This window comes from Aquarana catesbeiana, linkage group LG13 (genome assembly GCF_042186555.1).
Source record: "Aquarana catesbeiana isolate 2022-GZ linkage group LG13, ASM4218655v1, whole genome shotgun sequence".
NCBI lineage: Eukaryota > Metazoa > Chordata > Amphibia > Anura > Ranidae > Aquarana > Aquarana catesbeiana.
In genome coordinates, this window is record NC_133336.1 from 19,939,563 (window position 1) to 20,059,562 (window position 120,000).

General features: G+C 44.8%; 2 protein-coding genes across 3 annotated transcripts; one reads left to right on the forward strand and one right to left on the reverse strand.

Annotated features, from left to right (window-relative positions):
* Positions 1-6,063: 6,063 nt before the first annotated feature.
* Positions 6,064-14,141, forward strand: GPR68 (G protein-coupled receptor 68). Its single transcript, XM_073610261.1, has 2 exons — positions 6,064-6,525; positions 12,927-14,141. Exon 2 carries the CDS (start codon positions 12,997-12,999, stop codon positions 14,098-14,100), a length of 1,104 nt encoding a protein of 367 aa, XP_073466362.1. The 5' UTR covers positions 6,064-6,525; positions 12,927-12,996; the 3' UTR covers positions 14,101-14,141.
* An 18,510-nt stretch (positions 14,142-32,651) lies between these two features.
* DGLUCY (D-glutamate cyclase) lies at positions 32,652-78,770 on the reverse strand. Of its 2 annotated transcripts, XM_073610008.1 has the most exons (13): positions 78,727-78,770; positions 69,422-69,536; positions 65,341-65,494; positions 62,956-63,154; positions 61,471-61,621; positions 58,581-58,703; positions 54,308-54,505; positions 46,312-46,572; positions 40,349-40,448; positions 38,321-38,469; positions 38,114-38,233; positions 34,454-34,605; positions 32,652-34,349 (listed from the first exon to the last, which is right to left on the reverse strand). In XM_073610008.1, exons 2-13 carry the CDS (start codon positions 69,522-69,524, stop codon positions 34,209-34,211), a joined length of 1,851 nt encoding a protein of 616 aa, XP_073466109.1. In that variant the 5' UTR covers positions 69,525-69,536; positions 78,727-78,770; the 3' UTR covers positions 32,652-34,208. The 2 variants fall into 2 exon arrangements, with proteins under 2 accessions (XP_073466109.1, XP_073466110.1); XM_073610009.1 differs by lacking the exons at positions 32,652-34,349; positions 34,454-34,605 and adding an exon at positions 36,304-36,420.
* Between the last annotated feature and the right edge of the window lie 41,230 nt (positions 78,771-120,000).

Consider the following 120,000-nt stretch of genomic DNA (forward strand, 5'->3'; position numbering starts at 1 on the left):
TATTTTATGTCACACGATATTTGCACAGCGGTCTTTCAAACGCGATGTTTTCAGGGAAAAAAAATACAGTTTCATGAATTAAAAAAAAAAACTAAAAACAGTAAATTTAGCCCAATTTTTTTGTATAATGTGAGAGATGATGTTACGTAGAATAAATAGATACCTAACATGTCACGCTTTGAAATTGCGCACGCTTGTGGAATGGCGACAAACTACAGTACCTAAAAATCTTCATAGGCGACGCTTTAAAATAAATGAATGGTTACCAGGTTAGCGTTACAGAGGAGGTCTTTTGCTAGAATTATTGCTCTCGCTCTGACGATCGTGGCGATACCTCACATGTGTGATTTGGACCATTTGCGGGGCACGACTTACGCATGCGTTTTCTTTGATGCGCAAGCATGCGGGGACGGGGGTACTTTAAGCGTTTTTGTTCTTTTTTATTTATTTAAAAAAAAATAATTTACATTGTCCCTTTAAAAAAAAAAAAAAAATTCTGATCACTTTTATTGCTGCGACAAGGAATTTTAACATCCCTTGTGACAGTAATAGGTGGTGACACGTACTCTTTATGGAGGGATCAGGGGTCTAAAAGACCCCCAAATCCCTCCTTTGCATTTAAAAGTATTCAGATCGCCAAAATTGGTGATTCTGAATGCTGTCAGTTTTTTTAAATCGGCGCCATGGGCTCCCGCTGCTTTAGGATAACAGCCTTTTAACAGGCTTTTAGCCGCATCGGTTGTTAATACTAAAAAGCCAACCGCTGGCTCTAAAAAAACAGTATCGGGGTAATGCCTGCAGCTTCCGGCAACACATTGGTATAACCCCTTCGAGCCATGAACGCAAATTTGTTTACGGTCGGAGCGAAGGGATTATTCACCACTGGGGTTTTTATTTATTGCTAAACAAACAAACAAAAAAAAAAAAGACAAAAAAGTTTGAAAAAAAAAAAAAAAACAACATGTTTCATAGTCTGTTATAAAATTTTGCAAACAGGTAATTTTTCTTCTTCATTGATGTGCGTTGATGAGGCTGCACTGAGGGGGCACTGGTAGGGGACACTGATGAGGAGACCCTGATTGACAGCACTGGTAGCCGCTGCAGAGGAGGCACCGATGAGTCTGCACCGATCTGCTGCCTCAGGGTGCTTCCTATTCATTTCATCCGTACAGCTGAGGCTACAGAGAAAGTGAGAGATAAATCTATGTCCTCAATCACTTTTGGGGGGGGGGGAACCTGTCAGGTAGGCTTAGTGGGACCCTGTCATTTCTGACAGCAGCCCTGACACTGATGATGGGGAGGCACTGATTGGCAGCACTGGTGGCCACTGATTGGCAGCACATTATCAGTGTAGATGCCCCTTTCACACAAGCTGTTATCGGCTCTCCTCACGCTGTCATGATAAGAGGGAAGGAATGCCAACAACTAGCTTGTGCTTACATCGTGATCAGCTGAGATTGGACACAGCTGATCACATGGTAAAGTGCCACCGTGGTTGGCCCTTTACCCCATCTGTGTCCTAAGGACACAGTGCGCCCCCTGTGCACCACAGGAGGACGCCATGACATCCTCCCAGAGCTGGCCGACCACACTGTAGCCATTATTCGGCTATAGTGGGGGTCAGCAAGTGGTTTACAAGTGAATTTAATAGTGTTTTCAATTTGTGGTGCTCAGATACAATTAAAGTGATTGTAAAGTCTCATTTTTTTCCTATAAATATAATAAACATGTTATACTTGCCTGCTCTGTTGCAGTGAATTTGCACAGAGGGGCCCCTATCCTCCTCTTCCCGGGTCCCTCTTCGCTGCTCCTGGCCCCTCCCTCCTGTTCAGTGCCCCCACAGCAAGCAGCTTGCTATAGGGGCACCCGAGCCAAAGCTCCCTGTGTCCATTCAGACACCAATCCCCAACCCGGCGTCGCCCCTGATTGGCTAGCTGACTTTGATTGACAGCGGCAGGAGCCAATGGCGCCACTGCTGTGTCACAGCCAATCAGGAAGGAGATTCTCGGATGGCTGAGACATTCGTGGACATTGCTGGACAGAGATGGGGCTCAGGTAAGTATTAGGGGGGCATTAAGATTAAAAAAAAACTTCTGCCTTTATAACCGCTTTAAGTTCCAATTTAAGAATAGGGTTATCAGGAATTGCACTAGTTCTAGACTTCAGGCATGCTACACACGACCAAAAAAAAGTCATCATTGTACACAGGGGTGTGTAGCACATGGTGGAAGGAGGTGGATGGAGGGCGCGTGATCATCCGCTTACATCAAAACATATTTGATTTAATCATGTATAATGGAATACAAACAAATAAATAGATAAAACCATCTGAATAATACAAATAATACTTTCATAAAAACAGGTGATAAACTATACACTGAAGGGTTAAAATGTGGATATGCCCATGTAGAAGCAGATGTTTAAAAAAGGCTGACGCGTTTCGAGGGTGACCTCTTCATCAGAGCCTGAGAGAACGGGAACACAGTCTGTGTGAGCCAGTAGGCGTGTGTAGCACATCCAGTCCTACTGCTCTGCTTCCAGTACATTCCAATCGTCTCTGATTAATCAAAGCTGCATTGCTGTGTGCACAGAGAAGGTGCAGCGGTCATTAAAATAAAAAGCAGTCAGACCATGCTCATCATGTAATTTACATTTGTATCTTTTCTGTTCATTCATCTGCAGATCAAAGGGATGAACTTAGATCTGCATATAACGACATTTAAAGCAAGCCGACAAATGAGAAGTTTTCTTTCCCCTTTTTTTAATAAATTGTTCCTCTGTTTAACCCCTTATTAACCCCTAGCTTACTCGTAATCAGCCCTAATTAACACCTTATCCATTAAAAATTATTATTTTCCTGCTGGTTTTCTTTTTTTTTTTCACCATTATTATTGACTCTCCATTCACACCATGTTCCGCTTTGCGGGCGGAACTGCCACGATTCTGTCCGCGATTTGGAAATGCTGCAAAGCGTGGGACGCCCTTGAGATCCCTGTTACCCCTCACCCCTTCAACCTCTGCAGCAATGCTGGCAGCACTCATACGTCTATTTCCCAAAGACAACCTTTGGATATGACGCTGAGCACGTGACCTCAACTTCTATGGTGGACCATGGCGAGGCCTGTTCTGAGTGGAACCTGTCCTGTTAAACCGCTGTATGGTCTTGGCCATCGTGCTGCAGCTCAGTTTCAGGGTCTTGGCAATCTTCTTATAGTCTAGGCCATCTTTATGTAGAGCAACAAATCTTTGTTTCAGATCCTCAGAGAGTTCTTTGCCATGAGGTGCCATGTTGAACTTCCAGTGACCAGTATGAGAGAGTGAGAGCGATAACTCCAAATTTAACACACCTGCTCCCCATTCACACCTGAGACCTTGTAACACTAACGAGTCACATGACACCGGGGAGGGAAAATGGCTAATTGGGCCCAATTTGGACATTTTCACTTAGGGGTGTACTCACTTTTGTTGCCAGTGGTTTAGACATTAATGGCTGTGTGTTGAGTTATTTTGAGGGGACAGCAAATTTACACTGTTATACAAGCTGTACAATCACTACTTTACATTGTAGCAAAGTGTCATTTCTTCAGTGTTGTCACATGAAAAGATAGAAGAAAATATTTACACAATTGTGAGGGGTGTACTCACTTTTGTGAGATACTGTATGTACAATACATTTTTCATGAAATAACAGCACACTATTAGGACCCTTTAGAAGAGTGAAAACATTTGTTTACTACCCTCCAGAATGAATTAAAAATAAATAATAATTATTATTATTTTCCTCCTTTCTAAAGACAGGACTGATTATTTTTAATATTATGAAGGCGGCCAAATTTAAACCTTGGGGGGGGGGGGGGGCACTTCAGGTTTGGGCTCCCCCTCATACAAAGTTGATTTACATTCTGAAGGACAGCCACACATTTTCAAAACACATGACCCAACGTCATTCTGAGGTCACGCATGCCCACACACACATGCACAGTCATAGGCAACCTTCCTTAAGAGCATAAACACCCTATGAGGTTGAATTACTAAAGGCAAAATAGACTGTTGCATTTGCTCCAGAGCTTAGTAAATGAGGCAAGGCTTCGCTTTGTAAAGCATACCCAATCACATGCAAGGGAAAAAAAAAACCAAAAAAAAAACGCATTTACATGATTGGATGATGGAACTCCAGATTGTTTTTCAAATTTTGGATGGAGCTTGAAAGCATTCAGTTAAGAGCTGCACTTGTGAATGAGGCCATTTGTGATCAGTTGCAGGAGATCCAGCGGGAGCTCTTGGAGGGATTACCTGAGAATGACTGGCCCTGGAGACAGGCAATCGCTCCACGACATGCGATCAGCTGTGGGAGCTGTCAGTCTCCAATTGCTTTCAATAGGGTTTCCTGAACACAGCAAATTGCATTCCAAAGGAGTTGGGACCCTGTTTAAAATCTACATAAAAAAACAGAATGCAAAAAAAAAAAAAAATTACTACGTACATTCACATCTGGTGGGAGTGCGTTGTGCTCCTCACATTTTGGACACAAATCTCCCAGATTTATGCAGAAATATATGATAAACCTCTCACGCCCTCACCTTCTATTGCCTTCCTCTCCATATTACCTGGTACCATTAAGGCACAAAAAAAAAAATCACCTCTTAAAATTTTTTGCGGGGCGGCAACTAATCCCCAGACACTGGAAAACTACCACCCACCCCCCCCCCCCCCCCCCATCCCTCATAGAATGGGTAAGTGAAATAACATAATGCTTATGGAGGAAATCTAAGCTAAAGCAATAGACAAACATGCAAAGTTTTCCTTTGCCTGGAGTATCTGGAGGCATTACTCTGCTTCAGACAAACTAAAGCATAGGGCCCAGTGATGGTGAACCTCAGGACCCCATATGTTTTGGAACTACATTTCCCATGATGCTCATGCACTCTGCAGTGTAGTGGAGCATCATGGGAAATGTAGTTCCAAAACATCTGGGGTGCCAAGGTTCACCATCACTGGCATAGACTCTCAGGGAAGAATACGGCCTGAGAGACCAAATTATCCTATTATTGCGTCCCTATACCTGGCTTGTAGAACCCACAGCAGGTAGAGGCTCGCTGTCTCTCCAACCCCCCCTCTCCTTTTCTCACCCCACCCTGTACCCCACCACATCCTTTCCCCTTCTTAACTATCACTTTCAACTTTCCCTAACTCCTTCCTTTCGGCCTTTCTTGATCATACTACAAATCATATGTATTCTAATCTCTCAATAGGAGTCCCTTTATCACTCAGGAGATCAGGACATACCTTATCACTATGGTTCTGACAATCATTATGGTTATAGTTTAGACACATGGACCTCCTCGTTTTCTGGACGCAGCAGGTTCCCAAAGGGGCGTCCAGACCGAGAGAGAAAGGGTACCCAGTTGAAGGTCAGACACACGTTTGAAACTATACCTCAAGATATAATCTCACGTTACCTTGGCACAAGCAATAGAATGCACTATATTTGTTGTATGTATAACTCAGTTTGTAGACCAGGAGGCCTGATGTCAGGCAAATGGCCCCGTTCTTCCTTCTTTCGGTTTCTGTATAAATAGGTGTTAAAAACAATAAAAACTTGAACCATAAAAACAGAATGCAATGATTTGCAAATCTCATAAACCCGTATTCAGGGGCGGATTGACCACTCGGGCACCCGGGCACTGCCCGAGGGTCCCATGTCACTAAGGGGCCCCATCAGGGTTGCCAGCCTCAATAAAACCAGGGACAGTATGTAAAAAATCTGTGTTTTTTTTTTTAAATCCCAAGATTATAGCTGCCCCGCCTCTCCAGTACCTTTTCAGTGTGTGTATGTGTATTCTGTGTGTGTGTCTGTGTGTGTATACTGTGTGGCCCCATAATCTATTGTCTGGGGGCCCCATAATCTCCTATTGCCTGGGGGGCCCATAATCTCCTATTGCCCGGGGGGCCCATAATCTCCTATTGCCCGGGGGCCCCATAATCTCCTATTGCCCGGGGGCCCCATAATCTCCTATTGCCCGGGGGCCCCATAATCTCCTATTGCCCGGGGGCCCCATGAGTTGTCAGTATGCCCCTGCCCGTCTTATATTCACAACAGAAAAACCACGTTGCATGCTTGTAGAAAGAGAATTCATTAGTCTGCTATCAGCAGCCAGATCATGAATGCAAGGCTGGCCGACATCGAACGCCCGTAGGCTGATTTAGTCATCCTTTCTTTAGATATTACATATGGAGATGGAGACAATGGTACGTGGTACATAAGGGAAGGGGCTCCAAGTTTTCGTTGACTAGCAGGATGTGTCACTTTACTGAGAGCAGCTAATGAGGGTGGAGGCCTCAGTTCATAGGGGCAGGATGCATTGAGAGAGATTAGATGGCAAACAAATCTGAACAACAAACAAGCAGGAAGATGGAGAGTAAATTGGAGGAATTTTCTAAAAACTAATGGAAAAATTGTGTGTGTCTCTTTCAGATACTTCCAAATGTCTCCTGATAAGCCAAGCAGAAAGGTGCAAGTGGCAGGTCAGTGATCACTTAGCAAAAATTACACATCTGGGAATTTTGGTAATAAATTGCAGCGTGGACAGCATTTACAGAAAAATGGTGGCAGATCACACTCAGAACGCCGACTCACTGGGGTTGATTTACTAAAACTGGCGAGTGCAAAATCTGGTACAGCTCTGCAGAGAAGCCAATCAGCTTCCAGGTTTTATCATCAAAGCTGCATTGAACAAGTTGAAGTTACATAGTAGGTGAGGTTGAAAAAAGTCCATCAAGTCCAACCTATGTGTGTGATTAACCGGTTCCCGACCGGCGCACGCCGATGTACGTCGGCAGAATGGCAGGGCTGGGCGTACTCGTACATCCCTTTGAATTTGCCGCCGTGCCATTGCGTGCACGCCGCCGGCCAGGAGCTCCGTGAGTCGGGTCGCGGGTCCCGCGGATCGGTGGTTCTAAAGGCTCAATGTTTTTTTATCTTCATGCATTCTATGCATGAAGGTAAAAAACCTGCTCGTCCACACCCCCCCCCCCCCGATACCTACCCGAGCCCCATATTGATCCAGTGATGTGCACAAGAGCCTGGGCTCTCGGGGGACTCTCCCTCCTCATTGGAAATCATTGCCTCCCACTGCTGTCAAACGCAGCCAGTGAGCCAATTAGGAGAGAGAAGGTGGGGCCAAGCTTCACCTGTTTGACTTGGCACGCAGAGCCACAGCTCGGGAGCGCGCCTGCTTGAGTTCTCCTTGATTGCAAGCTGCCTGCTTCGGTTTTGGTCACAGTGAGTCCAGCGTCCTGAGTGCGATCAGCTGCCATTTTACTGTAGCATATTGAAGCCTGACAATCGATTTTGTACGATCTGCACCAGTTCATTACATCATATTGGCTGATATCAGAGCATTTGAATTGTACTTTATGTTTTGGTCTACATGGACAGCATTGTTTTCACCAATAGGCTTTTTTTTTAAAAAAGGACTATAGGTTCTAGTCTTTCATTTTTTTCACTTTGGCTCTCTTCTTCCTGCATGCAATAGTTCTTGCCAGGTTAGCATTCTGGTGTTGCTTTTTAAGACTTGATACTGGTAGATGCACTATGGAGTAAGTATTCCTTCCGTGGGTCTAATACCCAATGAAGGTGTGGTGTAGGCAGTGGCGGGACAAGGTCAGGACGAACATGCCAAATTGCACCCCCCCCCCCTAAGATTTATGAGCATTATGTATCATCTAATATCCCCCTCCCCCCCAAAAAAAATTGAGCGCTAATATGCTCCCAGCACAAATCCCCCCCCTCCTGAAAAAAAATATCCCCTTTCCTAGCACCAATCCTCTACCCCTCAAAATTTCCCCTCAGAGCACAAATTCCCCCCCCCCACTCCAAATCCTTCCCCAGCACAAATTCCATCCTCCATTCCCGCATGCAACCAGCCACCCCCCCTCCAAATTTCCCCTTCTAGCACAAATAGCCCCCCCCCCAATCATCCCCTCTAGCACAAATTCCTCTCCCAAAAAAAGATTTCCCCTCCTAGAACAAATCCCCCCCCCCACTGCCATATTACCTATTCTAGCACTACCCCTCCAAATCCCCCATCCTAGCACAAATCCTCTACCCCCATCTCTCCTTTCAACACAAATCCCCTCAAAATCACCACTCTTAGCACACCTCCCCAAATTTCCCTTCCCAACACAAATCCCCATCCTACCACAGTGCCCAGGGCAGCCGTCCCTCCTGCCCACCCCTTGTCCTGGCCCTGGGGGTAGGTGGCCCCTGTTATAGTCTTGAGCTGCTATCGCTCTGAAAGCAATGGAAAGGATACGCCGTGGGAAACTTTTGGATGAGTATAAAGCCTCTATGCCCAAAAAAAAAAAAAAAAACACACACCACACACACAAAACAAACAGGAATGTGTGTAATATAAAATTTTTATATACACACACAGGTCCATAAATATTGGGATAGCGACACAATTCTAATCTTTTTGGCTCTATACACCACCACAATGGATGAAACAAACAAGATGTGCTTTAACTGCAGACTTTCAGCTTCAATTTGAGGATATTTACATCCAAATCAGGTGAACGGTGTAGGAATTACAACAGTTTGTATATGTGCCTCCCACTTTTTAAGGGACCAAAAGTAATGGGACAAAATGGGCTGTTCAGCTGTTCCATGGCCAGGTGTGTGTTATTCCCTCATTATCCCATTTACAAGGAGCAGATAAAAGGTCCAGAGTTCATTTCAAGTGTGCTATTTGCATTTGGAATCTGTTGCTGTCAACTCTCAATACGAGATCCAAAGAGCTGTCACTATCAGTGAAGCAAGCCATCATTAGGCTAAAAAAACAAAACAAACCCATCAGAGAGATAGCAAAAACATCAGGTGTGGCCAAATCAACTGTTTGGAACATCCTTAAAAAGAAAGAATGCATCGGTGAGCTCAGCAACACCAAAAGACCCGGAAGACCATGGAAAACAACTGTGGTGGATGACCAAAAGAATTCTTTCCCTGGTGAAGAAAACACCCTTCACAACAGTTGGCCAGATCAAGAACACTCTCCAGGAGGTAGGTGTACGTGTGTCAAAGTCAACAATCAAGAGAAGACTTCACCAGAGTGAATACAGAGGGTTCACCACAAGATGTAAACCATTGGTGAGCCTCAAAAACAGGAAGGACAGATTAGAGTTTGCCAAACATCATCTAAAAAAGCCTTCACAGTTCTGGAACAACATCCTATGGACAGATGAGACCAAGATCAACTTGTACCAGAGTGATGGGAAGAGAAGAGTATGGAGAAGGAAAGGAACTGCTCATGATCCAAAGCATACCACCTCATCAGTGAAGCATGGTGGTGGTAGTGTCATGGCGTGGGCATGTATGGCTGCCAATGGAACTGGTTCTCTTGTATTTATTGATGATGTGACTGCTGACAAAAGCAGCAGGATGAATTCTGAAGCGTTTCGGGCAATATTATCTGCTCATATTCAGCAAAATGCTTCAGAACTCATTGGACGGCGTTTCACCGTGCAGATGGACAATGACTTAAAGCATACTGCGAAATCAACCAAAGAGTTTTTTAAGGGAAAGAAGTGGAATGTTATGCAATGGCCAAGTCAATCACCTGACCTGAATCCGATTGAACATGCATTTCACTTGCTGAAGACAAAACTGAAGGGAAAATGCCCCAAGAACAAGCAGGAACTGAAGACAGTTGCAGTAGAGGCCTGGCAGAGCATCACCAGGGATGAAACCCAGCGTCTGGTGATGTCTATGCGTTCCAGACTTCAGGCTGTAATTGACTGCAAAGGATTTGCAACCATTTATTAAAAAGTGAAAGTTTGATGGATGATTGTTAATCTGTCCCTTTACTTTTGGTCCCTTAAAAAGTGGGAGGCACATATACAAACTGTTGTAATTTCTACACCGTTCACCTGATTTGGATGTAAATACCCTCAAATAAAGCTGAAAGTCTGCAGTTAAAGCACATCTTGTTCGTTTAATTTCAAATCCATTGTGGTGGTGTATAGAGCCAAAAAGATTAGTATTGTGTCGATGTCCCAGAGAGATTATATATATATATATAATCTCTATATCTCTGGGACATCGACACAATACTAATCTTTTTGGCTCTATACACCACCACAATGGATTTGAAAATGGATTTGAAAATATATATATAGATTTTTTTTATTTATTTCAGGTACTTCTATAGCCCCGACAATTTATGCAGCGCTTTACATATACATTATACATTCACATCAGTCCCTACCCTCAAGGAGCTTACACTCTAAGGTCCCCAACTCACATTCATACATACTAGGGACAATTTAGACAGGATCCAATTAACCTACCAGAATGTCTTTTGGAGTGTGGGAGGAAACCCATGCAGGCACAGAGAGAACATGCAAATTGCAGGCAGATAGTGTCGTGGTTGGGATTCGAGCCAGCAACCCTTTTTAAAACACACACACAAATATATATATATATAATTTTTTTTTTATTACACACTCATTATCTGTGGTCAGGAAGCCACTGACCACACTTCAGCACCTATCTGCCCTTTACTTTCTCTACTATTGGATGGCTTGTCCATAAATATTTCTGAGGAGCTACTGAAGTTGTAGGACGATGCCAGTGGTTCTCAACCTTATAGAGACCATGGCCAAGTACATTCTTTCAAAGCCTCATGCTCCAACATGGCAGCAATTGATGGGTAGATAATGATCAACTTGTTGCTGACCCCTGTTCTATACCTTCCCTAATCTACCCATACAAAAAAAAAACAAAAAAAAAAAAAAAAAACCCTTACTTTAATAAGCCATAGGACTGATCCATTAGAACTGAAGAGCAACATGCAAGTTGCACAGTCCAGTTCTCTACGAAAGAGCCGCAGCCTTCCTACTGCTGGGCCTTGGTCTTTCTGTCTGCTTTTACACCTATTATCTAGGCTGTCAGAGCTGATGAATTTGGGGGGGGGGGGGGGGGGGGGTTACACGCTCCACAGAAGTGTGCTGTCCACACTTCTGTGGAGCATGTAACCCACCAACCCACCCACCCAAATCCATCAGCTCTGACAGCCTAGATAATAGGTGTAAAAGCAGACAGAAAGACCAAGGCCCAGCAGTAGGAAGGCTGCGGCTCTGTGGTAGAGAACTGGACTGTGCAACTTATCTATAAGACTGGATTCACACATTGTAAGAATGGTCTGTTTTTCTTGCATTTTACAGAGGCTAAAAAAATAGGCTAGAAGAAGACAGTAAGATGCTGCTTATCACATACCAAAAAGGATATTAACCACTTCAGCCCTGGAAATGTTTACTCCCTTAATGATCAGGCTATTTTTTGCGATACGGCACTGCGTCGCTTTAACTGACGATTGCGCGACGCTGTACCCAAACAAAATTCATGTCCTTTTTTTCCCACAAATAGAGCTTTCTTTTGGTGGTATTTGATCATCTCTGCGGTTTTTATTTATTGTGCTATAAACAGACAAAAACAAAAAAAGACTGACAATATTTTACTTTTTGCCATTATAAATATCCAAAAAAAAAACATTTCTTCATCAGTTTAGGCCAATATACATTCTTCTACAAAAAAAAAATTTTGCAATAAGCGAAAATTTGCATTAAGCGTATATTGATTGGCTTGCGCAAAAGTTATAGCGTCTACAAAATAGGGGATAGATTTATAGCATTTTTATTAGATATTTTTTTTTTTTTTTTACACTAGTAATGGCGGTGATCAGCGATTTTTAGCAGGACTGTGACATTGCAGCGGACAGATTGGACACCTTTGACACTTTTTTGGGACCAGTGCTAAAAAAATGCACGGATTACTGTATAAATGTCACTGGCAGGGAAGGGGTTAACACTATGGGACGATAAAAGAGTTAAGTGTTCACTAGGGAGTTGTTTCTAACTGTGGGGGGGGGGGGCGACTGACTGGGAGTACAGAAAGATCGCTGTTCCTGATCACTAGGAACAGACGATCACTCAGTACTCCTCTAACAGAACGGGGATCCGTTTGTTTACATTAACCATTCCCCCGTTCTGGCTCTCTGTGGAGCGATCGCGGCTGGCCAGCGGACAACTAGGCCACGCGCATCGGCTTCGGCGCCACACCGTGCCCACTGTATCTATTGCACAAAGCGACGTACACCTACGGCGATTCGCGCAATAGAGCCGAACTGCCGCAATATAACTACAGCGGCTGGTCGGCAAGTGGTTAAAGTAGTTCACTAAGGGCTGAAGGTTTATTATCTTAATGTATTCTGTGCATTAAAAGAGAAGTATGGTTTTTTTTTTTTAATTCATACTTGCCTAGGTGGATGCTGCATCTGTCCCCCACCAGCTCTAACACTGAAAACACCGCCGATCGCTTGGTTCTCAGGGCTCCCTGAGAAGAGAGCTTGTGACTGTCAGCAGCTCCCTGCTCTTCCCCCCCCCCAACCCTTCTCACTGGAGCGCTGGGCTGTGGAGGGGCAGGAGCGGCTCAGCCTCTTAGAGGTGCAAAACCTTCTGGGTGTAACCCCCCCCCCCTTATACTTACCTGTGCCCCATCTCAATCCAGCAATGTGCCTGAGAGCAGCGGCTCTCCTGGGTGTCTCTTTATTGGCTTACACAGCAGCAGGAGCCATTGAGGCTCCTTTTAAAATCAACAACCTTTACAAATAACATTGTGGTTTGTAATATATTTTATTTGTAACTTCCTGTTGTAGCTGACAACGCTGTTTCTGCTGCACTAAAATCCCAAGCAGTGTTGTCAGTCTTTCCCAGTTCTCCCCTGTTGGGCTACTGAATACCTCAACCTTATGGTATGGAGATGAGATGAGGGGAGTATTCTATAGTTCAGCAGGGCTGAACTCAGACCTCTGACTTCCTATTAATACTGTATCCTAGCAAAATAAAATAAAACTTTCATCTTTGCACAGGTTCCCAAGAATACATTATAATCCACTGAGATCGTCAAGAGGAGAGATATGGTACCGGAACCACAAGGACATGGGAAACGGAACGGAAGAAGACGATATTAACACCACCTACTGCACAATTAACCACAGCATACACCAAACACTGTTCCCAATCGTGTACATCACCGTGCTCGCCATTGGCCTACCAGCAAATTGCGTGTCTTTGTACTACGGCTACCAACAGATCAAAGCCAAGAACGAACTGGGAATATACTTAGTCAACCTGACCCTGGCCGATCTTCTCTATATCTTCTCTTTGCCCTTCTGGCTTCAGTATGTCCTCCAACATGACGACTGGACTTATAACGAGACCATGTGCAAAATCTGCGGCATTCTCCTCTACGAGAACATATACATCAGTATTGCCTTCTTGTGTTGCATCTCCATGGATCGGTACCTTGCGCTGGTACACCCTTTCCGGTTCCACAAACTCCGGACCATGAAAGCGGCTATTATAATCAGCCTGGTAATTTGGCTGAAGGAACTACTGACCAGCTACATCTTCTTTGCGCACGGGGAGGTCAGCAAGGACCCAGACAGCCACATAGTCTGTTTTGAACACTACCCCATCAAGAACTGGGAGCACAGTATTAATTATTATCGGTTCTTCGCAGGTTTCCTCTTCCCAATCTTCTTGCTCTTTTTTAGTTACTGTAGGATCTTCAAAGTGGTTCGAAAGAGCCAAGGCACGCAACTCAGGAAAAAACTGCAGATCAAGCAGCTGGTCCTCAGTACAGTCATGATCTTCTTGGTCTGCTTTGGCCCCTACCACATCCTGGTGGTCGTTCGGAGTTTGTTCGAGAAAAGTTGCTCCTTCGCTTCAAAAATTTTCAACGTGTACCACTTCTCACTGCTTCTCACCAGCTTCAACTGCGTGGCGGATCCCATGCTCTACTGCTTTGCAAGTGAGAACACCTACAAGGACTTTGTGAAGTTCAAAGACTCGTGTTTTTCCTTCATCAGATGTGTGAAGGCCAGCAGCAAGGACACGTACGAGCTGAACTATACAGATGTCTCCAACGCAGAGAATGGCAGGATTAAACCCCCACCTGCCGAAAATGAGACGAATATCTTGTGCAAACAAATAACTAGTGTCCAAAACGAGACAGAAACATCTTCTGTCCCTCAGTTATAGCGGGATGAAAATACTTTATTATTAAAAATGACTTCTTCATACAGTGTGTGTGCTGGGTGAAACTTCTAATTTGTTAAAGACTCTTTATTTAATGTAGGGCAGCAGTCTCCAAGCATTTTAGTACAAGGGCCATACCACATATTTTATAAATATTCGCAGGGTGAAAAAACAAAAAAAATGGGAGGAGGAAGATAACCATCAGAGACACCCCCCCCCCCCCCTTTCCCACCTCAGTGTCCCTCTTCTATCTTGGTTCCCATAAAAATCCCCCCCCCCCCCCTTATATCCGAGTCCTAGCTTACATTGGTGTTCCCCTTACATCAGCGTCCCCACCAGAGTCCCTTCACCTCAGAATCCCCCTTATATCTCAGTTCCCATCAGACTCCTCCCCTTACATCAGGGTCTTCATCAGATTTCCCCCTTACATCAGAGTCCCAACGTACATCAGTGTTTCTATCAGAGTCCCAGCTTACCTCAGGATCCCAACTTATATCAGGGTCCCCACGAAGTCCCCCCTTCCAGAGTCCCAATCAGAATCCCCCTCCCCCAACTTACATCAGGGTCCCCCATCAGAATCCCCCCTTACATCAGGGTGCCCAAAGCACCCCCTTACATCAGGGTCTCCATCAGAGTCCCAACTTACATACGAGGTTTCCTTTAGAGCTCCCCCGTTCCTCACATCAGGGTCCCTTTCAGAGTCCCCTTTTCCTTACATCAGGATCTCCATTATAGTCCCACTTTACAACAGAGTTCCTCACATCAGGGTCTCCATCATAGTCCCCAGTTACATCAGGGTTCCTTTCAGAGTCCCCTGTTACACACATAGATATATACATAGGCGTGTTCACAACGCGCACGTGCAGAGCCCGCCAGGAAGTCACACAGCACTAATCACATGCAGTGATACATTTTCCTGATCCGCGGCTACAGAGATTGAGAAATGTCTCCCTGCCTGCGATTAGCGCTGTGCAGTGCCAACTTCTGCACACACCTGAGTGAATAAATATATATGTTTTTTACATATATATACACACACACACACGTTACCACCTCATCCCTTTAAAACCAAACACATGAATTACACGGGTTCTGAGGCCAATTTCATTCAGATAAGGCACCAAGTGAGTTTAATTACCACCTTAATCAGCCACACAACCTGTGTAATTAATATGTGTTCGGGTTTAAAAGGGATGGAGGTGGCAAACCCTAACACACACACTAAAACGTTTGCTTTATTCATAAAATAAGCCAATGATTAATGATCAGTAAAAACATACAAGTACACAATAAGCTCAATTATAGAACAAAGCTGAGGGCCTAAAAACTGGGTCTAAGTAAAAAGAAATATTTCCAATATATTGCAGTATTCAACTTCATCCTACAGCCATGAACAGTAACAGCTTTCACGAAGCATTCCCATACCTTATACTCAGGAGTAAGGATGAGCTCCGGCGTGTTCGCATGCTGCACGTGCCGATCCCGCCAGGAAGTCGGCACGGCGCAGCACTAATCACAGGCAGTGAGACATTTCCCGATGTGTGGCTGCAGAGCTCGGGAAATGTCTCACTACCTTGATTAGCGCTGCGCCGTGCCGACTTCCTGGCGGGATCGGCACGTGCAGCATGCGAACACGCCGGAGCTCATCCTTACTCAGGAGGAACCAGGAGTTCAGGTAACAGGGCAACAGTTCAGATGTGCTAATTGGGCAATAATTCAGTAATAAAGAGTACATACCATAAGCAGAACTGTAGGCAGAGCAGGCTTGCTGGTATTTGTGGTGTATCGCTGCACAGGTAGGTAGAGCAGCAATGAGACTGGTGCCAAGCAGGAACAAGTTAGGACAGCCAAGATGTAATGGTGGCGAGTCTGGTAACTAGACTCTAGACCAGCTGGGTCACATATGCATAGACCAAATCCAAATGGTACAAAAAACAGCAGCGAGGAAACAGCAGGGTCAGAACAAGTCGGGTCATTTGTGGTATACACAGGGCAGATATAAGACAGGTCATATGTGGTATACACAGAGCAGGTACAAGCCAGGTCATATGTGGTATACACAGAGCAGATATAAGCCGGGTCAAGCAAGAGCACACAAGGCAGCATTTGCTATCACAAGCATTGATGCTGTGTAAACTTTACAGACAGCTGTTTTAAACTTGAGAACTAATGAGCCAATCACTGTCGTTTAAGGATGAGCTCCGGCGTGTTCGCATGCTGCACGTGCCGATCCCGCCAGGAAGTCGGCACGGCGCAGCGCTAATCACAGGCAGTGAGACATTTCCCGATGTGTGGCTGCAGAGCTCGGGAAATGTCTCACTGCCTGTGATTAGCGCTGCGCCGTGCCGACTTCCTGGCGGGATCGGCACGTGCAGCATGCGAACACGCCGGAGCTCATCCTTACTGTCGTTTTTCCAGGCAAGGGCTGTCTCAGGTGAGTTTTGCTCAGTCGCTTGGTTTAGCCTTTCCACTATTGCGACCTTGCCATGATTTATTGCCGTGATGTTGCCGCAATTTTGATGCGACTTCAAGCAATGCCTGTGTGTTCTTGAGGTCTGTGGACCTCAAGTCGCATCAAAGCAGGACCAAAGTAGTGCTGGGAGAAATCATGGGGTACGACTTGTCATGCGACTTTGCAGTCCCAAGTCGCATGACAAGTCGCACTAGTGGAAACGTAGCCTTACACTGCCGCGACCTGTGGTGTAACTTTGCCAGGCGACTTCCCAGCGCCTTGAGTAATACTTTGAAAGAAGTATAGAATAGAAGTCGTAAAGAAATCGCCTTGAGGTAGTACAGGAACCTTTTCTAAAGTCGAAGCGACTTCAGTAGTGCTAATTAACCCCTTTCCACTGATGTAACACATGTATGCGGCCCCACTGCACTGGGCTTTTGTCCGCGGGGCCACATCTATGCGTATATCCCTTTTGTGCTGGGAGCGCTCTCCCAGCAAAGAGACTAGGGTCTCATCGTACTAACAATCAGGACCCAGAACTCCTGATTCCGGGTCATCTGATCGCTGTGGTAGCCTCTGATTGGCTACCACGGTGATCAGTCATTGTAAAGCCCGCCCCTGTGTTTCTCTCTCTGTGAATTGAGGGGAAAGATACAATGTAAATGCATACATAAATAAAAAATAAAATAAAAAATAATCAAGGTTTGATCTAGGTCAGTGCCAGGTTTAGTGTATGGGTCACGTAAGGGTCAAAGGTTAAGGTCAGGGTCAGTATATTTTGGGCAGGATTTTTTTTTTTAAATTAGTATCAGTGTCGGTGTGTTTCAGGTAGGACCAAAAAAAAAAAAAAAGAAAAAAAAGAAAAATGCGCACTATTGTTTCTGGGCTGTACTACGAATATCATCAGATTTCCAATATCGTTTACCACCAAATGAAAGCCCAATTTGTGCTGAAAAAAAACATGTATCTGCTACTACAGTGATCTCCGCTAGCTTTAGGCTGGGGTCACTCTGCAGCACGGAGCGGCTCACAGCAGGAGTCCAGTGCGTCCTCATTCACCGTTTCAGGTCCGATTTCAGCCCGAATTTTTAGCTGAATTTGGACCTCAAATGGACTAAAAGATGCACAGGACTGCCTGTGCAATTCGCACCGGAGCCACTGTGAAGATCTGTGAACCGGCTTCATAGAGAGCTGGTCACAGTCTGGGTGTGAACCCAGCCTCAAGGTCCCGTGCCGAGCAGCTGCCCTGCTGCATTGTAAACACAGGAGGTCCCCTGCTTGGTACCAGCCTCATTTATTTTTCAATGAATGCAAAGTGTTCTCTGATTGGATGAGGTGGAGATCATGATGTCACCACCCTGCCACTCCACCTCATCCAATCAGAGAATGCTTTGCATTCATTGAGACAATAGAAAAGGTTCCCTGAATGGCACCAGTGCCTGGGACCCGGAGCTATCTATTGGAGATCATTGTAGTAGTGGTGTAGTAGTGATTCCTTCTACAATGATTTCCATCTTCCACAGGGATCACACAGATATGGTACATACAGTATATACTTATATTGACCTAGCGATTGGCTGCTGGGCAAGGTCACAGTGTCTCCATCAGTTCCCGCCCCCACTATAGCCAAAAGACAGCTACAGCATGGGCTTACTTTGCTGAGAGGGGGGCGTCCATGAATATCCTCCCGTAAACACCCTGCTCCCTGCGGCACACACGTGGCACGCTCTGTGACTGCTGCATCCTTAGAATGCAGCTGATCACAGATCGGGGTAAAGGGCCAATCACAGCGGCCCTTTACCATGTAATCAACTTGTCCAATGACAGCTGATCACAATGTAAACACAAGCCGGTTATCGGCATTCCTTTCCTCACACTGACAGCATGAGGAGAGGAGAAGAGAGACGATAACGGGCTTATGTTAAAGGGACAGCTACAATGATGATCAGGGCACTGATTATCAGTGCCGTCGCAACAGTGACCACCAGCTCTGCCACTCAGTGCCCACCAGTGCTACCAATCAGTGCCCATCAGTGTCACCTATCAGTGCCGCCCATCAGCGCCCTTCACTTCCGCCTATCAGTGCCACTTATCAGTGCCTATCAGTCCGGCCTATCAGTGTAGCCTCATCAGTGCCCATCAGTGAAGGAGAAAAATTACCCGCTTGCAAAATGTTAAGACAAACTAAGGAAATCCTTTCTTTGTTTAGCAAAAAATAAAAAAAACCCAATGGTGATTAAATACCACCAAAAGAAAGCTCTAGTTGTGTGAAAAAAATTATAAACATTTCATATGGGTACAGTGTAGCATGACTGCGCCATTCAAAGTGTGACAGCGCTGAAATCTGAAAATTGGCCTGGGCAGGAAGGGGTGAAAGTGCCCATAGTTAAGCGGTTAAAGTAGTTGGAAGGTAAAAAAAAATCTTCTCTGAGCAGCCCCCCCCCCCATACTTACCTGAGCCCCTTCTCGATCCAGCGATGTGCAGGAGAGCCTCGCCTCTTCAGGGACTCTCTCTCCCCATTGGCTGAGACAGCAGCGGGAGTCATTGGCTCCCACTGCTGTCAATCAGAGCCACTGGGGAGAGAGGGGGCGGGGCCAAGCCACGGCTCTGTGTGTGAATGGACACACCCAACGCTTGGAATGCTTGGGTGCTCCCATTGCAAGCTGTTTGCTCTGGGTCACTCGGCAGGAGTGAGGGGCCAAGAGTACCGGCGGGGGGGACCCGAGAAGAGGACTGCTCTGGGGCTGCTCTGTGCAAAACAATTTCACACAGCAGGTAAGTATGACATTTTTTGTTATTAACCACTTGACCTCTAAAAGATTTACTCCCCTTCATAAAATATAAATAAAAAAAAAGAAAGCCTTTAATATCACTTTAAGTACAATTTGTCTTTAAGGGATAAACTCCAAATTTGTTAAGCCAAATGGACTGATTGGATCTTGGACACTTCAATCAAAGCCAAGGCGATCTTCAATGTCAATGGCAGAGCAGTGAGCGCACTGTTTTAAGCACTAAAACCCTGGGAGCACAGTGGCAATATCTGAGGCCTCAAAACGTGTTGGCTGCCTTCAGTTTTCATTTTGACCACTTGTGGAATCAAAGACTTTTGAACCTTTTTTTGTGGCACTCCTTCTGGATCATTTATGTGTAGATTATTCAGTTCTGGTCCCATCTGGCTCCTAGGAGGAGCCCCCGATTTGTGGAGAGCTGCCGAACCCAAGTCATTGGGCTGAGCAAAAGACTTCTGCAGCGGTACCCCCCCCCCCCCCCCCCCCCCCCCGTAGGGGCTACTGGATATTGTGGTCCACCTGTCACCCTGCCCAGCCCAGTATTCACTTCCCAGTCACTCTTGAGACAATGAACAGTTCAGTTCGTATGTTTGTTTTGTATTTTCTTGAGGTATTTTGAACTTGGATAGGGTAGGGGAAATTATGGGATGCCCAAAGTCAATAGAAGAATCAATAAAATGATCAGATAGAACCTCTATTTTCACTTCTAAAGTTCCAGTCTCCTCCAGCACAACGCTTATTTGTAGACTGTTCCTTTCTCTCCTGTACAATACTTGGTTCCTGGTACAGCTAGAACATGGTTAGACCTGAGTCTGGTTCCAGCCTTAGCAACTGCCATTTGCAGGTATGGACCATGGGTCCCTTTAGTGTAGCAACACAAATAGGAAAGTCTTTAGTGCTAGCTAACCTTGGTGGACTACAGCTCCCAGTCAGTCTTCTTCAGGACCTGCCAACCCTCCTGGCTGCAGCAGCCCGACTCTACTGCCCATGACATCACAGTCTCTCCCGCTAGCTCTACATCCATCTCAGACTGCACTCTCTCAGTCCGCTCTGGCATGCCTCCCCAACTCTCCAAACTGTGCCTATCACTCACCAGCCCTCCTGGCTGCACTCCGATGGATACCTCCTGGAGACTTGTCTGGCAACACTAGCTCCCGTTGTCTTTCTCTGTTCCTCTTTGCACATCCTGTCCAGATCCTTCTTTGTTTCTCAGCAAGGCTCTGACTTTCACCCGAACCCCTCAGGCCCAAAGTCACCCCCCCAGACTGGGGAGTGCCTCCGAGGCCCCGACAACCTAGTGCTCCATCTCCAGCTTCTTCCACCATTACAACTCCCCCCCCAGCTGGGCTGACTCTAGGTATTTAAGGAGGCTTGCCCCCTGCCAATCCAGGTTGGGGATTGGTCAGGGCTCCTTAGAACACCCCGGACAGCTCCACCTCTCTTCCCCTCCTTCCTTCCTTCTAGAATCCTCTAGAAGCAGAAGGGAGGTAACCGAAAGATGATGCTATCTGTGAGTTACCAGCCTACTCTGAGCCACTCCCAGCCCACACAGATCAAAACAAACAGGCCTAGCTTACTGCTAGGCCTGATTAAATTTACCTGCACTTACAAAACCTACTTCTAGCACCTACCTAAAGTAGAGGGTGCTACACTTCTTTTTGTATTGGTTTCGAGACTCATGTCCAGCCCCTACCTCTCTTTGAGTTTTCACATCAGCAGCAGGGTCACTTTAATTGAACGCTCTTGTCATGGCTGCAAAGCATAGTTGGCTGAGCACCAAAACAGGAAGGCCATTAACACAAACATCAGATTACATACCGGCCTCTATACCAATTCTATCCATTAACATTTCGAAAAAAAAAGAAGTACGTTTTACTATACACTAACCTCACTCACCTTTAAATGTCTCAGAGTATTCCATAACAAAGGTGATCGTTGTAAAAAGGATTAGATCCAGTTCAGGAAACCCATTAACCTCGTCTTCTATACTTCATCAATCTAAAGAACGTGTTAGAAACCGGGTAATGTTAATTACCAGTACACATCTTTTATCTAATTTCATTCATCCTCATTGAAAGTCGGGACATATTTCCATCACGCTCTCGGGCAGAACGACTATGATTTGCTACTCCCAGTGAGAGTCATTGAGTATATTCACCAAGCAAGCAACATCTTGAATTTCATATAATTTTTCCTGCATGCTGCAGTGATCACATTGGAGAAAAACAGAATATTCCCCAGTCACACGACCTGGTTCACACCTACGCAGGTTGTGGTTGATACATTTTCCGAGTGCATTTTTTCACACACGTTTTTGATGCTTATTTACAAAACAAAAGCACAAAAGCAGCAGAAACGCATCAAAAACACAAGCACTACATTTTTGATGCATTTCCATTGAAGTCTATGGAACCAAAAACGCAACCTGCTGCAGAAAAAAAAAGTCCCTGGCCTTGTTTTTCCAGCACATCCCACAGATGCTCAATTGATTTGAGATCTAGAGGCCACTGGCATCAGGGAATACTGTTTCTATAAAGGGGTGTACTTGGTCAGCAACAATGTTTAGGTAGGTGGTAGAAACATCCACATACAGTAAATGGCAGGACCCAAGGTTTCCCAGCAGAACATTGCCCAAAGCATCACACTGCCTCCTATGTGAAGGAGAAACCTTTGATGTCTGGCGGGGCTTTGATGTGATGGGGGGACCTCTGATGTGAAGGAAGACTCTGATGTTATGGAAGGACTCTAATGTGATGGGGAGTTCTCATATATAGGAGGACAATGTAATGGGGATCTCTGACTCATGTTATGAGGAACCTCTGATATGACGGGAGACTCTGATAGCATAGGGGAACATCTGATGTTATGGAGGACCTCTGATGTGAGTGAGGACCTCTGATGTTATGGAGGACCTCTGATGTTATGGAGGACCTCTGATGTGACGGGAGAACCTCTGATGTGACGGGAGAACCTCTGATGTGATAGGAGGACTTCTGATGTGATGGGGGACCTCTAATGTGATAGGAGGATATCTGATGTGATGGGAGGTGCTCTGATGTGATAGGAGGACCTCTGATGTGATGGAGGACCTCTGATGTGATGGGAGGACCTCTGATGTGATAGGAGGACCTCTGATGTGATGGGAGGACCTCTGGTGTGATAGGAGGACCTCTGGTGTGATGAGAGGACCTCTGATGTGATGGGAGGACCTCTGATGTGATGGGAGGACCTCTGATGTGATGGGAGACCTCTGATGTGATGGGGGAACCTCGGTCGGATGTGAAGTTATTTCTATTAAGGTGGTTATGTGCATCCTCCCAGGCTCAGGTTTCCCATTCATAATTACCAGTTACATTTTTTATATTTTAGACTGGGATGCCTCCAGATTTTGCACACTTTTAAAGGATATCGTGACTGAAAAAAAGGTTGTCCATAAAGCAGTGCATTCTGGGAGCAGACACGCTATCACTGCAATGGCTAAATGCCTATGCCAGTGTCTGAGATTGTAAATGGTGTTTTGGCCAGGATTCCTGTGTATATTGAGGTGATACACAATGTTCCTTATGCACAGAGCCTTAAGAACTAGACTGTAAACCATTTGTGGTTACTTGTGCATTATTTATATCTCCCACAAACCTGATTTCCACCCACGTGGTTTGTTTTTTTCCAGGAAAGAATTGTTTGCTATTCTGTAAAGTCTAGTTGTGGCATAACCGGGAACTCAAAGTCTACAGTCACCGTTATATTAATAGTGAAGACTGCAGACAGTGAATCTGTAACTTTGCCCATTAAGACAAAACAACAGGTTCCCTTTAATGCAGACGTCCCTAGCAACATATTTACGTGTACTCGCCCACCACTGGCAGCCCGAAGTGAAGGAAAGTTCTATGTAAGCTATGAATCGCTAGAGTTTTGGGCTTTGCCCTCCCCCCCTCTCCATACAATAATGCTGATTGGCCCAGTGGTGACAAATGATTATCCATACCAGGAAGTACCAGGAATTTATTTTGGCTCCTAGCGCTTAAAAACAAGGTTTCCAAGTATGGCTATTTTTACATACTGTATATACATTTTCCAGCTTGGACCAATGTAACTATGTATTCGCCATACCCGTGGGATCCTCCTGGAAGCTAGAAATCACTGTAGTAGGCACCTCTATTATACAGCTACTACAGTGATCTATACTGGCTTTTGAGTCCCTTCCCGAGCACCTGCCCTGCTGCATTATAAACACAGGGGGTCTCAGCACGGGCACCATTCAGAGATTGCTTTACATTTTCTCAATGAATGCAAAGTGTTCTCTGACTGGATGAGGTGGAGAGATGGAGCAATACCATCACCTAGTGACCTGGAAGCTAGTGGAGATCACTGGAGTAGCAATGACTGCTACAGGGATTTTCAGCTTTTAGAGCACGGGGGTCTCGAAAACTTTTCAGTAAGTGGGCCACATGGTATATTATAAACTTTTCAAATTGTTTTATAAATAGATAAGTCCCCTTTTACATCAGGGTCTCCATCAGCATTCCTCTAACATCAAAGTCCTTATCAGAGTCAAGCTTACATCAGGGTCTCCATCAGAGTCACGCTTACATCGGGGTCTCCCCTTACATCAGAGTGCCCATCAGAGTTCTCTTCTACATCAGAGTTCCCCCTTATATCAGGGTCCTCATAAATGTCCCCCTTACATCAGGACATCAAAGTTCCCCCTTACATCAGGGTCCCCATCAAAGTTCCCCCTTACATCCGGGTCCCCATCAAAGTTCCCCCTTACGTCCGGGTCCCCATCAAAGTTCCCCCTTACATCAGGTTCCCCATCAAAGTTCCCCCTTACATAAGGGTCCCCATCAAAGTTCCCCCTTGCATCAGGGTCCCCATCAAAGGTTCCCCTTACATCAGGGTCCCCATCAAAGTTTCCCCTTACATCAGGGTCCCCATCAAAGTTTCCCCTTACATCAGGGTCCCCATCAAAGTTCCCCCTTACATCAGAGTCCCCATCAAAGTTCCCCCTTACATCAGGGACCCCTTCAAAGTTTCCCCTTACATAAGGGTCCCCATCAAAGTTCCCCCTTACATCAGGGTCCCCATCAAAGTTCCCCCTTACATCAGGGTCCCCATCAAAGTTCCCCTTACATCAGGGTCCCCATCAAAGTTTCCACTTACATCAGGGTCCCCATCAAAGTTTCCCCTTACATCAGGGTCCCCATCAAAGTTCCCCCTTACATCAGGGTTGCCATCAAAGTTTCCCCCTTACATCAGGGTCCCCATCAAAGTTTCCCCTTACATCAGGGTCCCCATCAAAGTGCCCCCTTACATCAGGGTCCCCATCAAAGTTCCCCCTTACATCAGGGTCCCCATCAAAGTTCCCCCTTACATCAGGGTCCCCATCAAAGTTCCCCCTTACATCAGGGTCGCCATCAAAGTTTCCCCCTTACATCAGGGTCCCCATCAAAGTTCCCCCTTACATCAGGGTCCCCATCAAAGTTCCCCCTTACATCAGGGTCCCCATCAAAGTTCCCCCTACCAGTGTTAATTTTGATGGCAAATTTCGATTTAGTTTTAGCCATAGTCTTTTGACTAAAATACCATTTTAGTTTTAGTTGTATTTTAGTCATCTGAATTGTTTTAGTTTTAGTCGACTAAAATAGTGTTAATTTCGACTAAAATATTTTAGTCAACAAAATTAGCATTGCCTCCTAAATAAGGATCCCTATCAGAGTCCTCCTTTTCATCAGAAGGCTCATCAAAGTCCCCCCTTTGATCAGGGTTCACATCAGTGCCCCCCTTATATCAAAGTTCCCCTTTACATAAGGGTCCCTATCAGAGTCCTCCTTACAACAGGGTCCTTATCAGAGTTCCCCTTACAACAGGTCCAAGTAGCTAGGCAGCCTCTGCTGACCTGAATCCTTAGTCTGTGCACATTGAGGGTATGCCGCTTTCCCTAGCCGTGGGTTGGATAAAATCTTGTAGAAGGCCAATGCTGGCCCAGAGGGTCGTAGTCTGGAGACCCTAGAGGTACCCCACAGGTATGGTACATGCATAGTATGCACACTATAAGCACCAAAAAAATGCCAGAAAAACGCTGAATAAAAAATGCTGATAAAAGCATTTTTGTGCCAGCTTCTAGTAACATTTTAGTAGCTTTTAGAAGCATTAGCGCTTTATTGGTGTTTCTGCAGTACATGAAGAAAAAAAAAAAAGTAAAATCTTAAAAAAAAAAGCTATTAGTAGCATTTAGAAGCAGTTAGGAGCATTCAGCATATTTTTCTGCTGGAAAAACGCTCCAAGAAACTCTACAAAAAAAAAAGTTTTTTTCTGCTCCTAGAAGCTAAAGCTCAAAAAATGCTAATAGCCTAAAGTAGTGTGCATGGACACATAGGACAACGCTATTTAGCTTCTAAGAGCAGAAAAAAATGCTAATACCAGCTTCTAGGAGCTTAAAAAAATGCTAGTGTGCATATGGAGCCAAAGTATGTAAAAATATTCATGCCTGGAATTCTTCTTTTACGGAATGGCGAGGGAGTGAAGGAAAGATAAGCAAATGTTGCAGAGGAGGGGGAGATTTCGGCCCCATTCACACCTGAGCGTAGCGTTTTCAGGTAGAAAGTTTTTTCCGCGATTTTGTACAGGTCAAAAGGTCACCAATGTAAAAAACAAAGAAAAAAGACCAAATCTGCCTAAAAAAAAAAGTTCCAGAACTTGTTTGAGCTCCAGGCGTTTTGGAGCTTTTGGCTTCAGGCGTTTTGGAGTGGAGATGTGAACCATCTTCATAGAGAATAATTGATTTTTTTTTTCCCCCTCCAGCGTTTTGTAGCTTTAGGGTCGGTTCACACATGGGCAACACGACTTTAGCGCGACTTTGTACCGCGACTTCAACGCGGCTTCAGCGCGACTTTAGCGCGACTTTAGCGCGACTTCGGCAAATTACGAGGCGACTTGAAGTCGCCTCCATGACAGGCGACTTTGCCTGTGGCCAATCACCTCTCTGGGAGGGAGGGGGGGAGGGAGGGGTTTTCTCTGCAAAGTCGCTTGACTTTACAGAGAGATCCGACTTGCAGGCGACTTACATTGAGTTGAATGGGTACAAGTCGCCTACAAGTCGGATAGAAGTAGTACAGGAACCTTTTCTGAAGTCGGAGCGACTTCAGTAGTGTCAATTAAGACGCTCCCATTGCCTACCATGTTAATCTAAATACAAAGCGACTTGGGGCGACTTGGGGCGACTTGAGGGCGTACAAGTCGGATCCCAAGTCGCCCCAGTGTGAACCGACCCTCAGGCTTCAAGCTACAAAACGCTCAGGTGTGAATGGGACCCTTTCACACTGGCTGTCAGCCATGTTAGCGGTAAAGCGCCGCTAGTTTTAGCGGCGCTTTTACCGTTGTTTTAGCGACGCTTTTCGACCGCTAAAACAGATCTTTGTGCTTCGTGACATCTTCTTTGAAAAGATCAATAATTAAATTACAATCCCCTAGCAAGAATGTGCATTAATTAGAGAGCTGAAGATGGGATCACTTTATATTGCAATGAGATTGTTTAAACGAATAATTTTTTTTTCTACATGTCTGATCTTTTCTGTAAACAATCTTAGGGGACTCATCTGAATGTAATGAATTAATATTGTATCGATACTTATGAGATATGAAAAGATTCGATCACAATGTGCAGAGCAGACAAACATACCCTACAATTAACTTGTTTGTTTTATTGCAGGAATAAGAAAGTATCGGTTAATCAAAAACATTTTCATTGACAAATTCAATTCAGCTCAGTGAAGACAAGTGTCAGTTAACAGACAAGATAAAAGGTCCATGTTTGCAAGTCTACAAGTGTCCACACTAATGTTATATTGTAATTGTACATTGAGTGACCCACTGGAGCTCCCAGTACAGATCAATGTCCAGAGCTCCCGACTCCATTCACATTTTTGTTGTAGATTAAATTAAAAGGCACTAAAGCTTCAGATTTTTTTTTTTTTTTGCTGCTGCTGATTACTCAGTGATGGGTAGCAGTAAGAATGTTATATATAATATAATATAATTTTTTTATTTTTGGATTTAGTTTTTTCTTTCCAATATTCCTTTTTGGGAAATCTTGTACGAAAAATATTTCTGTATCAATTTTCATATTGAATATCTAAGATTTTCCATGTTTGTCTGTCATTTAGTGTTGTATTTAATTTATTTCATTTTATTGTATTGTTACATAGTTACATAGGGGTTATTTACGAAAGGCAAATCCACTTTGCACTACAAGTGCAAAGTGCACTTGAAATTGCACTGAAAGTGCACTTGGAAGTGCAATCGCTGTAAATCTGAGGGGTAGATATGAAATGAGGGGAAGCTCTGCTGATATTATTATCCAATCATGTGCAAGCTAAAATGCTGTTTTTTTATTTTCCTTGCATGCCCCCCTCGGATCTAGAGCAACTGCACTTTCCAGTACACTTTCAGTGCAATTTCAAGTGCACTTTGCACTTGTAGTGCAAAGTGGATTTGCCTTTAGTAAATAACCCCCATAGTTACATAGTAGGTGAGGTTGAAAAAAGACACAAGTCCAACCTATGTGTGTGATTATATGTCAGTATTACATTGTATATCCCTGTATGTTGCGGTTGTTCAGGTGCTTATCTAATAGTTTCTTGAAACTATTGATGCTCCCGCTGAGACCACCGCCTGTGGAAGGGAATTCCACATCCTTTCCGCTCTTACAGTAAAGAACCCTCTATGTAGTTTAAGGTTAAACCTCTTTTCTTCTAAATTTAATGAGTGGCCACGAGTCTTGTTAATCTCCTTTCCTTGAAAAAGTTTTATCCCTATTGGGGTCACCAGTACGGTATTTATTGAAATCATATCCCCTCTCAAGCGTCTCTTCTCCAGAGAGAATAAGTTCAGTGCTCGCAACCTTTCCTCATAACTATTATCGTCCAGACCCTTAATTAGCTTTGTTGCCCTTCTTTGTACTCGCTCCATTTCCAGTACATCCTTCCTGAGGACTGGTGCCCAGAACTGGACACCATACTCCAGGTGCGGCCGGACCAGAGTCTTGTAGAGCGGGAGAATTATTGTTTTATCTCTGGAATTAATCTCCTTTTTAATGCATGCCAATATTCTGTTTGCTTTGTTAGCAGCAGCTTGGCATTGCATGCCATTGTTGAGCCTATCATCTACTAGAACCCCCAGGTCCTTTTCCATCCTAGATTCCCCCAGAGGTTTCCCCCCCCCAGTATATAAATTGCATTTATATTTTTGCCACCTAAATGCATTATTTTACATTTTTCTACATTGAACCTCATTTTCCATGTAGTTGCCCACCCCATTAATTTGTTCAGATCTTTTTGCAAGGTTTCCACATCCTGCGGAGAAGTTATTGCCCTGCTTAGCTTAGTATCGTCTGCAAATACAGAGATTGAACTGTTTATCCCATCCTCCAGATCGTTTATGAACAAATTAAACAGGATTGGTCCCAGCACAGAACCCTGGGGAACCCCACTACCCACCCCTGACCATTCTGAATATTCCCCATTTATCACCACCCTCTGAACTTGCCCTTGTAGCCAGTTTTCAATCCATGTACTCACCCTATGGTCCATGCCAACGGACCTTATTTTGTACACTAAACGTTTATGGGGAACTGTGTCAAATGCTTTTGCAAAATCCAGATACACCACGTCTACAGGCCTTCCTTTATCTAGATGGCAACTCACCTACTCATAGAAGGTTAATAGATTGGTTTGGCAAGAACGATTCTTCACGAATCCATGCTGATTACTGCTAATGATACCGTTCTTATTACTAAAATCTTGTATATAGTCCCTTATCATCCCCTCCAAGAGTTTACATACTATTGATGTTAGACTAACTGGTCTGTAATTCCCAGGGATGTATTTTGGGCCCTTTTTAAATATTGGTGCTACATTTGATTTTCTCCAATCAGCTGGTACCATTCCAGTCAGTAGACTGTCAGTAAGAATTAGGAACAATGTCCTGGCAATTACCTGACTGAGTTCCCTAAGTACCCTCGGATGCAAGCCATCTGGTCCCGGTGACTTATTAATGTTAAGTTTCTCAAGTCTAATTTTAATTCTGTCCTCTGTTAACCATGGAGGTGCTTCCTGTGATGTGTCATGAGGATAAACACTGCAGTTTTGGTTACTGAAGCCCCTTGATTTCCTCGTGAAGACTGAGGAAATCCTTCCTTTGTAACCAGATGTCCTTCCTCATTCTTTATCGGGCCAATATGGTCTGTCCTCCCTTTTTTTACTGTTTACATACTTAAAGAATTTCTTGGGATTTTTTTTGCTCTCCTCTGCTATGTGTCTTTCATGTTCTATCTTAGCCGTCCTTATTGCACCCTTACATGTCTTGTTGCATTCTTTATACAGTCTGAATGCTGAGGATGATCCCTCAGCCTTGTATTTTTTTGAAGGCCTTCTCCTTTGCTTTTATATGCATTTTTACATTGGAGTTAAGCCATCCAGGACTTTTGTCTCTTTTAAATGACCCAATGAGATGCATTGGCTAATGCCCTAATTTAATATGCTCTTAAAGCAAACCCATCTCTCCTCTGTGTTCTTTGTTCCTAAGATTTTATAACAATTTATGCCTTCTAGCAAGGTTTGTAGTATAGGGAAGTTGGCACTCTTGAAATTCAGTGTCTTCGTATTCCCCTTGTGTTTCCTATTTGTAAGATTTATACTGCAGCCAACTGCCTTGTGTTCGCTGTTACCTAAATTGCCCCGTATTTCCACATCCGTGATCAGGTCTGTATTGTTGGCAATCAGTGGATCCAGTAACGCTTCATTTCTAGTTCTAGGTGCATCTACCATCTGACCCATAAAATTATCCTGCAAGACATTTAGGAACTGGCGAGCCTAATGCCGCGTACACACGACCTGACTTTTCGACGGACTTTCAATGGACTTCCATCTAATCGGACTTGTCTACACACAATCACACCAAAGTCTGACGGATTCGACCGTGATGACGTACGACCGGACTAGAATAAGGAAGTTCATAGCCAGTAGCCAATAGTTGCCCTAGCGTCGTTTTTCGTCCGTCGGACTAGCATACAGACGAACAGATTTTTCGACTGGACTCGAGTCCTTCGGAAAGATTTGAAACATGTTCTAAATCTAAAGTCAGTCACATTTTCGTCAGAAAAGGTCCGCTGAAGCCCACACACGGTCGAATTGTCCGACAGATTCGTTCCGTCGGACCAGTTCGGTCGAAAAGTCCAGTCGTGTGTACACGGCATTAGATGAATGCGTGGTTCCCTCCGCCCAGTCTATGTCTGGATAATTTTAATCCCCCATTATGATAACACTTCCCATCCTTGCTGCTAATCCAAATTGTGATAGGAGATCTGTCTCCCCCTCCTCCCTCACGTTAGGGGGCCTATAGCATACTCCCAGTATTATTTTTCCCTTAGCTTCATCCCTTTGGAACTCTACCCATAAGGATTCCACCTCCTCCCTAGCCCCCCTAGTGATGTCATCTCTCACATTCACTTGTACATTATTCTTGATATATAGGCATACCCCTCCCCCTTTTTTTTACCCTCTCTATCCTTGCGATAAAGGGTATACCCCTGAATGGTTGCCAGCCAATCATGAGAGCTGTTGAACCAGGTCTCTGAAATTCCCACAAAATCCAAATCCTCCTCGTACAACAGTATCTCTAGTTCACCCATCTTGTCCGCCAGGTGTTCTGAGATTGCAACAAGGACTTGCTACTATACTTACCTTGGGTTTCTGTGCTTTGGTCAACCTACCACTAATGCCCCCAATACTACCCTCTGCCCCCAATACATTGCCTAGTTTAAAAACCCCTCTAACTTTTTAGCCATCTTCATTCCCAGCTGATCTGCACTCTCCTCATTTAGGTGCAGTCCATCCCTTCTATAGCACTGGTTATCGAATGAGAAGTCGGCCCAAGTCCTCCAGGAACCCAAACCCCTCCTTACTATACCAACTCTTCAGCCACTTGATTACTTCCCTAATCTCCCTCTGCCTTTCTGGTGTGGCTCAATGTACCGGTAGTATTCCAGAGAATACTACCTTGGAGGTCCTTTTGCTCAATTTAGCTCCCAAGTCCCTAAAATCGTTCTTTAGGACACTCCATCTGCCTCTGACTTTATCATTGGTGTCAACGTGCAGCATGACAGCCGGGTCTTCCCCAGCCCCTCCCAGCAATCTGTCCACCAGATCCGTGATGTGCCGAACCCGAGCGCCCGGTAGACAACATACAGTTCGGTGCTTCAGGTCTTTGTTACAGATTGGCCTCTGTCTTTCTAAGAATTGAGTCCCCTACCACCAGAATCTGTCTTTCCTTCCCCCCCCACTCTCACTGGAGGAGTTCTTCCCCCGGCAGCTAGGAGAGTCCCTCAGCTCCAGCAGTGCTGGTCACTGACTGGTTTCATTGTGTGCAACCTAACACCTTTTCGGTTGCTAGGCAGTTTTCTATGGCCATGATGGATGTTTTTTTTTTATTGGCCAATTAATTATATTGGACATAGATGAACTGATGACTCACCTGTTACTAAGGCTTACCCATTGGTTGGAGGAGTATAAATACCCGGTGCTTGTCACTTGGCTCCCTCACCTGAGGAAGTCATATGACCAGTGACGCAACGCGTCGGGTGGAGACTTGTGACGTCATTTCCCGTGGCGTTTTACGGAAGTGCGGTGAGGAGGCGAGTGTGTCACTACTCCATTGTTTCTTACTGCGATTTTTATTCTTACTTGATGTAAGCAGCTTCTTTTACTTAATAAATTTACTTTTTATTTGGCAATATTGCACTATGGCTGTTCTTTGTTTCCTTTAAACGCCATTTATACAAGAAGTGCCATTTCTTGGAGCGAGCTGTTTGCTCTATACATGGCGTTTCCCAAGATGTTTTGATACCAAGATCTGGACGTATTTCTTCGTCTTCGCTTGGGACCTGGATGTCTTAGATCCATCAGCAGGATTCCTTACCTGATGAGTCTTGTTTGACCTTTGGGTCATTTTTGGAGGTGCGAGGCCAATTCATAAATATAACAGTCGATGTTTGGATTGATGTGTTGTCTGTTTTATCTTCTATCAAGTTACCACTATGAGATTTTTACCTATATGAACTAACTCCTACCATTGGGCTTTTAGTTGGACTTTTATTCACTTTTATCTATTTGTATGTTTTGGATTCTTATCATGTTCATTCTTTAAGTACCGGTATATTAATTTATGGCACGTTTTTGAATAGGCGCACCACTCTTATTTCTTCTTTTTACAGTAAGAATGTTAAGTAAAAGCAATTGCTATGCTACTTAGCCAGCCCTTCCATCATGTAGGTTTATTTCCATATAACCAATACCATGTAATGGAGATTGCTATGAGAGCACAGTCCTCTCCATTTGCTGGTGGGTCTGAGCTGGGTGTGACAGTACAGAGACACTGAACCCAATATGAGGTAAGTAGTCCAGGTGGGGGGAGACCTGAAGAAAAAGTCACATCATCGATTAGGTGTCATAGTGAAAGTAATCCACCATAGGACCAAAGTTGTAGTAGTAGTCCACTCCAATAGCAGGTAAGCTTCAGGCATACAACCCTCATCCGACTGGGGACATCTCTATAGTAAACAACAAAGAGGGTGCAAAGCTTGGGCATTACCTTTAAAAAAAAAAATAAAATTTAAGCCCGGTTTCACATACACTATATTACCAAAAGTATTGTGACGCCTGCCTTTACACGCATGTGAACGTTAATGGCGTCTTAGTCCGTAAGGTTCAATATTGGGTTGGCCCACCCTTTGCAGCTATAACAGCTTCAACTCTTCTGGGCTGTCCACAAGGTTTAGGAGTGTGTCTCTGGGAATGTTTGACCATTCTTCCACAAGCGCATTTGTGAGGTCAGGCACTGATGTTGGACGAGAAGGCCTGGCTTGCAGTCTCTGCTCTAATTCATCCCAAAGGTGCGCTATCGGGTTGAGGTCAGGACTCTGTGCAGACACTGGGCCCCAGTATAAGGTGTGCAGTGCAGGTGGATGTGGCCTGATGACAGTACAAAGACACTGGACCCCAGTAAAGGTGTGTGGTGCAGGTGGGTGTGGCCTGGTGACAGTACAGAGACACTGGACCCCAGTATAAGGTGTGTGGTGCAGGTGGGTGTGGCCTGGTGACAGTACAGAGACACTGGACCCCAGTATAAGGTGTGTGGTGCAGGTGGGTGTGGCCTGGTGACAGTACAGAGACACTGGACCCCAGTATAAGGTGTGTGGTGCAGGTGGGTGTGGCCCACTGACAGTACAGAGACACTGGACCCCAGTATAAGGTGTGTGGTGCAGGTGGGTGTGGCCCACTGACAGTACAGAGACACTGGGCCCCAGTATAAGGTGTGTGGTGCAGGTGGGTGTGGCCCGCTGACAGTACAGAGACACTGGACCCCAGTATAAGGTGTGCGGTGCAGGTGGGTGTGGCCTGGTGACAGTACAGAGACACTGGACCCCAGTATAAGGAGGGTGTGGCCTGGTGACAGTACAGAGACACTGGACCCCAGTATAAAGTGTGTGGTGCAGGTGGGTGTGGCCTGGTGACAGTATAGAGACAATGGACCCCAGTATAAGGTGTGCGGTGCAGGTGGGTGTGGCCTGGTGACAGTACAGAGACACTGGACCCCAGTATAAGGAGGGTGTGGCCTGGTGACAGTACAGAGACACTGGACCCCAGTATAAAGTGTGTGGTGCAGGTGGGTGTGGCCTGGTGACAGTATAGAGACACTGGACCCCAGTATAAGGTGTGCGGTGCAGGTGGGTGTGGCCTGGTGACAGTACAGAGACACTGGGACCCGGTATAAGGTGTGCGGTGCAGGTGGATGTGGCCTGGTGACACTCCGCCGGTTACAATGTAACATCCAGAAGACTCCTGATCATGTCAGAATGGGTGTTGAAGAATGGAAGCCCATCAACCTCCATGGCCAAACTTGCTGTCTTTCCGCTGCGGACTCCATGTTGGATTAATATCTCCAGCAGCTTCTCCTCCTATAATAAGTAAATAAAAATATTTTTTTTTGGGGGGGGGTTAACAAACGCTTTAATTCTTAAGTCTAATTTTTAATTGTGATTTGTGTTCATGAAACTCTCACCTTACTGACAGAAGGCAGTGAGGACGCCCAGCTCTCTCTCTCTGACAACCTGGGGAATCCAACAGCTCTTCTCAGGTATCGCTCATGGATCTCACAGGTATTTAGGAGATATAAGGCACAGGATACGGCATAACCTCCCCAGTTAGACACACCTAGGAGACAAAACCAGCAGATCAGTATTTATTCTCTGCAAAATGATATAGTGCATAAGACACTAAGGGCCTCTTTTAAACTATTCAGAAGAGATCAAATTTCTTCATCAGTTTAGGCCAATATATATTCTTCTACATATTTTTGGTAAAAAAAAACCCCGCAATAAGCGTATATTGATTGGTTTGCGCAAAAGTTATAGCGTCTACAAAATAGGGGATAGTTTTATGGCATTTTATTATTAATTTTTTTTTTTTTTTACTAGTAATGGTGGTGATCAGTGATTTTTAGCAGGACTGCGACATTGCGGTGGACAGATCAGATACTTTTGACACTTTTTTGGGACCAGTAACATTTATACAGCGATCAGTGCTATAAAAATGCACTGATTACTGTATAAATTACACTGGCAGTTAACACTAGTGGTGATCAAGGGGTTAAATGTGTTCCCTGGGAGGTGTCTCTAACTGTGGGGGGAGGGGACTGACTGGAGGAGGAGAGAGATCGCTGTCCCGGATCACTAGGAACAGCAGATCTCTCTCTACTCCCCTGTCAGAACAGGGGATCTGTTTGTTTACATTGACAGATCCCCGTTCTGGCTCTCTGTGGAGCGATCGCGGGCCACGTGCATTGGCTTCCCTGCCGTACAGCGGGCGCCTGATATAGCTCTTAAAAGGAGCCGACGTACACATACGGCGATTTGCGGGAACGAGACGACCTGCCTCAGTATAATGACGGTGGCTGGTCCGTGAGTGGTTAAGCTGGCCAACTGCATCAAAGTACCCCCTCTGGGGCAGTCCCTACTCTGCTCTGCAAACTGCGAATGCTACAGTGTATAGAGTGCCAAAATGGGGCAGATAGGCGCAAGTTGGAGGTGAGCTGCAAAGTTTTTTTTTTAATGCAAAGTTTGTTAGAAAGGGTGTACAGCAATGTGCAGAGGGCTCATCCAGAATTTCTAGTGTTAACATGTGGTCACACCCCTTTAGCATATGATGGATTATATACATGTAGAAGCTGGTGGGATTGGAGTACAGGTATATCTATCTTCTATTACATTGCAGGTAAGTGACCAGACCTGAACCTTATAGCTCTCCTCCAACATATGTGTCTTCGCCCCATATGGCTCTATATCCACTGGAGCATTTCTATTTTGCAGAGCAGGTTAGGGACTGGCCAGAGATGGATTATTTGACGTAGTTGGCCGGCTTAAACATGTATTGCAATATATGTGAACCAAAACAACCCTGTTTTATATTGCAAAGTTTGCTAGAAAGGGTATATAGCAGTGTGCAGAGGGTTCATCCAGAATTTCTAGTGTTATCACGTGTTGAGGGGCACTAAATGACAGCCCATTCATTTTGAATGGAACCCAAAGCAGCAAAAGTCCCATCTGCAGCATCGGTTTGCTGTTAAGGTATGTGTGTTGTGCGTGTGCATTTGGCTGCCAATCAAATTAAAGGCATTGCACGCTTGCAAAACTCCTACCCTTAGCTTTGAGGTAATAAAACGCTGCATGAATGATATTATGATTAATGAAAAGTTGACAGCCTTTTTGGTGGACTCTCATGACATGTTCCTCTGGATCTAGTGTCCCTGGATTGATCGTGCCCATCCATCTAGACTTGACCACCTTCTTTTACATATCTGATCCCAAGTATATTGAGATTCCCTGGGACCTCTCTCTCCACCCTCCCCCCCCCTTTTTTTTTTGTCCCCCTTTTCTTCCGATTCTTCTTGTTTTCCCATCCTTTCTTAACCACTTCAGCCCCGGAACATTTGGCTGCTCAATGACCAGTCCAGCGTTTTGCGATACGGCACTGTAAAAAAAATAAATAAATAAATAAAAATGCCATAAATCTATCCCCTATTTTGTAGACGCTATAACTTTTGCGTAAACCAATCAATATATGCTTATTGGGATTTTTATTACCAAAAATATGTAGAAGAATACATATCGGCCTAAACTGAGAAAAAAAACCTAAAAAAAAATTGGAGATATTTATTATAGCAAAAAGTACAAAATATTGTTTATTTTTTTCAAAATTGTCCCTGTTTGTTTGTTTATAGCGCAAGAAAAAAAAAAAAAAAACGCAGAGATGATCAAGTACCACCAAAAGAAAGCTCTATTTGTGGGGAATAAAAAGGACGTCAATTTTGATTGGGTACAGTGTCGCACAACCGCGCAATTGTCAGCTAAAGCGACGCAGTGCCGTATCGCAAAAAATGGCCTGGTCATTAAGGGGGCAAATCCTTCCGGGGCTGAAGTGGTTAAAGCAATGCAAATACACTTTGTGTGTGCAACAGTAAACCACACAATATTACATGCAATACTGCAATGCACACTAGGGGGTCTATTTATGACACATTTGTTGCACAACTGTCGGAAGCATTCATGCCAGCTGAATGAAATGTCACCGTCATTTTTGTAAGAAAATAATGCCTGTATTATCAGTGCCCTCTTGGGGCCAAAATGTGGTATTGTTTTCTCATTAAAGGGGTTGAAAACCTTCGTGTTTTCTCACCTTAATGCATCCACTGCATTAAGGTGAAAAAACACCTGTCAGTGACCCCCCCCGTGTTACTTACCAGACCCCCTCGAACTTGACCTGGCGGGGATGCGCTGTCCCTCTGCCCGGGGTTCTCGGCTTTTGTTTGGATAGATTGATAGCAGCGCAGCTATTGGCTCCCTCTGCTGTCAATCAAATTCAATGACGGGGAAGAGGATGTTCGGGGCCACTCTGTGCAAAACGAGCTGCACAGTGGAGGTAAGTATGATATGTTTGTTATTAGAAAAAAAAAAAAAAAATAACCTTAAGGCCTCATGCACACAGGCTGTTAAAATAACGTTATGAAAACGCCAGTATCTTTGCAGTGATCTTTTTAAAACTTTTTTCAGCTTTTTTCAATGTTTTTGCAATAGCGGTTTTGAGCGTTTTTCTGCGTTAGCGGTTTTTAGCGTTTTTGTTTTTTTCAAGAATTTTTTTTTTTTTTTTTTTTCAATGGAACAAAAACATTAACAAACGTTGGTGAATGACGTTTTTGAGCATTTTTGAGCGTTTTTACAGCTGAAAAGCGTCTCTCAGAACCCACTGGTCCTGGGTTTTTTTACAGCTTAAAAACGCCTATGCCATTTGCAGCTCAAAAACGCCTAGGTGGGCATGAAGCCATAGATTAACATAGACAGGCCTTTTTAAGCTGAAAAAAAAGCTCAAAAAAGCAGCTGTAAAAACGTCCGTGTGCATGAGGCCTTACAATCACTTTAAGGTATTTCAAAAAACGAAACTGTAATCCTTAGAAATGAAGGAGAAGGTTCAAAGCATGCCGGGAATCCAGGAAAGAGACGGCCAGGAGACAGGCGGCACTCACAACGTAAAGGAAATTTTTCAAGTAATCTTATATTGGATTGTCAAATAGAATTATTGTTTGTACTGTTATTACTATACTGATGGTATGCTGATGTTATAAGATGAAAGTGTATGCTGTGACCATAGATTTTCCTTTAAAACATACCAGCGATAACTGCAAAGTCAGCGGCAACGTCACAGGCTATGGTGTCGCCATTTGGGATATGCTTTTTCACCAGTTCTTTCACCTTGCCGGTACCAAGTTCATTCCCTCCATCGCCGATCCCTGGCAAGTAAATATTAACACCGGGTGACTGCAGGGACGTCACGGGAGGGTCGGCACAGCTACATTCAGAAATATCTGCATACATACCGGTCGTCGATATACCGCGGATATTCTGTGCAGCCTCAAATAAGTCGTCGATGGGATCCACCAAGTGTTTGATGTTGATTTTCCTGGCATTGTAATAATTACCATCGCTAGCCCGTCCAGCTCGTTCTATGGCTACCAAGTGGTCAAACCTGGAAAGAATATCATTTGTACTTTTCAACGGCTGTTTAAAGGGGTTAATTCACCTTTAACAGAAAAAAGGGAGAGGGACTGATTTCTACTTGAAACTGCATTAAAATACCCCCTTTTCTCCAAGTTGAAATGTGCGCCTGCTGCCCTCCAACTCCTGTGCTCTATGCTGGGATAGGACAGTAATGGTCATTACTAGGGTTGCACCGATACTAGTAACGGTATCGGTGCCGATACCGAGTATTTGCACAAGTATCGGTACTCATGCAAATGCACGATACCTGAAACCGATACGATCAGGCTCGCTTCTTTGAGTTGTCAGCGGGTCTCCGCTGTGGACAGCTAAAGTGTTAAATAAGTCCGGTAATTGGAGCTGTGAAAAAAAAAAAAAAGCAGCTGGCAATGTTTATTAACAACATTGCTCAGCTGCTGAAACACTAAAATAAAAAGAAACATTGTTTCTTTTTGTATTTTTCTGTTTCTTCATCTGCAGAACAAAGGGCTGAACAAATGTTCCTCCGTTTAACCCCTTATTAACCCATAGTTTACTCTAATCAGCCTTAATTAACTCCCTATTCTCCTCTAGACATGTGCATTCGTTTTCGTCCGAATTTCTGGTATTTTCGTCATCATTTTAACAAACGATAACGAAAGTGCAGAATTCGAAAACCGAAAGATCCGACATAAACAAATGCTTTATTTTCGTTTTCGTTGCGACAACAGTTCGATATAGATAGGTGATTCGACATGATGCTGAAAATAGCGATCTGTGTCCATCGAACCTGTGGTCAAAAATGCCTAACCTTAGCTCTATTACTCCAAGATTATTCTACATAGAGAGAAAAGATTCAACATTATAGAGACAATAGCAAAAAAGGTCGAATGTGCCTAATCTAACTCTATTAGTCCAAGATTATTCGAGATTCGACATGAAGATTCGACGACGCAGTCGCCACGAGCGGACATTTACGGTCAAATGCTCCGCCCATAGGCTATAGAAGAATTCTAATGTTGGTTGACTAGTAATAATAATTAATAAATATAATTATTACTAGTGTCATACAACATTAGAAATCTACTATAGCTTGTAGGCGGAACATTCGACCGGAAATGTACGATTGCGGCGTCGTACAGTTTAGCTGCTCCGTCGAATCTTCTTAGAACATTCGACAGACACCATAAGCCTTCAATGACAGATTCGACCTAAATTATTTCGGATTTTCGGACGAATGCATTTTTTTAACGAAACTAAATAAATAAAAACAAATTTCGGGAGTAACTAAATAAATTTATTTTCCGGACAAAAACGAAATTCCAAAACGAAATATTTCAGTGTGCACATGTCTATCCTCCATTTAATTATTATTATTTTCCTTTTTTTGTTTGTTTTTTTTTTGTTTGCGTCTATTTTATAAACAATTAAAACATTTTTTTATTTGCTTTGTTAGTGAATATTTTTGCATATATATATTAACATATATTTACACATTTCACGTTGAAAAAGCGCAAAATTAAAAACAAAAATCTATTTATTTCATTTGTAAATAACTTTTCAATGCTTTGTACCATTGCTGACAGCTGAAGTGAAAACAAAACAGTTGCGGTAGGTATCGGCAATTGGTATCGGCGAGTACTAAAAAAAAAAAAGTATCGGTACTCGTAAAAAAAATGGTATTGGTGCATCCCTAGTCATTACCCATCATCACACACACTTCCAGAGGAAGAGAGGAACCATGTCTGGAGGATGGGTCCTAGCTCCAGGGCACTGTATATATCCTCTAGCAACTCTGCTAGAAATTTTTTTTTTTTGTTAGATTTTTTTTTTAATGAGTTTTCCATTTTACAAATACATAAGACAACATCTCTGCCAGTATTTCTAACCTGGGCGAGGCTGGATCTCCACTCTCACACAGGAATTTTAAAGCAGCATCATGAGCATCCTCCTTGTAAGATAACAAAGGCACGGGCGTTTTCAGCACTCCTGTTCAGAAATAAATATAAAAACTAATTATATATTTTAATATATAAAGTAATACTAAAGTTTCTTTAATTTCAAAATAATAAACATGTTATTAATAAAATATGCCAAAGATAAAAACGAAGCAGTCATCTCAACAAATAACAGCACTAATAGAATGATAAAATACAATATTCAGTGCAATCAAGAAAATAAAAAAGATGAAAAGTCCTCTGAGGGATCAAATCAACATACAAACAAATAAACCGTCCACATAAAATCTGTGCAGTAGAAAATGTAGTAAAAGGTGTGCTCCGTAACATAGATAGATAGATATATATATATGTATATATAGATATATATCTATCTATCTAGATAGATAGATATATATCTATATATATAGATCTATATATCTATATCTCTATATAGATATCTATCTATATTATATATATAAAATTTGACATATTATTAGTTATATTTTTACATAATAGAATATTATATTTCACATTTAAACATATATTTAAATATTAGTTTGTGTGTATATATATATTATATATATATATATATATATATACGTACAGCGCCAACAGTTTGCTCAGCGCTTTATAACATGGGGACAGACAGTACAGTTACTTATTTGAGTTATGTGAGCAGACTGCAGTTCCTTTTTAAGGTGTGGTTACATCCCAGGAGTCTTTGGGAGGGGGAGGGGAGAGGGGAGGAGGAGTTTTCTCAGCTAAGCACACCCTCCTGCTACATGCCTGAGCTAAAGGCAGATGGATTCCAGGAAGTAAATGCTACATGAATCATTTGCCCTTACCATTTGCCACGGACAGAAATGCTAGGTGGGGGGTGTTTTTCAAAGTTTTCAACAATATGAAGCATGGAGACGTGGATGCATGGGGGAGTTTGCTTTAAATATTAAAAATGAATTAAATAGAGTTTTTGGTTTGTGGTGGTCAGATGCACTTCCCACTAGAAATGCAACACTTTTATGGGTATTTATCAAGCATTCTTGAAGCTTTTTCAAAGCTTCAAAATTACAACATAAACACACCAAAAATGCTAAAGGTGCATTAACCACTTGCCGACCGCCTCACGCATATATACGTGAGCAGAGCGGCACGGGCAGGCAAAATCACGTACCTGGTACGTGATTGCCTTCCCGCGGGCGGGGGGTCCGATCGGACCCCCCCCCCCGGTGCCATCGGCGGTCGGCGTTTGGTTGGAAGCGATCAGAGATGAGGGGGAGACCATCCGATCGTGGCCCCCCCCTCGCGATCGCTCCCAGCCAATGAGAAACATCCCCTGCCTCTGTATAGTACACAGAGGCAGAGGATGTGATGTCATCTCTCCTCGGCTGGCCAGTTTCCGTTCCAGCGCCGAGGGGAGAAGACATGTAAGTGTACCAACACTCACACACAACACAGTAGAACATGCCAGGCACACTAAACACCCCCGATCCCCCCCCGATCGCCCCCCCCCCCCCTGTCACAAACTGACACCAAGCAGGTTTTTTTTTTTTTTTCCCTGATTACTGCATAGTGTCAGTTTGTGACAGTTAGCAGTGGTAGGACAGTTAGTATTAGCCCCCTGTAGGTCTAGGGTACCCCCCTAACCCCCCCTAATAAAGTTTTAACCCCTTGATCACCCCCTGTCGCCAGTGTCGCTAAGCGATCATTTTTCTGATCGCTGTATTAGTGTCGCTGGTGACGCTAGTTAGGAACGTAAATATTTAGGTTCGCTGTCAGCGTTTTATAGCGACAGGGACCCCCATATACTATCTAATAAATGTTTTAACCCCTTGATTGCCCCCTAGTTAACCCTTTCACCACTGATCACCGTATAACCGTTACAGTTGACGCTGGTTAGTTTGTTTATTTTATATAGTGTCAGGGCACCCGCCGTTTATTACCGAATAAAGGTTTAGCCCCCTGATCGCCCGGCGGTGATATGCGTCGCCCCAGGCAGCGTCAGATTAGCGCCAGTACCGCGAACACCCACGCACGCACCGTACACCTCCCTTAGTGGTATAGTATCTGATCGGATCAATATCTGATCCGATCAGATCTATACTGGCGTCCCCAGCAGTTTAGGGTTCTCAAAAACGCAGTGTTAGCGGGATCAGCCCAGATACCTGCTAGCACCTGCGTTTTGCCCCTCCGCCCGGCCCAGCCCAGCCCAGCCAAGTGCAGTATCGATCGATCACTGTCACTTTTTTTTGTAGCGTTTTGGTGAACTGGCAAGCACCAGTGGCCTAGTACACCCCGGTCGTAGTCAAACCAGCACTGCAGTAACACTTGGTGACGTGGCGAGTCCCATAAGTGCAGTTCAAGCTGGTGAGGTGACAAGCACAAGTAGTGTCCCGCTGCCACCAAGAAGACAAACACAGGCCCGTCGTGCCCATAGTGCCCTTCCTGCTGCATTCGCCAATCCTAATTTGTGAATCCACCGCTTCTGCAGCGCCCGTACTTCCCCCATTCACATCCCCAACCAAATGCAGTGGGCTGCATGAGAGGCATTTATATGTCCTCCCGAGTACCCCTACCCAACGAACCCCCCCAAAAAAGATGTGTCTGCAGCAAGCGCGGATATAGGCGTGACACCCGCTATTATTGTCCCTCCTGTCCTGATAATCCTGGTCTTTGCATTGGTGAATGTTTTGAACGCTACCATTCACTAGTTGAGTATTAGCGTAGGGTACAGCATTGCACAGACTAGGCACACTTTCACAGGGTCTCCCAAGATGCCATCGCGTTTTGAGAGACCCGAACCTGGAACCGGTTACAGTTATAAAAGTTACAGTTACAAAAAAAAAAGTGTAAAAAAAAAAAAAAAAACACAAACAAAAATAAAAAAAAAATAGTTGTCGTTTTATTGTTCTCTCTCTCTATTCTCTCTCTATTGTTCTGCTCTTTTTTACTGTATTCTATTCTGCAATGTTTTATTGTTATTATGTTTTATCATGTTTGCTTTTCAGGTATGCAATTTTTTATACTTTACCGTTTACTGTGCTTTATTGTTAACCATTTTTTTGTCTTCAGGTACGCCATTCACGACTTTGAGTGGTTATACCAGAATGATGCCTGCAGGTTTAGGTATCATCTTGGTATCATTCTTTTTAGCCAGCGGTCGGCTTTCATGTAAAAGCAATCCTAGCGGCTAATTAGCCTCTAGACTGCTTTTACAAGCAGTGGGAGGGAATGCCCCCCCCCCCACCGTCTTCCGTGTTTTTCTCTGGCTCTCCTGTCTCAACAGGGAACCTGAGAATGCAGCCGGTGATTCAGCCAGCTGACCATAGAGCTGATCAGAGACCAGAGTGGCTCCAAACATCTCTATGGCCTAAGAAACCGGAAGCTACAAGCATTTTATGACTTAGATTTCGCCGGATGTAAACAGCGCCATTGGGAAATTGGGGGAGCATTTTATCACACCGATCTTGGTGTGGTCAGATGCTTTGAGGGCAGAGGAGAGATCTAGGGTCTAATAGACCCCAATTTTTTCAAAAAAGAGTACCTGTCACTACCTATTGCTATCATAGGGGATATTTACATTCCCTGAGATAACAATAAAAATGATTTTTTTAAAAAAAAATGAAAGGAACAGTTTAAAAATAAGATAAAAAAGCAAAAAAATAATAAAGAAAAAAAAAAAAAAAAAAAAAAAAAAAAAAAAGCACCCCTGTCCCCCCTGCTCTCGCGCTAAGGCGAACGCAAGCGTCGGTCTGGCGTCAAATGTAAACAGCAATTGCACTATGCATGTGAGGTATCACCGCGAAGGTCAGATCGAGGGCAGTAATTTTAGCAGTAGACCTCCTCTGTAAATCTAAAGTGGTAACCTGTAAAGGCTTTTAAAGGCTTTTAAAAATGTATTAATTTTGTTGCCACTGCACGTTTGTGCGCAATTTTAAAGCATGTCATGTTTGGTATCCATGTACTCGGCCTAAGATCATCTTTTTTATTTCATCAAACATTTGGGCAATATAGTGTGTTTTAGTGCATTAAAATTTAAAAAAGTGTGTTTTTTCCACAAAAAATGCGTTTGAAAAATCGCTGCGCAATTACTGTGTGAAAAAAAAAAATGAAACACCCACCATTTTAATCTGTAGGGCATTTGCTTTAAAATAATATATAATGTTTGGGGGTTCAAAGTAATTTTCTTGCAAAAAAAAATAATTTTTTCATGTAAACAATAAGTGTCAGAAAGGGCTTTGTCTTCAAGTGGTTAGAAGAGTGGGTGATGTGTGACATAAGCTTCTAAATGTTGTGCATAAAATGCCAGGACAGTTCAAACCCCCCCAAATGACCCCATTTTGGAAAGTAGACACCCCAAGCTATTTGCTGAGAGTCATGTCGAGTCCATGGAATATTTTATATTGTGACACAAGTTGCGGGAAAGAGACAAATTTTTTTTTTTTTTGCACAAAGTTGTCACTAAATGATATATTGCTCAAACATGCCATGAAATATGTGAAATTACACCCCAAAATACATTCTGTTGCTTCTCCTGAGTACGGGGATACCACATGTGTGGGACTTTTTGGGAGCCTAGCCGCGCACGGGACCCCGAAAACCAAGCACCGCCTTCAGGCTTTCTAAGGCCGTAAATTTTTGATTTTACTCTTCACTGCCTATCACAGTTTCGGAGGCCATGGAATGCCCAGGTGGCACAAACCCCCCCCCAAATGACCCAATTTTGGAAAGTAGACACCCCAAGCTATTTGCTGAGAGGTATAGTGAGTATTTTGCAGACCTCACTTTTTGTCACAAGGTTTTGAAAATTGAAAAAAGAAAAAAAAAAAAAATTTTTTCTGGTCTTTCTTCATTTTCAAAAACAAATGAGAGCTGCAAAATACTCACCATGCCTCTCAGCAAATAGCTTAGGGTGTCTACTTTCCAAAATGGGGTCATTTGGGAGGGGGGTTGTGCCATCTTGGTATTTTATGGCCTTCAAAACTGTGATAGGTAGTGAGGAGTGAAATCAAAAATGTGTGCCCTTAGAAATCCTGAAGGCGGTGATTGGTTTTCGGGGTTCCGTACGCGGCTAGGCTCCCAAAAAGTGCCACACATGTGGTATCCCCATACTCAGGAGAAGCAGCTGAATGTATTTTGGGGTGCAATTCCACATATGCCCATGGCCTATGTGAGCAATATATCATTTAGTGACAACTTTTTGTAAATTTTTTTTTTTTTTTGTCATTATTCAATCACTTGGGACAAAAAAAATAAATATTCAATGGGCTCAACATGCCTCTCAGCAATTTCCTTGGGGTGTCTACTTTCCAAAATGGGGTCATTTGGGGGGGGTTTGTACTGCCCTGCCATTTTAGCACCTCAAGAAATGACATAGGCAGTCATAAACTAAAAGCTGTGTAAATTCCAGAAAATGTACCCTAGTTTGTAGACGCTATAACTTTTGCGCAAACCAATAAATATACGTTTATTGACATTTTTTTTACCAAAGACATGTGGCCGAATACATTTTGGCCTAAATGTATGACTAAAATTTAGTTTATTGGATTTTTTTTATAACAAAAAGTAGAAAATATCATTTTTTTTCAAAATTTTCAGTCTTTTTCCGTTTATAGCGCAAAAAATAAAAACGGCAGAGGTGATCAAATACCATCAAAAGAAAGCTCTATTTGTGGGAAGAAAAGGACGCAAATTTCGTTTGGGTAGAGCATTGCATGACCGCGCAATTATCAGTTAAAGCGACGCAGTGCCGAATTGTAAAAAGTGCTCTGGTCAGGAAGGGGGTAAATCCTTCCGGGGCTGAAGTGGTTAATTAGCATTGCTTCATTCTTCATAATCAACACAGGTGTGAACAAGCCCCTAAAAGAAAATAATATAAGTGCCTGGAGATCATTTTGACAAAAGCAGAAACCAACCTTGCTCTACGGCCTTCTCTATGATGCTCCTGTTCAGATCAATGGCTCGTTCATCCGTCACTATGGCGGCCTTCTTCCCCAGAGCCTGCAGCATGGCCGCCATTGCAATTGCCCCAGGTGGTCCGTCATTCTCCTCTGGAGGTTGGTGCTGGAAGTGGGTGGGGAAGCCGGTGGTTATGAGGATGGATTTGGCATGAGATAGAGACAAACAAGACTTCAGGAGCTCATCCCGGACAAGAAGGTTCTTTATCCCTCGGTCACCTGGAGCACATTAAAGTATTAAAAATTAAATTAAGGGTAAGATCAGGCATTGAAATGAAGACTGGTCGTGTTTTGTGATTTTAATGCTTAGGTTTTTGTTGTTTTTTTACTCAGATTTTTTGGTAGGGTTGCACTTATAGCTTTTTTTTTTTTTTTTTTTTTTGGTGGGTATGGGTACCGATACCAATACCAAGTACCCATACTTTGCGGTGCAATTTGCATCAGTACAAAAAAAATTGGCGCAAATCACGCTGTAAAGGAGCGTATGTGATTCAAACAGGAATGCGGTGCCTCTCCCACTGCTCCTATGTGTGTGTAAGCCTGGGTTCACACATATGCATACACAGACATCGCACCTCATGTAATCATTGCTGTGCCGATTACATGCGATGTCTGTGCAATGCGAATTCAGCCATACAGTTGTGAGCACCTCCTGATTTGCTACCATCAGCGGACTGGGACATCTATATAGATAATTTTGCAGGTGGCCAGATATGAACTGAGAGTTCTAACTTTTTTTAAACTGCCCAATAGATGGCGCTTTAATCCCTTTCTACACACACACACACAGGAGCAGTGGGGGGAAATCGCATGTCATTCTTTGCAGTGCGATTTGTGCCCATTCATTTTGTATTACATAGTTACATAGTTGGTTAGGTTAAAAAAGTCCATAAAGTTCAACCAAGAAAAAGAAAAAAAAAAAATCCAACCCAATAAACACAAACCTATACCCACAGTAATAGGCGTCGCCAGGGTGTGGCTATCGAGGCTGGAGCTCATAATGTGGAGCCCATAGCCCCGAGTCTCAGCGGGTCGCGGCTGCGGCGGGCGGCATTGGAGGTGGAGGAGAGATGAGCTGGCGAGCAGAGATGACATCATCTCTCTCCGCCCATCTGTCACCACTCTTCCGCCCTCACAGCCGGGCCACTTCAACGTGGGAGCATTGTGCAGCGGGGAGCAGAGAGATGACATCATCTCTCACTGCCCGCCACACATCAGCGCTCTTCCGCCCTCACAGCGCGGGCCTTTTAAATGTCGGAGGTGCGGCGGGGAGCAGAGAGATTACATCATCTCTCACTGCCCTCACTAAATGGACCAGTGCTGCCAGCCTGCCACCAATGCAGCGACAATGCACATTTGGTGGCACTGGCTGGCATGCCAAGTGACAATCTGTAAATGGTGGCAAGTGACAATCTGCAAATGGTGGCAAGTGACAATCTGCAAAAGGTGGCAAGTGATGTGGCAAGTGACAATCTGAAAATGGTGGCAGGTGACGTGGCAAGTGACAATCTGCAAGTGGTGGCAGGTGATGTGGCAAGTGACACGCCCAGGGCTCCCACTGATTCTGCATTATGGTGATTTGAACCACTTCATTATATATTACAATGTAACAATAGAAACAATGCGCTTCGATCACACTGACACCATATCAACCATGGTGCCATGATGATTGAAACGCCAACACCAGCCTTCCTTTGCCCACGAAAAATTGCTTACCACCGGCGTGACCCCCCCCCCCCCCCCCTCAGGTTGGTGACAGCTGCTATGGGCTCCAGCCCCAGATCTTTTGCAGACCTAGCAAAGCCCCTGCCCACAGTTGATCGAGTGGAAGGCGAGAGACCCCAGCAAAACATGCTCCAATTTTCTCCAGCAAGGAAAAAATAGGATTTTTTATTACAGCTTACCTGTAAAATCCTTTTCTTTCGACGGACATCACGGGACACAGAGCCACAGTAATTACTGATGGGTTATAGGGTATCACTAGGTATTGGACACTGGTCACACCCTAATCAGGAAGTTCAACCCCCTATATAACCCCTCCCCTTCCAGGGATACCTCAGTTTTGTAGCAAAGCAGTATAGGTGTATTAGAAGAGGGGCGGGACCTCTGTGTCCCGTGATGTCCGTCGAAAGAAAAGGATTTTACAGGTAAGCTGTAATAAAAAATCCTATTTTCTTTTCTCGGACATCACGGGACACAGAGCCACAGTAATTACTGATGGGATGTCCCAAAGCAATGCCAACTGAGGGGGGGGGAATCACAACCAAGTAGGGTGCTATCAGACCTGAGGACCTTGTACCGCTGTCTGCAGCACACTACGCCCAAAGGCGATATCCTCATGCCTTCTCACATCCACCTGATAGAATCTGGTGAATGTATGAACTGAAGACCAGGTTGCGGCCTTGCAGATCTGAGCCATAGAGGCCCATAGGATGCACTGCCCAAGAAGCACCAATAGCCCTTGTGGAATGTGCCTTGATCTGAAATGGGGGAACCTTCCGTTTCAAACCGTAAGCTTGAATAATCAACTGTCGAATCCATTTAGAAATGGTCGCTCTTGACGCTGCCTGTCCTCTATTGGGACCCTCCGGCAGCACGAACAAGACATCCGTCTTGCGAATCTGAGCAGTTGCCTCCAGATAGGTCTTGACTGCTCTTACTACATCCAAAGAATGTAATGACCTTTCTTCCAAAGAACAAGGTTCTGGAAAAAAGGAAGGTAGCACAATGTCTTGGTTTAGATGAAAATCTGAAACCACCTTCGGTAAAAAAACTAGGATGAGGGCGCAGTACCACTCTATCCTTGTGTATAATCAAGTAAGGCTCTTTACAGGGAAGAGCTGCTATTTCTGATACTCTTCTAGCAGAAGAGATAGCTACCAGGAAAATTAGTTTCCTCGTCAGTAAGACCAAAGGAATCTGACGTATTGGTTCAAAAGGTTGTTTTTGTAACACCGATAGAACCAAGTTCAAGTCCCAGGGGTTTAGGGGCGCCTTAACCGGAGGATTAAGACGCATCACCCCCTGTATAAAGTTTCGGATCAGAGAATGCGAAGCAAGCGGCCGTTGAAACAACACTGATAAGGCCGACACCTGGCCCTTGATGGTACTCAAGGCCAGCTTCATCTCTAATCCTAATTGTAGAAAATCCAGAATTCTACCTATGACATATTTCCTGGGATGCCAACCCCTGGATTCACACCAGGATACATAAGCTTTCCAGACACTATGATAAATCATTCTGGAAGCTGGCTTCCTTGCCTTGATCAAGGTAGATATGACAGGACCTGAAAGCCCACGATTTTTCAGAACGTGGGATTCAATAGCCCACCCGTCAAATCTAGCATTTGTGAGGCAGGCTGGAACACCGGACCTTGAGCTAACAGGTCTGGGTGTATCGGTAGGGTCCACCGGGAACCTACCATCATCCCTGCTATTTCTGCTTATCAGGTTCTTCTGGACCAAACGGGGGCCACCAGAAGTGCCGACTTCCCTTCTTGCCTGAGTCTGCGAAGGAGCCGTGGCAGTAGCAGAATGGGAGGGAATGCATAAATCGGTGAGAGCCGATGCCACGGAATCACCAACGCATCCGTCCTGCCTGCAAGAGGATCCCAGGCAACCGGTAGGAAGGATTTCCCCTTCTGTAGGTTTTCGGGTATGAGCCATCAACTGAGGCTCTGACGCATCGCATGCGATAGGTGCATTGGAAAGTTTAATGCCTGCACCTTCCTGTTCCAGGTCAACAGAATACTGTGTTACAACAGTTCTGCTTGGAACTGCGCATAGGGAACTGCTTCGAATGAAGCCACCATCTTCCCCTGCAGCCTTATACAAAGGCGGACAGAAAGACCCTTCTTGGCCCTGACTGTCAGAATCAGCTCCCTTAGAGCAGTGATCTTTGCCTGCAGACACTTCAGTTAAGCAGGAAAACTGGGCACATATAGGCCTGCATCTCTGATGCCTATTGATATCAGAAATTCTCCTCCCTGCAGGACGGAGATTACTGTCTGAATTGATTCCAAACGAAAGGACTGCATCCTTGGGAATCGTTTCAGATCTCTCAAATCCAAAATGGGTCTGTCGTCCCCATTTGGTTTTCGGACCATAGAAAGATTGGAACAAAGTCTCAATCCTTGATCCTTTGTGGGAACCCCCACAATGACCTCTTGCGACAAAAGTCGCTTTATCGCTAGAAGGAGCGACTGCTTCTCTTCTGGCTTTCTGGGAACACCTGATCTGAGGAAACGAGGAGAGGGACATTCTTGGAACTCCAGTCTGTACCCTAAGGTTACCGTGGAGATCACCCATCTGTCCTGGAAGTCCTTCTGCCAGGGCCCTGAGAGCTGCAGCAGTCTTTCCCCCCACTCGAGCAAGCGGGGCGCCCCTTCATGAAGAGGTCTTAGTGTCTTGCTTAGAAGACCTTTTCCCCCAGGATTTCTTGTGTCCCTGGGGTTGACTCTTGTTTCTTGCCCCATACGGAGGAGACCCTCGTGACTGCCTGGAGGCTGATGCCCCTGGCGCTGGGGAAAGAGTCCGTTTAAAAGAGGGACGCTTACTCTTCTTCTTATCAGGTAAGAGAGTGCTTTTCCCACAGGAGATCATCTTGATATAATTATCCAAGTCCTCTCCAAACAACCTTTCACCACGGAAGGGAAACCCAGCCAGTAGCTTCTTACATGGTGCTTCGGCTGACCAGTTTTTCAACCATAAGATTCTACGTATATGCACCAACCCAAGCAAGAGGCGAGAGGTTTGCACGATAGAATCTCTAATGGCATCAACAGCATAACATAAAGCCGCAGGAAGGTTAGCAAACCCCTGGGCCTGCTGTTCAGGTAATACTTTGATGACCTGTTTAACATGGTCTCTTAAGTATTGACAGACTCCAATCGCTGCTATTGCAGGTTGGGCCACTGATCCTGCTAAAGAGAACACATCTTTCAATAAGAAGTCCATCTTTTTATCCACAGGATCTTTGAGCATCTGAGCGTTGTCTACAGGACAAGTCAGATTACTATTTACAGAGGAAATGGCCACATCAATGACCGGTATTCCCCACCTCTTAATAAACTTTTCTTCCATAGGATAAAGTGTAGAAAACTTTTTCGGCGGAAGAAATCGCTTATCTGGGTGATCCCACTCAGAATAAAGCAGCTTTTCAAGTAAATTATGAACAGGAAAAGCATGTGCTGCTTGGAAAGGTTTCAGTGACCCCAAAGCAGAAGAGGTTTCTGTAGTAGTTTCAGGTAGGGACAACTTAAATGTGGAGCGGACCAAACCAGTGAGGATCTGCACTAAGACTTTCTCCTCTTGGGAAGTCGCAGAGGGTCGCTCTCCACCTGAATCCTCCGAAGAGGAATCATCTGTCCCATCCCGATCCTCTGAAAGGGATTCATCTCCTTTATCCCAGAGCTCCTCTGACTGAGGGTCTTGGGAAGCAGAGGAAGGCCTTGTGCGTTTTCTTTCACTGCGTGAAGATGTAATCGCGGCCATTAGCTTTTTCTCTAATCCAGAAATGGTTGAGGAAAAAACTTCTTGTGTAATGTACACAGGGGCTGAAGTGCCGGCAGCAGATGTAGCCCCTAACCCCAATGACTCTCCCTGTCCAGCTGCCCCTGGTCCCTCAGGAGGGGATGGTGTAGCAGACAGGGGGTCCTCAGAACCTGAACGAGACCCCCTAGTGCCTCTGGTTCTTGGGGTGCTTGAACCTCTTCTACCCATAGTGCAAAGCAACAAGGTGTGAGGTATCAAAAGCGAACACTGACTGCTGAGCGATGTAGTCTGGCTAAAAGCCTTGCTACCAAATGCCCAGTCCGGTGTTCTTTAGTAAATGCAGCCTAGGGGAATGCCTGTGTCCCACCTTACATGCGACTGTCAGCTCTGTGTCTCTCCAAAGCTCAGAGCACCTGTACAGTGTGCTTTAAATGGCCATGCTTTCTGGCACTGTGGGCGTCTGGGCACGCTGACGCTGTGCTGACGCCCCGCCCCCCCCTTCCCCCCCTCGTTTTTGAAAAACGAGCGCTTCCCGCGCGAGCCGACCCTTTCGGACAAGCCTGAAGGGAGGCTGGGGTTGGGGGAATAAGGAGGAGGCCGGCAGTGATGGGCCCTGCATCGCAATGCGGCTTCGGTGGCGGCGGCGGCAGCGGCTGTGACAGTGCGGTCTCACCCGCCTTACAGCATACCTGAGCCTTTCCCTAGCCTGGGGGGACCATCCCAGCAGAGAAAACCCCCCACCATCTACCTTTGGAGCTGGAGGAAGAGCTAATGCCTCAAATCCAATCATTGTCAAAAGTTTGTAGAATTCACCTCCGTAACATCTCTAAAATTCGCCCTTTTTTAACAAATGAAACCACCAAGCTCCTCATTCACTCCCTTGTTATCTCTCGCCTTGACTATTGCAACTCCCTTCTCATTGGCCTACCGCTCCATAGGCTATCCCCTCTTCAGTCTATCATGAATGCTGCTGCCAGACTTATCCACCTTACCAACCGCTCAGTGTCTGCCAACCCTCTACTTCAATCCCTACACTGGCTCCCAATCACCCAGCGAATTAAATTCAAAATTCTAACCACAACATACAAAGCCATTCACAACTCTGCCCCAAGCTACATCACTAATCTTGTCTCCAAATATCACCCAAATCGTCCTCTCCGCTCCTCTCAAGACCTCCTGCTTTCAAGCTCTCTCATCTCCTCCTCCCATGCTCGTCTCCAGGATTTCTCCAGAGCCTCTCCCATCCTCTGGAACTCGCTACCTCCATCTATCCGGCTAGCCCCTACTCTTGCTACCTTCAGGCAATCCCTGAAAACTCATCTCTTCAGGAAAGCCTATCACGTCTCCAACTAATCTCCTACCACTTCCACCAGCTCATTCCCCACAGTTACAACCTTTTGTACCACCTACCCCACCCTATTAGATTGTAAGCTCTTCTGAGCAGGGCCCTCTTAATCCTATTGTATTGTATTGTATTATATTATAACTGTATTGTCTCCCTTTTATATTGTAAAGCGCTGCGTAAACTGTTGGCGCTATATAAATCCTGAATAATAATAATAATAATAATAATAATGCAGCGGACGCTGAGACAGATCAAACATGAAAAGGTTTGTGCTCTTGGCAGCCCCCGGTGGTCACAATAGGCACAGCATGCATTCACCTTAAAGGAGAAAAGCCACTAGAATTAAAATTCTGTGGAATCTCCTCTTACCTTATCCAGGCCGCAGGGTTCAGTTTACACAGACCCAGCCTTCGCCTCTCACGGTGGGCTCCGTTTGTGGAAAAACCGTCAGAGACTGGGGCCCCCATCAGTAGGGGGATCCTTCAGTTCTGGGCCTGTAAAGCACCTCGCCAGAAATTAGGAAGTTTAAAGCCATTTTCTGATCCGCGGGTCCAGCTCTCTAAAAAGAGAAGCGTTACAGGTAAAACCTCGTTTCTTCGGACACGAGGCCCGGGTACCATCCAATTCGGCCATGAAAAGACACTTTGAATGGATCCGGTCGCCTGGCTTGCCCCAGTATAGGATCTTAGAATATTCCTTTTGGAGCTTCAGCACAGGACATCTTTACACGTCCAACACCTAAGACACTGGTGTAAAAACTGAGGTATCCCTGGAAGGGGAGGGGTTATATAGGGGGTTGAACTTCCTGATTAGGGTGTGACCAGTGTCCAATACCTAGTGATACCCTATAACCCATCAGTAATTACTGTGGCTCTGTGTCCCGTGATGTCCGAGAAAAGAAATATTCCTTCCTCATCCCCCATTTATCACCACCCTCTGAACTCGCCCTTGTAGCCAATTATAAGGTCCAATTATGGTTTACACGGATTTTAGAAATATAATTACACTTTAACGGAATACAATTGGTGCCTTTGGCTTCACTGCACTTTGACAAAGTTTAGTTCCTGCTCTTCTCTTCAAATCTTTTGTGTTTATGACCATCATTGCGGTGTTTACCTGGATCCACTCCGATGATTTTCTCCAGCGCTCGGATCTTGTCTGCTGCCCGCTGTGACACCAGGCTGTACTGTAGGGGATCAGAGGAGATCTGAACGACCGCGGGGGTCTGGCCGGAGTCGGACTCTGGTGCTTCCTCATTCTTTATGTCCGTGATGAACATGCAGCCAGGAGAATGTGTGAATGCCAGGGGAGATTCTTGGACAGAGACAAAGGAAAACATCAGAATGTACAGACTGGATCGTTACAATGATGCAAACTGCCATAGAAGATCAGTTGAATGATTTTAAGTGAGAAGATACAACGATGAGCTTGCTATTTATAAAATTCAAGATAATCACAAGAGTTCTTTTAACCTCAACTTGGCTGATCAAGATAGATCAGCATCTTTATTTTTTTCATTTCTAATAATTTTTATTGAAATGTATTTTATAAGAGAAAGGTATAAACCACATTGTATAATAACATTTGGATAGTGCAAAGTCATACATCTTCACAAACTTACAAAATGCAAAAAATAGAATTACATCTGTATCTACTGAAGTCCATGGTTGCGGTAAGCCTAACCACATGCACAAAGACTACAAAATCTTGTCACCACAATACATTTCGGGATAGCTACTTTGTCTAATGCCCCGTACACACGATCGGACATTCCGACAACAAAATCCTAGGATTTTTTCCGACGGATGTTGGCTCAAACTTGTCTTGCATACACACGGTCACACAAATGTTGTCGGAAATTCCGAACGTCAAGAACGCGGTGACGTACAACACGTACGACGAGCTGAGAAAAATGAAGTTCAATAGCCAGTGCGGCTCTTCTGCTTGATTCCGAGCATTCTTGGAATTTTGTGCGTCGGAATTGTGCACACACGATCGGAATTCCTGACAATAAGCTCCCATCGAACATTTGTTGTCGGAAATTCCGATTGTGTGTACGCGGCATTAACTGTAAACCGCTGAGGTACAATGTGAACTTCACATCTGAGTCTTAACAGAAGACATCTACACTGTTGGCTGAATACACATTCACACAGTCTTGTGCACTGGCGTAATGTATGGTTCCCGATAGGGTTGCACCGATACCTGTATTGGTGCCGATACTAAACATTTTCACAAGTATTAGTACTCGTGCAAATGCTCAGATACCTGAAACCAATCATTTCGGTTCTTTCAGCTGGCAGCAGGATTCCCCCACTGGCAGCTGAAATAAAAAAAACAAAAAAACAACGTCAATTATCGGTTGTTAAGGAGCAGGGCCGTTTGACTCATTAAGATGTCAGTGGGGTTCCCGTGTTTGACAGCTGAAGCGTAAACGAAGTCCCAGCAATTGGAGCTGTCAATAAAAATTTTAAAAAAAGCACCCGGGCAATGTTTCTCAACATTGCTCAGCCGCAGAAACAGAAGGATACAAAAAGAAACATTGTTTCTTTTTGCATCTTTCTGTTTATTCATCTACAGATCAATTTGATGAAATTAGATCCGCAGAATAAGTCAGTTTAAAGTAACCTGTCAGGTAAGAAAAAATTGTATTTTTGTTCATTAAGAGCTCTTTCACACGTGCGGATCCGTTTTCAGACATCCGCTTGCTCAGCAGGGATCGATCCGTTGATCCCTGCTGAGCTGGCGGATGACAAGTCCGTCTCTGCACACTGTGCAGAAACGGATCTGTCAGGTCTCCGCTCTCCTCTATGGGGGGGAATCGGATGAAAACGGACCGCCTGTCCGTTTTCATCCACTCCGATAGATGGATGGAAAATAGGGTTTCCATCCATCTAGATTTAGGATCGGATCGGGGCGGATCGGATGTAAGCGGACATGTCACCACTTACATCCGTCGCTCCATAGAGATGTATGGAGCGTCCGTTCAGGTTCGCCTGAAAAAACTGACAGGCAGATCTGAACGGTTCCCACATGTGAAAGGGCCCTTAATGTTCCCCTGTTTAACCCCTTATTAGCCCTTAATTTACTTCAATCAGCCCTAATTAACTCCATATTCTCCTTCTCTATTTAACTATTATTTTCCTGCTGATTTTTTTTGTCCACTTCTAATTTTATAAACTATTAATAAATAAAACTTTTTTTTTGGTTGCTCAGTTCATGAATATTTTTACACCTTTAACATATATTTACACTTTTCACATTGAAAAAAGCGCAAAATTAAAACAAAATAAAATGTATTTAAATTTTTTATATAACTTTTCAATGCTTTGTACCATTGCTGACTATCCTAAGTGGGCCTGTGCATCTCCCGCCAAATACTGAATCCAGGGGCACCAGGTTTTCTCGAAAAACTTGAGTTCATAGTAGGTGAGGTTGAAAAAAGACACAAGTCCTTCAAGTTTGTCATTTAGTATTGCGGATAGCCGCCCATTAATTATAATTAATTATAATAATTATTAGCCCGTACCAAATCTAAAAGGTATAGCTGCCAACCTACATGACCTTGCTATGGCTATCTTTGCCGCCACATGAGATCAACCTGTATACATGTCTTGGGGCATTCTCCACAGGGCCGCACAACAAGGCCTGTATAGGAGATTTTTTTCAGATTTGAGTGAGAAAAATCAATAAAATTATAGATTATGATCCAAAAACTTTTAACCTTGGGGCATTGCCACCATACCAGGGACGTGCAGTCAGGGGAGGCAGGTGAGGCAGGGCCATGAACATTAAAAAATAAATAAATCGAGCTTCGAGGGTCGTAGCTCTGTGACCTGGGGTCACAGAGAGCCAAAATTTGGGAGGTAAGTAGCCTAAGTCCTTCCCCACCACTGGTAGGTTGGGGCTCATACGACCTATGGTTCCAGAGATATGGGGCTCCTTGTGCAGCCTGTCAGAAACTAAATACAGAGCGGCCACTTTAAATACAAGCTGGCACACTCTGTTTGCAGCAGACTGAGAGGATGAGCTCACAGTGCCTCTCCTCACTACTTGTCAGAGGCACTGAGCTCAATGGACAGCTTGGAGTCTTGGACCAATGGTAAAGTACCATTGGTCCCAGCTGTCCAGTAAAAATGCTGCAGTGAAGGCACGCCTCTCACTGCAGTGTCAAAGAAGGGGGCGTGCGTCTAAAAGACAAATGCTCCCTTCCAGCCCAGCCCTCTTAACAAGGACAAAACATGGATTTATGTGTATAAGATTTACCCACAATCCCATGTTTTTCTCACACAGTTAAGACGGAGAATGCGAATCTGCTGCTGCTGAAAAGGTACAAGCTAAATCATATATTTATATGCTATATGTTATAAGATAATAATTTATTATTTATCCATTTACTGTGAAATTACTGGTTGGAAGTTATAACTTGAAACTTCAGTAATTTGTCCGTTAAGCCACCTGCTTGAGTACAGTTTTTGAAAATATAGTAAATTACCTTAAAAACAATATATAATAATTATTTGTATATTACTTATGGTAATTAACCCCTTGCCACCCAGGCCAATTCTGACACTTCTCTCCTACATGTAAAATTCACAATTTTTGTGCTAGAAAATTACTCAGAACCCCCAAACATTATATATATTGTTTTAGCAGACATCCTAGGGAATAAAATGGTGACAATTGCAACTTTTTATGTCACACGGTATTTGCGCGGCAGTTTTTTTTAACGCAATTTTTTTGGGGGGAAAAAACTGTTTCATGAATAAAAAAAAAAAAAAAAAAAACCACTAACGTTAGCTCGATTTTTTTTAATAATGTGAAAGATGATGTTACGCCGAGTAAATAGATACCTAACATGTCACACTTTAAAATTGCGCACACTTGTGGAATGGCGCCAAACTTCATTACTTATAATTCTCCATAGGTGACACTTTAAATTTTTTTTACAGGTTGCATGTTTAGAGTTACAGAGGAGGTCTAGTGCTAGAATTATTGCTCTCGTTCTAACGTATGTAACCTGTGTGTATCTGGCTCTGATACTAGCCAGTGCCTCACCAGCCACTGACCTCATCGCACGTCCATGGATTCTGTGCGCCTGTTGCCTGGTTGTTACAGACTCTTGTCCATCTGACCATGCATCCGAGATCCGGCGTCTGCCAGCTGGCCTGGCGCACTATCTTCAGTTCCACTTTACAAGATATCCCGACATGGATCTCCTACAGGCACCCGTGCCACTCTGTGCCCTGTTATACCCTGTCATCATCCCCAAGGCAAACTGGACAAAAGGTGTAAGGGAAGCCCTCTCATCAACCTGGCCTCAACCAGGTACATGACCGCTACATAAAGAAACAAACTGTAAAACATGTGAGAATACCGTGATACGCACTGCAGCTTATGACCGCTTCCACACCAGTGACACCGCAAGCCCAGAAGACAGGGACATCCCCGGGCTGAGCCTCTACTGGATCGCCATAATCTGTTTTCTGAAGATCCTTTATACCCAGAAGATCTAGAAATAGACATGCAACAAGAACATGTCAGGACATTTGGATAATATAAAAACGATAACTATAAGAATACAGCTTTAATATAATAAAACCAGATTCAATACAACAAACATAGGACTCGCAACATGTAGTCTCACCTGTCCATCTCCCCCTTCAATGTGTTTTACCCCACTAAGGGCTAAATCATGTCCATGATCAAGACCTTAGTGGGGTGAAATGTCTTGAAGCAGGAGGTGGACAGGTTAGGAATCCTCTATTTGTTAAATGAAAATGGGTTTTACAGTGAAGGCATTCGTGTGCAGCCCATTCATTTCTACTTTACAAACAGCACAGATGAGTGGGGATGCGTTTTTGGGCATGTACCTGATGGAAAGCAAGAGGAACAGGGAAAGAGGAAAGTTGGCAGCCGCACAGTTACTATTCTTTCCAATAATTATACAGCCTAAAGCCTCCATACATGGATCTCTGTGAGAAGCAGTAGTCTCTCTGGAGAGGTCCGATCCTGATCCCCACCCCTCCATTTCCCCCACGCTAATTCAGAGCTAGAGGTCTACAATCAGTGGCAATCATGAGCTTTGCTGATGCAGAGCTATAGGTCTGACTCAGCTTGGTGTGTGTTGGACCTCTAAATAGAGGCCGCTGCTTCCACACAGACAGCAAGAGTCCTTCTCTATAATGATTCTGGCCAGTGGTGACCCGTGCATTGAGGGCGCATGGGCGCCGCCCCCCCCCCTATCCCTGCCACCTCCCAGCTATCAATGCGCCTGGCCCCTTTCAGGACACCGGGTGCATGGATTCCTATGGCGGGGGTGTTTTTTTTTCTTTTAAGCACCTGATTAGAGCCAGAGGCTCTAATAGGCTTAAAAAAAGGGTGGGCTCGGGGCGCAGGTCGTGAGACCTGTTTCTCAATTGGCCAAAGCGCCAGGAGATTCTATTGGATGTCTAGCGCTTTGGCGGTAGAGGAGCCACAGAGCGGAGGAAGCATGAGGAGCGGACATTGGAGCAGCCACTGCTGTCTGCACTGTGGAGGAGAGTGGAGACACAGGAGGATCCTCTCCAAAACCCGGTAAGTGACGGACCTCCCGCACGGGGGGGGGGGGGGTGCTCTATATATCCTATCTGTAATGCTGGGTTATATACCCTACCTGTAATGCTGAGCTATATATCCTGATCTGTGAGGCTGATCTATATACTCTGTCCTGTAGAGCTGATCTGTATACTCTGTTCTGTAATGCTGATCTGTATACTCTGTTCTGTAATGCTGATCTGTATACTCTGTCCTATGATGCTGATCTGTATACTCTGTCCTATGATGCTGATCTGTATACTCTGTCCTGTGATGCTGATCTGTATACTCTGTCCTGTGATTTTGGGGCTGTATACCCTGTTCTGTGATGCTGAGCTGTATACTCATGACACTATAGGTGGAAGCAAGTGGAATACAGGAGATGGAGTGGGTGGATTCTATAAGGGGTGGGCTTATGAAAAGGGGGAGGGGTAAAAAGGGGGAGGGGTAAAAAGGAAGGACGGGGTCTGGAGCCCCCCCCCCCATCCTTAAACTTCACCAGCCGCCACTGATTCTGACAGAGGGTAGGATTTTCTACTCAGGCTGTGACTGCTTTATGCTATAGAAAGAAAACAAACTGTAAGACATTGAACACCTTTTGAATGTATTTGGCCGATTTAAACTAGAGGTTCAACTGGGATATATGGGAAGGTCATACAGCAGTTGGTGATAAATTATGCCAACAGACTCCTGGTCTCATTTTCCCAATAAAAGGAAAAAAACATATTTTTGTCACCTTCCCAAGACCCAAATCGGGCGGGCAATTTTGCCTTTGTCATCGCCCTGCTGGGGGTAAAGTGACTTAAACACCCTGGTCTCTTACATTAGTGAAAGTCATTATCCCAAAACATTTAAAAAATGCCAGTGATGAAGCAACATCAGAGAACCAGCTCCTTGGCATTGGCAGCGAAAGAGTGATGCTATAGGAGAGGGTGGTTTGAAGCCTTAGTGATTCTGGCAATGGAGAGCTGTCACCATAAACATTAGCAAATGTGACATAAGTCTTATATTGTCCAGCAATGCCAAAAACCCTGTCATGGGGACTGGTAATGTTATGCTAAAGCTCAATAGTTCTGGCAGCAGCAGTGTGATATTGCTGTTAACACAACCCACTGGTGGGAGTTTCAGCTGGGAGCACCATTGCCCATGAACAGCTGGGAAGGAGAAGGAAGGGAAGTGTACCACTTTCTTTTAGAAATAAAGACATTTTACTTGTAGAATATAATGGTTTTGGATTAATTTTATTTCATGTATTTACTTTTTTTTCATATGAATGCACACAAAAAATCCTAGTTTTACAAATAAACATTTTATACATGACAAAGGAATCCCAGAGCACTCGAGTTCAAGAGATAGCACAATAAAGAACCTTGCTTTGTGGCTCTGTTTGTCTGATTGAAACCTCGTAGTGGGCCCAACTGATAGGGAAGAAGTCACTGCACAGATGACTCATTGGTATCCCATGAACATGAAACCGGGTCCTCTCAGCACACCACTAAAAATACAATGCTAATGTTCTAAAAAGAAGAATCAAGCTTCTGCTGACTAAACAGAAAATTCTATCAAAGTAATATGTAATATTTCAAATTTAGATGACTAAAAAAAACATAAAATGTTATAGTAGCCCTGACCATAAAAGACAAAGATTGAACATTTGTATAAAACCACTTAAAACCACTAAAACCAAATCTCAAGCCACTGACCTGGGTAGCCGATATGGATGGGGGCCCCATGATACTGTTTCATAGGATGCGTTGCTATCGCTGCTGCATCTAATTTGTCCTGAGGAATCGGCCGCATGGTGACCACTAGATCGCAGGAGAAGTTGCCCACCCCGTGGCAGGGGACAGCTGTCTTCAGAAGAGAGACAACAATTCACAGGGGGACTAAAGGGATGGAACTCAATAGGAATGCATCATCATTCATACACTCTTAGAGCCCTGTGATCAGTAAACAGGGCCCCACCTAAAAACACTGCCTCTTCAGGGACGTGCAGTCAGGGGAGGCAGGGGAGGCATGAACATCGAAAAAACAAAAAAAAACACCACTGGTCAAAATTTGGGGCTCCTATTATCTATGGCTCTGGAGATACGGGCCTCCCTGCACAGCCTGTCAGAAGCTACATACAGAGCGGCCAGTTTAAATACAAGCTGGCACACTCTGTTTGCAGCAGACTGAGAGGATGAGCTCCCAGTGCCTCTCCTCACTTATTTTCAGAGGCACTGAGCTCCATGGACAGCTTGGAGTCTTGGACCAATTATAAAGCACCATAGGCCCAAGCTGTCCAATAAAAATGCTGCAGTGGAGGCACGCCTCTCACTGCGGTGTCATAGAAGGGGGCGTGTGTCTAAAAGACAAATGCTCCTTTCCAGCCCAGCCCTCTTAACTACAAGGAAAAACATGGATTTATGTGTATAAGATTTTCCCACAATCCCATGTTTTTTCTCACACAGTTAAGAGGGGAGAATCTGCTGCTGCTGAAAAGGTACTATTATAATCAAGCTAAATCATATATTATTATGCTATATGTTATAAGATAATCATGTATTATTTATTCATTTACTGTGAAATTACCGGTTGAAAGTTATAACTTTAAACTTTAGTCATTTGTCCTTTTAGCCACCTGCTTGAGTACAGTTTTGGAAAATATAGTGAATTACTTATTACTAAATTTATTTAGTGAAGCCAATTCTGACACTTCTCTCCTACATGTAAAAATCATAATTTTTTTGCTCAAAAATGACTCAGAACCCCCAAACTATATATATATATATATATTGTTTTAGCAGACACCCTAAGGAATAAAATGGTGGTCGTTGCAACTTTTTATGTTACAGGGTATTTGCGCAGCAATTTTTCAAACGCTTTTTTTTTTTTTTGGAAAGAAACTGTATCATGAATAAAAAAAGAAAAAAAGAATGTGAAAGATATTATGCCGAGTAACTAGATACCTAACATGTCACGCTTTAAAATTGCGCACACTCGTGGAATGGCGCCAAACTTCAGTACCTAGAAATCTCCATAGGCGACACTTTATAATTTTTTAGAGGTTGCATGTTTAGAGTTACAGAGGAGGTCTAGTGCTAGAATGATCACAGTGTATGTAACCTGTGTGTATCTGGCTCTGATACTAGCCAGTGCCTCACCAGCCACCCACTGACCTCACCGCACGTCCCTGCGCCTCTTACCTTGTACATGCTCACATTACGCCCCTGCAGCACATTCCTCACAGGCACCCCAAGCTTCTGCACAGCGCTTTCGAAAGAGAAGCTGCAGCCCAGATAAAATGTCACCATGTCCTTCAACTGCTCTGAGTAGTTCTCGAGGCTGGTGAGACTTCCCGCGAAGGTGCCATTTTCATATCTCCGATACAGGAGGCAGTCCGTCCTACAACAAAACCCAGCAAGCTTCAGATATTACTTTAGGGACCATCACATTCGAATTACAACCTGCTCCAGGTTAGAGAGAAATATAAGATGAGGGCTACGTGGAATGTGAACCCTTACCAAAAAAAAAAAAAAAAAAAAAAAGCTAAGCTGGGAAAGTCTGTGTTAAAGAGGAGTTCCGCCTGGGGAAAAAAAAAATTAAGTCAGCAGCTACAAATATATGGACCTTTAATATATGGACACTTACCTTGTCCTGGGAGCTGTCTTTTAATATATGGACACTTACCTTGTCCTAGGAGCAGCGATTTTCAGATCGGCTGTCGGGTGCTGCCGCCGCCATTCATCTTAAGGGAAACCAGCAGTGAACCCTTTCGGCTTCACATCTAGGTCCCTATTGAGCATGCGCGAAGTGCGCTGCGCTTTCTAACTGGACCCGGCGGCAGAGGAAGGGGGCCGAACTTCCGAAGGGACGGCGCCTCGACGCAGTCTCCCAAAAATGGGGAAAAGTACCTGTCAAAAACAGGTACCCGTTCCCCCCTCCCCCCCGAAAGGTGCCAATTGTGGCACCGGAGAGGGGGGAGCAGATAAGCGGAAGTTCCACTTTTGGGTGGAACTCCGCTTTAAAAAAGACCTCAACTTTGGAAGCAGTGTCCAAAAAAGGCAAGCAGAGGGCAAAGTACAAGTCACCGGTATTGCCTGTAGGTTCCCTGTAGCTGATCCTTTCCCCATTACTGACTTGCAAAGCCTTGTTCTGCGCTGTGTCTTTGTATGGAGGGGCCATCTTGGTAGAGGCAGGGCTTTGCTTCCTCATACCAGAGCTGACCCCCTTATAACTGGTGGAACAATATTTAAGAAGCAGCAGTGGGAGAGTGGGACGAAGCACAGATTTACAGAATGAATGAAGCAGAAGCATCGATATCCTTGCACTGCAGGTCCATGGGTACAGCTTCCTCTCCACCAAGAACAGTGATCAGCACAGTAGTGGCATTGTCTAATAAATGGTGGGGTAACTATAAAGGTAGAGCAAGCACAGATCCACAGAATGGATGAAGCAGAAGCAGGGAGATCTTTGCACTGCAGGTCCTCAGGTACAGCTTCCTTTCCAGCAAGAACAGTGAGGTGCACAGTAGTAAAACCCACCAGTGATGTAATTGCGCTTGCTCTAGAGTGTGAGCCGCTAACATAACAAATAGAATATTTGCTAAATAGACAGGTAAAACAAAGTGTAGCGCTAAAGTGAAAATAAACCATAGACATACAAACTATAAAAATAAATTAGATATGTATCGGGTGTCTTGAATAAAGATTAAATGTCCATCAGCAGACTAATGATAATAGTCCATATATAATAAGGACCCTTATGGTCACCAACTGTGAAAAATGTGCAAAATACCATCACCAACATAAAAATCTGTTAGGTTGTTCTTGCCCAAAAAAAATAGTAAAAGGTACGCAGCTGGCTTCTATTTTGTCCACCAATCATATATACTGAATCTTGATAGTTGACAAGTAGGAAACAAATTCAGTAAACTACACCACAGTGTCCTCACAAAAACATGTGCAATTCCCACAGCCAGTAAAGGTGGAGGCTTACCGGTGGGTTTAGACCCAAACCAGCATATACTGTAAGGGTCAAACCAGCTTGTATTGCCCACTGGCAATGGGGGGAAGACCTTGGCAACCTGGAGGTAAAAGGATCCCAGGAGACTTCATGGAAGTGTCTTCTCCACATAAATTGTTAAGCATCCCAGCATATGGCCTTTCACCTTGATTTTGGATACAATCCAATTGGTCTCTTGAGTATTCGCCGTCAGTCGGAGAATCACCTCTCTCTCAACCCCATGTTACTTTTTTACTAAATTATGGGTTCCCTTATCTTTACAATTTTGGCCTTTTAATCCCCTAGCAGTTTGATTGTGGTATGGTGCACAGTAGTGACATCATCTGATAACTGGTGGGGTGATGACAGAGGTAGAGCAAGCAAAGATCCACAGAAAGGATGAAGCAAAAGCAGGGAGATCCTTGCACTGCAGGTCCTCAGGTATAGCTTCCTCTCCAGTAGAGAGAACAGTGATCAGCACAGTACTGAAATCACCAAATATTAAAGTGTCCCCCAGCATGATGGATCATTCATATGCAGAGGGAGTTAAAGAATGGCATAGAAGACAAATGTTTTTTCACACTTACTGTATATCTGACTCGGTGCTCAGTGGTGGACACTTCCATTCACCTGGGGCACTGCGATATAACAGAGGAAGGGGGCCACTGTTGGCTCGACAGAACTTTTCAAAATCATCAGCCAGTGATCTGTGCAGGATTACCACATTGGCTTGATTATAGCCTAGAAACAAAAAAAAACAGCACAGTCAGTGCTGATGGGGTAATCCCTCCAGCAGTGCTACTGTGTTACTATACTGTGGCTCCCTGCTGGCAGAACACCATGATTACTGCTGGCGGCTATACCTGTCAGCAGTTATCGTATGCAAAAAATCTGACAGGTTGGTTGTATTGAAGTTGATCGATTGATTGACTTCAGTACAACCAGCCTGCCCATAGATGGATCGAATACCTGCTGACCCCGGCCAAGTTTCGATCCATCTATGGCCAATTTTACTGTCAAATTACCCAACGCTGCAAAATTTGGACTGAGCACCTATGACCTCTAGTTACAAAAAAGTTAAAGGAAAACCATAATGATTTTGGCTCCTTTTTTTACATTTAAATTTATTTTTTTAATCAGAAGAAAGTTTTATTTGAACACATTTAAGCATAAATGTTACATGAACACTCACAAAAGAATGTAAAGTTGTAATGTACTAAAACAAATAGTCAATTACAGCTACAACTCCATAGAACTACGTACAGACGTCAGCTCACAACCCCACCTAGTGGCTGAAAACAGAAATGACAGTACCAATAGAGCACTACTATGGCACAATCCAAAGTCAGCTCGTAGTAACCAACATTAAAGCGGAGGTCCGCCCATCGCTACAAATACTGAAGCTGCTGACTTTTAATATTAGGACACTCACCTGTCCTGGAGTCCAGCGATGTAGGCACTGCAGCTGATGTTTCCATCAGCTGTCGGGTGCTGCCGCCGCCATTGCCAGAAAGGGAGCCCAGTAGTGAAGCATTATGGCTTCACACCAGGTCCCTACTGCGCATGCGCGAAGCACCCGCTGTGAGCGCTGACGTAATGCGCCACGGCCGTGGTTATGGGAAGTAGGGACAGGATACCTGTCAAAGACAGGTATCCGCTCCCCCCTCCCCCCGAAAGGTGCCAAATGTGGCACGGGAGGGGGGGGGACAAATGAGCGGAAGTTCCACTTTTGGGTGAAACTCCGCTTTAAGGCTCCATTCACACCTGGGCGATTTGAATTGCGGGCGGAATCGATGCCCAGGTGTGAACGGAGCCTAAGTAATAAAAGGCACTCTACCCCAATATCCTATCAATAATCAGGTCTACTGGAGCCAATCCTGATACATCAAGCCTACCCCCCCCCCCCCCCCCAACCCTCTCAAATTTAGTGGGGTATCCACGGTGCTGGTAAATAACCCATTCATGTATTAAAGTAGTACCCATATGGTCTAATCATTCCCTTTTACGTATACATTACAAGCTGAGTTTTTTGGGTTTTTTTACTCTATGTATACAATATTTGGTTTATAAATACATGTATTACATGAGCAAGGATTTCCAGAGCCCTACTGGCTATCCAAGGAGACGCCATAGACGTAGCTGCCTTCATTGGGGTCTGCTCTCTCTGATTGAAACCTTGGATGGTGCCACCCGATATGAGAGGAATCTCTGCTTTGGCTCACAGGCCTGTGTGCACATATCAGCTTGAGCTACAGAACTCTATACAATAGGATTTATACAACAAAGGGAGGCCACAGCTGCATCTGCTAGTGTGATAGCAGAAAACACACAATATTTACATGCAATATTTAATAAAAGTATATATATATATATATATATATATATATATATATATATATATATATATATATATATATACACACACATATATACACAGTATGCAAAATATTATTGGACATGGGCCTAACACAGACTGATTGATCTATTTATATGAAATGCATAAACTTCCATTATTCCATGATGTGGAATTCATCTGCAGGAGATGGTGCAGCTCTGTAGGGTGGTGAACGCTCCACTGATCACTCGTACATTGGACTCGTACAAATCTGTGTGTCTTGTAATTATTTACCAAAAGACAGTAAGTCAAAGTTCACCCCCTTCTCACCACTTGTGATCTGTGCCAGGGAGGCCACCATGACACTGCATTAGTAAATAGATAGGAAGGTATATCATATTTACTTCTTTTAAGCTTTTTTACATTTCTTCAGTTGCTTCCTGGTTTCTGGCCTAGGCAAAGACGATGTTATATATCCCAGGAGTCTTCAGGAGGGGAGGAGGGGCTTTCTCAACTAAGCCCACCCTCCTGCCTGTGTTCTATCAGAAAGCCGCTACCCATCAGAAAGTGCAACCGAAGTGGCGTTCCGTTGCGGACATCTTGGTACACCCTGCACTCGGCCGCAGTAAGCCTACTGTCTGAAGTCGCGAAGCGGCCATCTTTTTACACCCATCGAAGTCTTGCATTTCACACTTATTTTTACCAGTAAACGGAGCTTACATCGTGAAATACAGGATTTTGAAATCCGTCAAGCTGTTTTGATGTTGAATCTTAAAAGCAGAGGTGTTCTGTCAGATTAGCAAACCTGTGAGATCAGCAGACTTGTCGCTGCTTTTAAAATTCAACATCAAAACAGATTCGAGGATTTCAAAATCCTGTATTTCACAATATAAGCTCTGTTTACTGGTAAAAATATGTGTGAAATGCAAGACTTCGGTGGGTGTAAAAAGATGTCTGCTTGCAGCTGTTCTGACAAAATGTCAAACCCGACAGGATATCGAACCACGTCACTTCCTGTGACATGGAATCAGCCGTCACAGAAAACCACACGCACTGCGCATGCTCACCGAGTCACCTGCGCATGCGCAGTGCGTCATCCCTAACGTCCGGACACTGCATGTCAAATTAATCGACCGACGGCCATGTGGTTACACACTCTCAGTTGTACTGAGCCTGCAGTCAGAAGGCGGCAGCGGACATCTTTTTACACCCACCCAAGGAAGGAAGTGACGTTTCTACAGTCAGAAGGCGGTGTTCTGACAATATGTCGAACCCGGCAGAATATTGAACCACATCACTTCCTGTGACGCAGAAAACCACACACACTGCGCACCGAGTCACCTGACGTCAGGACACTGCGTGTCAAATTCATCGACCGACGGCCATGTTGTTACACCCCACACTCGGCCGTACTGAGCCTGCAGTCAGAAGGCGGCAGCGGACATCTTTTTACACCCAAGTCTTGCATTCCACACTTATTTTTAGCACTAAACTGACCTTATATAGTGAAATACGGGATTTTCAAATCCGTCACACTCTTTTCACGTTGAATTTTAAAAGCGGAGGTGTTCTGTCAGATTAGCAAACCTGTCAGATCTGCAGAATTTCCGCTGCTTTTAAAATTTAACATCAAAGCAGTGTCACGGACTTCTAAATACTGTTTTGCACTATATAAGCTCAGTTTGTTGTTAAAAATAAGTGTGGAATGCAAGACTTGGGTGGGTGTAAAAAGATGTCCGCTGCCCCCTTCTGACTGCAGGCTCGGTGCGGGGTGTAGCAAGATGGCCGTCGGTCGATGAATTTGACATGCAGTGTCCTGACGTCAGCGTCGACGCACTGCGCATGCGCAGGTGACTCGGTGCGCAGTGCGTGTGGTTTTCTGCAACAGCTGATTCCACGTCACAGGAAATGATGTGGTCCGATATTTTGCTGAGTTCGAAATACTGTCAGAACACCGCCTTCTGACTGTAGGCTAACTGCAGGTGAGTGCGAGGTGTACCAAGATGGCCGTGCCGGAACGTCACTTCCTTTACATATTCTGATGGGTAGCGGCTTTCTGACAGGACACCTGCGTGTTTGAGATAAGGGAAGATGGATTCCAGGAAATAAATGCTATATGAATCATCTGCCCTTACTCAAAATGGCCGCTGCCAGAAATGCTGGGGGGGGGGGGGTTTCAAAGTGATTTCTAATCAAAATAGAGCATGGAGACACGGATGGATGGGGGATTTTTGCTTTAAGTATTAAAAATTAATTAAATAAAGTTTTCAGTTTAGGTACATTTTAGTTTCACTTCAATGCCATCGGTCAGAATACAAAATTCCAGTTCTTACCAGCAGACATGCCCGAGGTGTTGCGGATCGCGATTTTGTTCTGACGGATTAAATTCCGGGCCGTAGCGGGGAGGAGAGTCCGTAAGGCCTGCAGGCAAACCATATCAGAGGCCTCCTGAGAAACAAACCACAAACACGGCTCAGTATCAAGTGATGAGTATAGTCTGTGGACTACAGAACACCTCCTCTTTATGCTATAGAGATGAAAAGAGGAGGGGGTGGTGGTGTTCAGTAGTCCTAAAAAAAATGTCTGTCCTAGGCTGACAATGCTGCTTCTCCATTGATACAGCACAGTGATTCAGTGTTGTCACCCGCAGGGGTCTCAAACTGGCGGCCCTCCAGCTGTTGCAAAACTACAATTCCCATGAGGCATTGCAAGGCTGACAGTTACAAGCATGACTCCCACAGGCAGAGGCATGATGGGACTTGTAGTTCCGAAACAGCTGGAGGGCCGCCAGTTTGAGACCCCTTCCTTACAGATTGGAAAGCTGCAATAGATTACAAATTTTCGTAGGTTTAAATACCGGTATTAAACAGAAAAGACAACATTTATTATATTGCAGCTTGCCCATTCTTAGATGTGATGGCTGCATTCGTTTTCTTTTTATAGGCTTTTTTCCTTTATTTTCACCTGGTGATCTGGCCGGTAAGTCTGTTTTTTTTTTTCAACTTTCATTTAACAGACCAAGCTGACCAGCAAAGTGTCATTTAGAAGGATGAGACAAACCATTTACCACTGACAGAGGTGCTTACAGTGATCAGCTTTTATGTATGTAAAATCTTTATCCTAAAAGGGAAAAAAAATTGCTGTAACGGATTCTAAAGTGTGAGCTGGAGTTTGGCTTCAGTTTGTTAGTGTATCTAAATCTGCCAATATGTTTAACACTCCCCTCCCCCCAAACTGAAAATGCTACTGTCTGCTGTGCCCCCTGTTCTCCTTCATCCAGAGTGGGGGCGTCCTAATACAGGTGGTGTGTTACCGGCCAGATCACCGGGTGAAAACAGAGGGGAAAAAAACTTAAAAAAAAAAAAGAAAACTAACGCAGCCGCCACATTAGTAAGCTGCTATATATTACATTTCTTTTTTTTTTGGATCTGATGCTTTCCAGCCTGGAGGAGAGATGTGGGGTCTTAGAGACCCCACATCTCTTCAGAAAGAGGACCTGTCATGCACCATTCCTCTTACAAGGGATGTTTACATTCCTGGTAATAAAAATAAAAGTTATACAATTTTTTTTTAAAGGGAAAGTATGGAAATTTAAAAAAATTAAAATAAAATAAACAATAAAAAAAAAAATGTAAGCGCCCCTGTCCCCGCGAGCTCGCACGCAGAAGCGAACGCATACGTAAGTCACGCCCGCATACGTAAACAACGTTCAAACCACACGTGTGAGGTATCGCCACGAACGTTAGAGTGAGAGGAACAATTCTAGCGCTAGACCTCCTGTGTAACTCACAAAATGTAACCTGTAAAAAAAAAAAATTTTAAACGTCGCCTATGGAGATTTTTAAGTACTGAGGTTTGGCGCCATTCCACAAGTGTGCGTAATTTTAAAGCGTGACATGTTTGGTATCTATTTACTCGGTGTAACATCATCTTTCACATTATACAAAAAACTCGTGCTAACTTTAATGTTTTTTTTTTTTTTTTTTTATTCATGAAAGTGTTTTTTTTTTTCAAAAAAAATTGCGTTTGAAAAATTGCTGCACAAATACTGTGACAAAAAAAGTTGCAATGACCCCCATTTTATTCCCTAGAGTCTCTGCTAAAATATAATATATATTAGGGGTGCAACGGATCGTCCATGATCCGTGATCCGTACGGATCAACCTCCGCGGATCAGGACACCCGTGATCCGCGGAGCGCTCTGTGGCCTCGGCCAAAGGAAAGGCCGCGGCTTCGGCCTAGCTCCGGAGCGGCGGCCATCTTGGTACACCCGGTATTCTGCGAGAAAGTTCCGCTCGGCTGATAAGTTCCCCCCTCTACTGCGCAGGCGCTGCGCCTGCGCAGTAGGATCTGGCGGAAATAGCCAAAGCCTGTAAGAGGGCCCCACGCGGGCTCGCTTCGCTCGCCACACTTCGGGCACGGCCTCGCTTCGCTCGGCTCTTTTAGATTCTCCCTCTAGGTCCACTTGGATGGTGGAAAAGGAACCTGGACCTAGGGCGCAGGCGCCGTGTACAGCTGATTGAAGCGTTTGAGCTTCGGCTATCTCTGGCGGCTGACAGTAGTTGGTACTGCGCAGGCGCTGCGCCTGCGCAGTACAGGGGGGGAACTTATCCGCCGAGGGAACTTTCTCGGCAAGACACCGGCGGCCGGAGCGATCACTTGTAACAAACCGGCGTCATGTCATGACGCCGGTTTCTCTCTCCCCCTGCCAATACTCTGCAATGCCCTGCCAAAACTCTGCAATGCCCTCACAATACTCTGCAATGCCCTCACAATACTCTGCAATGCCCTCACAATACTCTGCAATGCCCTCACAATACTCTGCAATGCCCTCACAATACTCTGCAATGCCCTCACAATACTCTGCAATACCCTGACAATACTCTGCCAATACCCTGCCAATACACCCGCCAATACCCTGCTAATATATTATTACAGTGGGGGAGATTGTGGATATTACAGTGGGGGAGATTTTTTTTTGTTGATCCGAAAATGATCCGAACCGTGACTCCTGACCCAAGGAACGATCCGAACCGTGAGTTTTTTGATCCATTGCACCCCTAATTTATATATAATATGTTTGGGGGTTCTGAGTAATTCACCAGCAAATAAAATTATGATTTTTACATGTAGGAGAGAAGTGCTGGAATTCGCCCGGTGGGCAAGTGGTTAATGCATAGGAACCCCTTTAAGCTTCCCCAGCTTCTCAGTCTCACAAGAAATATCTATACAGTATGTCTACAGAGCATTAAATTGTCTCTAGACCACCTACCTCAGGTACTGACCCTACAGGCGAGTCCATGGCAGTCTTGGACTCTTGCTATCACAGGATAGGACTGCATATAACTGCAGCAAAACTCGCTTATTTATAAGTAGCAATCGTTAACCTACTAGTTAAACAGTTGTCACGCTACTATGAGCCCTGTTTGTAAATACCTGACTTAAAGTGAACCTAAGTCTTGGTTCACACTGGCATGACTAGTCGCCTGACAAGTTGCGCTCCATTAAGCGCAATGGAACCGTCGTAAATCGGAGTGACTCAAGTCGCTCCAACTTAGAAAAAGGTTCCTGCACTACTTGGGGGCGATTTCAGAATGACTTGCATTGAATTCTGTTCTGCAGTCTTGTAGCTGTAAATCTGCAGTGTGAGATTATCTAAGGCACCGCTGTCTCTAACCGTTAGTCTCACCAGATTTGGAGTGAGGTTTGGTGATGTCATTACTGTGCTGATCGCCGTTCTGCTTGCTGGAGGGGAAGCTGTACCTGAGGACCTGCAGTGCAAGGATTTTCTTGCTTGTGTTTCATTTTTGTTCTGTGTATCTGTGCTTACTCTACCTCTATTATTACCCCACCAGTTATCAGATGATGTCACTACTGTGCATCTCACTGTTCTCCCTGCTGGAAGGGAAGCTGTACCTGAGGACCTGCAGTGCAAGGATCTCCCTGCTTCATCCATTCTGTGGACCTGTGCTTCCTCCACCTCTATCAATACCCTGCCAGTCATCAGATGATGCCATTACTGTGCTGCTTGCTGTTGTTCCTTGCTGGAAAGGAAGCTGTACCTAAGGACCTGCAGTCCAAGGATCTCCCTGCTTCTGCTTCATTCATTCATTCAGTTGATGTGTGCTTCTTCTACCTCTATCATTACCCCACCAAACAGTCATCAGATTATGTCACTACTGTGCTGATCACTGTTCTCCCAGCTGGAGGGGAAGCTGTACCTGAGGTCCCGCAGTGCAAGGATCCCCCTGATTCTGCTTTATCCATTCTGTGGACTTGTGCTTCCTCCACCTCTATCAATACCCCACTAGTCATCAGATGATGTCACCAATATGCTGCTTGTTGTTTTCCCTGCTGGAGAGGAAGCTGTACCTAAGGACCTGCAGCCCAAGATCTCCCTGCTTCTGCTTCATTTATCCATTCTGTTGATGTGTGCTTCTTCCACCTCTATCATTATCCCGCCAGTCATCAGATGATGTCACTACTGTGCTGCTCACTGTTCTCCCTGCTGGAGGGGAAGCTGTACCTGAGGTCCCACAGTGCAAGGATCCCCCTGATTCTGTTTCATCCATTCTGTGGACTTGTGCTTCCTCCACCTCTATCAATACCCCACCAGTCATCAGATGTCACCAATATGCTGCTTGCTGTTCTCCTTGCTGGAGAGGAAGCTGTACCTAAGGACCTGCAGTCCAAGGATCTCCCTGCTCCTGCTTCATTCATCCATTCTGTTGATGTGTGTGCTTCTTCTGCCTCTATCATTACCCCGACAGTCATCAGATGATGCTACTACTGTTCTTCTCTCTGTTCTCCTTGCTGGAGAGGAAGCTGGACCTTGGGACCTGCAGTACAAAGATTTCCCTGCATCTACTTCATTCTATCTATAGATCTGTGAAGGGAAATATCCCCAATGGGCCACAGGTGGCAAAAAGGTTAATTGTTTAAAGCTGAACTCCATGCAGATATAAAAGCCACAAACCGATGCACATCTGCATTTATTAATACGTCATTAACCACTTGACCACTGGGCACTTAAACTCCCTTAATAACCAGACCAATTTTCAGCTTTCGGTGCTCTCACATTTTGAATGACAATTACTCAGTCATGCAACACTGTACCTTTATGAAATTTTTGTCCTTTTTTTCACACAAATAGAGTGGTAGTTAATCACTGCTGGGTTTTTTTATTTTTTGCGCTATAAAAGAGGCTGAAAATTCTGTTAAAAAATAAATTTTTCTTTGTTTCGGTTACAAAATTTAGCAAATTAGTAATTTTTCTTCATAAATTTTGGCCAAAATTTATACTGCTACATATCTTTGGCAAAAATAAGTACAAATTGGTGTATATTATTTGGTCTTTGTGAAAGTTATAGAGTCCAAAAGCTATGGTGCCAATATCTGAAAATTGATCACACCTAAATTACTGACGATCTATCTAATTTATTAAGACCCTAACATGCCAGAAAAGTACAAATACCTTTTGGAAAGAAGACATTCCAAGATATTTAGAAAGATGCATGATGAGTTTTTTGAAGTTGTCATTTTTTCCCACAATTCTTTGCAAAATCAAGATTTTTTTTTCTTTTTTACAAAATTGTCATATTAGCAGGTTATTTCTCACACACCGCATATGCATACCACAAATTACACCCCAAAACACATTCTGCTATTACTCCCGAGTATGGCGATACCACATGTGTGAGACTTTTACACAGCGTGGCCACATACAGAGGCCCAACATGCAGGGGAGCACCTTCAGGCGTTCTGGAGCACCCAGGCCAATTCTGACATTTCTCTCCTACATGTAAAAATCATCATTTATTTATTTGCTAGAAAATTACATAGAACCCCAAAACATTATATATGTTTATTTAGCAAAGACCCTAGAATACAATGGCGGTCGTTGCAACTTTTTATCTCGTATGGTATTTGCGCAGCAATTTTTCGAACGTGTTTTTTAAAAAAAAAAAAAAAAAAACAGTTTTGTGCTTTAAAAAAAAAAACAGTAAAGTTAGCCCAATGTTTTTACACAATGTGAAAGATGAAGTTATGCCGAGTAAATAGATACCTAACATGTCACCCTTCAAATTTGCACACGCTCGTGGAATGGCGCTAAACTTCGCTACTTAAAAATCCCCATAGGTAACAATTTTTTACTGGTTACATGTTTTGAGTTACAGAGGAGGTCTAGGGCCAAAATTATTGCTCTCGATCTACCGATCGCATCGATACCTTACATGTGGATATTGCATTTATTTTGATCTAGACGCTGTCTCTTTATACCTTACATGTGTGGTTTGAACACCGTTTTTATATGTGGGCGGGACTTACGTATGCGTTCGATTCTGCATGCGAGCACACGGAGACAGGGGCGCTTTAAAATTTAAAATTTTTTTTTATTATTCATTTTACTTTATTTATTTTAGTTTGACACTTTTTTCCAAAAAATGTATTTTTTGATCACTTTTATTCCTATTACAAGGAATGTAAACTTCCCTTGTAATAGGAATATGGCATGACAGGTCCTCTTTACAGTGAGATATGGGGTCAATAAGACCCCACATCTCACCTCTAGGCTGGGAAGCCTGAAGTAATAAAAAAAAAAAAAAAAAAAAAAACGATCCTGGTTTTGATCGTAGTGGTGAGTCGGTACAAGCACCGGAGGGTGGCGGGGGGGGGATGTACCCTCTCGCCTCCCGTAAGAACGATCAAGCAGTGGAACAGCCGCTATGATCATTCTTATGGTGTAGGGAATCGCCGGCTGAAAAAGCTGATATCTGAATGATGCCTGTAGCTGCACCCATCATTCAGATATCCCCGCACAAAGTCAAGAACGTCGTATGACGGCGGGCGGGAAGTGGTTAAAACGCACTTTTTTTATTAACACAAAGTTGTCCATTTATACAATATTTCTAACACATAACATGTACATACCAAAAATGACACCCCGAAATAGATTCTCCTACTCCTCCTGAGTGTGGCGATACCACATGTGTGAGACTTCCACAGCCTGGCCACATACAGAGGCCGAGTACAGCCGAGTATGGCCGAGTATGGCCGAGTATGGCGGGGTATTGCTGGGTATTGCAGAGTATTTTGGAGTATTGCTGGGTATTGCAGAGTATTTTGGAGTATTGCTGGGTATTGCGGAGTATTGCAGAGTATTGCAGAGTATTGCAGAGTATTGCAGAGTATTGCAGAGTATTGCAGGGTATTGCAGGGTATTGCAGAGTATTGCAGAGTATTGCAGGGTATTGCAGGGTATTGCGGGGTATTGCGGGGTATTGCGGGGTATTGCTGAATATTGCTGGGTATTGCAGAGTATTGCTGGGTATTGCGGGGTATTGCTGAATATTGCTGGGTATTGCAGAGTATTGCTGGGTATTGCGGGGTATTGCTGAATATTGCTGGGTATTGCGGGGTATTGTAGGTTATTGCGGGGTATTGCAAGGTATTGCTGGGTATTGCAGAGTATTGCAGGGTATTGCAGAGTATTGCAAGGTATTGCAGAGTATTGCTGGGTATTGCGGGGTATTGCAGAATATTGCTGGGTATTGCAGGTTATTGCGGGGTATTGCAGGTTATTGCGGGGTATTGCAGGTTATTGCGGGGTATTGCAGGTTATTGCGGGGTATTGCTGGGTATTGCGGGGTATTGCTGGGTATTGCAGGGTACAGGCATACCCCACTTTTAAGTACACAATGAGGTTTATTTACTAAAGCTGGAAAGTGCAAAATTAGGCTCACTTCTGCATAGGAACGAATGAGCTTCTAACCCCAGCTTGTTCAATTAAGCTTTGGTAATAAAACCTGGCAGCCGATTGGTTTCTATGCAGAAGTGAGCCTGATTTTGCACTTTCCAGCTTTAGTAAATAAACCCCATTGCGTACTTAAAAGTGGGGTATGCCTGTATTGCGGGGTATTGCAGAGTATTGTGGGGTATTGCGGGGTATTGCAGAGTATTTCAGAGTATTGCTGGGTATTGCGGAGTATTGTGGAGTAGTGCAAGGTATTGCTGGGTATTGCGGGGTATTGCTGAATATTGCTGGGTATTGTGGGGTATTGCAGAGTATTGCAGGGTATTGCAGAGTATTGTGGGGTATTGCGGGGTATTGCAGAGTATTGCAGGGTATTGCACAAGGTATTGCAGAGTATTGCACAGGGTATTGCAGAGTATTGCACAGGGAATTGCTGAGCATGGATGGATGGATCCATGGATGTGACTGCACATGTCACAGAGCAGCGCTGTGGGCACTACACATCCAGCCCACAGCACTGCTGCCATCTGATCCCTCCCCCTCTGTACCGATCGGTACAGAGAGGGGAGAGAGGAACCGGCGTCACGACATGACGCTGGTTTGTTTACATGTGATCGCTCCACGATCAGCAGCCGTTTACCGTGATCCGCCGGGTCCTCTGTACCCAGCGGTCATGGATGTTCTCGGGTGTGCGCCCCAGGGGGGAATTCTGGGAGGACATCACTGTACGCTCTCCCAGAGTTAAGAAACCTCCCTGTAGCCGTCATTCGACTATGGGCCAGTTGTTAAGTGGTTAAAGTGGTTATAAAGCCTGAAGATTTTTAATGCATGGAGGTAAAAAACCTTCAGTACGACGCTACCCCCCCACAGCCCCTGTTCTGACGAGAAGTGTTTCCCTATCGTATAGTGTCCGCCCCGTACTGCGCAGGTGCAGCGCTTGCGCAGTAGGGAGGACAAGGAGACACCGAAAGTCTCCGAAGTTGACCAGCTGACCATCAGCTGTACACCGCGCTTGGGCACTTAATAGTGAACGCTTTGTAACAGGGCCCCTCGCGGGCTCGCCACGCTTAGGGCACGGCCTCGCTGCGCTCGGCATCTTTTTTATTCTAACTTGTCCACTTGGATTGTGGGGCATGAACCTGGACTTAGGGCAGAATAAGTGCGCAGGCGCCGTGTAGAGCTGACGATCAGCTGTTGAACTTCGGAGACTTTCGGCGTTTCGTCTGTCCTCCGTACTGCGCCTGCGCAGTACAGGGCGGACACTATCCGATGGGGGACTGTATTCGACAAGACAGCCCCCCCCGTAACGCTTACCCAGGCCCAATCCCGATCTAGCGATGTGCATGGGAGCGGATGCTGTCCCAGCTCTCTGCCTCCTCATTGGCCGAGAGACAGCAACGGGAGCCATTGGCTCCTACTGCCGTCAATCACAGCCAGTGAGGAGGGAGCGAGGGCAGGGCTGAGCCCCGTTCTATGCGTCTTATGCTTTTCCGTTCTGCTTTTCCTTTTGCTGACCAATCACAGGCTGGAGGAGGGACAAGAATTGCAAGTGTTACCGAACTAGAGAAGAATCAGATGTCCTGTGCATAGCTGTGCTGTGCGGCAGAGCTGTGTAAATCCCAGGACTGGATAGACAGAAATACAAATCCTTTGGAAGGTAGAACTATTGCAATATTTGTATTTCATCTGTGAGTTTGGCTTCATTTGCCTGGAGTTCAGTTTTAACTAGCAACGTTAGTACATGCCGCTTTGCAACTATTGGGGAGTTACAAGCCCCACAACAGCTAGCATTGCATGCTGGGGTTTGTAGTTCACATAAACAATACATCTTCACCCGCAGGGAATGATAAGTCTGTACAGACACAAAGTAGAACAGCTGCTCACCTTCCAATGTGATTGAAATGTCAGTTGCAGAATAGTCACCGTGCTATAAATGAGACCTCCGAACAAAGGTTCCTATGGAAGAAACGTTCTGCCTACCACAGCGACATCTTGTGGACAAATAATACAACTACAGTTTTTCATGGCTCATTTGTTTTTGTTTTTTTAACAGAAAAGTTTATTAATGGACAAGGCAATAATAGGATTTTTATAACAGCTTACCTGTAAAATCCTTTTCTTGGAGTACATCACGGGACACAGAGCCATAGTATTAACTATATGGGTTATATAGGCCCCCTTTAGGTAATGGACACTGGCACACCCTAGACAGGAAGTTTTGAGCCCCTTTCACACTGGAGCGTTTAGCAGGCGCTATAGCGTTAAAAATAGCGCCCTAAAACAGCTGCTCCATTCACACTGGAGCGGTGCGCTGGCAGGGCGTCAGAAAAAGTCCTGCCAGCGGCTTCTTTGGAGCGGTGAACTCACCGCTCCTCCACCGCTGCTCCCCATTGAAATCAATGGGGCAGTGCTGCGGTACCGCCGGCAAAATGCCGCTGCGGCGGCGTTTTGTGGGCAGATTTAACCCCTTTTTGGCCACTAGCGGGGGGTTAAAACTACCGCTAAAACAACGGTATAACAGCGCTTTACCGGTGACGCCGGTGGCGGCACAGTGTGAAAGGTGTCTAATGCCCTAAAAAGATGTCTAATGTACATACGCTCGGATTTTCCGACGGAGAAAGTGCGATTGGATTGTGTTGTCGGAAATTCCGATTGTGTGTGGGCTCCATTGGACTTTTTCCGTCGGAATCTCCGACACACAAAGATTGAGAAGCATGATATACAATTTTCCGACAACAAAATCCGATCCTTTAAATTCCGACCGCGTGTAGACAAATCGGACGCACAAAGTGCCACACATGCTCAGAATAAATAAAGAGATGAAAGCTATTGGCTATTGCCCCGTTTATAGTCTCGACGTACGTGTTTTACGTCACCGCGTTCAGAACGATCGGATTTTCCGACAACTTTGTGTGACCGTGTGTATGCAAGACAAGTTTGAGCCAACATCCGTCGGAAAAAATCAGATGGATTTTGTTTTCGGAATGTCCGATCAATGTCCGACCGTGTGTACGGGGCATTACTCCCTATATAACCCCTCCCCTTACCGGGAGTACCTCAGTTTTTGTAGCAAAGCACTACACGTGTATACCAGAAGAGGGGAGGGGCCTCTGTGTCCCGTGATGTACTTCAAGAAAAGGATTTTACAGGTAAGCTGTTGTAAAAATCCTATTTTCTTTATCGTACATCACGGGACACAGAGCCATAGTAGTAACTGTGCCTGCAGCACACTGCGCCCAAAAGGCGATATCCTCTTTTTACATCCACCTGATAGAATCTGGTGAATGTATGGACTGAAGACCAAGTTGCGGCCTTGCAGATTTGGGCCATGGAGGCTTGGTGATGCACTGCCCACGAAGCACTAAAGGGGCGTATAGGTACGTCCCTTTAAATTTGCCGCCTTTCAGGTGCACGCGTGCCCGCCGCATGCCGCGGGAGCATGCCCGCAGGTCCCGGGAACTCGATGTTCTCCGACGGCCCGCGATTGCGGTGTGGAGAGGTAGAACGGGGAGATGCCTATGTAAACAAGGCATTTCCCTGTTCTGCCTTGTGTCATGACAGAGATATACTGCTCCCTGTCATCGGGAGCAGTGATCGCCGTCATGTCCTAGGTAGCCCCTCCTTCCACAGTTAGAATCACTCCCTAGGACACACTTGACCCCTTCATCGCCCCCCTAGTGGTTAACCCCTTCCCTGCCAGTGTGATTTACACAGTAATCAATGCATTTTTATAGCACTGATCACTGTATAAATGACAATCGCAGATCACCGCCATTACTAATAAAAAAAAAATTATAATAAAAATGCCATAAAACTATCCCCTATATTGTAGACACTATAACTTTTGCGCAAACCAATCAATATACTCTTATTTCGATTTTTTTTTACCAAAAATATGTAGAAGAATACATATCAGCCTAAACTGAGGGAACATTTTTTTCTTTTTATATATTTTTGGGGGATATTTATTATAGCAAAAAGTTAAAAATATTGCGCTTTTTTCAAAATTGTCGCTCTTTTTTTGTTTATATAAAAACCGCACAACTGATGAAATACCACCAAAAGAAAGTTCTATTTGCGGGAATAAAAGGACGAAAATTTTGTTTGGGTACGACGTCGCACGACCGCGCAATTGTCAGTTAAAGCGATGCTAGGCGGAATCGCAAAAAGTGCTCTGGTCAGGAAGCGGGTAAAATCTTCCGGGGCTGAAGTGGTTAATAAGAACAGACCCGGAATGGTTGAAAAGGGCTTCTGTAAACTTCATTGCACACATAACCCATTTATGATGGAAAGTAAAACAAATCTTAATGCCTGAAACCAGTTTTGCAACTTTGGTATGTCTTAGAAAAACTGTACATGCCATATACTGCTTTTTTTTTCAGGATAAATATGACTTTCATTTGGGTGGTAAATGCTAATGGTTATCTCCTGATTTTTTTTTATTGTCAAATGAAAACTGGCCAAAAATGTAAAAAATATATATTTTTTAAAATGTAACTGTAGATTTCTTGCAATTATCATGACCCACCACTGAAGAACAACCCAGAATAAGTTATACTACTCCTGACTATCCCAACAATACCACATATGTGTATGTGTAGCACCCTGATGTTTAGGCAGGGTTGCTAGTACATTTACCTGCCAGGTATAGTTGTCTTGGCCAATTGATAGGAGATCAATTGACTCCACCCTAATGCCCCGTACACACGGTCGGATTTTCCGATGGACAATGTCCGATCGGAGCGTGTTGTCGGAAATTCCGACCGTGTGTGGGCGCCATCGGACATTTTCCATCGGATTTTCCGACACACAAAGTTGGACAGCAGGAGATAAAATTTTCCGACAACAAAATCCGATCGCGTCAATTCCGACCGTGTGTGGCCTGTTCCGACGCACAAAGTGCCACGCATGCTCTGAAGAAATTCCGACACGGGACAGCTCGTTCTGGTAAACTTAGCGTTCGCAATGGATACACCACTTTCGTCACGCTGCAATGTAAAAAATGGTTTAATACAGCGCACTCTCTTCTTCTTTATAATGTGACAAGAATTAAGTGGTTTTGCTGCTCATATTCACACACACTTCTCACAAAGTTTGATTTGTGTTTTTTTAGTGGGATTCCCTCAATATATTGTTATTAGTTGTCACATCTGACAGTTTTATATTTTTTTTATATATTTTTTTTGGTTTTTAAGCCTTTTTTTTTCTTTAATGTTTGGATTTTTTCCAAGGCTGATCTTTGTTCAATGTTATTTTTATTTTTACTCCAGAATATTTTTGTGTGTGTTTTGTGTGGCAAGTTACCCCAACACCATTGATATCTTTTATTATTTAATCTCCAGGAGATTGTTTGTTGTTGGTGTCCCTTGTTCATTTCACATTGTATATTTGCAATGTACCTGAATCCTCACAAACAAACCATCATTTTTGAAGTAAAACACATAGGAGAGTAGAATTCAAAACAAAAATCCTTTATTAAGGTATCAGAACCAAACAAAGAGGAAGGCAACACTGGATCAACAGCAGAAATTAGTGAAGCCTGGGACCCCCACGGCAGACATCAATTCTTAAACCTCAAAATTGGTGGCCTGAGGAGTCCATATATAAGGGAGGGCAGTCTGGTCCGGGATTCACAGAGACTTGGATAGCAGCAGATGACATCTGTGTCCCCAGGCTGTGGTACCACAAGAGGCTGCATCTTTTGGCCGACCAGACTGGATCCAGGGCAATCACTCTCTGGTCTTCCTTTCACACTTCCTTCCGGGCTGTGGCTGTGCAGTAGGAGATGTGGCAGGAGGAGGAGTAGGACCTGGAGGAGGAGGAGGACTGGGAGGACCTGGAGGAGGACTGGGAGGACCTGGAGGAGGACTGGGAGGACCTGGAGGAGAGGGAGGAGGAGGAGGAGGACCATCCCAAAGCTGTGTGTGAGGTGTAAGTTGTCCCCTCACACCTTTCTCCAGAGCCTCTGAAATGAGGGCCTGACACCTGGCTTGTTGGCCCTCCTCCATCCTCTGCATTTTATAGGCAATGAATGCCGCAAGGTTCTCCTGCCTGGTGTGTGGTGCTCCCAGGACCTCTGTAGCCCTCCAAAAAAATCTGATAGCCGCCTCCTCTAGGCTACTCCTCCTGCTGCCACTTTCTGTTTTCAGGGTGGGTGGAGGGACCTGCAGATCAGCCACCTCCTGGCTGAGACTTCCCTGTGTATGAAAAAGGGACATGGTTTTAGTTTTTGCATCATCAATCACAATCATAAATTAGTACTCCCAACTAACATCTAGGTAACATCATTGATAGTACAAGCAGAAATATTTAGAGGAATGCTATACCTGGCTCAATCTGGGCTCCTCCACATGTGGCCTGGAAGGCCCAGGTTGGGCGTCAGAAGCCTCAGCCGGGGGGGAAGGAAGTGTGGAAGGAAGACTGGAGAGGGATGGCCTGGGTTCAGTCTGGCCTGCCAGAAAGTGCAGCCTGTCGTAGTACAACATCCTGGGGACATAGATGTCATCTGCTGCTCCGGATCTCTGTGAATCCAGGACTTTCTTGCGCTCCCTCAGATATGTGCTCCTCAGGCAACCAATTAAGATCTTTAAATAAGTGATGTCTGCCGTGGGGATCACCTGCTTCACAATTTCACACAATTGCTCCAGTGCTGCCTTCCTCTTTGCTTGGTTTTTGAAATGGGGGTGGGTAATCTCCCACAGACAGGGCAGCTCCCTTAGCATATCAATGAATAGTGACATGAAGTCAGTATCTCTCATTAAGATATCCATGTTCACTGCAAGACACAACACAAGACAAAGCCTAATGTCAGACAAAACTCTCCTAATCTTGTTACAATATAGTCCTCAATCTAGAAGCAGTATAGGCCCAAGTTTGTCTCTTACCTTCGTTCTTACGATCGGCGCGTCCAATGCTCCTTCCTCCACTCACAGATCGTACGTAATACGCACGTGTGTTACGCTTTATAGACACTGCGCATGTGTGTAACTCCGCCCGCCCCTGACGTTCTTTCTATTCTATTCCCCGCCCCTTTTCGTTCGGCGCAGTGGGGGAAGAGCATGATGGCGGAGTCACACCAGGTGCGTGCTAATTGTAGCAACGAGGAGGAGGAGGAAAGCCCGGATCCAGGCACGTCCCGATCCAGAAGGAGACGTTTTAAGGCCACAAATATGTCGTTTGGGGAGATGTTGGAGATGGTCGACATCATGAAGAAGTCCGACTATGATGGCAAATATGGGCCTTACCCCAACCCGAACATCCGAAAGGCCAAGATCATGGCGAAAGTGGTCAGGAGTCTCGAGCGGAATTTCGGGGTCCGAAGATCAAAAGATCAGCTCAGGAAGCGGTGGTCGGACCTGAAGTTGAGAGAGCCGGAGCAGTACCGAAAGATCCGGAGAGTGCTGCAAAAAAGTAAGTAGTTGTGCTGTGTTTATATTCTTTCTGGCTTTATTCCGTTCGTTCTGCTCCAATATGCTTTTATTAATTGTAACGTTTAAAAAGGTCAACTTTAATGTTCATGGGCCCATTATTCGTTCGTATCAAACATTTTTCGTTCGGCCTCTAGAACACCATTGTTTAGGCCATATGCATTTTCCCACATTTTTTTTGGGGCCTACTTGGATGCCAAATATTTGTTTAGGTAGATGGGTTTGTTACTAGAATGAAATGCAAACTAGATTGTGTGTAAGGAGAGGACACTGAGCAGCTGTTTTCACATCTGGACACTGGAGCACTAGTGTGGGACACAAGAACACCATTTTTATTAGGGGGGGCACACAGGTGCTCCAGTGTATACTATAGGGGGGGTTACATGTGTGAAGCTTGTACCAAACAGGTAAAGTATTGCAGCTTGACAAAGGGCAATAAAAAAAAGACATCTTTGAACTCGGCTAAAATAGACAATTGTACCCCACTTCCAAGCAATGTTTCCTATTTCTATAGTTCTGCCATCAAATATCTGTGTGCTAAGTATACCATTTTTGTTTTACATAGGGGAGAAAAGACTCGGACACCCCTCATCCCAGGAGAACACAGACCCCCCCCCTCTGGAAGAAGGGGAACTACCCCAAACCCAAGATGCTGAGCAGGAGGAAGAAGAAGATGTAGTGGAGATTGGCACCACAAGAGGTGAGTGTCTGCGACCACAGACTCAGGTAAAAGAGATGGCTGGTGGCAGATTTTTGAGACCTTTTTTTTTGTTCTTTATCTCTTTTTAGGTGATCGTGATGTTGTGGATCCAGAACGCTTTACTTCTGAAAGTGCCCAGATACTGATAGGGGAGATCATGGGGTGTAATCTCCAATTGCAAAACATCCAGCAACAAATACGTGATGTTATTACAAAAAATAATAACATCATTGATGTTTTGGGGCGAATTTAAACCCCACAAAATGACCGGTTTTCAGTATTTTCAATTTTAACAATGTTTTTAAGAGCCAAATTTGGAGGATGCACACAGTGTGCCAACATGTGCTATCTGCCATCACGGGAGATCAATGGACGCGTTTTGGGGGGGCAACCCCTTCCTCAATTATAAAGTAGCGTTGAGGAAGGGCTTGCTCCCCCAAAACACGTCCCTTGATCCCCCCTGATGGCAGATAGCACATGTTGACATTCGTAAATTGGTGTGCATCTTCCAAATTTGGCTTTTCCAGGGGTGAGTTCCCCCCATCTGAACGCTATATCAAACCCAGTTCCTAAATACTGATGTCTGATATAGCCTTCAGGTTTTACCTAATGTGAACTTTGTAAGTTCTAGTTTTTTGGCTTTCTTGTTGGTTTTACACAGGCCTGTTTTATCTGAAATGGATATTTTGATTATTCATAATGCTACTGCAAACATTTTATACTACAAACATGTTGGTTTGTTTTAAAAACCTTTGGTAAATGCACATTTTGATTGTGCAGGTATAAAAAAGTGCCTTACTCAAGAATGTGTGGATTATTGTCTCAACACTACAACAACACTTTTGGGGTGATGTAATTGTTGTTTTATGCACAAATGGGGGTTATTTCCTAAGGGCAAATACACTTTGCACTACAAGTGCAGGTTCAGTGCAGTTGCAAGTGCACTTGAAGTGAAATGTGTTTTTGCATTTAGGAAGTACCAGCCAACACTGTTTTTTATAAGGTTACCCAATCACGACATTTTCTGCACTCAACACATTTCTGTCAGGGTCAGCTAAAACAAACACAAGCAGTAAATGTCCACCAAGAATTGCTTTTGGTTGTTTTTTATTTAAAAAAAGTGTCACATATTGTCTGGCATATTGATAGCCCCCCTACCCACAAAGAACTCCAGGTATCGTAACCGGACATCACGGGCATTCAGGGAGGGCAAGCCAGGACGGCCGCTTTCAAGTGCCGTCATTGTGGAAGTATTTGGGATTCCGGCCTCAGGCCCAACTGAGCCAGCATAGTTGGCTGAATGTTTTCTTAAAAAATTATGGAGAACACAGCACGCCAGTATAATATGGTTCAGTTTATACTCCGCCATATGGATGGGTGTCAGAAATAGTCGGAACCGGCTGGCCAGGATTCCAAATGTGTTCTCCACCACTCTTCGGGCTCTGGCCAGCCGGTAATTAAAAACCCTCTGTTCCGGGGTGAGGGTCCTCATCGGGAATGGCCGCATCAGGTGGTCCCCCAGCGCAAATGCTTCATCAGCAACGAACACAAATGGGAGACCTTCAACATTGTCCTCTGGAGGTGGCAAGTCCAAACTGCCATTCTGGAGACACCTGTAGAACTCCGTCTGGGCGATGACTCCACCATCGGACATCCGGCCATTCTTCCCCACGTCCACATACAAGAACTCGTAATTAGCCGACACCACCGCCAACATCACTATACTATTAAACCCCTTGTAGTTATAATAGTACGACCCCGAGTTGGGTGGTGGGACGATGTGGACGTGTTTCCCATCAATTGCCCCTCCGCAGTTAGGAAAGTCCCACCGCTGGGCAAAGTGGGAGGCCACAGTCTGCCATTCCTGTGGCGTGGAAGGAAACTGTTGAGGAAAAAAAAAAAACATTACTATTTTTTCACAGAAACCTGGCAAGCAGATTAGACACAAACATTATGGGTCAACCTCCAGATAGCATTTATTAATGGGAATTTAACAACAACAAAGTATAAGGTACACCTATCATATTCCCCCTCCCCCCCTCTCATGGGCCATTTCTAACATTATGGGGGGGGGGGGACTCTTGGACAGGTAACCCTCTTCACTTCATTGAGAGATGAATGCCTAAATACAGGGTATTACTTGGAACAGCCCCTCCTTTGTTACACTATTGGCAGCCCACTGGACAGGTAAGAAGTGTCATAATACAAAGATATAAATACACACTGTACACATTTGAGCACATTTGGACATTCTGCTATTACCTATCAAGATCATAATAGGATACAAAAACTTTAAACAGTACCATTGGAAAGTATACAGGCAGGCCCTTGCACTACATGCTTTGGGGAATTCATCCATAAATCTGACCAGTAAAGAAATGGGTGTAGTGTGTATGGGTTTGGTAAAGTCAGCAGATAGATGATTGAGGATAGAGAATTGGGATCAGCTGACTTAGCAGTTGGGGGGAGGGAGGGTTACCAAAAATTTGGGGACACCACAAAAAAAAGCCTCTGGCCCTCTGCCTGAATTTAAATCCAAAATAACATTTCCAAACATTTTAGGGGGTGTTTGGGGTAAAGCACTACTATGGAGCTGATAAAATACATTGTTAAGTGACTACATGAGGTGAATATAGGGGCAGGAGACACCATGCTGGAGAGGTTATTGAAGGGGAAATATGTATGAAGGACATAAAATAATAATTACATAAAAATCCAGCATGCATGAGGACAAAGGGGACATTCACAGCATAATACAATCATGGTAATTAGGGAATGAGGAAAGAAATACAATATATTAGCAAACATTCAATACAATAAAATGTGATATAAAAGGAAAAAAATCTTACCTTCATATACTCCTTCTGCAGGACCTGTATGATGGCAGAACAGGTCTCTGGGATAATGATCCCCAGAGCCTGGGGGGAGATGCCTGTCGAGAACTTGAGGTCCTGCAGGCTTCTCCCTGTGGCCAAATACCGCAAGGTAGCGACCAACCTCTGCTCCGGAGTGATGGCTTGCCTCATGCAGGTATCCTGCCTGCTGATATAGGGGGTCAGCAAAGCCAACAAACGGTGAAACACGGGGTCCGTCATCTGGAGAAAGTTCCTGAAATCATCAGGATTATTCTCACGGATCTCACGGAGCAAAGGCATATGACAGAACTGGTCACGCTGAAGCAACCAATTCTTGGTCCATGAACTCCTCCCCACCCTGTTCATGGACTGGACTTGTGTCAAGGTCAGGACCCCAACACCAAGCCCCCGCACAGCACGAACTCTACGAGGAGTACGCATACGAAACATGGCTATAAAACGGTCGGCTGCTCAGAACGAAGTAACAGAACGCACTGAAGAACAGCAAGGCCTGTGAAGAGCGACCTGAAAACCAGTAACGAACGAACAAGAATACAGTGACTAAAGTCACGCGGAACTTGCTTGCACGCACTGAAGAGCAGATACAAACCCACAAGCACAAACTGAACGGCAGAAAACGATCTGAAAGCCACGAGTCTGAAAAAGCGCGAATCGTCTCTCACCAAACTTTTACTAACATGAGATTAGCAAAAGGAGCCCAAAGGGTGCTGCGCTTGGTTCTGAACCGGCCTTTTCTAGTCTCGTCGTACGTGCTTGACGTCACCGCGTTCTTGGCGATCGGAAATTCCGACAACTTTGTGCGACCGTGTGTAGGCAAAACAAGTTTGAGCCAACATCCGTAGGAAAAAATCTGAGGATTTTGTTGTCGGAATGTCCGATCAATGTCCGACCGTGTGTACGGGGCATAAGTCTGGAATTGCTGCACTTCTCTCTTCTGTCACTAGATGGCCGGGTATCTGGTGACATTAGATAAGACAAGGGGATTGCAAGGACAGATTAGGAATAGATGGGGTATCTCAGCCAATGGGCACGGATCTTTTTGGGTCCTTGGCCTACTGGGAGAGCCTATTTATTTGGGTGAGGTCAGGTGATCGGGGTTCTGTGCCACCTGGATGGCTGTCTGGGTGGATGTGTGTTGTGCTTCCCCGGGCTGCTAGGTCAGAGCCTGAGGCCTATCCCGGGCACATCTGGCTGCTAGGCTGTCTGAGGGCCTATCCAGAAGCAAGAGCACAGCGTAGGGTTGGGACTGCGGCTTGCAGTCCAACCAGAAGTGACGGTTCTGCCGGCCGGAGAACCTGTCGTGGTCGGAGGTAGAGGGAAAGCTGTCGCCACTAAGGGACCATCCACCTTATTACCAGGGACCACCGTGAATAGCTGAAGCAAGTACCGCAGCAGTATTCTCACCAACTGGGCACGGTGAAGAGTTGGGAAACTTCAGCAGATGTCAAGCCAGGGACCCAGTCAGCAGACGTAACGCTTGCAGAGAAGCCTTGTGTGTCAAGCCAGGGACCGAGCAGGCCAGTAGGGTGACGCATGAGGAGTATCTGTGAGTGCCAAGCTAGGGACCCAGCAGGGACATGGGGGTGACGCTCGAGGAAGATTCTCAGTGAGAAGATTGGAAGAGCTCAGGAGATCCAGTGGCAGTGGATCAGCGGGTCTAGGTGATAGACTAGGAGCTCAGTTGAGTGGAGACAATGGCGTCCCTAGAGGGGGGCCAGAGAGGGCCCTGACCCCCCCCCCCAACATTATGCTATGCCCCACCATGTGCCCCCCATTATAAAAAAAATTTATTTTTTTTTTACAAAAAGGCAATGTCTAAGAGGGAGAGCATCCCCAGTCAGCTTCTGCGGGTGATTCCTCCCCCCTCCCTCTGCTCACTGACACTGCATAATGCGAGCGCTCACACAACCATGGCCGCCCGATCTGCTCCTTCCCCTGCATCCTCATTGGCAGGGAGAAAAGCGAGTTGCAGGAAGGACTCTACCAGGACTCTCAGTCACTGAAAAAACATACTGTAAATTCCAATAGATGCCAGACCAGCGCTGTCAATAGCAGAGGCAGGACAGCAAGAGGAGGCTGGGGAACCCCACAGTGGCAGAACACCAGGGCCCGGCGGCAAGACAACCTTTGCAACCCTGATAGTTCTCCCACTGCTTTGGACCCTTATATTTTCTTGGTATGCTGGTGACATATATCTCTTGTTTTATGCCACCCTGGGGGGGCCCCAATACAGTAGGAAGGGAGCTCACATGTGAAAGGGCCGTTGTGGGATCGTAGTAAATGGCCCCAGGATATATATATATAATTGCATTTTATAGTTGCCCCCCTACTTTTTGTCCCTGTGCCACCCCTAAATATGAAAGCTGGAGACGCCACTGAGTGGAGATCTAAACAAGGAGATTGTGGAGGAAGTGAAAGAGTTCATTACAACTTTTGTTAGAAACTGTTCAAGATTGTTGCCATAGGAGACACTGGGGTTGATTTACTACAACTGAAAAGTGCAAAATCTGGTGTAGCTCTGCATGGTAGCCAATCAGCTTCTAACTTCAACTTGTTCAATGAAGCTTTGACAAAAAAACCTGTAGGCTGATTGGTTTCTATGCACAGCTGCACCAGATTTTGCACTCTCCAGTTTTAGTAAATCAACCCCAGTGTGTCTACACATGCAGATGTGGTCTCTTGCTGGATGCCTTTCCCTGCATGACCGCCTACCTATAGAAGTCTCGGAGTCTGCTAATTAACATTGCAACTACTAAAGGGTGTCTTGGCACTAATCCTCTCTCCCACAGTTCTGTTCAAGAAAAAATAAATCACGTATGCATTCAAGAAGTGTCTGGTGCCCGTTAACCTGTTCCCGACCAGCTGCCGCAGTTTTACTGCGGCAGAATAGCACGGGCAGGCGAATCAACGTTATGTTACGTCGCTTCCTTAGGCGGCCACTAGGGGCACGCGTGCCCGCTGCTCGCCCCCGGAGCCAATGCGAGCGCCCGGCGGACTTGGTGACTGCCGGGCTCCCGCGATTGCTTGCGACACGGCGAGAACCGGGATCTCTGTGTGTAAATACAGAGAACCCGGTTCTCTGAGGGGAGAAGTGACAGATCGTCTGTTCATACAAAGTATGAACAGCGATCTGTCATCACCCCTAGTCAATCCCCTCCTCCCTCCCCCCTTCAGTCAGAACACACTTGAGGGAACACAGTTAACCCCTCAATCGCCCCCTAGTGTTAACCCCTTCACTGCCAGTGACATTTTTACAGTAATCAATGCATTTTTATAGCACTGATCGCTGTATTAATGCCAATGGTCCCACAAATGTGTCAAAATTGTCCGATGTGTCCACCATAATGTCGCAGTCATGATAAAAATCGCAGATCGCCGCCCTTACGAGTAATAAAAAAATAAATAAATAAATATGCTATAAATCTATCCCCTATTTTGTAGACGCTATAACTTTTGCGCAAACTAATCAATATACTCTTATTGTGATTTTTATTACCAAAAATATGTAGAAGAAAACATATCGGCCTAAACTGAGAAAAAAAATTGCTTTTTTTAAAAAAAAATGGGCATATGTATTATAGCAAAAAGTACAAAATATTGTGTTTTTTTCAAAATTGTCCCTCTTTTTTTGTTTATAGCGCAAAAAATAAAAACCTCAGAGGTGATCAAATACCACCAAAAGAAAGCTCTATTTGTGGGGGAAAAAAAGGACGTCAATTTTGTTCGGGTGCAACATCGCACGACCGCGCAATTGTCAGTTAAAGCGTCGCTGTGACTGGCCGGAGCAGCGATGACGTCACTCTGGCGCATGCGTGCGGGAGCCGTCGGTGACGGCATGATCGCCTTCACTAACCGTAGACATCGGTGCCCGTTTTTAGGAAAATATCTCCTTAACCGTGTAGGTTAAGGAGATATTTCTTGCACCTACAGGTAAGCCTTAATCAGGCTTACCTGTAGGTTAAAGTGGTCTTTAAGGTTGACTTTAAAGACGGGGGGGGGGGGGGCTATGCATATAAAGTTCCTTGAACACACATGACGCACATTTGCACAGCTCCAAAGAAAGTTACTATATTCTATGTAATAGAAGTATCTCGTATGACCCAAAGTGACAAATATCGGCCACAACTTTTATTATTTTTCTGATTGAGGCATTTCAAAAGTAATGCCACATTATGGCCACTAGATGGCACGAATGATCATACAAGATCGTTCTATAACAGAATACAGAACATTTCAATTGGAGCTGTGAATTTGTCACATTCATTCAGTGAACTTTTTCTACATAGACCCCTAAGGCCCCATTCGCACCTGAGCGTTTTGTAGCTTGAAGCCTGAAGCTACAAAACGCTTGAGGGGAAAAAAAAATCCATTATTCTCTATGGAGATGGTTCACATCTCCACTCCAAGTCGCCCGAAGCCCTACGCCTGAAGCTCAAACAAGTTCTGGACCCTCTTTTGTCGCTCGAATCAGGCAAATTTGGGCGTTTTAGGAGCAGGAAGCAGATGACAAAATCTAAAAACTAGGGCTGTTACTGATTAAAATTTTCGCGTTCGATTAATCGGTTTTTTTAATTTTTTTTATCGATTAATCAACTAATTTCGATTAATTATAAGGCACATACAGATCCAACTACTTTTAGCTGACGTCATGCGTAGCTCCTCCCCCGCGCGCGTTACGTTCAAACAGAACTTCCTCAGCGGGGCGGGGCTACGGCGTCACCCTACAGTCTATTTAAATGGCACCGTTGTGCATCAGGGGGACCGATGGAGAGCCAGAGACATCCATCACCTGCTGAGACGGCAAAGTGTCAGCTCTTTGGAAAAAAAAGTGCCCTCATCATAAATGTTTCTTGATTGCTGGATAACCAATCAATGTCAGTTCATCGTCAAACTGACTTACAGCCAGGAAAGCCCTCAGATATGTTGATTTTCATAGCCAAGACCAGGATTTACATAGATGTTTGTCTGAATACTTTGACCAGTGAGATCAATCAAATCGTTAGGATCGTTCTTCCTCAATTTATGATTTCATGGACATCGACGTCACCGGACTCCTCCCCCCTTCCCTTCGTTAGCAGACGGAGGCACTTGGGGAAGGGGGGGGGGGGGGAGTCTGGTGACGTCGATGTCTGTGATGTCACTGGATCTCCGACGGAACTCCCTGAAGACCCAGAAGCCGGCGGAGAGGTGAGTACCGATCAAAAGAATTTTGATCGATCAAAAAAAATTAACGATTAATCGAGGAATTATGCTTTAATTTTCCCAGCCCTACTAAAAACATAACAACAAATGATGAAACAGATGATCATTTTTCCTATTGGCTAATAAAATAAACGTCAAAGCTCAAAAACGTCGGAAAACGCTGCATGGAAATGCGCAAATACGCCCGACAAAACGCAGGAAAAACGCTCAAAAAGGCTACGCTCAGGTGTGAATGGGGCCTAACTGACATTGACACTGAATAAAATTTTTTTTTTTTAAACCTACCTAAAAACAAACTGACCATGCATGACCTTTAAACCCCTGCTCATAACCTTTGACCCCTAGCCTTGACCCAAACACTGATCTATCTTCATTTCATTTATTTATTTTACACAACTCTTGTATATTTTTGTTTCCATTCTTCTCCTCTAGTATGCAATGGGGGAAATTTATCAAAACTGGAGCAGAAAGAAAATGGAGCAGTTGTGCATGGCACCCAATCAGCATCTAGCTTTTTAAAGCTTAAAGTGGAACTTCAGTCAATTTTTCAACTTTCCATCTATTAAATTTTCTGCCCTTGTTGTTTTAAAGCGGAGTTCCGCCTGCAAAAAAAAAAAAAAAAAATTAAAGTCAGCAGCAACAAATACTGCAGCTGACTTTTAAAATAAGGACACTTACCTGTCCAGGGCGCCCGCGGTGTCCTCACCCGAAGCCGACCCTTACTTGGGCTCCGGGTGGAGGCGCCGGTGTTCTGGCGAGAAAGGTCCCCCGTTGGATAATGTCCACCCTGAACTGCGCAGGCGCAGCGCTTGTACAGTACGGAGGACAAAGGAGCCGCCGAAAGTCTCCAAGCATGAACAGCTGTTGATGGGGTTGTCAGTTTTCAATGGTGTAGCCTAAATCTGGTTGACAGTTGAGTTGTCAGTTGTTAGAATCGTGTAGTCAGAGTCACTTGTTGGAGTTTGGGTGTCTGAGTCCAGATGAGTCATGTATGCCTAAACAATTCTATCTATCCACAAAAGTCTATAATATTGATAACACTTAACTTTGGCAAAAATGAACTAGAACTAGATGAGGTTGCACTTCCCTATGCACCAAAAGGCCACTTATCCAAAATGTAACCTTTTATTGTAAATCGTAAAAAGTATGTAAATAACCATAACAGGTATACCTATAGGGTGGGGTCAACACCACTATATATGAACCAATGTTCTATCTCTATGTGGTAATATTTACATCTACCGAGTTTAATTGGTGAAACTCATAGGTGTGCGCAGCCTATTGCATTAGGGTGTGCACCCAAAGGCTCCAACACACATGCATTTGACATATTTACCGGCCTCTTCCCCGCTCTCCATCCTGAAACAATGGGAGGAAGAGGAAGCACATGGGAGACCTAGGCAACAGAAGGAAGAGAAACAGGGAAATGAGGGGTGGCGGGGGTGGCATATATTAGTACCAATCCCCTATATTTTCCTCCTGTTGGCAGCTGAATGTTGACAAAAGGGAGAGGAGAAGCCTACTTTCAGCTGCTGCAGGAGGAAAATACAGATCGGTTCCACTAAATTCCACCCACGCCACCTCTCCTGTCCAGGTTCTGAGGGTCGGCAAGGAAAGGTTGTAGATTACCTGTCACCTGCCCACCATTGACAGGTTGTCAACCCCAGGATTAGGGTGTGCCCAGGCACACCTGGCGCACCCCTTGCGCATGCCTATGGTGAAACTTCTTTTGATATACACATGAGATATACATTATGAGAGTTATTTTCTTCTCTTACATTCAATATAAAGGCTCCAGACTGTTTAGAGGATATATAAACTCAAGGTCTACTCACCAACACCAACTAGTATAAAGAGATGGGGGGTACATCTGTCTCTCCTCCCAGTTTTTGGCCACTTATAAAAATGAGATGAACGGAAAAAGAAAAAGTGTACTAGTAAATATTGTCTTACTGAAGATTGAATCCTGAAGTGAATCCATGTGGACACAAATAACCACTTATGGACGAGCCCCATATATCACAATATCCACAAAAAAGCTTCTCTAATTATCAAGACTGCATTGACACAAGGCAAGTCTCACCCCCACAAAAATGAAAAAGGGGGGGGGGGGAGAACATGCTACTCTTGCGTGCTCATTTTCTTCACTTTTTTTTTTGTTACTACTAACGAAGCTCTATTTGAAGAGTGAAACATGTTCGGTTTGGGTGAATTTTATTTTGGGAGCACCTTCTGACTTAATTTTTATTTAGGTTCACATGATTTAATTTTTGTCCTGACACGTTCCTCCCCCCTTTTCATTTTTGTGGGGTGAAATATGCCTTGTGTCAATGCAGTCTTGATTATCAGAGAAACTTTTTTTGCGGATGTGTTGAATATGGGGCTCGTCCATCAGTGGTTATTTGTGTTCTCATGGATGAGTGTACCCTTTTTACATATCTGAGAGATAGATATTTTCTTGTCAAAAGAAGTTTATTGAGTATACAATATTATAAAGATACATAAAGTAAGTTTACAAGGATCTATAAAGTAAGCTCATTGTTTTACAGTAGGGTTTATATAGGTAAATATCATGAAATTTCAAATATTAAACATTGGGTTCACGTAAACCTAAATTAAAGATATATATCATTTCCTTAGTTACTTTTGTAGGTATTTAAATGATTTATACCTACTATACATATTGTTTACAGGTAGAGTGTATATAGGTCAAATAAATTCTGATAATGAGCTTTAATCGTAAGGTGGAGAAAAGGAAAGAGAAAGAATAAAAAGGGTAGAAAGGCAGAGGTATGGTCCACAAGGTTGTCCCGCTCGTCAGTTGAGAGATAGATATTTTCATAGGGCAGACGACAGCCCACATCTTCAGTAAGACAGTATTTACTAGTATACTTTCTCTTTTCCTATTCATCTCATTGTTATACAGTGGGGGCGGAAAGTATTCAGACCCCCTTAAATTTTTCACTATTTGTTATATTGCAGCCATTTGCTAAAACCATTTAAGTTCATTTTTTTTCCTCATTAATGTACACACAGCACCCCATATTGTACACACATCACCCCATATTGACAGAAAAACACAGAATTGTTGACATTTTTGCAGATTTATTAAAAAAGAAAAACTGAAATATGACATGGTCCTAAGTATTCAGACCCTTTGCTGTGACACTCATATATTTAACTCAGGTGATGTCCATATCTTCTGATCATCCTTGAGATGCTTCTACACCTTCATTTGAGTCCAGCTGTGTTTGATTATACTGATTGGACTTGATTAGGAAAGCCACACACCTGTCTATATAAGACCTTACAGCTCACAGTGCATGTCAGAGCAAATGAGAATGTCATGAGAAGGTCTACCCGTTGGTGGCGCTATCGGTCTCTTGGATCGCAGTACCAGTGTCCATCAGCAGGTGTCTTCCAACACCTAGGACCTGCAGTAAGAGGTCTTTCCTGCTGGTGGCACTGTTGCATCCTCGGGCCGTAGTACCGGCGTCAACCAGCGGGTGCACTCTGGCAGTGTGGAGCAAACAGCTCACACTGCGCTCAGCTGTGACATGAGGTCAATTACCACAGCCTTACAAATACCCAGCAAGCCCTCATAGGCTTGCCTTGGTATCTCTCTCTCCCTGCGTTCTGACCTTGCTGCCTGTTTGACCTTGAGCCTGCTATCTGCCTTGTCCTGATCTGATCCAATCCCTATCCTGAGGCCTTCCTAGTCCTGTCCCTTCTGTTCCTGGCTCCCTTGGATCCCTGCCCTGTACCCCATCTGCTGACTTCCCTGTGTATGACCTTGGCTTGGCTTGTTTATGATTACGGTATCTCCATTTACTTATATATATATATTGTTGTTTGTAGTGGGTTGTTGTGTGGGTTTTGCACTGTTTTCCTTTTACTTATCACTTGTTAATAAACACCATTTCACTTACATGTGTTTCTGGTCTCCTCTGTGCAGTCCACACAGTCTGGTCAATTAGATACTCTGACAGAGAATCATGAGGGCAAAGGAACAGCCTGAAGAGCTCAGAGACAGAATTGTGGCAAGGCACAGATCTGGCCAAGGTTACAAAAAATTTTTTGCTGCACTTAAGGTTCCTAAGAGCACAGTGGCCTCCATAATCCTTAAATGGAAGACGTTTGGGACGACCAAAACCCTTCCTAGAGCTGGCCGTCCAGCCAAACTGAGCTATTGGGGGAGAAGAGCCTTGGTGAGAGAGGTAAAGAAGAACCCAAAGATCACTGTGGCTGAGCTCCAGAGATGCAGTCGGGAGATGGGAGAAAGTTGTAGAAAGTCAACCATCACTGCAGCCCTCCACCAGTCTGTGCTTTATGGCAGAGTGGTCCAACGGAAGCCTCTCCTCAGTGCAAGACACATGAAAGCCGAGTTTGCTAAAAAACACCTGAAGGACTCCAAGATGGTGAGAAATAAGATTCTCTGGTCTGATGAGACCAAGATAGAACTTTTTGGCCTTAATTCTAAGCGGTATGTGTGGAGAAAACCAGGCACTGCTCATCATCTGTCCAATACAGTCCCAACAGTGAAGCATGGTGGTGGCAGCATCATGCTGTGGGGGTGTTTTTCAGCTGCAGGGACAGGACGACTGGTTAAAATCGAGGGAAAGATGAATGCGGCCAAGTACAGGGATATCCTGGAAGAAAACCTTCTCCAGAGTGCTCAGGACCTCAGACTGGGCCGAAGGTTTACCTTCCAACAAGACAATGACCCTAAGCACACAGCTAAAATAATGAAGGAGTGGCTTCACAACAACTCCGTGACTGTTCTTGAATGGCCCAGCCAGAGCCCTGACTTAAACCCAATTGAGCATCTCTGGAGAGACCTAAAAATGGCTGTCCACCAACGTTTACCATCCAACCTGACAGAACGGGAGAGGATCTGCAAGGAGGAATGGCAGAGGATCCCCAAATCCAGGTGTGAAAAACTTGTTGCATCTTTCCCAAAAAGACTCATGGCTGTATTAGATCAAAAGGGGGCTTCTAATAAATACTGAGCAAAGGGTCTGAATACTTAGGACCATGTGATATTTCAGTTTTTCTTTTTTAATAAATCTGCAAATATGTCAACAATTCTGTGTTTTTCTGTCAATATGGGGTGCTGTGTGTACATTAATGAGGAAAAAAATGAACTTAAATGATTTTAGCAAATGGCTGAAATATAACAAAGAGTGAAAAATTTAAGGGGTCTGAATACTCTCCGTCCCCACTGTATGTGGCCAATAGATGGGAGGAGAGACAGATGTTTCCCCATCTCTTTATACTAGTTGGTGTTGGTGAATAGACCTTGTCATGGTGCAAGGGAGTCGAGCTGAGCAGCCAGAGCCTCGTGTGCGGGTCTGTGGGACGGAAGCAAGGCAAACCAGGCGCGGGACTGTCAGTGTTGCTTGGGCTGGGGTGGACTGAAGGGACCACCTGGTGTGAAGAGAGACTGTCACTGTGACTCAGGAGTGGGACGTGTCGGTGAGGTGCCATCATCTGTGCTGTTGCACATTGCTGTCAGTGTCACTGTGAGAGTCAATTTTAGGTGTATGTTTACAATAGATGGGTGGATTATCCATCCATAATACATGTTTAAATGCATCCCCTGTAGCCATCCTGTGGTGAAGGGGTTAAGATATAAGCATAATAAAAATGTACTCTGGAAAGTATTGAAATTGCTTGTGTTATGTATGTAACCCGCCCATCAACATTGAACTACCCGCCCTTATCATCTCTGCCCATCATTGTAAAATATGGCCTCTTCTGTAGGCATCCGCCCCTTGCAGAGTTGCACGAGCATCAGGAGCGTGAGGAAGCGCGTGGCACAATGACGTCTTGATTGCACAGGCGCCGTGTACAGCTGATCAACAGCTGTTCATGTTCGGAGATTTTCGGCGGCTCCGTTGAGCTCCATACTGCGCAAGCGCTGCGCCTGCGCAGTACAGGGCGGACATTATCTGACGGGGGACCTTTCTCGGCACAACACCGGCATCTTCAGCAAGGGAATCAGGAAATGAAGCCTTGCGGCTTCACAGCCTGTTTCCTACTGCGCATGCACGAGTCACGCTGCGCGTTCTGAGTGGTCCCTGCTGTCTTCTGGGACCTGTGTGTCTCCCAGAAGACAGCAGGGGGGCAGAGGAGGGGCCAGATATGGCATAGTTCGCCGCAGATTCTGCAGCGTTCTTTCGCCGGAAGTAGGAGCAAGTACATGGATTAGACAGGTATCTGCCCCCCCCCGAAAGGTGCCAAATGTGACACCGGAGGGGGGGAGGAACCGGATCAGCTGGGTGGAACTCCGCTCTAACTTTGGATAGTAAAACATTTTTTTTCTCCAGTAAATCCCTTATACAGCCCACTTCCTGTTTCTTGTCTGGTCATTAGCCTAGGATTATGACATCATACACATCTCTCTCTCTCTCTCAGGCCCCTTTCACACTTGTATGACTTGTCCTGCGACTTGGGACTGTAAAGTCACATGACAAGTCGTTCCCTTTGATTTTCAATGACAACCATTCATATTAGTACGACTTCAAGTCGTGCCGACTTCAAAGTAGTCCCTGCACTACTTTGGTCCGACTTTGATGCGAGTTACACAGGCATTCCCTGAAATTGCAGCAAAAATAACGTCGAAATTGGGCAAAATCGCACGAATTTTAAGTTGCACAAGTGTGAAAGGGGCCTCACTCTCGTGAGAGATTACAAGGGGATGAGTCATAAAAGGGCAAATGAAAGCTCCAGAGATGGGGGCGTGCCTCTGTCTAAATCCAGAAAGTGAGCAGACAGCAGCTTCAGCTGCCCACAGTTAAAATTGGTTGCAGCCAAACTTAGTGGAAGGAGATTTCTGCAGCATATTTGGCAAGTACAGAATCACAGTATACTGTATATAAAATAATATGCAAAGTGGTTGGAGGGAAGCTTCAGAATGGCAAAGATGTTTTTTTATTACAAATGATGTGCGCAGACTGCAGTTGCTCTTTACCTGAACTGAAGTTTGATAGACGCTGATTGGTTGCCATGCACAGCTGCTCCAGATTCTGTCTGTTTCAGTTTTATAAATTCCCCCAATGTATCATTTTGTTTCCATTCATCTCCTCTAGTATACAATGTATAATTTTGTTTCCATTCTTCTCCTCTAGTATACAATGTATATTTTTGTTTCCATTCTTCTCCTCTACTATACAATGTATATTTTTGTTTCCATTCTTCTCCTCTAGTATACAATGTATATTTTTGTTTCCATTCTTCTCCTCTAGTATACAATGTATATTTTTGTTTCCATTCTTCTCCTCTAGTATACAATGTATGTTTTTGTTTCCATTCTCCTCTAGTATGTAATGGTGGAGATTTACTAAAACTGGTGCACAAAGAATCTGGTGCAGCTCTGCATAGAAACCAATCAGCTTCCAGATTTTATTGGCAAAGCTTAATTGAAAAAGCTCAAGTTAGAAGCTGATTGGTCTTAGTAAAAGTGATTGTAAACTTTTTTTTTTCCTGCTCATTCACTAAGCTGCGCAACTGCAACTTCTCCTCTAGTATACAATGTATCATTTTGTTTCCCATTCTTCTCCTCTAGTATACAATGTATATTTTTGTTTCCATTCTTCTCCTCTAGTATACAATGTATATTTTTGTTTCCATTCTTCTCCTCTAGTATACAATGTATATTTTTGTTTCCATTCTTCTCCTCTAGTATACAATGTATATTTTTGTTTCCATTCTTCTCCTCTAGTATACAATGTATATTTTTGTTTCCATTCTTCTCCTCTAGTATACAATGTATATTTTTGTTTCCATTCTTCTCCTCTTCTCCTCTAGTATACAATGTATCATTTTGTTCCCATTCTTCTCCTCTAGTATACAATGTATATTTTATGTTCCCATTCTTCTCCCCTAGTATACAATGTATATTTTTGTTTCCATTCTCATCTAGTATGTGATGAGGGAGATTTACTAAAATCTGGTGCAGCTCTGCATAGAAACCAATCAGCTTCCAGGTTTTATTGGCAAGTCTTAATTGAACAAGCTCAAGTTAGAAGCTGATTGGTCTTAGTAAAAATGATTGTAAACTTTTTTCCCCCTGCTCATTCACTAAGCTGTGCAAAGCGCACAGTCTTTTTGCCTTTAGTAAATCAACCCCATTATCTTTGTATTGATTCCACTACGTTGTTTGACCTAAAAATCAGACGGCCCCTGTTCTCCCCAATGCTGCAATACGGTGGAAGGAATTGAGAACAAGTTTATACGAACTTAGTGGAAAGAAGGTCACTCAACGTTGCATTATTAATAGCGGAGCGTGAAGCCCAGCGGTTTCACATACACAACGTCTGCAGGAGGAGGGAGGAACGATCGATAAGGAGCCTGGAAGAGCCTCATCAAACTGGGTTACGCTAATTACATGAGCTGGCTGCCAGAACCTGGCATGTTACATTCCGATGTATGTGACAGAACAGCCGTGCGCCAAGTTTGATGCTTTTTGCTGCGATAAGCACTTTGTGTGTCACACTTACACAACATTTTCTTGTATAACCGCACGAACGTTTAAAGGCAGTAATTAAAGAGATTCTGTCATCTACCAACAAGCACTGGGACTCAAATCATTAAGATTTTTGCAGAGCCATTGTCCGGATTAACGTTACATTGTATCACGTGTATTACAGTGGCGGCTGGTGCTCAATATTTTGGGGGGGGGCAAACTAACACCACCACCCCCCCCGGCACGCACGGGAGATGATCGATCACCGCCCCCATGGGAGACAGACAGCGGTGATTTCCCACCACGGGAGACGGACGGAAATGTGCCAGTCAGATGCCTTACCTTAGGAGGCAGGGGAACGAAGAGTCGGGGGCTGCTCTGACCACTTTTCCAAGCCGGACTTCAGGTGCTTAAAAAAAAAAACCCATTGGAATCCATGCGTCCGGCACCCACATGTAGATTAGGGGGCCGGACGCATGGGTAGGTAGCCCTGCATTACGGGCCGCCACTTTTCTATTAAAATTCATGTAAACGCATCAAAACGCATGTGTGAAGATGCATGTAAACGCATCCTGATGAGCGTTATGAAGGGTCAATGCAAAGAGCATACAAATGCAGAACAATTCAAGTTAACGCATGCCAATTTGCATTTTTATGGAAGTTCATTGATGTCAATTAAAAAAAAAACATATCAAGCAAAAATGGAAAAGTGGAAGCGATACAGCCATCTGATCGCTTCCATGCACCTCGGATATGTTCGCCACCCCCGTCATATTTCCTAGGCACCAATGTGCCACCTGCAGATCTGAGACCAGCATGGCAGGTGCCGCCGGCTAGAACTGAGGAAGACCAGGAAATGTTCATTCAATGATCTCCCCTACCTGATAAGAACCTGGATGACCTGTATTTCATCACTTCTTGGTTCGGCTGTCACTTTTCCCAGCTGCTGTGTCTGGGGAAGAAGCTAATGTAGTGAGATCTGTGCCCCATTACCTTCAATAATGGGCAGGTGAGATATGAGGAGTCTAAAAGACCCCTGATGTCTCATTAACCACTTGCCGACCGCTGCGCGCCGATATACATCGGCACAATGGCAGCAGTGGGCAAATGGGCGTACCTGTACGTCCCCTTTAATTGGTGGGGCTAGCAGGCACCCGCCGCATACAGTGTGACCGTGCTCGCAGGTCCCGCGGACTCGACGTCCACCTGTGTCCTGCGATTGTGTCACAGAGCCGCAGAACGGGGAGATGCCTATGTAAACAAGACATTTCCCTGTTCTGCCTAGTGACATGACAGGGATCTACTGCTCCCTGTCATCGGGAGCAGTGATCGCTGTCATGTCAGTGGAAGCCCATCCCCCCCACAGTTAGAATCACTCCCTAGGACACACTTAACCCCTTGATCGCCCCCTAGTGTTTATCCCCTTCCCTGCCAGTGTCATTTACACAGTAATCAGTGCATTTTTATAGCATTGATCGCTGTATAAATGACAATGGTCCCAAAATAGTGTCAAAAGTGTCCGATGTGTCTGCCATAATGTCGCAGAACAAAATATTACAGCGCACACATGCAAAAAAGACATTTACCTCCTGCAAGGCTTATTTAAAACACCTAGACATTTTCAAACAACATTATCAAAGAATATGGGGATTTGGTCACACCATATTGCTATATGGTGCTAAGCCCACTTACTGCAACAAAGTACCCCATGATTAGTGGGTCCTACACTATCCATAGACCGGGAGATCCTGCTTCTCTGAACCATGGGAGCCATACACTCCTCTATATGGGAGAACTGAGGTCTCCCCCCATGAAACAGGTGGACACTAATGAGAAGCACTGATGAGGGAGTGGGGTGCTCCTCACCCAAAAGGATTTGGTCAGAATCCATACACTAGAAAAAACAAAATATTTGGGGGGGCACACCCTAAAAGATGCATTAAAGATGGTGAAGCCATAAGACCATACAACAGAACAAAATATTACAGCGCACACATGCAAAAAAGACATTTACCTCCTGCAAGGCTTATTTAAAACACTCATTTAAAACACACGCCATAATGTTGCAGTCACGATAAAAATCACTGATCGCTGCTATTACTAATAAAAAAAAAAAAATAATAATAAAAATGCCATAAGACTATCCCCTATTTTGTAGACGTTATAACTTTTGCGCAAACCAATCAATATACGCTTATTGTGATTTTTTTTTTTTTTACCAAAGATATGTAGGAACATATATCGGCCTAAACTGAGGAAATTTTTTTTTTTAATATTTTTTGGGGGGATATTTATTATAGCAAAAAGTTTTTAAAAAAATGCTTTTTTTTTCAAAATTGTCGCTCTTTTTTTTGTTTATAGCGCAAAAAATAAAAACCGCAGAAGTGATCAAATACCACCAAAAGAAAGCTCTATTTGTGGGAAAAAAGGGACGTCAATTTTGTTTTGGTGTAATGTCACACGACCGCGCAATTGTCAGTTAAAGCGACGCAGTGTCGAATCGCAAAAAGTGCTCTGGTCAGGAAGGGGGTAAAATCTTCTGGGGCTGAAGCGGTTAAAGAGCGCCTGTCATAGCAAAATAAAATCACATAGGGAACTTTTAGTTCCCTGTCTAATAAAAGGTTATTAAAAAAAAAAAAAGAGGGGAAAAAAATAAAGTTACACCCAAACACTTAAAACCCCTCCAAAAAATGTACCCCGCCCCAACCACATACACACACACATACAAAACATGCATGGTTAGGGCACCTATGTACGAAAACATTGATTGCACTACACATGATACAAATCACTGCGTACACCAGCGTGAGAGCCATGGGTGTGCGCAGGGGGGTGTGCCAGGTGTGCCTGGGCACACCCTAATCACTATGTGCGCTGCCGATTCCCCCTACTGCCTGTGCTTCCCCCGTGTTACCCATTGCCCCCACCCCACCAACAATGCTGCCGCCTTCCTTCCTGTCCTCTCCCCCCGACTTCTGCGGGAGATGTTTCAGGATGGAGAGCAGGGGAAGAGGCAAGTCCCTTCCTTTTCTAAATGAACACATTTACTCACTGTGTTCATTCATAACTGAAGCATAGAAAACAGTGTTTACTATGCTTTCATTTGTGAATGAAGAGGAAGCCACTCAGCACAGAGCACTTCCCATTCATTCACTGTCCAGTGCAGCTGAGGCTGCATAGAAAGGCCATGTGTGTTTGAGTTTGGGGTGCACACCCTAATGTAATAGGCTGCACACATCTGGGGTGAGAGCAATAATTCTAGGGTCAATTTTTATGGGTAACCCTAAACTGATGACCCTGTAGGGGCTATTAATGCTTCTCTTATGGAGAATTTAGGATACCGATGCTTGTCAATGTTTCACGGGTGCATGCAATTTTAAGGTTTGACATGTTGGGTATCTGTTTACTTGGCACAACCTCATCTTTTATATGAGGTCTCTGAGGTCTCATGCCTACCATTGAATAGATCTGCCCAACAAGATTCTATGTTTCCCAAGCACACAGATGTACAAAGACATGATAATGACTACTCTGTACATAGAGAGCCCCCTTATTGGAAAGGGTTAATGAGCTGTGCAGATCAGTGTACCCGTGGGTTTGGTGTGGGTTAGCTGCGCTTTCCCATAGAGTTCTATTAGGTCCTGCAGTTTTAGTGCGCTTTCTGAAAGGGCACTAAAACCGCAGGACCTAATAGAACTCTATGGGAAAGCGCAGCTAACCCACACCAAACCTGCAGGTACACTGTGCTGCTCTCGCAATGCATGGGCTGGTTCACACCAGATGCAGTCCAGTGCATTTTTATTCTGCATTATAAATGCATGTATAGGTATAAATGTAGCGCGTAAATGTGGTATGTGTTCTCCACAAGGCACCTCGATGGTGAAAACCAAACGTGATAAATGCCAAAACAAATGTGAAGGTGAAAATAAAGCCCATAAGAAGACCTATGGGTCGAAACATGTCGGGCTTTTTTACCTTCTCTCAGGTTGCCCCAATATTTTTTATATATTGTAAAATTCTGAAAATTTTAATCGATTCGAATTAGAATAAATGAAAGGAATTGTGGAAATATATATAACAAATTTATGTAAATAACGAAACAAACTTTTTCGTTCTGCACATGTCTAGCCGCTTCAGCCCCGGAAGATTTTACCCCCTTCCTGACCAGAGCACTTTTTGCGATTCGGCACTGCGTCACTTTAACTGACAATTGCGCAGTTGTGCGACGCTGTACCCAAACAAAATTGACGTCCTTTTTTCCCCACAAATAGAGATTTCTTTTGGTGGTATTTGATCACCTCTGCGGTTTTTATTTTTTGCGCTATAAAAGAAAGAGCGACACTTTGGACAAAAAAAGCAATATTTTTTACTTTTTGTTATAAAAAGTTAAAGTATAAAAAAATTTTTTTCCTCCGTTTAGGCCGATATGTATTCTTCTACATATTTTTGGTAAAAAAAAATTCGAAATAAGCGTCTATTGATTGGTTTGCGCAAAAGTTATAGCGTCTACAAAATAGGGGATAGTTTTATGGCATTCATTTTTTTTTTATTAGTAATGGCGGCGATCTGCGATTTTTATCGTGACTGCGACATTACGGCGGACACATCGGACACTTTTGACACTATTTTGGGACCACTGTCATTTATACAGCGATCAGTGCTATAAAAATGCACTGATTACTGTGTAAATGACACTGGCAGGGAAGAGGTTAAACATTAGGGGGGCGATCAAGGGGTTAAGTGTGTCCTAGGGAGTGATTCTAACTGTGGGGGGGGATGGGCTTCAAGTCACATGACAGCGATCACTGCTTCCGATGACAGAGAGCAGTAGATCTCTGTCATGTCACTAGGCAGAACAGGGAAATGCCTTGTTTAAATAGGCATCTCCCCAGGGTTGGTGCAAGGATTTTTGAAACCCTAGGCGAAACCTCATTTTGCCGCCCCCATTGGCTCCACCCCTTACTCCACCCCCTTTGCCCTGCCCATGTGACAGGAGGCGGCGCTATACAGGAAGCATCGGCTCTGCTTCCTCTAGCGCAGGCTCCAGTGCTGCGCCTCTAATTACACTACCTGTCGGACAGAGCAGCTGCCTGAGACTGAGTTAGTTACATGCTGCAGCCTGCAGACACGGAGGGAAACCAGCAGCTGGGCGCCCTAGGCAGCAGTGCACCCTAGGCGGCTGCCTACTTTGCCTAGTGGTAGCACCGGCTCTGCATCTCCCCGTTCTGCGGCTCCTTGACTCTGTGGCTCTGGGACACCGGCGGACATCGAGTCTGAGGGTCCCGCGGGCAGGGTCACGCTGTACATGGCGGGCGCCCGCAATCCCCGTCAATTAAAGGGGACGTACAGGTACGCCCATTTGCCCCACCGCTGCCATTGTGTCGACGTATATCGGCGTGCGGCGGTTGTCATGTGGCTAGTTGTCACCCGTTCCTGCACACTGGTAAGTTGGACAAATATCCATTCCAGTGCCCTGGCACATTCATACAAAGACCCTACAGGATGTGTACAGATCAGGAAGAGAAAATAGGAATAAATTACGGGGAAAATTGTATTCTTTATCAAGGAAAGGGGAAGAGGAGGGGGGGGGGGGGGACTATGATAAACTGGTAAATGGAAGATTCAATGTGCTTTTTTTGTTTCTCCTACTGAGCTGTTTATCTTTGGCATTTCCTCGGGTATACCACGTTCCTGGCTGTCACTGCGTGCCACCCAGGAACAGCACCAGGATCACACCGTCCCCACCGTACACAGCACACAGCCTGCTGTTATCTCCAACTGTGACAAATGCTGTGAAGTCTGCCAAACATTTCCTCTTCTCTGCGCTGTGTGAAAACATCTATTTATGTCTGTGGGTTTGTTATAGACAGAACTTCCAGATACACAAACGCGCCCCAGCAAATAAGGAATTCAAGACAATGCAAGCCAAATAAAAAATGCAAACAAATTAATCATAGAAAATCTATATCGATGGGGGAGGGTCATGCACAGTTTTTCATTCCATGCAATAGCTGTGCTTCCTGCTAAAGTTTACTGGCGGCCGGTCGGTTGGTCGGTGGGACGGTCAGTCGCACTTACCCCATCGTGGCTTCCCATGCTCTGCGGCGGTCAAAAAGACCCCAGATCTCTTATTTATCTTTAAGAAAGTCATTTTAACTTTAAGAAAAAAAAAAAAGTTGATGGCCGTGAAGCCTCCACGCGATCTGCTGTGGGTGTCAATGTTAGATTAACGACACCCCCGAAACAGATCGCAAAGCACAGTGCGATTGCCAAAATCACCCTTGCGGACACCCATGTGAACACCCACGCTATGCGATTTAGTTGCGGGGAAAAAAAAAAGGGTCCTTCCACCGGGACAAGGTGCATCCTTTTTAAAAATGGCGCTTAGATCCGCCTTTGATCGCGTCATTTCCTGTTTTGAAAGAACGCGATGCGCACTGACTCCTGGGAGACGATGGCACACATCCCGCTGAAGGAGCACAGCTGCCGCGGGATATGACGTAAATCGCCGCGGCCCGGAAGTGGCAGATTATATAGGGACCCCATGGCAACAATGCAGACAGAGTAAGTAAAAAAAATAAATATAAATTTGGGCCCAAATGTTGTTGTTCATGCAGAAAGCTGCTGATTGATGTAAACATTATGTTATGGGTGGAGCTCCACTTTAAGAGGGAGAATCTGCTGCTTCTGAAAAGGTACAAACTAAATCATATATTATTATGCTGAATGTTATAAGATAATAATTTATTATTTATCTAATTACTGTGAAATTACTGGTTGGAAGTTATAATTTCAAACTTCAGTAATCTGTCCATTAAGCAAACCTGCGCGAGTACAGTTTTTGAAAATATAGTAAATTACCTTAACCACTTCCCACCCGGCCTATAACAGAATGACGGCCGGGCGGTGGTTCAGTTGTCCTGACTGGGCGTCATATGACATCCAGCAGGAATACTGTCGGCGCGCGCCCGTGGGCGATCGGTGCTGCGGTGTGTCAGTCTGACACACCGCTACACCTATCTCGGTAAAGAGCTTCTGACGGGGACTCTTTACCACGTGATCAGCCATGTCCAATCACGGCTGATCACGATGTAAACAGGAAGAGCCGTTGATCGTCTTTTCCACACTCGCGTCTCACAGACACAAGAAGAGGAGAGACGATCGGCAGGGGGGTCTGTGCTGATTGTTTATCAGCGCAACCCCCCCCCCGCGGATGCCAACACTGGACCACCAGGGACACCACCAGGCCCATCAGATGGATGACCAGGGATGCCATCCTAGACCGCCAGGGATGCCAGTAAGTGCCCAAATAATGCCAATCAGTGCCCACACATCTTGCCAGTCAGTGCCAGTCAGTCAGTGCCTGCCAGATGTCAACTCATCAGTGATGCCCAGCAGTGCCATCTATCAGTGTCCATCAGTGCCACCCATCGGTGCCACCTATCAGTGCCCATCAGTGCCCACCAGTGCCCATCCATGCCACCTATCAGTGCCACACATAAGTAACCATCAGTGCCACCTATCAGTGCCACCTATCAGTGCCCATCAGTGCCGCCTATCAGTGCCCATCAGTGCTGCATACCAGTGCCACCTATCAGTGCCCATTAGTGCAGCCTCATCAGTGCCCGTCAGTAAAGGAGAAAACTTATTTATTTACAAAATGTTATAACAGAAACAAAGAAAAACTTTTCTTTTTTTATGTAGGTTGAATCGTTTTTCGTTCTTTTAAGATTTTCATTCTTTCGTATTTTAGTTCTTTCTGAGAATTAATTTTTGTACGCATGCGTCAAAGAGTCTTTTGTTCATTCGGATGTTTCCGAATGAACGAATGTGCCAAATTTCGTCCGAAAACGAATTTGGAATGAAGTGAAATGCACATGTCTACACAGGAGGGAGTTAACACAAAGTAGCGCTCTCCTCCCCCTGCGCAGGATCTGATGACTGCCCCTATCTCTTCCCACACCGCTCCTGTACAGGCAGCAGACATTGTGGGTGGGGGCGGAGGGAGGAGGGAGAGAAGTGGGGGGGGGGAGTGTGAGCAGAGAGCACAGCTCTTGCCTGGTTGCACTCTTGTGCTAAGAGGGTGGATTGGGTGGATTTGAGGGGATTGTGCTGTGAGAGAGGATTGGGGGGGGGTGTTGGAGCAGGGTTTTTTCTAGAAGTGGGGATTTGGTAGCAGGGGGGTTTGTGCTAGGAGGGGGGATTGGCAGAGGGGTTGTGCTAGAAGGAATGGGGGGGGGGGGGTTGTGCTAGAAGATAGGATTTGGTGGGGGATTTGTGCTGGGGGGGTTGTGCTCAAAGGAATTGGGGGGGGGGAGGTTGTGCTAGAAGAGAGGATTTGGTGGAGGATTTGTGCTAGGAGGGGGGATTTGGGGAGGGTTGTGCTAGGAGGGGGGATTTGGGGGGTTTGTGCTAGGAGGGGGGATTTGGGGTGTGTGCTTGGAGGGAGGATTTGGGGGTTTGTGCTAGGAGGGGGGATTTGGGGGGTTCTTGGAGGGGAGATTTGGGGAGTTTGTACTAGGGGGGGTTGTTCTAGGAGAAGGAATTAGGGGGGTTCTAGAAGGGGGGATTCATGGGGGGGGGCTAGGAGGGGTGATTTGGGGGGGGGGGGGTTGTGCTAGGAGAGGCAATTTGGAGGGGTTTGTGCTAAGAGGGTGGGTTTAGGGGGTTTGTGCTAGGAGGAGGGATTTGGGGGGTTTGGTTGGAGGGGGGGATTTGGGGGGGTTGTACAAGGAGGGGGGATTTGGGTTTCTGTGCTAGGAGAAGGAATTGAGGGGGTGGTGGTAGTAGAAGAGGGGGTTTGTGGGGGGGTTGTGCTAGGAGGGGTGATTTGGGGGGGTTGTGCTAGGAGAGAAAATTTGGGGGGGGGGTTGTGCTAAGAGGGGGGATTTGGGGGGTTGTGCTAGGAGGGGAGATTTGAGGGGGTTGTGCTAGGAGAGGGGATTTGGGGGTAGGGTGTTTTGAGTGCGGATTGTGCTAAGAGTCGGGATTTGAGAGCAGGGGGGTTTGTACTAATAGGGGGGATGGGGGGGGGGTTGTGCTGGGAGAGGGAATTGGGGGGTTGTGAAAGAAGGGGAGATTTGAGGGGGTTGTGCTAGGAGGGGGGTTTGGGGGGTGGGGTGTTTTGAGCAGGGGATTGTGCTAAGACTCGAGTTTTGGGGGCAGGAGGGTTTGTGCTAGGAGAAGTAATGGGGGGTGCTAGGAGGGGGTATTTGGTGGGTGATTCATGCTAGAAGAGGGAATTTGAGGGGGGTTCTAGGAGCGGAGATTTGCGCTAGAAGGGTGAATTGGGGGGGGTTGCTATGAGGGGGGATTTGTGCTAGAAGGGGGAATTTGGAGGGAGGAGCTACAATCTAAGATCACTGAACTCTGCTGCACAGACTTCATTTTAAGGCTTCTTCACACCAGGCGCAATGAGGTAACATGTGCAAAATCGCACGTTTTCCTGTACCGCACAAAAAATGTGCTGCCTTTTGCAGTTGCACGGGGGTGCCATTATTTCCTAATGACACCCCCATGCATCTAGCAAGTGCATGTATGTTTGTGCTCATACAAAATGTGACGTGCGTAAATACACAAAAAGCGTGTGCTCGAACGCACTGACTGGTGTGGTGGGGGGGTGATTTTTTTTTGGGGGGGGTGGGGGGGGGGGGCGGGGGTTTGTATTGCAGCTTACCAATTCTTAGAAGTGATGTCTGCATTTGGAATGTGCACAGTTCTAAAGGGTACCTTGACTGAAGAAACACTGATCTAGTACATGCAGACCCTCCAGGACACTGCAGACACACCGCGGTCGTGCTCTTATAAGACGACTGTACTTGTGTTTGCAGTGTGTGTCTGTCTGTCTGTACCGCACATTGCATGCTGTGGTTTGCACAATCTCAACACAAAATCTTTGCAAAACTTGGCACAAAACAGACATTTCCTCTCGTGTTTCAAACTGAAACTTTGTCTCTCCCTCATCAACTTCCTTTTTTAATAGAAATCATATTGTTGCATGAAAGCCCCTAGCTGTGGACGGTCATCTATTTCTTTAACCACTTCAGCCCCGGAAAGATATACCCCCCCTTCCTGACCAGGCCCTTTTTTTTGCGATTCGGCACTATGCCGCTTTAACTGACATTTGCGCGGTCATACAATGTTGCACCCAAACAAAACGTCCTTTTTTCCCCACAAATAGAGCTTTCTTTTGTTGGTATCTGATCACCTCTGCGGTTTTTATTTTTTGCGCTATAAATAAAAAAAGAGCGAAAATTTTGAAAAAAAAAGTAATATTTTTTACTTTTTGCTATAATAGATATCCCAAAAAAATATTTAAAAAAAAATTCTTCCTCAGTTTAGGCCAATATGTATTCTTCTACATATTTTTGGTAAAAAAAAAAATAATAAGCGCATATTGATTGGTTTGCGCAAAAGTTATTGCGTCTACAAAATAGGGGATAGATTTTTATCGCGACTGCGACATTGCGGTGGACAGATCGGACACTTTTGACACTATTTTGGGACCATTGGCTTTTATACAGGCAGGGAAGGGGTTAACACTAGGGGGCGATCAAGGGGTTAAGTGTGTTCCCTCAGTGTGTTATAACTGTAGGGGGGGATGGGCTCCCTAGAACGTGACAGAGATCACTGCTCCCGATTACTAGGAGCAGTACATTCCTGTCATGTTGCTGGGCAGAACAGGGAAATGCCTTGTTTATATAGGCAACTCCCCGTTCTGCATCTCCGTTCCACGATCACGGGCCACCGGCGGACATCGAGTCAGAGGAACCCGCAGGCATGCTCACGCGACAGGAGCACCGATGGCGGAGTGACGTACGGGTAAGTCGTTTTGTGCACCCATGCCACTTTGCCGACGTATACCGGTGTGAGGTAAAATAGATGTTGTTGTCATTTTTCAATCACTTGTGACAAAAAAATATATAAAATGTTCAATGGGCTCAACGTGCATTTCAGCAATTTCCTTGGGGTGTCTACTTTCCAAAAAAGTCATAAACTAAAAGCTGCGTAAATTCCAGAAAATTTAAGGCAGCGCAGTGCCAAATTGTAAAAAGTGCTCTGGTCAGCGGCCTAATCTGAAGTGGTTAAACATGATTAGACCAAATAATTAATTGAAACAATGCTTATTCCAACAAAAAAACACAAACATAAAATAATAAACATAATTTCACAAAGTCCCATAGATAAATAAATATGTCTGTGCATATAAAGTCCTCTTAACAGGTTAATAGTGACTTCTTAAAGTGTCCATACAGTGCTCCTCCAATACAGGAAACTTTATCGTGATACGTGCCACCACTTCCACCACCGGGTTGCAATGCCTGCTCACCTTAAGAAACGACCCCACTGGGTCAAATCGTGCCTTCTACCTATATAACAGCTGTCACAGCCAAGAGACAGCAGTCGGCGGGACGCCTTCCATCGAGGCAGAACTTTTTTTCTTCTTCTATTTTTCAGGTCCATTAGTGCTGTGATTGAAGACGGATGGACATCGCGGAACACTTTTTTTTTTTTTAATGTATTGTCAAAAACTCCTGTCGTTTTTACTTTTTTGACACTTTTTTGGTGACTGGGTAAGAGTACAATGTACCCGATAGCCATTCCCATGGGGGGGCGGGATCTGGCGGCCCCCTTGTTAAAGGGGGCTTCCAAATTTCGATAAGCCCCCTGCCCGCACACCCCCACAACCGCCGGGCATGGGTTGTGGGGATGGGGCCCTTGTCCCCATCAACATGGGGGCAGGGTACTTTTGGCCTGGTATGGTTCAGGAGAGGGGGGGTTTTGCTCGTCCGTCCCCTATCCTGACCTGCCAGGTTGCATGCCCGGATAAGAGTCCGGCATGGATTTTGGGGGGGACCCCCACGCCAATTTTTTTTTTACATTTTGGCGCGGGGTTCCCCTTAAAATCCATACCAGATCTGAAGGGCCTGGTATGGATTTTAGGGGGGACCCCCAAGCAATTTTTTTTATTTTGGCGCGGGGTTCCCCTTAAAATACCAGACTTAAAGGGCCTGGTATGGATTTGGGGGGGGCCCCATGCATTTTTTTTTTAATTTTGGCACGGGGTTCCTCTTAAAATCCATACCAGACCTGGAGGGCCTGGTATGGATTTCAAGGGGGACCTCCACACCATTTTATTTATTTTGGCACAGGGTTCCCCTTAAAATCCATACCAGACCTAAAGGGCCTGGTATGGATTTTTGGGGGGCCCCCACGCCATTTCTTTTTAGATTTTGGCACGGGGTTCCCCTTAACCACTTTAATACACTGTGTTATATATACTACACTGCCTGCAATGACTGAATATAGAGTCTACACTAAATATCTAGACTACACTAAATGCAGAGTATATATATACAGTATATATATATACCGGGATGAGGTGCTGATATGTTCATTTGGACCAAACATTGTTGATCAGTTTCCTATTTACTAATGCTAGCAGCATAAGGATTAGAAATAGTCTATGTTGATTGAGAGAGTATAGTTCCACTTAATTTACTTATTTTTTTAATCTCTGGATGCAGCTGAAAATTACTTTTAAAAAAAAAAATAAGGATCCTGGGGTGTTAAGCTTGTGAATTAAGCAGTAATGTGTATTTACTGCTATTGCTTTTGTATTATTATAAACCAGCAAAGACATTCTTGCAGACAGTGACCATTTGCAGATCTGGTTGTATGCGCTGCAGATATGCGGTTTTATTCTTAGCCAGGCCTGTCCTAAAACCACCCACCACCCACGGCTAAGCTTTATTTATGCTCCCAGGTGTTCCGTTTTCTTTCTGTACAAGATAAACACAGCAGTGACCTGAACCTGCATGCCACGGAGTCTGCTCAGCCGCATTGCAACAAGAGGCTCTTCTGATGGAAATAACCTCCGAAAGATCCACCGCGCCACCTTAAATTATCTGTCCTCGCAGGCATCTAAATATATTTCTCAAAGTCACAACTAAACCGCAATCCCTTAACCCTTCATGTGCAGCGGAGGCGGCCAAATGGTCTCACCCATAAAAGTTTGAAGGAAGAGAGTACTTTGTGGGTTCTTGCTAAATTCTTTCCTGTGCCAGGTACATTGTTAAAGGAGAACACCCGCGTTACTCTTACCCCTGAAGGAGCCGGTGGAGGTATTGGGCCCCCTGAAAAGAGCACCACGCATGCTAACACACCTGGCTGGGGAATATTTATTGCAGATATACTGTAGGTATATATATACCCCAATAGCTTAACCACTTCAATACCGGGCACTTACACCCCTTTCCTGCCCAGGCCAATTTTTAGCTTTCAGCGCTGTAGCTGTTTAAATGACAATTGCGCGGTCGTGCTACACTGTACCCAAACAGAATTTTTATAATTTTGTTCCCACAAACAGAGCTTTCTTTTGGTGGTATTTGATCACCTCTGCGTTTTTATTTTTTGCTAAACAAATAAAAAAAGACCTAAAATTTTGAAAATAAAAAAGTTTTTCTTTTGTTTCTGTTATAAAATGTTGTAAATAAGTACATTTTCTCCTTCACTGATGGACACTGATAAGGGGGCACTGACGGGCACTGATAAGGCAGCACCGATGAGGTGGCACTGATGATGGGCACTGGAAGTTGGCACTGATGGGTGGCACTGATATGCAGCACTGATGTGCATTGATAGGCGGCACTGATGGGCACTCATGGGTGGCACTGGTAGGCGACACTGATGGGCACTAAAAGGCTTCACTGATGGGTACTTATGGGTGGCACTGATAGGCGACACTGCTGGGCACTGATACGTGGCACTGATATGTGGCACTGATAGATGGCATTGATAGGCATCACTAATGGCACTGGCAGGCATTGGGGATGGGCACTGATTGGCAGCTGCCTGGGCACTGATCGGCATTTCCCTGGTGGTCTAGGGTGGCATAGCAACACGGCGTAGCCGCGATGCGGGCCCCCACGGGCCCGCGTGAGCGGTCGTTCTGGAGGGCCGTCATATGACGTCCAACCAGACCAGAGCCGCGCCGCCCCGCCCCGCCGTCATTTGATGGTGGGTGGGCGGCAAGTGGTTAAAGAAGAACACCCTCGTTACACTTACCCCTGAAGGAGCCGGTGGAGGTATTGGGCCCCCTGAAAAGAGCACCACGCATGCTAACACTGGTTGGGGAATATTTATTGCAGATATACTGTAGGTATATATACCCCAATAGCTTAAAGTGGTTCTAAAGGCTCAAGGTTTTTTTACCTTCTAGGCATGAAGGTAAAAACCTTCTCTGTGCAACCCCCCCCCCCCCCCCCAAACTTACCTGAATCCCATCTTGATCCAGCGTTCCCAACACCCTACCGTGACAGTTTGAAATATAGGGGCGAATGGTTTTTACTGCGCTGGTTTGCTTTCCCAACACCCGACCCGCCTCTTTTCACAGCACGGGCTCAGGACCGGGCATGGCAGAGTTTAAATAAAAAATGAAAACTTGAAGATTGAAAATTGTTCCCAACACCCTGCTACGACAGCTTAAAATATAGGGGTGAATAGTTTTTACAGGGCTCTTCCAGCACCCAACCCTTCTCTTTTTTGCAGCACGGGCTTGGGACCGGCCATGGCAGAGTTAAAATACCTAAAAACTCAAAGATTGAATATTGTTCCCAACACTCCATCATGACGGCTTGAAATATAGGGGCGAACGTTTTTTTATAGGGCTGGTTTGCTCTCCCAGCACCAAACCCTCCTCTTTTTTGCAGCACGGGCTTGGGACCGGCCATGGCAGAGTTAAAAAAAAATTGAAATTGTGAAGACTGAAAATTGTTCCCAACACCCCGCTGTGATGGCTTGAAATATAGGGGTGAATGTTTTTTACAAGGCTGGTTTGTAATCCCGGCACCCTCCTCTTTTTCGCAGCATGGGCTTGGGACCGGCCATGGCAGAGTTAAAAAAAACAGAAAACTTGAAGATTGAAAATTGTTCACACTTGGTCAACACTCCGCTGTGACGACTTAAAATATAGGGGCGAATGTTTTTAAGTGCACAAGAGCCTCGCCTCTCCAGGGACTCTCCCTCTATTGGCTCCTGCTGCTGTCAATCACCTCCAGTAAGCCAGTGAGAGAGAAGGGTGGGGCCAAGCCACGGCTCTGTGTGTGAATGGAGAAGCTGCTTGCTCTGTGGGCACTCAGCAGGAGGGAGGGGCCAGGGGTGCCAGTGGGGGACCTGAGAAGAGGAGGATCAGGGCTGCTCTTTGCAAAACCATTACACAGAGCAGGTAAGCATGACATTTGTTATTTTGTTTTTTAATTGCCTTTAATATCAATTTAAGGTATTGGGATATGAGATCCCGAGATCACCAGGTAAAAAAAAAAAAAAAAAACTTTTTTTTGGTCTCTCAAAAGTCAGCAAAACAAACAGCTCCCTTCAAACAGTCCACAGTTCTGGTATCATGAAAAACAAAACAACGGCTCACCGCCAATATACCAGTCCCATGCTAAGGTTTAGGGTTCTCGTCTGTTTTGGGGTTCCCCAAAGGTCGCAGGAGCTCAGCAAACACTGTCTCAATTGTCAAAGGGTTCATAGTTGCACATAGCTGTAATCCACTCTACTCCACCTCACAGACAGGTGCTGATTCCTTTTTGGCCCCTTTTCAAGCTTCCCTTGCAGGTGGGTTGACCCTTTTGGGACAAAAGTCCCCTGTAATCAGGTTTGGAAGCTCCTTCCCACTCAAAAGTCTCTCGGAAACCCTGAATTCCGGGTCCCAAATGAGGGCTTACCAATCCTGAGACCACTGTAAATCAGTCCTCTCCTCTCCGAGTGGACTACTCCAGAACCCCTACCCTGCATTTATGAGAACCCGAGTATAAAAATGTATTTTATTGTCCACCTTAAATGGGACCACAACTCAAATAACAGGGAAACATCCATGCCATCCAGAACACATTCCTGGTGTCCTGTACAGTATATAGATACCAGTAATGACTCTGCAAATGGTTAAGCAATAGCAAGAAATGTACTGCAATAAGATAAACTGTAGAAGAAATAACCCTCAAAAATGGATAAACAGTTAAAGACATGTATTGCAGAAGCAACCAGTTTTCCAAAGCACAACTCCTCCTAAGCCCTATACTGAGCAATCCTAACTAGGGGAAGTTATACCACTACAACAGTTCAGCACTCAGTATGTACTACGCTTTCTTCTGCTGGCCAACTCGTTGGGGCCCAACTCTTGCAGTCCACATCCTGCGCAATCTACCTATACACAGCAGTCCTAACTAGGGGAAGTTATACCACTACAACAGTTCAGCACTCAGTATGTACTACTCTTTCTTCTGCTGGCCAGCTCGTTGGGGCCCAACTCTTGCATCCTTTTGTACAGTGCAGGCTTGCACAGTTCCACAATAAGAGTAATCTTCTCCCAACCGCTGTGTCTGTGTAGAAGGATCCCATGAACACAAGCAAAGACAACAGCAAACACAGTAAGGCTCATCTGAATGGATATTGATTTCATATTGGGCGGCACAGTGGTGTAGTGGGTAGCACTCTCGCCTAGCAGTAAGAAGGGTCGCTGGTTCGAATCCCGACCACGACACTACCTGCCTGGAGTTTGCATGTTCTCCCTGTGCCTGCGTGGGTTTCCTCCGGGTACTCCGGTTTCCTCCCACACTCCAAAGACATGCTGGTAGGTTAATTGGATCCTGTCTAAATTTCCCCTAGTATGTATGAATGTGAGTTAGGGACCTTAGATTGTAAGCCCCTTGAGGGTAGGGACTGATGTGAATGTACAATGTATATGTAAAGCGCTGCGTAAATTGACGGCGCTATATAAGTACCTGAAATAAATAAAAAAATAAAATATTGTAATTTTTTTTTTTCTCCCTGAAAATACCCTTTTTCTGTAATTTTTGGGCTCCTTCCAGTTGCGGCGCTTAGGGGAATGACGCAAGGAGGATATCAGTGCCATCAATCCGAGGTGTATTCAGGTATCCTACTCTTCTAACATTACTTTATTTCTAGACCAGAAATGATGCGTACGTGAGGCATTAGACGCCATTTTTCGGGAAGAGGCTGTTGTTCGCTGTTGTTGATAGGCTGGCACAACATGGGGTGCGAGTGTCCGGTGGGTGTGATGACCGCCGGGCTCCCGCGATCGCTCGTGACAGAGCGAGAACCGGGATCTGTGTGTGTAAACACACAGATCCCGGTTCTTTCAGGGGAGAGGAGACCGATCGTCTGTACATACTAAGTATGAATACCGATCTCTCTCTCCTCCTAGTCACTCCTATCCCCCCCCACAGTTAGAATCACTCCCTAGGTAACACACTTAACCCCTTGATCGCCCCCTAGTGTTAACTCCTTCCCTGCCAGTGACATTTATACAGTAATCAGTGCATTTTTATAGCACTGATCGCTGTATAATAGTCAATGGTTTCAAAAATGTGTCAAAAGTGTCCCATGTGTCCGCCGCAATGTCGCAGTCCCGATAAAAATCGCAGCTCGCCGCCATTACTAGTAAAGAAATAAAATAAAATGCCATAAATCTAGCCCCTATTTTGTAGACACTATACCTTTTGCACACACCAATCAATAAACGCTTATTGTGTTTTTTTTTTACCAAACATATGTAGAACACATATCGGCCTAAACTGAGGAAAAAAATTAGTTTTTTTGATAAAAAATGTGATATTTCACACTGAGGCGGGAAGTGCGTCGGCGGTAAAGCGCCGCTATTATTAGCGGCGCTTTACCGTCATTTTAGCAGCGGTATTCGGCCGCTAGCGGGGCGGTTTTACCCACCTCTAGCAGCCGAGAAAGGGTTAGAAACCCCCGCAAAGCGCCTCTGCAGAGGCGATTTGCCGGCGGTATAGCCGCGCTGCCCCATTGATTTCAATGGGCACGAGCGGTGAAGGAGCGGTGTACACTCTGCTCCTTCACCGCTCCGAAGATGCTGCTAGCAGGACTTTTTTTCCCGTCCTGCTAGTGCACCGCTCCAGTGTGAAAGCCCTCGGGGCTCTCACACTGGAGACACAGCAGCGGCTGTTTTTCGGGTCGGTTTGCAGGTGCTATTTTTAGGCGCCTGCAAACCGCCCCAGTGTGAAAGGGGTCTTATTATAGCAAAAAGTAAAAGATATTGGGGGTTATTTACGAAAGGCAAATCCACTTTGCACTGCAAGTGCACTTGGAAGTGCAGTCGCTCTAAATCTAAGGGGTAGATCTGAAATGAGGGGAAGCTCTGCTGATTTTATCATCCAATCGTGTGCAAGCTGAAATGCTGTTTTTTTATTTTCCTTGCATGTCCCCCTCGGATCTACAGCGACTTCACTTCCAAGTGCACTTGCAGTGCAAAGTGGATTTTCCTTTAGTAAATAACCCCCATTGTGTTTTTTTTTTTCAAAATTGTCGCTCTTCTTTTGTTTATAGAAAAAAAAAAAAAAACGCAGAGGAGATCAAATACCACCAAAAGAAAGCTCTATTTGTGGGGAAAAAAAGGACGTCAATTTTGTTTGGGTGCAACGTCGCACAGCCGCGCAATTG

What these genes read in the sequence shown, in the direction of transcription:
- GPR68 (XM_073610261.1), top strand. Translation starts at nt 12,997, where the DNA reads ATGGGAAACGGAACGGAAGAAGACGATATTAACACCACCTACTGCACA.
- DGLUCY (XM_073610008.1), bottom strand. Translation starts at nt 69,524, where the DNA reads ATGGTTTGCCTGCAGGCCTTACGGACTCTCCTCCCCGCTACGGCCCGG. An exon ending in CACCTCGGGCATGTCTGCTG is followed by an intron (nt 65,495 to 69,421) that starts GTAAGAACTGGA and finishes TTTTGTTTCTAG; the next exon opens with GCTATAATCAAGCCAATGTG. An exon ending in GTAATGTGAGCATGTACAAG is followed by an intron (nt 61,622 to 62,955) that starts GTAAGAGGCGCA and finishes TCTCTTCTGAAG; the next exon opens with ACAGCTGTCCCCTGCCACGG.